The sequence below is a fragment of the Ochotona curzoniae genome, unplaced genomic scaffold (assembly GCF_017591425.1).
Source record: "Ochotona curzoniae isolate NIBS_2020 unplaced genomic scaffold, NIBS_Ocur_1.0 contig_3819, whole genome shotgun sequence".
Lineage (NCBI taxonomy): Eukaryota > Metazoa > Chordata > Mammalia > Lagomorpha > Ochotonidae > Ochotona > Ochotona curzoniae.
Genome location: NW_024466004.1, coordinates 373,001 through 501,670, shown reverse-complemented (window position 1 = coordinate 501,670; position 128,670 = coordinate 373,001). Strand labels below are relative to the sequence as shown.

General features: G+C 57.0%; 3 protein-coding genes across 5 annotated transcripts; 2 read left to right on the top strand and 1 right to left on the bottom strand.

Moving 5' to 3' along the window:
* Window positions 1-19,804: 19,804 nt before the first annotated feature.
* IP6K3 (inositol hexakisphosphate kinase 3) lies at window positions 19,805-27,376 on the top strand. The gene is made up of 5 exons (XM_040983021.1): window positions 19,805-20,006; window positions 22,705-22,894; window positions 23,733-23,890; window positions 24,876-25,051; window positions 26,909-27,376. Exons 1-5 carry the CDS (start codon window positions 19,805-19,807, stop codon window positions 27,374-27,376), a joined length of 1,194 nt encoding a protein of 397 aa, XP_040838955.1.
* A 9,609-nt stretch (window positions 27,377-36,985) lies between these two features.
* On the top strand, window positions 36,986-50,219 carry LOC121158495 (ubiquinol-cytochrome-c reductase complex assembly factor 2). Of its 2 annotated transcripts, none has more exons than XM_040983205.1 (4): window positions 36,986-37,148; window positions 46,259-46,333; window positions 47,195-47,264; window positions 50,044-50,219. In XM_040983205.1, exons 1-4 carry the CDS (start codon window positions 37,011-37,013, stop codon window positions 50,169-50,171), a joined length of 411 nt encoding a protein of 136 aa, XP_040839139.1. In that variant the 5' UTR covers window positions 36,986-37,010; the 3' UTR covers window positions 50,172-50,219. The 2 variants fall into 2 exon arrangements, with proteins under 2 accessions (XP_040839139.1, XP_040839140.1); XM_040983206.1 differs by having other exon boundaries at window positions 36,987-37,148; window positions 46,286-46,333.
* Window positions 50,220-50,863: 644 nt separating this feature from the next.
* Window positions 50,864-109,319, bottom strand: ITPR3 (inositol 1,4,5-trisphosphate receptor type 3). Of its 2 annotated transcripts, none has more exons than XM_040983203.1 (58): window positions 109,008-109,319; window positions 95,674-95,744; window positions 84,276-84,397; window positions 82,271-82,357; window positions 81,524-81,682; window positions 81,251-81,349; window positions 80,972-81,055; window positions 79,140-79,286; window positions 78,880-78,975; window positions 78,363-78,413; window positions 78,023-78,165; window positions 77,027-77,126; window positions 76,779-76,939; window positions 76,058-76,199; window positions 73,846-74,007; window positions 73,216-73,388; window positions 72,656-72,775; window positions 72,182-72,364; window positions 70,715-70,966; window positions 70,481-70,625; window positions 70,139-70,280; window positions 69,422-69,621; window positions 68,672-68,801; window positions 68,446-68,503; window positions 67,942-68,107; window positions 67,003-67,167; window positions 66,849-66,923; window positions 66,408-66,533; window positions 65,714-65,836; window positions 65,436-65,636; window positions 64,479-64,730; window positions 64,070-64,195; window positions 63,821-63,946; window positions 62,258-62,378; window positions 61,572-61,762; window positions 61,050-61,198; window positions 60,849-60,957; window positions 60,664-60,754; window positions 60,374-60,543; window positions 59,681-59,858; window positions 59,405-59,589; window positions 59,111-59,311; window positions 58,895-59,005; window positions 58,459-58,554; window positions 58,255-58,356; window positions 58,071-58,157; window positions 57,555-57,665; window positions 57,275-57,467; window positions 56,987-57,112; window positions 56,603-56,775; window positions 55,820-55,984; window positions 55,058-55,250; window positions 54,579-54,689; window positions 54,377-54,501; window positions 53,666-53,831; window positions 53,029-53,189; window positions 51,952-52,113; window positions 50,864-51,484 (listed from the first exon to the last, which is right to left on the bottom strand). In XM_040983203.1, exons 1-58 carry the CDS (start codon window positions 109,094-109,096, stop codon window positions 51,416-51,418), a joined length of 8,022 nt encoding a protein of 2,673 aa, XP_040839137.1. In that variant the 5' UTR covers window positions 109,097-109,319; the 3' UTR covers window positions 50,864-51,415. The 2 variants fall into 2 exon arrangements, with proteins under 2 accessions (XP_040839137.1, XP_040839138.1); XM_040983204.1 differs by having other exon boundaries at window positions 54,585-54,689; window positions 109,008-109,318.
* Window positions 109,320-128,670: the final 19,351 nt, after the last annotated feature.

Here is a 128,670-nt window from a genome sequence, read left to right as displayed (position 1 = left end):
CAGGAGAAAGCGTGTCAGCTGCATTTCCTAGGGACACCTAACAGTGTATGGGGGCCTGCCTGGCCACATGACCGTTGTCCAAGGAGGCGTGGGAGCTACTCCCTCTGCCAGGCACCAAAGCAAACTGCCAGGACCTGAGCTCACTGCAGTGTGATCGCTGGCCAGCCCTGGTGAGAACATGGAGCAAGTTGAAGTAGGTTTCTACGGACAGTGACAGGAGGCCTCTTCCATACAAGAGCCAAGGTCCCTGCATGAAGTTAAGGGCAGCAGACTCCACCTGCAGGATGCCCAGAGACTGCCAAGGTGGGCAGTTGCTCTACCCACCCAGGGGCCAGCACAGAGACAGCTGGGCTGAGCACAGGAGTGTGAGGAACCCCGAGCAGATCCTTGGAAAGATGCTGGAGTGGAGGAACTAGCCCCGAGCACAAGGGCAGAACAGGTAAGGCTGTGATTGCAGCCCAAATCTGAAGCTGCTTCTGTTGAGTAAGGAGACGGGGAAAGTACAGTCATTTCCTTCCATGAAAACAAGCAACAGAATTCCCTTTGCCTCATTCCCCTTGCAATTAAGCCCTTCTCTACAAATGAAATGATTTGGCTTTCACAGGGACTAATTTAAGCACACAAGAAGGGCCGCTGAACCTTCTGATTGCAAACACCAGTATGCAGGAGAGAGAAGCCAGGGTGATGCCAGGATGGGAAGGCTCCGGCAGGGGGAAGGCGGTGAGCCCCGCCTGGGAGTTCAGCTCAACTCACACACCCAGAACTCCGCCACCGCTCCATCTTCCAGGCTGGGCTGGGGTGGAATGGTCAAAGCCTCCAGCACTTTGGCCATGCTGCGGGTTGAAGAGGCTGCAGGTATGTGGCCACTCCATTCACCAGGCGGAACAACCTGCTCCTGCTGCCTTGAACCTGGGCCAGTCCCATGAACACTTGGGTCAATGGAGCATGGCAAGAACGGCACTGGCCACTTCTAGTCTGCCTCAGGGAGCTTGTGGTGGCTTCTGCTTTTGCCCTTTTGGGGCCGTAGCTCACTGCAGAAAGAGGCCCTGCTGGCTGGCATTCACACTCCTAAGTGGTGCCGCCTCGCAGTTGCCTTGTTCTGTGTGAACACACAAGCCTCACCCCAAGGGTGGTGTCGGGAGAGCGCCCCCCAGCAGCTGTCGGAGACCATTGCGCCCACAGCATGATTATATTGTTTCCCTCGGAAGTTGCTGAGGCTCATCAGCAGGTGACCAAACAGCACAGAGCGCTCTCAGGGACCCTGACCACTCTTCCAATGGGAGGGTCCCTGAAAGCCTAGCGTGACTCAGGGTATTGACCTTGATACAATAGCCCTGATTCAGGTACAGGTTCTGTCTGGGTTCAATTTTATATGCATTGTGCATATGCATGCACACCCAAGTAACTGTGAAATTCTATCCCATGAAAACACTTGTTTCGGGGCTGGTATGTCCCTCCTTGAGAGATCAGTGATGCAGGACTGGAGAAGGCCTCCCAGGAGTGTGTCATTCACCAGCCTTCTGCTGGATGTGTACAGCTCAAACCCAGGCAGGAGGCACATGCGCCTCTGGTGGCACCAGCATAGACTAATCCACAACAGGTAGGGTCCAAGTGTCAAGTTGCTCCATCCAGGGACCGCAAGGCCTTGGAGCCTGGGAGAAGACACATCTTCTAGAATGTCCCTCCACGCAGCGGCCACAGCCCTGAGGCCACAGCCAGGAAGGAGAGCAGGCAAGGGCTCTGTCTACAGAGGGGAGTCTAGGGCCTGACCAACCCCTGGGGACACTTGTGATCAGGGCACAGGGCACACAGGCCTGGTGGCCACGAGGATGGCAAGGATGCAGGGGAGGGGGACATGGGCCAGGAGAAGGGAGGAGAGATGGGTACTGTGGTGTCAAAGGGGCCCTCAGGCAGGAGTGAGGATATTCCCCTTGGAGAGGACAAGGGTGTATCAGGGGACCCTGCAATTCCGCATGGGAGGCCTGCTGGGCTGTGGGCCAGCACTGGAGCCTTCTCATAATTCCAAGCATAATGTGAACTGGTCCCATTCCCCTTGAAATGAGGTTGTCACATGAAATGGGAGTGCAGTTGACAGAGAGAGGAACGAGAAGGGCTCGTCCACAGACTGCTTCTCATGCCAGCCAGCTGCAGCTGGGACTGCTCACAGCAGGAACCCAGGACGTCACTGACCTAGAGCAGTATCCACGTGACTGTGACACAGCCACATGAGCAAGAAACCAACATCTGTGGATGCCGCTGCCAAAACCTAGGGCTACTCGTCATTGCAGCTCCCACCAGCCCCACAGCCTCTGCCATGGGCACTGACCTCCCCTCCCTGGACACACAGAGCAGTGTAGGAGACCCCACCTGAGCTCTCCATGCTCCAACACCCAAAGCCTCAGCGTACAGTGCCAGCAGCAGGCATCTAGCTGGCTGCTTCCCAGCTGTGTGGGCAGCCCCAGGAGGTCTGCGGGCCCCAGGAGAGAAAGATCAGAGAAGCGGCACAGCAGACACCTGGGCAAAGGGGAGTCAAGCACCCTGGCATCGCTGGCTCCATGGCCTACCCATGGGAGGACCGGGCACTCAGGGGTTGCGTCTCTGGGGTGGGGGAGAGTTGAGGCCTTGCTCACGGTGGTGGGTAGAGGTTGCCAGCAGGGCACAGCAGTGTCAGGCTGCCTTTGAGACAGTCAGAGGCAGTTGAGATGGCGCGGATGCCCCCAGAGTGTTCCGTGCCCCGAGGGTGCTGGGTGTCAGCCCTTTGTGGGCTGCGGGCGCCCAGGAGCCCTGCCAGGGGAAAGGGCACTGGGCCAGAAGTGGAGTGTGTACACACACATGCGCAGGAGTGCACATGGGGGAGGGGTTTCCTCCGAGACAAGCACGCTCCTGTGCTTTATCAAATTTGCAGATGCCACACAGCTGGGGGGTGATGGCAACCGTGTCAGATGACAGAGCTGAGATCTAAAGAGGAGCTGACAGGCTGGAGCACTGGGGTGGATCTAACAAAATGAAACTTAATAGGGACAAACGTGCTGATTTCATAATATGTGTTTATTGTGCCCTGCCTCCATGTGTGGGGGATTGGGGAAGAACAATGCAGGTGCCAGGGAGAAGGAACTGAGACGCCCGCTCACGGGTCAACACACCTGCCCTCAAGGGCCACAGCTGACCCCGGCATGGGCTTGAAGTTTGACAAAGATCCCTTCTGGGGGGAGTGGGGTCAGGCTACATAGCACATAGAGAGAGGTGCAGGGGGACTCACAGTTGGAGCACTTAGCTTAGCAGCCAGGACCCCAGGCCATCCCATTGGACAGGCAAGTGTTTGATAGCTCCGTCTCAGCCTCCTCCATGCTGTCCTCCTGGGAATCAGACCCCATATAGCCAGGCACCCTTGGCCAGAGATTCTCCAAACTGCAGGGACCCACGTTGGCTCCACAAGGTCTCCCCTCCCTACTCCAAGGATGGAACAGTGGGCTTTGAGCTGTGAAAGCTCTGGTTCTCAGGGGGCGGAGTGTCTCCTCTCCCTGACAAGTCTGATCCCACAAGCTCTCACTGGGCAGACCAGCAGGCAGGTAGGCACTGGCTCCAAGCCTCGTGGCAGGGTGGGCAGGGCTGGGCGAGCGGAAGCCTCTGAGACAAGCTGCAGGAGGAGGGCCTCGAGAATAGTGAGGCATCCGTCACCAGAAGCATGTAAGCAGAGACTGCGTGGCCACTCTTCATGGCTGCCAGCACTACAGGGTCAGAGCCTCATGTTTCCCATCTGTGTGGTGAAGGAAGACTCGGGCACTAAGCTCGCAGGCGTCGGAGACTTTGGCCAGCCCTATACGCCAAGCCAGTGTCCGCCCATAATCCAGGCCACCACGTTTGTTTCTGTTCGGAGTATACAGGGTGAGCAGGAGTGAACCCCGGGAAGAAAATCAGGACTCTGATCCCCAACCAACCAGTCAGGCTTCTTCCAAAACAAGAAAACAAAACCAAAGGTCTATATTCGTCTTCACTTATTTGAAAGGCTGAGAGAGAGAAATGGGCAGAGCAAAAGACTTTCTTTTGGTTTCACCCCAATTGCTCAAAAGAGTCAGAGCTGAACTGATCCGAAGCCAGGAGCCAGGAGCTTCTTTTGGATCTCCCACACAGGTGCAGGAGCCCAAGGACTTGAGCTATCCTCTGCTGCTTTTCCGGACCACAGGTATGGAGCTGGATGGGAAGTAGAGAAGGTGGGACTTAAGAGTTGCTGAGATAAGGGATTTAGACACATTGAGGCACAACACCTACCCCTACAAGGACGATTTCTGAGAGGTAGAAGCACCCTGGCCTGGAGCAAGCAGGGTGTGAGGCATGGCATGAGACCCGTGCAGGCGGGCATGTGAGGGCCCAGCAACATGGCCTGGAAAGGTTGGGCTGTTGGCAGGGTCCAGCTGGGAGAGGCCAACGAGTCCTGTGCTGGGTCAGGCTGGAGTGCTGACAGTGGCGGCAGGCTGGGCAGGTGATGAGGAGGGTGGATCCCAGGCCTGAGGGGGAGCCCAGGCAGGGGTGCCTGCCTCAAACCAGGGGAAGAAGATCCAAAGGCTTTGGACCATCCTCAACTGCTTTCCCAGGCCATAAGCACGCAGCTGGATGGGAAGTGGAGCACCCAGGACACAAAATCAACATCTTGGGATCCTGGCTTGTTATGTAAGATGAGGATTTAGCTATTGGGTCTTTGCACCAGGCCCTGATTCATTTATTTATTTATTTGAAAGGCAGAGTAACAGAGAGAGTGGGACAGAGAAACACCTTCCATCCACTGGTCTGGGAAGGCCAGAGCCAGGAACTTCCGAGTCTCCCACATAGGCATAGGGCCCAGGGGTCCAGGCACTTGTGCCAACTTCCGTTGCTTTCCCAGACCATTAGCAGGGAGCTAAATCGGAGCTAAGTCGTCAGCATGGTGTGTCACTCATGCTGGTGTCACAGGAAATGGCTTAACCCACTGTGCCACATCACCAGTGAGGTTGCCCTCTGAGAGAAGCAGCTTCATCCCCCATCCCCTGTCCCGCCCTGGGAGCCCAGTGGGACAGGAGTGGGGGGCATTGAGACAGGTGAGCCAGCTGTCACAGACCCACGTGTAGCTGTGGTGTTGCTGGGGCCTGGAGCGACCCTGGGCCCTGGGAGAGTTGGACCCCATGTCTCCATGGGAAAGTGTTGCCAGGATCAGACAGGGCAGGCTATGGGCAGGGGCAGAGGATCGGGGAGGCCAGCATCCCTGGCAGATGGCACACTTTGCCAGCTCCATCTGACTCTGGGGAGGTGTTCCAGCCAACGGGGGTCAGAGGGGGCTCCTGGGGCACAGCAAAGGTGCCATACCAATGTTAAACAAAGCTGAAACAAACAACAACCTCTCCTGAGATTTCACCATGAGTGACTCATTCCTTTAGCTGTAAACATTTTGTCCTTTAAAAAAATGCAAACCACCAGAGTCCCACTTATAGGTGGCCTTAATAAACGAGAGAAGAGAAAAAAAAAAAGACAAACAAAACAAACAAACAAAAAACCAAAGAGGCCCTGGAATGGAACACACACAGTTCCCAGGTTTGCCACTCTGCCAGCTGCACAGCTTTGGCCAAGGAGGAAGTGGAGTGTCCTGGGGCTGTCCCTGTGCACAGGATCGGGCACTGGACAGGACAGACAAGCCCCACGCCCACTAAGACGCCGTTCATGTATGTGTGTGTCCCACACATGGGTGAACGTGAACACACCCTATGCAAGCACACACATATCCAGGGGCCGTGGGAAGTGGATTGAATAGATACGTGTATTTTAGTACACACAAAAAGTTTGAAATCCAGGCAAGTTTCCATAATATACATTTTCCATCAACTTATTGAAAACCCCTTGTATATATGGAGTTTGAAATTTTTCAACCAAAATAAATTTTTCATTGCATTTTCTATGAACCTTTTTTACTCCCCTGTGTCTGAGAAACTGTGTCAAAATTGTTCTCTCCCTTCCCCCTCCTGGTGTGGGAACCAGGCCAGGGAGACCCTGGTCTCTGGGGAAGGAAGGGGGGAAGGGGCCCCCATCCACGTCCTCTCCACTCCCGCCTACCCGCACCCCATCCCCACCCCCGAATTGCAGTCTGAGCTTCCAGTCAGTAAATATTTGCGGAGTGTGTTGGAAGCCGCCAACAGCCTCGTGATGGCTGAGAGATGGAACAATTTGTCCATCGGCAGGGGATTAGCTTTCCGCTCCGCCCTCTCCAGCCCTCCACGTCGGGTCCACCTGCGCAGATGCGCCCACCGTTCTGGGCCAGCTTTAGGGGCAAGTAGCGCCTCTGGCTTCTCGAGGCCCATGTACCGGGGCTCTCTTGTTCTCCTTGCTCCTCTCCCCTACCTTGTGAAGGAAATTTAACTTTTATTATAAAAGTAGCACAGGGAGGAGCCGCCCTTCCACCCCAGACACTTCAGCACGACCTCACACGCTGAGCATCCGGGACTCTTTCCTGGGGTTTTACCCACTGACTTCAGATTACAGGATATTGCAGTCCGCCCTCCTTGTCTCTCCCACCCTGTGTCCCACATCCCCGACAGAATCCTTTGTTCACAGACCCTGCGGTGAGTAAATGCTGCTTCTAGTTGAACCCTGTGGTTTGTCGGGATTACTTTTTGCTTCCTAAAGTTAATTAATTTGCCTTCTGGGCACCTTTGTTGCCCTCAGAGATTGCAAGCACCTGTTGCCCTCGTGTCACACTCTTGGGGTGGGGAATGTCTCCTCTTGGGGTGGCCACAGCCTCTGGTAATTGGACCAGGCATTGTGAGCTAGGGGACACCCTGGTGGCTTGAGGCCACCTCTACCATCCTCCTTTCTCTGTCCTCAACATGGGGGAGGTTGTGAGAATGAAACATTCGGTTCATTTTTCAAGATGCTTAGTTGTAAGTACATTACTAGCACAACAGCTACATCATATACACCAGAAAATTCTTAGGTAAACAGGAAGTTAGCAGCCAACCAGCTGAAGACAAGGCTGGAAGATTGTAGGCCTGTAGCACTCAGCCAGGGTGGAACTGGCAGAGTGGGGAGGAGACTGCAGGCTAGGAAATCAAGGGCTTCCTGAAGAATATCCTCACTGTGCTGGGTTCCAGGACCTGATCTTACAAGAGCAATTTTAAAAGTCCCATTTTTGACCTGCTGTTATGGCTCAGTTTGCTAATCTTCCCCCTTCAAGTGCTGGGGTCCTATATGGGTGCTGGTTGGGTTCATATCTCAGCTGCTTTGCTTCCCAGCCAGCTCCTCCCTGCTTGTGGCCTGGGAAAGCAGTCGAGGATGGCCCAACGCCCTGAGACCCTGCGCCTGCACCTGGGAGACCAGAAAACGGCTCCTGGCTTTCCAGTAAAAATAAAAATACCACCCCCCTTCTTTTTCTTCTTTTTTTTAAAGCTGCACTTTTGCTGCCCATCCTCTGGGTGCCCAGGTGAATCTGTTCCTCACAAGGTCACCCCTCTAAGCCTCCCATGACCAAGAACCAAGGAGTTAGATATACCCATGCTGGCCACAAAAACCCAGCCCTCCCCTTCCCTGGCTGCAGAACACCGGTCTCCACCCCAGCCCTGGGCTAGGATGCTCACTTTCTCAGCAGTGAAGAGTGACCAGCTGTGCAGGTGGTCAGTGAGCAGCCTGTGAAAGTGACAGCCCACATTTCCACCCTTGGCCTTAACCCATCAGCCAGCATTCTGCGCTCCGTCTTCCTCTTCCAATTATGGGAGCTGTCCGTGGCCATTTAGGCAGTGTCCTGCCCAGTACCCATCTAGAAACCAGATGCACCAGCCCAGCCCTGGGCAGGTGGAAGGCATTGGGCTCAGCTTTCAGTGGACCACCTGTTTCAAGACTTCTTGCCTGAGCAGAGAAAGCTGGAGGTTGGTGGCTGTTCAGCCATCCACTGCCCTCCATGGCTGACCCTCCCTGTCCTTGGTGGGGTGGAGGGGCTACCATTACACCCTGTGTTGGCGCTTGGTAGAGTTCTCCAACCCAGTGTCCAGTCCTCCATGTGACTCCATCTTGAGTTCTTTCTGTAAATTCTCAAGACCTGCAGAGTGTTTGGGACCTAGCAGGTGCCAATGGATGGATGGCTGGCTGGCTGGCTGGCTGGATGGCTGGCTGGCTGGCTGGCTGGCTGGCTGGCTGGATGGATGGATGGATGAAGTGATTGACAGAGTAACGGGAACCAGGCTCTCAAAGAGCTCACAACCCCACTGGGTAGAGGATGTGGGTATGATGGGAAGGGAAATGTACAAAAAGCTGCATCAGAACTCCATGTGGACACTCGCTCAGGAGGCCTGTACTGTCAGCACACCATGGAAGTCAGAGAGGGTGAGTCCACCAGCTGGGCAAGCAAAGAGGGCTCCCTGGATGAGGCAGCCTGCTGATCAGGGTAAGTTTTGGGAAGGAGGCAGAGGTGAATGGAGGCAGTGGCTAGACAGGGATATTTGGCCAGCTGAGCTCAATAAGTTGGCAGGGTGGTGCAGGTGGAGGGACCAGCCTGTGGGAGCTTTGAATACCCACCCACCCTGCCCCATGGCTGGGCATGGTAGGGAGGGAGAGTAGGCCGCCCCAGGTTGTGTCAGGGCACAAGGAAGCTGTGCCTTAAGGCTGGGCAGAGATGGTAAAGAAGCGGGGGATTAGATTCCATTTGGAGATTCCCCAAATGGCCACAATGACTAGGCTGGGCCAGGCTGAATGAAGCCAAGAACTTTGAATTCTATCCAAGTATCCCACGTGGGTTCAGAGACCCAGGCACTTGGGTTCAGGGACCTGGGCCATTCTCTACTGCCTTCGCAGGCAGAAGAGCAGGAGCTGGACTGGAAGCAGAGCAGCCGGAATTTGAACTGGGGCTCTGATATGGGATGATGACATCGCAGGTGGTGATTTAACCCAATGAACTACAATGCTGGCCTCGAGTCTTTTTGAGCTCTGCAAATTGTGTAGCTTGGAATTGGCTCCCATCTACTCAAAGGAGAAGCCAAGTACTTGCTTGCACTTGCTCTCTCTCTCACTCACACACACACACACATCTTTTGCCTACCACTCTCTCCTGACCCTCTCCTCTCCAGCCACCTTGGCCATGCCACCTCTGGCCTCTGGTGTCTTCACAAGGCAATGCCACCTTCTAGGTATCTGTCAAAAGCATGGTTTGGTGGGGCCTCCCTGGTGCCTTCTGGGGAACAGAAGACCCCTCCTCCCTGCCATTCTCCCACTGCCAGCCATCCACCTGCTCTCTCCTTGCTTTGTTAACTGTCTCTTAGCTCCCACCAGCATTTGCACTGCCATGTTTGTTCCACGCTTAGCACTCTTCCCCCAACACATGTGCCTGGTAGAGGTGGTTTAGGGATTCAGCCTCGGATGAGCCATTGAGCCAGAGCCCCAGACGGGGGTTCTTGGTGAGCTTCATGGAAGATGACAGAGGCCCAGCCCATAGCAGGTGCTCAGCACGGAGGAGACCCACCCCCAGAAAGTTTGGCTGGGAGGAGCATGGTAGGCTGTCACAAGCCCCCCAGGACCCCACGGAAACCTGAGTCCCATGGGCCACGGGTCCCCAAAGCTGGCAGTCTGTCTCGAGCCTTACTGGCTGCCTTATACTTGCATTTGCTATCTAGTCACCTCAGGGACTGGCCTGCGGTCATCCACAGTGTGAGTTAAGACCCAGCCCCTCCCTGCCAGCTCTGGGCTGCCTTTCCCAGCAGTGCTCTGAGGCCCTTGTGGCTGGCCCTGTCTGGGATTGAGCTAGCTTCTCACATTCCAGGCCTAATTTTATCCCCTTCCTCCCCAGAGCTAGAAATAGTGCCAGCAGAGCCTCTGGCCTTCGGGCCTCAGCTCTGCCACCTCAGCTGGCCCAGGCTTGCCCACGTCAAACCCCACCCCCGACACCCGGAAGCAGGGTAGGCAGCCAGGCTAGGGTTAGACAGGAAGTAAGAGAATCTGCAGGGCTCCACGGGCTCAGGAGGAGCTAAGGGACCCTCATGGCCAGGTGTGTCTCAGCCAGGAGGCCGCTGCAGCCCTCTGGGGGACTCTCAGAACCTTCCAGGCCAGTGTAAGAAGTCCTGGGCCTCAGTTTCCACCCCTGCACCACCACCCCTCGTAAAAGCTAAAGCTACAATATGACATCCCCCACGCACTTCCCAGAAGGCTCTATGAGTGACGTGTACCAGTGATCAGCACGCATGAGGGCTGCTGCTGACGCTGAGTTAACAAACATCACAGCTTGAACTTGCTGCCAGGCCCCAAGTAACCCCCTACCCTCCTGGGCACTTCTAGCCCACTTCCCTGTCCAGAGCAGCCACTGGGGCTTCCTGGGGGGCAGAAACCAGGTATGAGAGTAGGCTGTCTCCCACCCCCAACCTGTCTGATCATGGGACAGGGTTGTGAAGGCTAAGGATGGATAGCCTCTACAGCCCCCGGTGCCCAGCTCAGCAGAAACCGGGGCTGGCAGTAATGGGCTGGCGGCCCCCGGCTACAACCAGTTTCATTTTCTTCCACAACTAAATGATCGCCCACGTTTGCTCATGCTCACTAATTCCATCACCTTAGTGTAGCTGCTCCTGCAGTGCCCGCCCACCACCCTCACAGCCTGGCTCCCGGCTGCCTAGGCAGGGGCCCGGCGGCGGGCAACTGAACCCCCAGGAAACCCTTCCCTGCTCCCACCCTCCACATCTGAAAGCCCTGGCCCAGCCCCAGGGTAAGTAGAACTGGCTGTGCTCCTGCCCTGCTGGAGGCGGGCTGGTGATGTTCTCTGAGGGTCATCCCATTTGTGAAATGAAAAATTTTGCATGAGCTAGAAAGTGTCATCCCAACAAGTGGCCAAAATCCTCACAATTCACCCTTACTCTAACAGCATCTCGCCACCAGGCAGCTTTGCAGCTGGCCGCACACAGGGACAGAGGCCTCCCCGCTCAGAAGGGAGGTCACCCACCTCTCCATGTCCCATGCACATAGGTCAAGTGCAACCACCTGCCTGTTCCCAGGGCAGGTGACACCACCCCTGCAACTTCCTATTTGGTAAACTCTATAAAAAGTGCCCATCTGGGTGTGGGGGGCCCTGCATCCTATACCTAGCACTTGACTCACACCCTGTTATAGAAATAGCACAGCACCCCAGAAAGCTGTCCTGAGTCAGCTCTCTCTCTCTCTCTCTCTCTCTCTCTCTCTCTCTCACACACACACACACACACACACACACACACACACACACACACCTTTTCCCTACCACTCTTTCCTGACCCTCTCCCTGCCCAGCCACCTTGACCTTGCCAACTCTGGTCCCTAATGTCTTCACAAGTCAATGTCAGGGAGTCTGGCAGTCAGAGACTGGTCCACAGTTCACAGGGTGAAAAGGGCTGATTCCTCCAGAAGTGGCTGAATCAGACTTGTCCAAATCCACAGGTGAGTCCGAATCCACAGCCATGCTCGTGGTCAGCCCTCAGCTGCATGCCCTAGAAGTCAGTCATCTGGGGACTTGGGCCACCTGTGACTCAAGGCTACGTGGTCAGTTGTGTGCAGGCTCACGGAATCTCCCCTCTGCTGTGAGACGGCAGCATCATGACAGGTGGCAGCTATGGGAAGGTTCCTGCATCCCGGCCCCATCCCACTGCATCCTCCCCTCGATTCCACCTCATCTCCTCCCTCCATGCTCAAATCTGATAGCTACATACTTGCTGTAGAGATGAGGAAGGCTTTTGGGTTCAGGGAAGGGCCGTGGGCAGGCGGCCGGCCCTGCCTGCTGCAGCCTCCATGTCGCCCTGCCCCTTTGCTGTGGACACCTGCTCAGCTGGGACCTAAGTGGCTGTGGTGGGCACTGAGCGCTCAGGGCTGGCCGTGAGGCTTGGGAGTCCCTGAGCCCAATGTTGCCTTCATTCCTGGCTCCTGAGAGGGCAGTGGGTGGAGGAGAGGCTGCGTGTGTGGAATTCCTTCTTCTTACAGGCAGGGAGGATGCCATGAGACAGCCAACCCCAACCTTACCCACTTCCTCCTGAACGGGACTCAGAAAACAAACTGGGCTCCTGGTGCTGGGCTTGCTGCTCATCTAGGCGGCTGCTGACTCTTCCTTGCCGCAGGCCACTCTTTTTTTTTTCCACCTGTCCCCTTTTCTTTCCTCCTTTCCATGCCCCTCCCTGCCAGCTGAGGGCCGGATGTCCCAGTCCCTGACAGCCCTGCCCTACACAGGGTCAGCTGACCCTGTCTGCCCAGGCTGCAGGCAGTCTGGCCCTTCTGGGCAGAGTCACCCAGCCAAGCCCAGTGGACAGTGAGATCCCCGAGGCCTGAAGACAGTGGGTGCCAAGGGACAGGAGGCCTCTCCGTTGGACCCTCCTCTGCCACACTCCAACCCACCTTGGAAGGACACTGTGGTGAGTGTGCCTGGGCCAGCAGGGATGGGCAGGGATGGCCTTGCTGAGCCCTCCACGGTGCCTGAGTCGGGAAGACGGGGTGTGCCACCCTTGAGCCTGTTCACGCCTGGCAGGTGTTGTGTGGAGCGGGGCAGGCACCTCTGAGGGCATGCACACTGTGCCTGTGTGTGAGATGGGGTCCGGCAGGTCAGTAGCATGGGGATCCTGGCATTCGCTCCTTTTGTGTCTTGCTGCCCCCACCCTGAGGCAGGTATCCAGGACAAACAGCGGTGCTGCCCCAGAATGGCATGTCCTGTCCCAGAGCCCATGGGGACAGTGACGTAAGTGTGTGGGCAGTGGCCCAGGGCCCAGCTGCAAGGTGGTAGAGGCTGTAACAGAGCCTTGGGAGCCCCACCTGCTCTTCAAACCACCCTGCTGCAAGAACCTGAGATTTACTTATTTATGTGAAAGGCAGAGTTACAAGAGAGAAGAACAGACACACTTTTCCATCTGCTGGTTCACTCCTCAACTGGCCACGATGGCTGGAACTGGACCAGTCTAATGCTGGGACCCAGGAGCATCTTCCAGATCTCCCCCCATGTGTGCATGGGGGCCAAAGCACTTGGGCCATCCTCTGCTGCTTTCCCAGGCCATTAGCGGGGAGATGACCGGAAGTGAAGCAGCCAGGACAGGAACCACTCTGAGATGGAATGCTGGTTTCACAGGTGGTAGCTTTATTTGCTATGCTACGGTGCCAGCCCCTTAATCTTTTTATCATGAAAACATGAGAAACTTCCCAGCAAGGCAAAAATCTGCATATGACATCACATATGCTCACATATCCTGCACCTGGGGTTGGAGCCACAGCTCAGCCTCACTGGTGTCACACAAACTGCAAGAGCTGAGAGCTTTAAGGTAACTGGCAGACCCCACAGCACCCCCCCACACACACACACACAGTGGGTGCTTACATAACCCATACCACCATCCTACTCACACAGTTACACGCAGCGTGGCTCTCTATGTCCCTGTCTTTTTAAAGCTTTGCTAGAGCAGGGTCTGGTCACGGTACACCTGGTCTACCCCCGTATTCGATCATGTCTGATCCAGCCAGCCCTGCTCACCGATCAGCTGGGTTGAAGGCCAAGTGTCCTGTACGAGAGGCAAAAGCCAGTTGTGTCAGTTTACCCAGGGCAACCAAGGCCTGAAGAGCAAGGGAGAAGGGCCCTTAACAACTCCCCCTGGTGAGGTCCTGTGCCCCCTGGGGCCTTCTGTGACCAGAGGCCAGGCTGAGCGTATGTGGGGCTGCCAACTCACTGTGCCGACAGCCAAGAAGATTCCCTGGCTGGAGTCCGTGTGGCTGAGTCTTGTTCTCTAGCCTGCAGGGAACAGACATAAAGTTTACGAACATCGGTGTTGTTCCGTGAAGGAAACCGGTGCTGGCTGGGGGTGGCAGTGGGGGAAGGGGCTCTTCCCATGCTGTCCATGGTTTACGCAGGGGGACTGTGGGGACAGCAGAGGAGGTGGGAGCTCTTCTGGGCGAGTCCACCTTGCATTTCGGGCCTCTGCATGTCCGCTGCTGCCCTCTGCTGGAGAAAGGCCTCGCTCGCGCACTCTGCGGCGAGGTTGGTTCTGTGGAGTTGTCCGAGGCAGCTCCGCGGGGGGGGGGGGGTTGTCCCTGCACACTCACCTTCGCACCCTAATGCTCCTCCACAGCACCGTGCTTGGCCTTCCTGTCATCACAACATGGCCTGGAAAAGCCATGCACCGCTAGCTGCACCCTGCAGCACAAGGCAGGTGGCCGCCGTCAATCCTGCTCCTTAGAGAAGGGCAGGCAGGAGGGGTCTGAGGGTTGTGATTGAGTGTGTGGGTGTGGGAACTCAGTCCAAGGTCCTAGGTGCTCCTGAAGGTGGTCTGAGACTCCAGGGACTACTGGGGCAGTTACCAGGCGTATACGGGGCCCGGGGGTGCAGCTGCCCCATGGTGCCTGGCTTGGCCATTCCACACTCCTTGCTTCTCCTGCCTTGACAGCAGGATGAGACTGGTGCTGGCGCCGGTAAGTACATTTGTCAGGGCTGAAGGTTTCTAAATAAGTTGCCGCTGTATTAAAATCCTGTCTGGTCCCCGAGCTGCAGGAACATTGGGAGATTTTAAATGTTAAGAGGAAGGAGGGGGAGGGGTAATCCCCTCTCAAAGGATAAAATCGGCCCCAAAATAGGTTTCAAAGGCAGAGGATTGAAGTGTTGCTCTGTGCCCCGACTCAGGCTTTCAGGAAGGTGGGGCTGGCGAGGGGGTGCTCTATGAAGCCGCCTAGCTCACTCGGACTGGCAGGGTGCTGCACACAGTCCCCACCCCCACTCCCTCCCCGCCACGTTCTGGATTGATCTCACCGTGCCAGGGAGCCGTCCCGTGGCCCTCGAGTCATTTTTAGAATGGATTCTAAAGCTCCATTTTTGTGCCCTCTCAGCCTGGTTGGCCCCAGGTGCCTCTTGAGCCCCGGGCCACAGGAGGGACGCCAACGGCCTCAACCCATTACCACGTAAGCGGTTCTGAGTGGTTTTTTGGGTCCTCACATCTCTAATAGATTGAAAAGCGTCACAAGGACATGGAGTGGCTCTTGTGGCAAGCCCCTGGTTCTGGGAGGCCTGAGCCGGCCCAGCCGCCACCTCTGGGCTTGCTGGCTGCCCTTGCTCCCTCGCTGCCGGCTGTCTCCTGATCATCTCATCTCCCCAGTATGCTCTCCCCGGTGACTCCTGGGTGTAGTCCTCCCCCAGGCTTCAGCAACCCCCTACCCTGGGCTCAGCTGGGGCCCAGGCAAGCCATGTCCTCTGGCTGGCGGGGCCGCAGCGCCATGCAGCAGGTGCAACCCTGGGCAAAGATCGGGAGCCACAGCATCTCCGTCCCTCCTTCACCAAGTCCTCCAGTCACCCACCCCAGCCCTGTCCTGGCCCTGCCGGCCACTGCCTGCGTGAGTTATAAATACAACAACCATGTACACCAGGGGTCTTCCACATACTCCTAGGAAACATGTGCTATGAAAATACCACACATGGACCTCAAAAATGCTTGGCACTAAAAACTGTTTCTCTTTTAATCCCAGTTCCCCCCACAAACCTCCTGTAGCCCCGTTGGACACACACGCCCAGCAGCCAGCCCTCCCCACTGAGGCTGAGCCAACTCACAGACCCCTTGAGTAACCTTTTCACCAAGGCGCATTTCTCAGTGTGTCTGTTCCCCACCAGCCCCCATGCAATAACTCATTATACATCTAGTGTCTGTTGATTGAGAAAACGGATGATGGCAACAACTACCAAGAATTCGATAACGCCTTTAAATGAATCTGTGTTTTGGTAATCACCAAGTGTTGACGTACACTTGAGAAATTGCCATGCTCCCTGGCGATTGCTGTTCTGTGCTACAGAGGATGCTCTGCTGGGGGGAGCCTCCTTCCCTCTGCCACCATTGCCACGTGCTGGCCCTGTTTGGGGACCTGCACAAGGTACCCTGGGGCTGGGGCTTGCAGAGTGAGGCTCCTGCTGCTTAGCTGGGCCCCAGCTCCTGGATGGTTCCTGATGCTGATCTAGGCACTGGGCCTGGAGCAGGTTGAAACAAGCCGCTCCACCCCTCAGGGCAGGAGGTTGCTGTCTGCATGCTGTGGCCTGTGTGCTGTTTGCTCAGGGACTCAGGCCAATAGGGCCCCTGTCCATCATGAGCTTCTTAGATCACCAGGGCCCCTGATGCTCCCACCCACGTTAGGCTGGCCCTCCCTGGGCTTCCAGTGGTAGGCCGGGAGAGCTGGAATCCCTGCACACAACCCTCACTGTGACCATAGTCAGCCATTCTGTGCCAGCCGGAAGCTGCCGACAGCCTTTGACAAGATATCGTCTGCAGTTAATGGGTTCCCAGCTTCACCCCTTGTGGGTTTGATTGGTGGGCCCTTCTGCCATCTTCCCTAGAAGAAGACAGCTCTGAGAAGGGCGTCTGTGTCATTGCTAATGAGCTGGGCTTTAGCGGGCGAGCAGAGGTTTCCTTTCCAAGGGCACTCTGCATGTGCGATAAGCCGGCATGAATGACAGGTCCTGATGCCCTCGTCCATTCCGGCTTGATGGGTGGCATCTGTCACTGTGTCCTGCACCAGTGAGGTCTTAGGGTCTCCACATCACCGCGACTGTCACCTGTCCCCACTCTGGAAGCTGAACACAGCCGCGGCCCTGGCATCTGTGACCCTCCTCGCAACCCTGGCCAGGCTGGCTGCTACCCCGGCCCCACACTGCCACTGCCAGCCCAGGCCCTCATTTCACAATGGCTCCACAGCTCTACGCCTGTCAACAGAAATCAGTTCTCGAGTGTACTGGAGTGGGGCCCGGAGTTACTTAATTCAGGATGTGACCCCAGGATGGGGCAGCAAGACACAGGGACCCAGGGCCATCTGTGCACTCCCTGGATGGGGTGGGGAGCAGCCATGCAGCTGAACACCCTGCTGCCTTTCCTTCACCCCCACGCTCTTTCCTAGCTGCACCCCCTCTCATGCCTGCCCCAGGAGCTCCCAGGAACACTGTGGGGCAGGGCCCTGGACTAGTGGGTGGTAGGAAGAGGTATGTGCTGGAGGAAGGATCAGCCTGTTCCCTTTACAGCATCGGAGTTAGCAGGTGTGGGAAAGGAGCGGAGCCTGCCTCCCCACTCACGCCCCACCTGCCTTCCCTGTACCCAGGCCATCCAGAGAACGACCCACAGTGGGGAACCTGAGCGGGAGGCCCCAGAAGTGGTGCTCTCCAGAGCAGTCCTGCACGCTGGTCATCCTAGCAGCACGACAGGGCTGTGACCCACCTCATCCTGGGCTCCATAGCAAGCTGGCAGGGTGCCTGGCGTAGACCCTGGGTTCCTGACCCTGCCCCATGATCCTAGGAGACAGAGTGGGGTAGAGGTGGGGGACCCAGGGGCATCCACCCAGGGCCTTGGTCCTTCCAGAGACAGAACGTGCAGGTGACTAGGGCAGTCCCGCTTCCTCAATGGGGCCTGATGCCGGGGGTTTTAAACTAGGTGAGTGACCCACCCCCCGCAGCTGCCTCCTTGGGACTCTTTGGGGTTGGGGCGGGGGAAGGAGGAAGCCCATGCCAGGGCTGGCACCCTTGCTCCCCCTCTGCTGTCTTCTTGCACCCAGGGAAGCCACTCAGGCACTTTGTCTCAATTCCCACATCTGTGAAGCAGGACCAATGATACACAGGTCAAAATGTGCTGGCCACATGAAGCTCGGGGGCCCAGATGTGTCACTGCCCACTGCTGTCCCTTCCCGATGCCCTTTGGGGGACCTATAAGGGTGAAGGAAGAGGAGTGAGAAAGCCTAGGGGGGCCCAGCTAGATGCATCAGCCGTTACTGGATCCAGTGTGGTCAAGCCTGGTTAACACTGGGCCAGCCCCCAGGGAGGCAGGAGTGGTGGGGGCGGGGATGGGTATAAATGTGTATCACAGATCATTTGTCTGCAGCCACAGCAGGGCCACTGTGGGGACAGGTCAGCTGTCAAAGGCCAATGTCCCAGAAGATGAGAGAGAGAGAGATGAAATATTAACCTGTCCCTGGCTTCTTTCTTTCTTCCTTTCTTTCTTTCTTTTCTTTCTTTCTTTCTTTCTTTCTTCCTTTCTTTCTTTCTTTCTTTCTTTCTTTCTTTCTTTCTTTCTTTCTTTCTTTTTCTTTCTTCCTTCCTTCCTTCCTTCCTTCCTTCCTTCCTTTCCTTCCTTCCTCTCTCTCTCTTTCTTTATTTTTACTGAAAAGGCAGATCAGATACAGAGATACGGAGAGACAGAAAGATCTGTCCACTGGTTCACTCCCCAAGTGGCCACAATGGCTGGAGCTGAGCCCCTCTGAAGCCAGGAGCCAGGAGTTTCTTCCAGTCTTCCACATAGGTGCAGTATCCCAAGGCCTTGGACCATCCCCTCCCTCCTGCTTTCCCAGGTCCAAGCAGAGGGAGCTGGATAAGAAATGGGGCATCCAGGACACGAACCAGAGTCCATATGGGATCCCAGCTGTGTAAGGCAAACCACTGAGCCGTCGCGCCAGGCCTGTCCCTGCCCATTTCCCTCCACCTCTAGATGTGTCCCCCACTCTCCCAGGCCTTCCTTGCTCAGTCCTTGGAGCAGGTGCCCCAGTAGGGGCGGTCTCTGTGTTGCCACTGGAAGAACTGAGGACAGGTTGTACCCCACTTTCTCCAGAGCAGACCCTCACCTGTCTGCCTTCCCCAAGGGTCTCTGTATGGCTTGTGGAATAGAAGCCAAAGCCAGGCGGGGGTTTCCATGCCGCGGTGTCCTGAGGCCTAGCAGCTGGCAGGAGCCTCACAGAGCAGAAGCCTGAACAAATGGACAGGTACTACTATGTGCACAGCCAGTGAGCCATGCCTGTGGCCCAAAGGTCAGGCAGAGGGTTCATCATGCCCAGAGCTGCTTGGCCCGGTGACATCCACGGCCAGGAGTCCAGTGGAGAGAGAGTATTAATAACTCGTGGTGAAGGGTCCCTCTGCAGGGATGTCCTCTCATCCAGAGCGGGCGGGCCACGGGCGCCTCCCCTAGCAGAATCTCCTTGGTATTCTCCTGTGACAAAGTCATAACATCTTTGGGCTTACCCCAAGGCCTTGAGCCAGCCTGCTTTCCCAGGTCATAATCAGGGAGCTGGATGGGAAGTGGATCAGCCAGGACACAAACCAGAGCCCATATAGGATGCCAACTCTACAGGTGAAGGTTTAGCTTGCATGCCACAGTGCCAGTCCCTGGTCTCACTTTTTCTTTGCAAAGTGTCTGTGAGCAAGCCTGCCTTCCCCAGAGCTCAGGCCTGCGGGGATGTGAGCACCACGGCCGTGCTGCCTGAAGTAGTGCCCGCCAACTCTCCCAAGGTCTGCACTCTGCGCCCTGGACCAGTCTTTCCAGCAGCGTTAGTGTCGCTATGGTCTGTCTACAGATGTGGGAACTGAGGCCCAGGGGCTTTGCATATGTCCACAGAGTGGCTGAGCCGTGAGGAAGGTCAGCACTACAGGGATCCTGGCCAGGACAGGAGCTCTGCTTGCTTCCTGTGGATCTGGGGCCCCGGTCTGCAAAGGGAGAAAGACGGCAGGATGTGGGAGCTGAGATGGCATTGGCACTCACACAGTAGTAGGGCCTTCTTTCTTAGTGTTTTTACATTGAAACCTGAAAAGTACAGTGTGAAAGTCAGCTGTTCATTGGACCCTGCTCCACCAGGCGACCCCATTGCCAGGTCCTTGGAACCAGTGATTTGGGAAGTGATCTTCATCATCCCAGAAGCTCCCAATGAGGAGTCCCTGCCGGTCCGCACTGGGGACCACGTGGACTCTTCCCCCATTAAACTCCTCCTCCCTCTGCTTTCTAGAGGCCACCACCAAGGCAAGAAGGAGTGAGCTGAGGATTGTGCCTTCCACCTGCCGCCTTCCCACCACCCTGCCTCCCTGTGTAGCAACATGGTGGTGCAGGACAGCTTGGATGCCACATCGGACAGCCAGATGGGCGTGCCCCTGGAACCCTTCCTGCACCAGGTCGGGGGCCACCTGAGCATCATGACCTACGACGAGCATACCGTGTGCAAGCCCCTCATCTCCCGCGAGCACAGGTTCTACGAGTCCCTGCCCACAGCCATGAAGCACTTCACCCCACAGTATAAAGGTGAGAGGTTGGACCCTGGTGGAGAGGGTTGCCATGGTGACCAACCCCTCTTCTCCGGTAGGCAGGGCAGCTGGCACTGTCCTAGTTTTCTCTGAACTCCCAGCCTCTAGGTCTGGCTTCCCTGTCAATTAACTCAAGTCACCAGACCTGGAGGACTTCAGAATGGAATAAGTGGGCAGCCAGATGCCACCGGCTCATAGTGAGGGCTCTCTAGGCTGTGCCTGTAGTGTGTGACTGGCTTCCAGGACAGGGGGAGCCTGCAAGTAGGGGGTGGGAGCCTTTCTCTCAGGCCAAGGAGGAAAGGCTGGGGGACAAAGCTTGTCAACAAACCAGAGTTCTCACTTGCATGCAGGAAAGGGGCAAGCCGGGGGACCACACAGTGCCCAGGGGAGCTTGGGAGATTGCACGAGGCGGCCCGTGCCTCAGATCTGAGTACAGGGCAGGTTCTGGCAAGGGTATGTGTGCTGCCCCTGTTGCGATCCCCAAGGCCAATCACCTCGTCCACCCCACAAACCCCAGCAGGAGGAGTACAGGGGCAGATGCTCAGAGAACAGGCCTCTGCCCAGCACTTGCAGCGCCCGGCTGCAGGTCGCCAGCCACCCTGGCCATCACTGAAAGTGCTCAAGGAGATGCCCTCCAAATGAGTCCTTGCAATTGCACCATGCAGGTGACTCTGGGAAAAAGTGGCAAGCAGTGTTTACGGTGTAGACGTATGGCAGACACTCAGGCCCCAGTGCAGACCTGTGCCTGGGCTACTTACAGCATGGTCCAGGATGAGGCCCCCTAGAAGAGACCCCCTGAACTCCTGTGGCCTAGCCACTGAGTCCACACACTGTCCACACATGTCAATATTTCCATTTACCCCTCCGGGACCTCCTGAGGAGCTGCGGCCTGGAGGAGCAGGGAGGGTGAGCATTGCAGGTGTCCCCTCACCCATAGGGCCTGGTCTTCCCCTGGGGCTTCCCAAGGCTGCATGTTGGAGCTGCCTGGTAGCTGTGGGTCACTGCCCATCTCACCAGGAATTAATGTTTGTTCTTTCACAACTGAACCCAGCATAGAGGTGGCAGGCCCTGGCCAGGGCAGCCTCTGCCAGTGGCGTTTCACACTGGTTCCATGCAGCTCTGCCCCAGGCAAGGGGGGCAGGGTGGTGAGAGAGGCGTCCTGTACCCTGTCTGTACCTGGCCATGCTACCTCCTTGCCTCCAGGCTGGGAACAGCCTGTCCTAAGAGAGGGGCCATTCTAGCATCTCTGCAGGACAGAACACCAACAGGAGCAGCACTCCCCTGGAGGGTCCCCCAGTACCGTAGCATTGTGTGGCTGTACCCCGCTCCTTCGCAGGCTGCCTGTCAGCCTCGGGCGGTGAGGACGTGCTCTTTGGGCCCTGCTGCCTAACAGTAGAGCCAGATTCGTATTACAGACGGCAGCAGCTGAATGTTCTCTCATGAGATTAAAAATAAGCCCACAGGAGGATATTCGCCGAGGTTCTGGAAGCTGCTCTGCCAAAGCCCAAGTGAGGAAATGCCCTGGGCATGCCGATCTGGCAGTAAGCTGCCCGCCCAGCTGGCCAGGGTGCAAAGGGAGGGCCGGGAAGCAGGCAGATGGGTCCCTGGAGAAGGTGGCCAAGTGGCCGGGGGCGGGGTAGCAATAGATGCCTTGGAGGGAGTCTGTTTTTGCAGCCCACCTTCTCTGAACTTCAGGGTCACTGTGGAAAGCAGATGAAACATTCAAAGGTGGGGGAGGTGGGGTGTCACTTAAAGGGGCTGTTTCTAGCAGTGGTTGCAGGCTTCTAAGAATAATCTCTGATGGGGTAGCCCCGGGCCTGAGGGACCACAATCCTAGTGCGGTTGCTGACCAGCCCTCTGTTATGGAGGAGGGAGTTGAGCAATCAATGTCGCTTCCTTTTTCCTCCTACCCTTCCTTCACCTGCCAGTGCCTGCACAATGCAGAACTGTGCAGAACTGAACCCTGCTGTCAGTCTGAAGTGCTGGGCCCAGCTTGGGAGTCACTGGGGAGTGAAGGACAAGGACCTCACAGGCGCCCTGCATAGGGTCACCCTCCCCCACCCCCGCCGTGACACCAGGCTTGGCCCAGAGGACTAGTGGGAGGTCAGAGGGGTGGGGTGCAGACAGGAGACTCCCCCAATAGCAGGTGCTCTTGGCAAAACCGCCTGAGGGGGTGTCTTTCATGCCATCCCAGTACTGGCAAGACCGGGCTCCCTCTGGCTGCCAAGCTCCAGGAAGGAAGGGCAGGTGCCTGAGCTGTGAGTATGGCTACCTCTTGGAGATGCCCGGGCAGCGTGTTGGTGCAGCAGGTTCCCAAGGGCTGCTGGAAAATCTTCCTGGAAAATGCTGCCCAGATAGACACACACAGAGCAGAGGGGAGTGGAGGGGAGGGCCCCAGCACCCCTCGGCCATCCCAGGCTGGCCACATTGAGCTTGCGATGGCCGGTGGTGAGATGTGGAGGGAGCCAGAAAAGAAGCCCCAAAGGGCACGGAGGGGATATAGAAAGCAGGAACGAGGTGAGGATGGGCCTGGGTGAGCCCAGGGTAGGTGAGGGGGAAGGGGAACCAGTCTAGGCCAGTCCCCATTGCCCTCCTAGGACCAGGAGTTGGGGAAGGAAGGAGGGAGTTGACTGAGTCAAAGGCAGTGACCATGGCCCAGCGTCCCTCTGAGAGACGTCCCTCTCCTTGTTCCACAGGGACCATGTCTGTGCACCTCCGCAGAGACAGCAGGGGCCATCTCAGCCTGGTTGCCCACCCACTGCAGGAGAGCCAGCAGCCCTTCCAGGCACCCCCAGAGTCAGCGGCCACAGCAGCGCGGCGTGGGTACCAGAAGACCGGTGGCAGTGCCTGGCCCCTGGCCCAGCAGCCATACTCGCCCGCCAAGAGGTGAGGGTTGCCATGCAGACACGGATGGACGGACATGGGGATGGCTGCTCCCGCCTGAGCCCACCCAGGCAGGGCCGGGAAGGGAGGCATTCTCACACAGGCTCTGTCCGGAACCCCTAATGCCACCGAGGAAAGGAACAGTCTTCAGTTCTGCCACTCCTCGCTCCTGGCAGGCAGGTGGCCAGGGTTGCAGCTGAGGCAGGGGGCAGCGCCGAGGACAGAGGAGGGGTCAGGGCAGGTTCGCCTCCTCAGACACCTGTCCTGTTGAAAGCAGGAAGTGTCAGGAGGTGGGATGACAGCACAGACACCCCAGATAGCTGGTAGAGAGGAGAAGCATGACCAGCCTGTTTGGGACAAGGATGGGGGGCGGTAGGGTGTCAGGGCTTAGGCCCCTGAGATGCAGAAGACTGAAGCCTGAGCCTCCCCTCCCCCCTCTCAGAGGTCAGGGAACCCTCCCACTGAGGGAGCTGACTTCCGACAGAACCCCCAGGGCTAAGAGATGGGGAGCACTTCCTCCCCACAAGGTACATGGCTGGTGCTGCACCTGACAAGGAGGTCAAGGCTCCCATGGGGTGGGAGATGCCCCCAGCAATCCAAGGACCCAAGCCCTGGGTGTGCGATTCTAGGTGAGGCCACTGCCCCATAGCAAGCCATCCATAAACCCCATCACAGATAAGTGAGTGTGAATGGCCCCGACTCTGATGAGTGGGTCTGGAGGAACCACTTCCTCTTTACCACGAGAGGCTGTGTTGAATAATCTGCTGCCGGGCAGCAGCCAGGGTCAGCCCTTTTTAGAGCCCACCCTGGCCCTCAGCTGCCCTTGCTTCCCTCACCACAGCCTGGCCAGGTTCCACCGGCATACCCAGACGTCCTTGCTGGCAGAAGATGCGAATAGGAACCATGTGGAGAGGAGGAGCTGTAACCCATGGGGCCTGCACTGCCACCAGGCCTACCTGACCCGCCTGTGCTCCGAGTACCCCGAGAAAAAATGGCACCGTATCCTTACCCCACTGGCCAACAGCAGGTTGGACCCCATCAGGGGCCAGGGATACAGGGGAGCGGGGTGGGGTGGGGACAAGTGTGAGGATGGCAGGGTGGAACGAGGCCTCAAACCTAGGACCCAGAAAAATGGGTTCCCTCCCAGTGACAGCGCCATGGAGAGAGAAGTCTCACTGGGAACACACAAAGCTGGATCCAAGGTTGTTTACAGGGCCCCTGGCTGGGTCTCTGCCACCTGGGCATTCAGAGCAACACAGGCAAGAGTCATCTCTGTGAACACACAGCAGTGATTAATGCCACACTGTGTGGGGAGGCAGCAGGCAGCAGGGGCACACACACCCCTGCCTCTGCCCTGGGGCCCAGAGATCGGAGCCTGGGCAAGGCCTGCGGGGTAAAGGCTAGGATAAGTGAGGACCCCACCATGCCCTCCCCGGGGCTGCCTTGAACCCACTGAACAGAGTCAAGTTGGAAGCGGGGAGTCAAGTTGGTCAGCTGGGCTCGCTCCTCTGGCAGGCAGCCGGCTTCACGTTATATACGGAATCACACCCACGGCCTTGAACCCCATGAAGATCTTGCAGGATAATTACTCCACCGAAATTAACATTCCTGCAACTCCTCTCCGGAGCTCACATCCGTGGCCCGCTTCTCCCAAAAGGTACTGGCCCATTCAGCGACTGAAGGTTTCTGCCTGGTGATTTTCTGCTGTAAAATCTAAATTGGGCATGACCCACCAGGGATTTCATGCCCGCATCGAAGTCTCAACCCCAGAGCAAAAATGCAAAAGAGAAAAAACATTTGTTAAAAGTTCACATATTCATAAACTCCCTCTAAATAAATGGACTGCTTATAGGAGCCTGCAAAGCGAATATCTTGCATTCTTAATGACAAGAAGGGGGAGGGAAGGGAGGAGGGCAGGCACTCTGCTCTCCGGGTAGGTTGCTCTGTACCGCCCCCCGGTGGCCGCCTTAACTCATCTGAGCAGGGTTCCTGCTGCTGGAGAACCTGGTGTCCCGGCACACGCACCCTTGCATCTTGGACCTTAAGATGGGCACGCGGCAGCATGGGGACGACGCCTCCGAGGAGAAGAAGGCCCGGCACACCGAGAAGTGTGCGCAGAGCACCTCGGCACGCCTGGGTGTGCGTGTCTGCGGCATGCAGGTTGGTGGCTTGTCTGCCTCAAGCTGGGGATGCGTCTTGGCCCAACCACATACCACTGACCCCTCGCACAGGGCTTGGGAGCCACTCTTGCAGAGAGGAGGCACACACCTGGTCTGTGACACCTAGGGGTGTTTTTTCACGAGCATTTTTAATGCAGTAGGGGGGGCAATGCTCTATCATTTCTCTACTAGATCCCATGGTTCTTGGCAACTGAAACATGGCACTGGAGCTGCATGGTCCTGCCCATGTAGACATCGGTGTATGGTCAGGGGCTGGGGAAGGAGCAGAGGGGAAGCCCCTCAGCAGCTCCCCCCACCCCACACACACACACTACCACCACTACCACCATGGTGGCCCCTGGTTCTGCAGGTGCTGTGAGCCATCGGCCCCTTGTCTGCTTATCCTTACTAGCCAGCCCCTCTCTCCCCAGCCACTCTCTTCTGCTTCCGGCTGCCTGCCTCGGCTATCAGAGTGGGAAGGCCACACCCTGCTCACCCCAGGCAAGGGACTGGTTAATTTTCCTGAGGCGCAGACTCCATGCCTCCTTACTGCAGCAGCTCTGATGTGGTTCACGGCAGGGCTGCAGAGGAGCAAGAGGCCGTGAACGCCCTGGCCACACTCACTCGCACAGTCTGCTTGCTCCAAGCAGAAGCAGACACTGGCTGGATGGTAAACGTTATAGCTTCCCTTAATGGAAACTGCCACCCCTTGCAGCTGCAAGTGGAGTCTATAAATTTGTGGCACAGATGTCCCTTGGAAGGCTTGGGATGTGATCCTCCAGAGAATGAAGTGTGATGATTTGCCGTGTCAATGGAATCTCTCTCTCTGGACCACAAACCTCCTGAAATTGATGCGATTGATTTGGAAGGTGACGCCTGTCGTGTATTTACGACAGCTAATTTAACAGCCGGTCTCTAACCCTCCAAAGACGAGACACAGCCTATCATACCTTTCTGATTTTTTTTTTTTCCAACCTCGGTTTTCTGTAAACATATCAGGTCATCTGAAGGCAGGAAAGAAACCATCTTGGCCATGTCTGGGCAGACCTGCCCAGGTGTGCCAAGTCCCCCTCTGGCCACGCTAACCACAGACCACGGTTCAGCCTCACGGCTTCCTGTACCATCTGAGTGACATGGGGGCGGTAGCCACAGCCCCTCCATCAGCGTCTCTCTTCCATCTGCTCCCTTCTGGTGCCAAGACATAAGAGGGAAAGGAGAGGAGAGAAGGCATCAGCCCCCCAGAGAGGCAGTGAACATCCCCCACACGTGCCGGGGGCACATGGGCTGCCAGCAGACCCCTGACACAACCGAGCTAGCCCAAATTTTCACGCTGCAACAACTCACCCCCTTCCCCCCTGAAGAACCACTACTGCTCCCTTGGAACCGGCTGAGAAATGATTTCATAAACTTTGTTGGGGAAAAAATTAATCTGGTTGGCTTTCCAAGGCCATTGGCCGTGATTGCAGATTTTGGCTAAAGCTCACAAGCTTGGGTTTGCTAATATTTGAATTGAAGAGGGCCGGGAGCCAAAACTTACATTTTGAGTTGGAGGTGATGCTGGAAATTCACAAGAAAGGAGATCCACATCTTTCCCAAGTGGGTGGAGTGTCACCTCTGTTGGATGATGGATTTGTAGACCTTGGATTACCTTTAGAAACACACCATAGGCGTGTTAAATGCAACCGCCAGGCTGGTGCTTGAGGGAAGATCATCTTCCGCTTGTGGCGGCCCCTCTCGGCGCCCTGCATGCCCTGGAAACCTATTCGTAGATTATCGTAGCTGGTAATGCTGCAAAGGTAACAGATGTGATTTTGTTTGAAGTCTGCCCTTCCTCACATGCTCTTCTTTTCTGTGTAAGGTATACCAGACTGCTGGCAAGTACTATCTCTGCAAAGACAAGTATGACGGCCGGAAGCTCTCGGTGGAGGGGTTCAGACAGACCCTCCACCAGTTCCTGCACGACGGAACCCGCCTGCGCACAGAGCTCCTGGGGCCCATGCTGAGCCAGCTCCAGGCCCTCCTGGCCGTCATCAGGAGCCAGACTTCATACCGCTTCTACTCCAGCTCTCTTCTCCTCATCTACGATGGGCAGCAGTTGCCAGAGAGGACCTCAGGTGGCTGGCCTGCTCTGGAAGCTTCTCAAGAAACCCAGGCCAGCTGTCCTGGAGGGTTCCCCAAGGTGGACATCCGGATGATCGACTTTGCTCACACAACATATGAAGGCTCCCGGGACGGGCATACCACTTACGACGGACCAGATCCTGGCTATATTTTTGGCCTGGAAAATCTCATTGGGATGCTACAGGACATCCGAGAGGGAGTCTGACCCTTCTGGGCCCCACCTGGGCTTCTCTGGACATCACAGCTCCAATAAGGCCCCTGTTGGGAGCCAGGGCTGTCTCGATGACGCTTAAGACTCACAGCTACCGTTGAAAGCCTCTCTCTCCACAGCAGACTGTGAGCTGTGAGACAACTCCTCCAGGTTTCTGGAGGTAACTCCACACACGCCAGCATCTCACTCCAATGCTAGTCACTGCAGAATCAACAGTCGGGGTCAAGCAGCCCCGCTTTGAGCCCCCTGGTGAGCGGCCATGGGAGCTGGACGTGCAGTGTTCCAGGGAAAACCCACAGCACCTGCATCAAACAATGCTTTCCTGCGGCCATGCCACAGTCCTCACATGCCGTGAGCAAGAATCTGACTTGAAGTGTAAGTTTTCCACTTCATGGTTTTTCTCTTCATATGGGCTGCCTGCTGCAAGGGCAGACCGAGCTAACAGATGCCTCTCCACTTCCTAAGCGTAGGAGCAGTGGGGCAGGATAAAGTGAGGCACATCGGTCCATCTCACCTGCTCTGTCCCCAGGCTCTGAAGGGACAAGGACAAGCCCAGGCACAAGTGCAGGTGAGCTGGGGCCTGCAGCTCTCTCTCCATGAAGACTGCAGGCACGAAGAAGGTCTCTCTACAGCCTCCTGAGCGCTTCTGGGAAATGAGGATTCTGCCACGTTCTGACCACCTAACGCCTTTTAGCGGAACCTGCAGCTTCTCGGGGGAGGGGGAGCAAGGGAGGAGCCAACCACACCAACCTCTCTTCTCCACTTTCTATTTATTTATTTACTTATTTTTTTGGTGGGGGAGTGTTGGGAGAGGCAGAAGAAAAGAATCTGAAGGCGTGCAGGAACCAGGGGCAGTGTTGACAAGGCTGGCTGAGAAGTGTAAATATGGAGCCAGAATGCACGAGCCTAATTAATTCCTTCTGCCGCAGCGTGGAGACCCATTACAATGCCCTGGAGTCGAGCGCCGGGATGCGTTACCCAATTAGGGAAATAAATTTGTTAATAAAATTGCTGAGGTCACCAGTGATTATCAGCGTGCCTTATTACCCTTTCTGTTTATTTATTCCGATCATCACGCCGCACGGCCCTTCTGATTTACGGGTGACTTGAGAGAACAGCAAGAATGACACACGGACGTTCTGCCATCCTTCAGGGCCTGGGGGGAAATGGTGGCTAAGAAAGCATTCACGTGGATGTGCCAGGCCAGCGCCAGCCCCAAGGGCCAAGTGGTCCTTTTACTTGCACCTTAGACAATCCAACGTTCAAGGTTTGGGGGTTGGGAGGTTCTTGTGGATAATGACCACCAAAGTCCCCAAATCCACATCACCGGAAGGAAAGTGGGAATTGCAGAATACCAGCTCTTATTTGATTTCCGAACGGCCTGCATGGATTCCAAAGCAGGTGAAGGTCCCCAGTGATGTTTGGCCAGGCAATGCTGTAACTGGTTCCCCCACTCAGTGCTTGCAGTTGGGGCGGAGGGTCAGAGCACATGGAGCAACCAAGGGGAGTCGGCCTCCAGCCAAGCCCTCAGCACTGCTTCCGCCAGGCCTGAGAACCTGGCACCACTGCCACTGGGCCTAGAGCTCCAGACCTCAGCTTTTCTCTGAGCCCGAGAGGAAAAGATTGTGAGATTCGCCTGAGAATGGGACAGAGGGGCCGCAGGGATACAAGGCCCACGGCTGGTGCCATCTGTCCCCCCACTGCCCTCTGTGCCCTCACTGCTGTCATGGGGTGCTCCCTTCACCACACCAGGACCCTTCCCCATGAGGCTTTCTTCCTCCTCCCCACATGAAGCAAGGCCCAGCCCGAGTCCCCATCGACTCAGAACCTCTCTCCTGAGGTCCCTGGCAACAGCGCTGCCATTTGTGCTAAGAAGGGGACAGAGTTTGCCATGGGTATAGAAGCATCTTTCTATATTCCTGGGCTCTGAGCACTTGATGCAGTCTGGAACCCTAGAAATGACTCTGCAGATTCAAAACTCCATGAGGTCGTGCGGGCTGGGGAGAGAGGCAGGTATGGTGGCTCAACTGGCTAATCCCCAACCCTGTCACCCCCAAAATCCCATATGGGCGCTGGTTTATATCCTGGCTGCTCCACTTCCCATCCAGCTCCCTCTTACAGCTTGGGAAAGCAGTGGAGGATGGTTTAAGTCCTTGTGACCCTGCACCCACCTGGGAGACCTGGAAGAAGCTCCTGGTTCCTGGCTTGGTATCAGTTCATTTCTAGCTGTTGTGGCCATTAGGGAAGTGAATCAGTGGAAGATTTTCTCTCTCTGTAAAAGCTGCTTTTCAAACAAAAACAAATAAATCTTAAAACAAACAAACAAACAAACAAACAAACAAATAAAAAAAACCCCTCCATGGATGAGCCTACCTGACTGGTCTAAATTTGGGAGGAGATAGGAAAGGCAGAAAGAGAGAGAGGAGATGGCTGTAGTGTGTGTGTGTGTGTGTGTGTGTGTGTGTTCCGCAAGCTGAACTAGCTGGAAGGAAGGAAGCCGGACTCATCCATAATTGGCAGGTGTATCCAGGCAGCCACTCAGGCTGGGCTCCTTGCTCACGCTGAAGGACTTGACAAGAACCTTCCCCAGAACGTGCCGAGGCTGGAGAGATGCAGGGCGAGCACCCGCTAATCTGAGCCTGAAGAGGTTCGCTGATAGCACAGCCCTGGAGGAAGTGGAGCTGTGTGGGCTGTGCTGGGTGAATGGAGTGGAGAAGGGGCGAGGTGCCCATGTTTGGGAGGGAAAGGACAGCCCTACGGTGGGCTAGGCCACTCCAGCGTGGGGACTTTGTGACAAGGAGCGGCAGAAATGGGCAGAAGAGCAAGGCAAGGAGCCCAGATGGTGGAGACACTGGGAAATCTGGCCAAGAAGTTCCTTCACCATGATGTTATGTATCCTCCCAGCCTGCCTGACTTCAGTCCTTTCACCAAATATTTACCAAGTTCCCGGTACACACGGCACAGGGCTAGGCCCGTATGGGAAACCAGGACGGGTAAGGATCGTGATGTTCTTGTTAGGAACCTTGGGATTTTGCAAGAGCCGGATTGACAATACCTCCAGAGCCACAGCAGGAGCGGCGGGCCGCCCGCACACACAGGCGCAGTGCTCAGCCATGGTGGTTTTGGGGATGCCAGATGTGGCAGAGGGCTCGTGGAGCATGCCTGTGTGGGCTCAGGTCTTCCAACTGAGCCTGAAAAGAGTGTCTGGCTGGAAGAGCAGTGCAGAAGGGCCTGCGCTCCAGAAAGTGGGTCCACACGCACAGGAGGGATCTGGGGTTTCTGTTCAGGATTGGCAAATGGTCTGGGCTGGGCTGGCCCTGGGGCCCAAGAGAGCCAGACAGAAGCGCAGGGCGCTCTGATGGGGACCAGCATCTGTGCCTTCCACCTGCACTGATTCCTCCTGGGCTCCCTGTCCCGCTGGGCCTTGCTCTTCTTTCCTGGGGTTACAGTCACACGGGTTGAGTGAAGCCCTGTGATACATAATCCGCCGCCATCAGGGGCACGGCAGTCCAGCCCAGTGTGGCCAGCAAGGAACCCCTCTGTCTCCAAGCCCCTGGCACCTGGTGCTGCTCCCTGCTGACCGGTGAAAGCCAGGGGATGCAGGGGATGGGGTGGGAGGGGGGTGCCTGACATGGGGCTCAGCCTTGTGGTGGCAAACAGGAAGCAAGTCTGATGTTATCCCCAGGCCATCTCCTCCACCACCTCATTTTCTACCTGATTCAAAGAGAGAGAAGGAGGGGAATAAAAAGCAAATGGGGGTTGTGGGGGACAGCAGGGACCTTGTGGTAGGGGCCCCAAGACGGGGGAGGTGGCAGAAGCATGAACACGGCCTCCCAAGCATGGGTGGAGAACCTGCTCCCAACCTGCTCCCAACCTAACCTCCAGCAGCAGCGGGCAGCAGAGGGGGATGTCCTCCCCTCGCCCTCATCCCCACCCAGCCCCAGCCTCCCCGGTGTGATTGAGGAGGAGGCTACGGAGTGGAATGTTATTACAGCTTTTCCATAATGCAGTGTCATCGGGACGCGCGGGGCCTCTGGGCAGCGCCCTGGCAGCCCCATCACTCTTGGCAGCTGCACGGAGCTCCTAGACCACGCGGGAAAGGGCAGGCAGCAGGGTAATAAAACAAATGGCAAGGCAAGACCACTCATCAGCAGCTCTCCAGAATGATCTAAACTTTGGACTTTTGATTTAAATCTGCAGCCTCTGTGGCCAGAAACATAAAGCAGAAGACGAAGGAACAAACTAAAACGAGGGTGCCGAGAGCCAGAGGGAGGGGGGCCGCAGCCTGGAGCCAAGGCATACGCGAGTGAGCCAGGCAGTCTAACAGGAAGCCGGGCTTGGGCCCGTTTTAATTTGGTGTCAGAAACTCCTGAGACAGGACGAAAGAATCAAAAACAAACCGCAGCACAAAATCCTGCCATCCTGGTGCTCTGGCTCTGCCCGGGCACTTTCTCCCCAAGTCCTAGCAGGTGGAGGTGAGGCAGGTGGGCCGGGAGGCCCAGGTTGTACTCTAAAGACTCAGTATTCACAGACAGGCAGTTGTACAACAGGCATTCCTGCCCAAGAGTGACCTTGAAGTGAAAGGGGACCATTGGGCCAGAAGAGGGATGGCCGTTGTAGAGGGGTCTCAGGAAGGCCTCTCTGGGGTGGGGTGGGGGAGTGCATTAACTACCAGGCAGTTTGGGGTAGGGGGACAGAGCGCTGGGTGCTGAGGCTGCACTGGAGGGGTCCAGGGAGACCCGCTCAAGCTCCTGTCTGACTTGGAAGGAGCTCAGCGCCGCCCCAGGCAGTGGGGTAGCCATGGCCAGCAGGACCCTTCCAGCTACTTCTACAAAAGGGGCACTGAATGACTGGATTCAAGTCCAGGTCCATGTTTTTCTGGCAACACTGAGGTCCTGTATGCCAACTGTTTCCTCAGTTGAATGAGTCGGAAGAAGAAAACCCAGGCAATGGCCCCACGATGAAGCTAAGGGTTTAATTCCTTTTTAATGTTTACATGATTAACACCAGCATTCCAGAATGGTATTTTTACTTTCAAGCCATTGAAATGGGCAATTTGGGGTCTTGATTACTGGGATCATTGTGGCTTGAAATGCTGAAGCAGCGTGCCCCCTCCCTGCTGCCTTCTTTCCAGAAAGGCCAAGTACTGGCTCCCCAGGGCTGGAGGTGGGACCCGGTGGGAGGCTGCTCTCAGCCAGCAATGAGTGACAGCAGCAGGTGGGTGTTCAAGTGGTCATCAACTCCCTGAGGGGCTGGCACTGTGTTCCAGGCAGCGGCCTCTTCATGCTCCTGGAAGGCGCTGGGTAGATTGACTAGCCAGGAGCCTCTGGTGGAAGCCACCCACAGGCACAAGGAAAGGAAACAGGCCCTAGGGAAAACCAGGCCAGAAAAGCCCCCAGGGCTGAAACCAGGAGGCAGCAAGAGCGTCTGAGCCAGGAGAGCTAGGAGTTGGGCTCTGGAGTGCTCATCCTGGCTTCAAGTGCTGGCTCCACCACCTCCCAGCGGATGACGATGGCCAGAGCCCAGCCTGTCTGTGCCTCAGTGTCCCTCTCTGCACAGGGGGATGCTGGTGGGACTGACCTCCGAGCGCCACTGCGAGGACTGAATGAGTCGGCTCCCATCAGGCACTCAGAACAATAAACACTCCCTGTTCCCTGGCTCACCTCAAGCCCCATTTTAAGGTAAAGACATCGAAGCTTGGAGCAATGAAACAGCCCAAGGCCGGCTGTTGCAAGGGCCTTCTCTTTCCTACCCCTCTGCCTGTAAGCTTCCCCTGTGCCCCTGGAGGGACTCACGTGTCTATTAAATCCAAACTCCATCTGGCTACCCCGACCCTGACGGCTGTGCGCCCCGTACCCCATCTCCTTCCCTCCCTGGCAAAAAACATGGTGGAAATCACCTTGTTCGTCAGCCAAGAAATTGAGACATAAACTCCCAGGACACTGTCACTCTGTGTGCTGGACTATTGCCTCTCGTGCTTGACCTTGGAAGCGACAGGTGCAGGGTCCTCGCCTGTTTGGCCCCCACGTGACAATGTGACCTTCTGGCAGCTGCCCAAGGCCCAGGACCAAGAAGGGCCTTGGCTGGAAATCCTCAATAGCTTTTCACCAGGGTCCTTGTGTTTGTACTTTACGCCAGGCTCTGACAAAATCACACAGCGGATGCATAAAGGAGCCCACGTTACAAGCCAGGAATGCCCCACTCTCAAAGCATGGCGACTAAAGCAGCTGCCAAACACATTGCCAGGTGGAGGAGGACAGGTGGGCAGAGTGGACGTGTCAGGGACCAGGCACAGACGTGCAGGAAGAGGGACCATTGGAAGGGTACACTGGGGCAGCTCGGCCTGGCAGCCAGCCACTCTCTGGTTTTTCTTGCTGCCACCCAGAGTTGCTCTTCCTGTTGCCTGTGACAGATGGACCTTGGTCCCCAGCTCCCCAGGCAGCTGTCAGCCAGCCCTGTGCTCTTCAAATTACATGGTCTTGGGGTGCCCCTGGGTGCCTGGCACTCCATGAGAAACACACAGAATCCTTGCGCTCTGGGCTTCTGGACAGCCACGGAAACTCGGTGGCTACACAATAGCTGAGGGAGGATGGGGGAGGATGGAGCAGGAAGTATCTGTGGGCTCGGAACGTGGTGTGCATGGGGAGCCATTAGGCAGGCTTCCTGGAGGCAGTGCCCTTGACACCTCACTTCTCACACACCCTGAGTGCACACCCTGGATCCTCAGAGATTCCTAACACCTTCAAAGCAGCCCAAGCTGTTTAAGCTGCTACAGCTTAAAAACACCCATTCATCTTTCCTCCAATTAAACTCCCCCCTCCCTCTGGCTCCTTGCCTGCCCCAGAACTGCCGCTTGCTACTCTTAGAAGCCACCTGAATCTTTCTTCCCTTACTCCCCTGAGCTGCTTCATCTCACGGCTTCATCTCCCACTTCAGTCAAAGCCTCCGTCGCTGCTGTGTGTTCTGGTTACATAAATACCCCCAGACTCCACGCTCTGCTCCACCGAGGCGTGAATCGCCCAGTTTCCCCTGGACAATGTGAGCAGGGGGAGGCACAACGGGGCGAGGGGTGGGGGGACACTGCCTGGGGAGATGATCTTTTCAAGAGAAAAGCCTTCCCCTACGGTGGCACAGTGAGAGATGTCTAAGAGAAGGCTTGGTGTAGCAAGCAGATTTTTTTTTTTAAAGAGAATATTTATTTATTTATTTTTATTTGAAACTCAGATTTACAGAGAGAAAGATGGAGAGACAGAGAAAGATCTTCACCTGCTGGTTCACTCCCCCAAGTGGCTGTAATGTCCAGGGCGAAACCAGGCCAAATCCAGGAGCTTCATCTAGCTTCCTTCACCGGTGGCAGAGGACAAAGCCCCCACCGTCCACTGCTTTTACCAAGCCATTAGCAGGGATCTGGACTGGAAGCGGAGCAGCCAAGACTCAAACTGGTATCCATATGAGGTGCTGGCACTGTAGGGTGCAGTTTTACCCATGAAGCCACTAAGCCGGCCCCAAAACAAATGTTAGTGGGGAAAAAAGATCTGCAAATGATAAATATGATTAATACCCAGGAATATACATTAATATACAAAGAACCTGTGAAAGCAGCAACAAACAGCAATCCAGTTCAGAAACGAGGTAAGCATCCTGCCCAGTGGATACAATTTCTCTCCTCTGCCTCTCAAATTAATTAAAAAGAAAAAAAATTGGACAAAGGGCTTGAGTGGGTATTTCTCCAAAGATATATGACAGGACAGTAAGCGGCTCAACATCACCAATTATGAGAGAAATACAAATCAAAGTTCCCATGGGATACTGTTTTACACTCCCTGGGGAGGGCACAGGCCACTCAGAACCGGCGGACAGCATGGAAAATGGCAGGGCAGTTCCTCAGAAAGTTAAAAATGGAATTACTGTAGGAAGCCACAGCTTCACTTCTGGGTACAGATCCAGGAAAGCGGGGACTCGGGGAGATATTTATATCCCCAGGTCACAGCAGCATGAAGGTCAAGCAAAGTGTCTGTGCTTCCGATGGAATGTAATTCAGCCTTAAAAAGGAAGGAGGGGCTGCAGAGGTGTGGCAGCTTGGGCCTCTTGCCAGTGGGGCTGGCATTCCAGATGGCTGCCGGTTTGTGTCCCAGCTGCTCCACTTCCCATCCAGCTCCGGCCTGGGAAAGCAGCAGAGAGAGGATGGCCCAAGTCCCTGGGACCCTGCACCCATGTGTGAGACCCAGAAGAAACTCCAGGCTTGGGATTGCCCCAGCCATTTGGGGAGTGAACCAGCACCAGCAGATGGAAAATCTTTCTCTCTGTCTCTCCCTCTCTGTGGAGCTACTTTCCAATTAATTAATTAATTAAAAAGTGGTTAAGGGCTGGTGTTGTGGCACAATGGAATAAGCCACTAACTGTAATACTGACATCCCACATGAAATGAACACTGATTTGAGTTCCGGCTGTTTGGGTTCCAATTCAATTCCCTGCTAACATTTCCAGGGAGGCAGTGAAAGATGAACACAGGGTTGGGAGGGGGTGGCAGAGAGAGGGCAATGGAGTTCCTACTGGGTTCAGGGTTTGGGTTGCACAAGACAGGAAGAGCTAGGAGGAGGGATGTACAGCATTCATAGTGCATTTGGTACCACCCAGCAGCCGGCCCTATGTTAACATGGTAAAGCATTGGGGGCCTGGTGCGATGATTCAATGGCTAAATCCCCACCTTGCAAGCTCCAGCATCCCATACGGGCATTGGTTCGTATCCCAGCTGCTCCATTTCCCATTCAGCTCCCTGATTATGACCTGGGAAAGCAAGAGAAGACAGCCCAGACCCTTGGGATCCTGTACTCATGTGGGAGACCCAGAAGCTCCTGGCTCCTGGCTTCAGATCAGCTCAGCTCTGGCTGCTGTGGCCATTTACAGAGTAAACCAGAGGATGGAAGATATTTCTCTCTCTGATCTATGAATAAATAAATAAATAAATAAGGAAATCTTATATATATTTCACCATTAGTTTTGTTCGTTTGTTTCCCAGGCTGAATCAGCTCAGCTGATATTGCTCAGGCTAGGAAACCAGCACCTTGCAGTAAAAGGGGCCCGGCTTGGGAGAGAGAGGGAGAGACGGAGAGACGGGAGAGACGGGCAGGCAGACAGACACGGCTGAGGACCCCGGGAGGTACAGTAGGCAGCGAGAAAGCCAGTGCAAAGTGTGAAGAGCGGGCAGGCACTGCGGTGAAGTTCAAATACATCTTCTACCCAAAGACAAGCTATATCTACATGCAAATGTATTCGTTTATGCAAAAACAGCAGCGGCCTCCGAGGAGAGTTCCGAAGTCTCGAGCTCGTGTAGTCACTGTAAAGAGAAGCTGTCCCTCGGGTACCGCACGCCGGCCTGTCCCTGGGAGCGGCCGCTGCCTGCAGGCGGAGGAAGAGCGGGCTGCGGCGGAAGCCAGCTCCGGGCCAGAGCCGGGCGAGCAGCGCCCCCTGGCGACCGGCGAGGCGAAGGGCGGGGCGCATGCCCACTCGCGCGCCGCGCGCCGCGCGCCCCGCCCCTCGGGAAGGCGGAGAGCCGTGGTGCGCAAGCGCCCTCCGCCTTCGCCGACTCCGCCCCCCCCGGGGGGGGCGGGGACACGCGGGGCCCAAGATGGCCGCCAGCCGCTACCGGCGATTTCTTAAGCTGTGTGAGGAATGGCCGGTGGACGAGACCAAACGGGGCCGGGACTTGGGTGCTTACCTGCGGCAGCGGGTAGCACAGGCCTTTCGGGAGGGAGAAAATACGCAGGTGACCGGCGTGGGGGACGGCTGGGCGAGGCGGGGTGGCGGGGAAGGACAGGCAGGGCGGCGGGGCCTGCGCGGCCTTCCCTCCAGGCGCGGGGACCCCGTCGGTTCACGGAGGGCTGTGGAGGGCGACGGTCGCTCCTGCAACGCCAAGTCCCCCGGGCCGGGGCCTGCGCCTCCGTGGTTTAGAAAGTTCTACAGGCGATGGAATACGCTAGGAGGGGTGCGGCTCACAGCTTGACCTGTTGCAGAGGAGAAGGCCTCAAGCTTGTGGCCCCGGGCACGGCCCGACAGTATCACCTCCCCGTGTTAGGTTGTGACCCTCGCCCAGCGTTCTTCCTGGGCTCCTGGACCCCGTACCCCAGGTTGGGATCAGACACTCGGGCTGCTGTGTGTAACAGGACTGCGGGCTTGCTGTCACCTGGGATGCAGTGACCAGTCCAGCACGTGCTTACTGAGCCCCCTGTGGCTCGCCAGGGCCTCGGCTCGGTGCCCAGGCGGCACTGGGTGGGACCCATGAGGTCCTGCCACAGAATGTGACGCCATTCAGGACACACCGTCAGCAAGGAGGTGCACCTGTGACAGTTCACATCAGTACCATAACACGTTCAAGTAAGAGGCTAGTGGAGTAGAGGAAGTGGCCTGCGGAGACTGAAGGGGAGCGGGTGACACAGTGTGCGCTTGCCCACGGGCAGTGTTGCAGCTGCTGCCCAGGTCCTGAGGCCAGGAGCCAGTTAGCATGGTATAGACGATTGGTGAGTTAGGTTGAAATCAGAGAAGGGCCAGAGTTAGGCATGGCAGGCCAGTCCTACAAGGGGGTGGGACATGATTTTTTTTTTTTTAAGATTTAGTAATTTTTATTGGAAAGGCAAATGTATATAGAGAAGGAGAGACAGATCCTCCATCCACTGGTTCACTTAGCAAATAGCTGTAGCAGCCAGAGCTGAGCTGATCCAAAGCTGGGAGCCTCCCATGTGGGTTTAGGAGTCCAAGGACTTGGGCTGTTCTCTACTGCTTTCCAGGCCACAAAAAGCTGAATGGGAAGTGGAGCAGTTGGGACACAAACCAGTGCTCATGTGGGGTGCCAGTGCTTGCTGGAAAAACCTATTGAGCTACCGCACTGACCCCAGGAGATGAATTTTTTTTTTTTTTAAGATTTTTTCTTATTGGGAAGGCAGATATACAGAGAGAGACAAAAAGATCTCCCATCCAGCTGGTGCATAACCCAAGTGACCACAATGACCGGAACCAGTCTCATTCCCTGCTTGTGACCTGGGAAAGCAGTCAAGGACTGCCCAAGGCCTTGGGACCCTGTACCTGCATGGGAGACCCGGAAAAAGCTCCTGGTTTTGGATTGGTTCGGCTCTGGCTGTTGCGACCGTTTGAGGAATGAACCAGCAGATGGAGGGTCTGAATCTCTTTTCTCTGTGTATCTGCCTTTCCAATCAGAATAAATAAGTCTTCAAAAAAAAAAAGATGCCTCTTGTCATTTGTGGTCAGTAAGTTACAGAGGACAAGAGCAGAAGCTGGAGGCTGGAGAGAAGCAGCAGTGAGCTCTGGGCTAGAGGTGCTGAAGGCTGGATGAGGCTGGCAGCAGAGGGTAGAGTGGGCAGGCTGAGCCCGCAGGACTTGCTGATACACTGTGGATGGGAGAGATGGAGCAGGCCCCAGAGTAGCACCAACGTGAGGCTTTCCCCTGAGCAGCTCCCTGTAAAATGGCTCTGTTCTAGCTGCTGAAAGGGACTGCCATTGTGTAGGATGAACTACGTGAGTTTAATGTGAGAAAACGTAGACTCGGCACTCACGTGGAAATGTCACGCAGGGACTGGGCTCTTTGAGTCTAGGCTCGGGCAAGGGGTCAGCCTGGAGACGGGGCCTTTGGGAAACCTGATCTGGACCTGTCAAAGCAGGAACAGGCACTTATGGTGGCTTGGTCCAGCAGGGAGTCTGGCTGGCGCCCCCAGTGGAGCAAGAGTGCTGATCTGACTGCTGGCAGTGCAGGTGGAGCGTCTGGCCTGGGATTCCTAGGACGAGGCAGATCCTGCACTCCGCTCAGGTTCCCCACTCTGTTGCTGGGGGCCTCCACTGATATAACATGTGACGATCTGGAGGGACCCTTGGAGTCCTGTCCTCAAGTCCCATAGGCCTGGAAGGCTAACACTTACTGTTTCACATAGGCTTCCGGAGATTAGAGATGATGCCATTTTTATATTTCTCCTCACCTCCCTCCCTCACTCTCCCCCTAGCTCTTGCACATAGAAGATGCTCGGTAGACGTCTGAATGAAGAGCTAAGTAGTTGGTTGGTTATGGCTCATGAGTCAGAAGTTGTTTGGACAGAGTTGCAGATGTAGCAGAACTCAGTAGAGAGAAGTAGTGGAGAGTGAGGAGGGGCTGTTTCTGTACCCCGGAGCGTGAGATAGGGCTTGAGAGCTTCCTGAGTTGGGAGGCTGTGGTATCTAGAGGAGGACCACGAGGCCCGTCACCTAGCAGCTCACAGGAAGCCTGGAACTGGATGCTTGGGCAGATGGGAGGGGGTGACAGTGCCCCTCACTCGGTGGTTAGGGCCAGAGCAGCCAGCAGAGGAGGGCAGCAGGAGGGGAGATAACTCCTGACAGTCAGAGCCACTCCCGTGGTCTGAGTAGCAACTGCAGGTGCATGCAGGTTTCGTCTGGGGGGACGTCTTCAGGCTGACCCCATCCCTCTCCCTATGTGTGTCCCAGCAGGGACCAGAGGACCGCCTCTACAGGGTGGGCTCGGGTTGGTCCACGTGTGTCCACTCAGGTCTGGGCTGGTGCACAGCTGAGCCTGAGCTGAAACACCAGGGAGAGAAGTGTCTGCACTGGCCAGGGACACACTTCCCTGCTTGCCACTGCTGCTCTGACAACGCCCTGTGACCACTCCGCAGGCGGCCCATGCTGATGGCTGCGTCGCTGCATCACGATGCCAGCAGGCGCATCCCTCAAGACCACCGCCGTCAAGGTCCCACATCCTTCCAGCACCTGAGAATGCGCCTGGGCTTAGTCAATCTCTGCGGTAGGTCTAGGGAGCAGCACCTTGAGTCACTCCCTCCAACATGATAGACTTTGAGAACAAAAGGTGGTTCCGCTGGCAACAGGGGCGGGGCTGAGACCTGTCCTGCCAACTGGCGTGGCTCTTCCCCTTGGTGACGCAGCTAGCTGCCAGAAAGAAGGCTGGGGGTGGGGCTGGGGACGGTTTGTTCTTGCAGCCCTCTTGTTCCCACAGAGGAGACGGACCAGCAGTGGGCTTGCTGGCTTCCTGCATCCCACTGTTACCCTGGAAGGTGCGTAGTGAGTGGTGTGTTGAAGATCTGCAGCTAAGTCGAGGGGTTATTCCCAGGCCCATTCTACAGATGGGGAGCAAGCGCATGAAATGGCTCGCTTGGGGTCCCTGGCCATGAGAGACTGTCCTGGCTCTTGTCTGGCCTCACCCCCCAGTACACTGTCACTGCTCTCTGCTGTTCCTCTGGAGTAGGTTATGGCCTCTGTCTGCACCTCAGGCCTGTCTCTTGTGTCCTGCACAGTCCTTTAGGACTGGGTAGTTAGGTCAGGGCATTAGGCATCTCCCAGTGTTAACACACCCGCTTTTCTGAGCCCATCCACCACCTCCCTCAGGGTGGGAAGGGACAGGGTCCTCTCAGTGGGACGCAAAAGCCGTTAATAATTCATACTCCAAGCCTGAGGACAAAGCCACTGCCTGTGTTTACTCCACCTGCCAGGGAGTCTTGGGGCTCCCCACCCTACTAGGGAGGGCCTGGTGGGAAGCTGGAACACGGGGACCACCCCTTGCACCCCATGCCTGGTGTGTGCTTTCTTAAGATCCTGTTGATGGTTTTGAATGCCATTTTGTTAAGAGAACGTGTGTTCCCTGCAGTGCTGGGGGCTTCACAAAAGTCACAGTGTGGGGGAACGTGGCAAACAGCTAGAATTGTTGATTAACTACAGGGATGGAAGCAAGTTCTGACTTCATTAGGCACCTAAGTGGTTTCCAGAAGATCCTGCCTGTGCACAGCACCTGTTCACCCAGTGCAAGGGCTGCCGCTGCTGGCCCACAGACTGCCGTACTGTGTCGTGTCCAGGCTTAATGCAGGCCCAGAATGAAGGTCTTGGGTTTCTCCTGGCAGGGGTTTTAGGTAGCCACATGGTTGGAGCTGGCCTCTGGCTTTCTTGTAGAGCAGAGAGCCAGTTGCCACCACCATACCTGATGGGTGCCATCCTGGTGTAGCTATTGCAACATTGCTCAGTGTTCCCTACCCCCGTCCTCCAGTACGTGAGCCCCCTGCAGTCAGATTTGTGAGGAGTGGCCTAAGAAGAGATGATGTGTTTTTAGGTGTAATCTCAAACCCACTGCAAAACAGGTGTTGGGAGGAAAGTCGGCTCTCTTAAGAACAAGTTCAAACACCTCCATCTTTTTTTCTCTTCCAATTCTGGTTGGGATGATATTTGGACAGGGCGCTGTGTTGATCTCAGTAGGTTTAAAAGAATCAAGTGCTGCTGACAGGATCCATTGCAGGCTACTTTCCATGGGGGCATCCCTATATTCCAAGGGCTTTAGGGCCTGGACAGCTGGCAGGCCATTATAGGGGACCATCCTGGGCTCACCACCCCAGGAGCAGACCTGACCTCAGCAGGGTGTGTGGCTTGCTAGCCATGAGTGGTTGTTAGGAGAATCCGGAGCTCCGTACCACTGCATCCAGGACCCTCCTCGTGGGTGGAGTTCACCCTGGCCCTTGAAGCCCTCCCTGGGTTTTGCTTGAGGATCCTGCCTGCCCGGAGCACCTTTGTCCCTGTGGCTTTTGTGTGTTGTCCTCACACTCCTCTGGTCCAAGTCCAGCCCTGAAGTTAAGGACTGCAGCTCTGTGTGGGCCCTACCCGGTAACTGGCTCTTACCCTGCACCCGTACCTGCAGGGGCCTGGTGTTGCGGGTCTCGGTCTGCTCTGTGCTGCCCCAGACATGGCTGGGGGAGTCCATCTCCTCGGCCTGATAGTCAGCTCCTCCTGCGCTGTAGCAGGGTCTTTCTCATGTACCCCCATAGCTCCCAGCAGAGCACTGTCCGCATAGGTGCTTGGGAAATACCTGCTCAATTGAATTGAGTGGGAGTAGGCACCCATAACAGAGTGAACTCATTTCCGAAGTTCATTACCAAGTCATGAAAACCTCCTTTCCTAGATCCTTCTGGACCAGATCCAGCTCTCCCTTAATTAGCAGAGCAATTTGCGACACCCTTTCCCAGAAGTGCTTATGCGTCCCTTTGTATGACGAGAACAGAGGCCGCTGAGCCGATTGCTGTCGCCACCCAAAATTCAATTTTGAAAATCGAAATCAGTGCCTGTGGCACTGCTGTAGATTTGCGTGTATAAAAGTTTAATATGGTAAAGAGAAATTTACTGACGACTGAGCAGGGGAAATGCAAAAGGAGCAAGAATAGAGCCATAAAGGACATTTTGTCATTCACACATCTATTTTACTCACATTTAGGGAACGGTACTGAATTTTTCATAGTGTCCCCACTGCTGCTTTCTCAGAGGCAGCAGTGCTATTAGTCCTCAAATGTCCGTAATCTCATTAGGTGTGGGTGCAAAATCGGGTACTTTAAAGCTTATGCATAAGAAATTTTCTAAAAAATGCATAGTGTATTTCACCAGGAAAAGTGTATATTTCACATCTCAGGAATGTTTGTGCTGGAGTCCATGAGGGAAGTGTGAGATGGAGGTGTTTGGTCCGGGCTTCTGGAATTAGCAGTGTCCATGGATGGCCGTCTGCGTGGTAAACAAGCTCCGTGTTCATTGCTGAGCCGGGGTGAGGTGTGCCTGGGGGCCTAGCCCTGGTTGTTTGTCTTCCTCTCCCTCTCTTTGCACTGTGAGAACCTAGCTGGGAATTGACTTATCTTAACCCCTCTCTCACCTCTGAGCTGCAGCCCCAGAGGCCCTTCTGACCGCAGGGGGCAGGTAGCTGGCTTGTCCATGCTTGTGGCTTTCAGGTGTCACATTGGCCCCCGGAAGGCTGACGGTGAGGAGTGTGGTAGAGGTAGAGGAGGACCCACAGCAAACAGCAGGCTCTCCAAGATTGGGGAAGAGCCCTCCTTGTCCCAGGGCTATGATGAGAGGGCTGTTGGCAGCCTGCTGGGGCCTCCTCACATCGGGGGATTTGGAGAGGCAGGACGGGCACCTGGGTTTGCAGGGCAGACTTACTGAGGACACAGAGGTGAGGAGTTGGGACTTGAACTCATTTCCTGAGAACCCGATTGGGAAGGTGGCTTGATGGAGAGCAGGACAGGAGGAAGACAGAGCCAGATGGAGGCCAGCCTGGTGCAGCATGTGTCTGTACCCTAGTGACCTGACCCTTGACAGTGTGGTGGCCACGAGCCGGCAGGTCCCCAGGGAAGCCCTGTCCACAGGGGCCATCCTCCATGCCTCTGCTTGCCATGTGCCTGTGCTGCCTGCGCCACCAGCTGCAGCCTCCTGGTTTCTGTAGCTGTTTGCCAGCAGTTCTCCCAGCATCACAGCAGAGTCAGCCTCCCTCCACCCACACCATCTCGTTCCACACCATCCTCCTCACCTCTGCCTCTCTTAGGTCTTTTTTTTTTTTTTTTAAGATGTATTTATTTTTATTTGAAAGGCAGATTGACAGATCTTCCAGTGTGTTCACTTCCCAAATGGCTGCAACAGCCACAGTCAGGCCGGTCCTAAGCCAGGAGTCTGGAACTTCTTTTGAGTCTCGCACGTGAATGTAGGGGCCCAAGCACTTTGGCCATCTTTTACTGCTTTCCCAGGCTCATTAGCTTTCCCAGGAAGCTGGATCAGAAGTAGAGCAGCTGGAACTCAAACCAGCACCCACTCTACCTGGCACTTCAGGTAGAGGTTTAAAATCCTAGGCCATGCCACCAGCCTCCCACACCACCTTTTTCAAAATGATTTTTAAATTTGAAAGAGTTACAGAGATAGAGACCTTCCATCCACTGATTCTCTTGCCAGTGCTGGGCCAGGCTGAAGCCAAGAACCTGAAGCTTTTTCCAAGTCTCCCACATAGGTGTTAGGGGCCCAGGAACTTGTTCCATCACCCAGTGCTTTCCAAGGCAATTAGCAGGGAGCTAGGTCAGAAGTAGATCAGCTGGGACACAAACTAGTGCCCATGTGGGATGCTGACATCACAGAAGATGGCTTTACCCCCGGCCACAAGGCTGGCTGTGTCTCTTAGTTTCAGAAGTGGAGACCTGCATTTAATACAGCTGCGGCTGATAACTTGTACACAGTGCTCCCGCATATTTGTCGGTGCTCCAGGTCTGGGATCACGGTCATCCAGGCCTCCCCTTGGTTAACCTCTTACCACCCTCCCAAGTAGGGGTTTTTTAAAGCAAGGGTAAATTATTCCATAGGCTTCAGAAGTGTCCATTCATGAAAGACAAAGGCCACAGAGTGTCCCCAGTTAAAGGACACCAGAGGTCTATGCCTTAGGTGTGGTACCTGGTCCTTTTCCTCTGTGCTGACAGTGGAATCAGGATGAGGACTTCGGGTTAGAAATGGAGTCAAGCCCGTGCTGGGTGTCCTAAATGCGAACTGTGGTCATCCTTCGGAAATGGTCCGAGATACCGCGGGATGAAGGGAACTGGGTGGGCAAATACAGGGAGGAGGAAGCAGGTGCTTCTCCGGTGGGTGTCAGGGAGATGAGCCGATTTGCCTGACATCCACAGTAAACACAGCTGTCCGAACACACGACAGAGGCGGCATGGTTACCTTGCATGATGGAGACACTCCTTCCTCAGCCTGATCACCTTGGGGGATGGAGACACCCCTCCCTCGGCCTTTCCTGGTGATGTTCCCGCTCTGCTCTGTGCCAGCTCTGTTATACTGGCCTGCTAGAGATGCAGTGCTTCAGGTATGGTCCTCCAGAGTGTGCCCTGAGGAGCTGGCCACCTGTTCTGTCCACTCAGTGCCCCTGGTAGCTCGCAGCTACCTCCTCGCCACCCGGGCATTCCCTCGAGGAGCAGGGGCCAGCTCAGGAACGGGGCATCTCTTCTGCCTGCAGTCACACGGGGACCTTGTCTTACACGCACATGGAGGCAAAAGCAGAGCCGCCTTATTAGAGCACTTAACTGCTGATTTATTTATGCTCTGCCTTCTCGGAGAGACAATTTCAGTTAGAAAAGAAATCTGTCTTTGGAATTCTGGGAGAGAACATGAAAGAAAAAGTTTTCTTCTGCAGAACTTTCAGAATTGTTGGTAGAAAAATCTAAGGAGTCTGGACAAGGAAAAGCAAGGGCAGAGGGGCCAAGGGGCCAAGGGAGGGGAACAGGGGAACATCCAGGCAAGGGAAAGTTCACTTCCCATCTGGCTTTGTGATTCCTTGTAGGGGCGCCCAGAGGCATATTTGTTTCCCCTTCTGTTGGCAGGGTTTCATTTGCCACCCTGGGCTCAAGGTCAAGGTTCTCATCCCGTTTACCTTGCTCACCTTAAACATTGCCTTCCTATTCCCTTTCTTCCCCAATTTCAGCAGCTTCCCAATTACACAGGTAGACGTTCACTTGGTTATTTTTTTCTTTTCATAAAAAGAATATTTAGTATTATTCATCTTGAAGGTGTACCTCCAATATCAGGGTTTTTCTCCCTGTACCTGCAGCAGGCCCTCGGGCAGACTGTCCAAGCTGTAATGTACCCTGGCCTTGGTCAGCCTCACTCAGGCTGCCCTGTCCCTTGGGAAGGCCATCTGTGCTCCCTGACTCCTGTGCATCCGTCAGGAACCAGCTGAGTCTTACTGGTGCCGTGACAGCTCACATCCCTGGGGATGGAGCCCATCAGCCACCTCCCAACACTGGGCCTGACCTGGCCCTGGTTAGGGACGCCTTTCCCACACTGTGTCTCTGTGTCTGCTCCCTACCCTCACCCCCGTGGAGCTCAGCAGGTGCTGATGAGGTGAAGCCACTCCTCAGCAAAGGTGATTTCCCACCACAGAGGGCTGTAGGTCAGCTCTACCCCCTTGAGGCCAAGTGGCTTGTGCCTGTGGCAGGCCCGCTTCGAGAGTGGTCCTTCCTGGAGTACAGGCTCAGTGTGGGCGGTAGGACTCCATGGCTCACTCCTTTGGGGTTCCTTGTTTTCCAGATTGCAGAGCCCGAGGCCTGCGATGAGATGTACGAGAGCTTAGCACGGCTCCATTCAAATTACTACAAACACAAGGTGAGTGGGCCTGCTGATGGGGACAGCCGGGAAAAATGAGTGAAACCTGATTATGCCGCATTACCTAAAGAGTTGTGCCTTCCCTGCTTTGCTGTGTAACCAGCAATTTCAACCAGGCCAACAAAGGTGCCTGTGGAGGCTTTGAGGCCAGCTAGACAAAGGCTGTGAAGGCGCTGCATAAGAGTCAAGTGCTTTTGTGCTGGTGTGTACCCCTAGGTCTGTGACAGGTGCTGGGGCTCTCGCATTCCCTTCTGTGCAGGGGCACAGGACAGGCTAGGGACATCCCTGTGGCCAGACCCAGGCTTCTCCCCTGCCCTGAGCTGATCACTGTCCGATGCCTTGTCATGTGACTTTCTCCAGGCTCGAAAAGCAAGTTCCTTAACTCCACACCTACACAGCCAGCCCTTCTCAGCCAAAGATTCTATATCCGCAGAATCATGTCCCCACAGATAAAAACTATTCAGGGGAAACTTTTCAGATTTTTTGGTCATTGTTTCCTAAATAAGTATAACAACTATTGAATGGCAGGAGTATCAGGTGTTACAATTCAAATGAAGGTGAGGGCATGCAGAAGTGATACGCAAATGCTATGTGCTAGTTTTATAAGGGATGTGAACAGTCATGCATTTGATGTCCATAGGGTTCTAAGGGCTCACCATGTGGGTGTCTCTGAGACCCAGAGAGTAGAGCTGTCTACTCTGGGCCCAGCTGGTTCTTGTGAGGCCAAGTCTGACCTCATGGTGGGGCTGCTCCTCTCCTTGCCGGACTTGGCAGGCTTCTGGGTGCCCAGGGCCCATGTGAATTGCTTGTGTGCTGCAGAGCTGACCTTGCCTCCCTTCCCTCTCTCCCTTTCTGCCCCAGTACCCGCGCCCCAGAGAGACCAGCTTCAGCGGCCTATCCCTGGAAGAGTACAAGCTGATCCTGTCCACAGGTACCGAGAGCACAGCTGCCCTCCCTGTCGCTTTGCAAATGAGTTTTGAGTGGCCAGGGGAGTTGTCTAATGAGACAGTGCTGCTCGATGCGGTGGCTCATGGAATTGCCCAAAGGAAATGCTGAAGCTGCAGGGCCCGTGCTGCCAGGCCATGGAATATGGAGAAGGTCAGAGGCCTCATTTGAAACAGAAAATCCATCTTTAGTGCTTTGAAATTCAAGGCTGGGCAGCAGGGCACAAGGGAATATGTATTTGCCAAATGGAAGTAGTTGAAATCAGGATGGAAGGAAAATAATTTTATTTTTATAGCCCTAAGGGGGCTCTATAAACAATGAGGGTTTTAATTAAAACAAAAACCCATTCAATAAAGCATGTATAGGGATATCCGGCTGAGACTTATCTGACCCCAGGGACGCGGTCTGTGGATTCTCTAGGTCTGCATGGGAGCCCCGATAGACCCCACCCTGCTAGGCCTGGCCCCTTCTCACTTCCTGGGTTCCATTGTCACCAGAGGGGCTGGGGCGGAGGAGCCAGGCGGGAGAGCGGGCAGGTACTGGAAAATGATTCTTTCCATTGCCAAGGATATTGTATACCAAAATAGACCGGCCTTTCCTGTGAGGGCACAGCCCAGAGCACCTGCCTTCTGGCACTCTGCAAGGCTCTCTTTCCTCTCCTAGCAGCCACTGGCAGCTAGGTTCAGGAACTTGACCTTCCAGAAAACTGTGCAGATTAAAAACCTGATGTTGTCACCTGCTGTTCTTGTCGACTCTGACCCTATTTTTATGACAGTGCTCTCTGGAAAGCTGGGATGAAGATATTTTGGGCAGGCAGAATGGCATTTGTCTGGGTCTGTGTAGCTGTCATTTTGATGATCAGGGTCATCATGAGGGCCCAGAGGGTCTAAACAAAGTGTGGACTTGAGAGTGGAATGGACCTGATTCTGGGGACCTGCCTCTGCCCCTTTTGGGACCCCTTGGGGAAGCCCGAGTCTGTGGGGGACGAGTGGCCAGGGAGGCGGGGAGGTATGGAGCTGCCTGCATCGGCCATGCTGCAGCTTGTTCCAGCCTTGGGAAATTGGCTGGTAATTTGTGTTGCCAGTAAGCCTCATGTTTTGGTGGCAGGTGCTGGGGATAATCTCCCCACGTGTCCCGTGATAGGGCAAGAAAGGACCTGCAGCCCCTGGTAGCACAAGCCTGGGAGACCATGAACCTAAAGGGGCTGTGGTCTGACCCCGAGTGTCCCCTGCACGTGGGGTCAGGGGCAGCACTCATGCAGGCGTTGTGACTTGCAGGGCTCTCCCAGGGCGGCTGCTGGTCTCGGTGGCTAAAGGACAGCACCTGTGCTAATTTAGCCAAGCGCCACTGACAGTGGATGTCGTTAATAAATTATGTCAGTTACCTTTTGCTGGTCAGAAGGGCTATTTTTGTTCTCTCGTGGACATTCATCCCATGAAGGCTAAGCAAATGGCCTGAGAATATCCATGTGTTAAATATAGCTAGAAAGCCAGCTGCGGTGGCCCCCAAGCCTAAGGGGGCACTGGAGCCCACTGGTCTTCTGCCAGGGACCCTGGGGCAATATCCAGACATTTTCCTGGTTGTCACAGCAGGTAGCAAGCAGGTGCTTCTGGCCTCAGATGGGTAGAGGTTAAGGGAAGCCTGGGTTGCCTCCTGGGTTGGGTAAGCAGGTGTGCTCACATTATGGATGCATGCTCTGCTCAGCCCCTTGGGCCCACAGATTAGCAAAGAAATCTTTTCAGCAGGGGGAAGGGCAAGCAAGCCACCCTCTTCATTTCCTTTAACCCTTACAACATTTTTTCCCTGGAGATTTATTTATTTGAAAGGCACAGTTACAGATAGAGGGAGAGACCAAGAAAGAGCTTCCATCCATTAGTTCACTCCAGAAGGCTGCGAGAGCCAGGACTGGGCCAGGCCAAAGCCAGGAGCCAAGATCCTCTGTACCTCCTGCTTGGGTGCAAGGAGCCCGAGCTCTTGGGCCATCCTCCACTGCTTTCCCAGGCCATAACAGGGAGCTGGATCAGAAATGGATGAGCTGGGAATGGCACACATATGGGATGCTGGCATTGCAGCATCAGCCCCAACCCTCACAAATGTGAAAGTTTTTTGTTTGATTTTTATCATTTTACAGATAAGCCCGGGGCTCAAATGGTTAAGTTGACCTTGGTCTACCTCAGCTCTATAGCATGTAGGGAGCTTGCACTGTCAGGTAGGTACAGCTCCCAGAGGTTGAGCTGCTGCTTCAGTATTCCATCCTGAACCAGAATACTGGGCCAGCTCCCTGCTAACACACATAGAAGGTCACAGATGGTGGCTCAAGGACTTGGGCCCCTGCCATCCAATATGGAAGACGAAGGGGGAGCCCAGGGCCCTGGCTTCAGCCTGGTCTAGCACTGGCTGTGGCAGGCATTTGGGGAGTGAACCAGGGGATGGGGGAGTACTTCTCTCACCTCCATTGCTCTGCCTTTCAAGTAGGTGAAAATAAATGTTTTGAAAAAGAAAATAACTTCCCAGTTGTACCTCTCCCTAGCTGTGCCAGCTGAACGAGTAACAAACCCTCCTCCTGCCAGTTCCACATCCAGAAAACAGGCAGTGAGCCGCGTGTGGAGTGAGGCAGGCGGGCTGTGGGTGGCATGCTCAGCACCACTGCACACTTTCTTCATACTCTGGTGCAAAGGCACCGAGAGGTGCACCCCGCTACTAGCTGCCCATGTATGTGCAGTCCAGGCCCAGACTCCAGCCCACCTCCATGTTGTCTTTTGCAGATACCTTGGAAGAGTTTAAGGAAATGAACAAAGGCATGTGGAAGAAACTGCAGGAGAAGTTTGCCTCCCAGAGTCCTGAGGAGAAGCATAAGGCCTGGGTGCGGGCCTTATCCCGCCCACCAACCTAATGTGCAGTCCCTTCAGTTGCCCTTGTCAATAAAGCCATTAACCTCCCAGCCTGGGAGCTACCTCTGGCCTTGGCGGAACAGAAGTCCATGCTCTACAAAGTTTCCACCCAGGAGAAGTGGCGAGTGAGCTGTCAGCTGCGACTGTGGCAGGGGAGGGAGGTCTTCAGGGAAGGGCCATGGGGCCATGGGAAGGTTACAGGGCCTCGTGCCAAGACACTTCCTGCATAGCCTGGGGTGTGGGGGCTCCTCGTTGTTGTGGGAGGCCCTGGGAGGAAGTTGAAGCAGCAGGGACGCCAAGCGATGCCAAAGGTCTGCTTGGCAGTGCACCCATAGATGGAGGAAGACAGGCTTCAGCCTCTGGCCTCACAAGAACCCAGCCCATCTGGGTGGAGGGACTGCACTAGACAGGCTGCAGACTGGACAGGTTTTATAGGCATGTCCCCCGAGCATCGAGAATCAGGAATGCTGGCAAGAGGAGTGGCAGCAGACGGTCACTCCTGTGCATTGTGGAATGAATGGAACAGTGGGAGCCGGGGACAGTGAACTAGAACATCCCAGAATGGCTGTGAGCACCTCCCATGGGCAGCAGCTAGGCCCTCAGGGAGGGGTGCTGTGGACCTCACAGACCCTAGAGGAGTATAGGAAATGCACCCTTTATAATTAACTAGATTTCATTAATTTATTTAGGCAATTAACATTAATTCTCAAGACAAAAAGACTCGTAAGACATTAACACCACAAAGAGAAAACCCAGGCAGGCAGCCATCCTGCTGACCTTTCCAGCCCATGTCCTGGGCCAGACTGGCCCTGGAAGACATGGGTCCTGGGAAAAGGCTGTCCAACCTTGAGTCATCAGGGAACAAGGTCTGTACACCGTCCCCAGCAGGGCCTGAGGTGTAGGGACAGACTGGGCAGAGCATCTTTGAATAAGTTAACTCCTAATGTCACTTAAGAGACTGGCTCGCCACCTCCTGCCCATGGAGGCGCAACTACCTGTAGTGCTTGGAGAGAAGAGGGGAGTCCACTGCTGGGTGCCCACAAGGGGGCGTGCACCACAGGACAAAGAAAACCGAGCCCCGGGGAATTCTTCAGGGCCCCAGGCAGGACTGTCAGTTCTGAGGCTCCCCCTCCGTGCTAGCCACAGCCCGAGATTAGCAGGAAGAGGCTCCTGCAGGGAAAGGGCTGTTTTCCCAGGCACAGCCTCCCATGTCGTGTGTCCCTGTGGGAGCTTTCTGGGAGCATCCTCAGCGGCTCATGCAATTCTGCACATCCACGAAGCCCATGCGCTGCCTGCGTTTCCGCTGCTCCGTCATCTAGGGAGGGACAGGTGGAGGCACAATCAAGCCACACACACACACACCCTGTCCCCTCCCACCCTCCACAGGCCCCTTGGGAAATGCAGCTTGTCAGCTCCAGCCCCTCCTCCATGTCACAAACTCCTGATTCAGTGCAGCTGTGACACCAAACCCAAGAAGGGGGGCAGCTCCTCCCCGCAGCCACTGCCAGATGCCTGGAATGGAGTGCTGGGCAGCAGTGGACCTTGGGGAGAGGCAGGCAGCTCTGAAATTGTTGGCCCAACGAGTCCCCCAGGAGGAAGAGCTGAAGAGGGACTCCCACACACCTAGGCTGAACTTCCCCTTGGCCTTGTCCTCCAGGGCCTCAGAGTGGGACCTTTTTAGTGTAGGGAAGTGTTCAACTGTCTTCACAACCTGATGCAGGCCAGTAGGGAGGATGCCCACTGGAGATGCCAAGAGTGGGCCAGGATGGGGTGGAGGGCTACCTGCTCCTTGAGCTCGTTGAGCTGGGCTGTGAGGTGGGACACCAGCTTCATGGTGGAGTTGAGCTTGTCCTGCAGGATCCGGATCTCGTTCTGCTCACCTTCGCCCTCGTTGCTCACAAGGGACATGGCCCGCATTCGGGGGAACCAGTCCAGGTTCTTGTTCTGAAACGGATCACCCCAGTGAGGGGCATGGGCCTGGGCAGGGGCTGGCCATTCTGAAGACCTCATTCAAAACAGTGACTGAAGGGAGCACTCCTGCCACACCCTTTGACTCTCTGGAAATGCCACAGAAAGATCTGAAACAACCAGCGGCCACAGAGAACTGGCAGGGCCCAAGTCAGGACTGCCCACGGACAGCCAACCTTGTCAGCCAGGATCGGTCCCTCACTGCTATCGGCGCCATCAGTTAACTCTTCTGACATTGGAAAGATGCCAGGACCCTGAGCCCCCTCCTCTCCTTCCTTCCTCTGGCCCTCTCCATCATGCAGGCCCCCAGAAGACGCAAGTCAGACAGACGGTAAATGGAGGGGGTGGGCGCTGAGGGCTACCCTCTGACGTGTGTGGGCAGCAGCGGCTTATCCATCCGTGGGGGGTGGGGGCACTGAGTGAGCACTGTGGTCCTGTCATCAGCACAGCTGTCCTGGGACTCCAGACAAGTAAGACCGCCCACTCTCCCACCCCGGGTGTCAGTCACTGCCCTCCCTTTCCCTCTGTCCCTGGCTCTAGAAAGCGGAGATGCCAGTAGATTCCACCATATCAGATACCTTTACCTTTTTCTAGGCTCCCTCCCTGCCTGGGACCACCCAGACTGAGAAACTGCCCCACAGTTGGTCACTTCCCCAGCATCACCACACTACGGGCAGGGACATCATACTCCACCACAAGCTTTGGAGGCTCCTGCATGGCTGTAGGCTGCTGGCAGGGCCGGGGGCAGTGGAAGACCAGCCCCAGCTGTCGGAGCACTCCGTGGGTTCTGGAACCCTCCCCCCCGGACTCCCAGAGTGGCCACTGCAGGAAAAGTCCTGAAGGCCTCCGCTGTGCAGCCACTCTGGCCCCAGGACGCCCAGCCTGCCGTACCTTGATCATCTGGGCTACGTAGCTCTCCGGGCCGGTGTAGTCGGTCTTGTTCTTCACACGGACCAGCACAATGAAATACAGGTAGTTCCACATGTTGTGCTCCAGCTTGATGTGCTCCTCAAAGGACACTGTCTTGTTATCAAACTTGTCCCTCTCCAGGCCTGCAGGGGGTGGGTGGTGGGCGAGAAGATGGCTATTGGCCTCCAGCAGCCTACCGGGGCTGGGGGAACATGCCTGACAGCCCGTGCTGGGTTGCTCTGCACACTTCTGTTTAAGGCACCAGCCATTTAACCAGCCAGAGCCTGCTCTGCCTAACTGTAGCTCCTGCCCTGCACCCTAGGGAGGTAGCAGGAGCTGGTCACAGTATTGTCCCACTGCTGAGGGAACTGGCCACTGCATTCTGGAGCTTGAAACTGGAAAAATGAGGCCCTTTCCCACTGTCTGCAGTCCAGGCAGGGTCCCGCTGTGCCCCATCCCAGGACAAGCAAGTAGCCACTGGTGGGCTCCCCAGCAGGGCAGCTGCAGCCACAGCAGGCCCTGGGCCCTGGCAGCGCCTTGGCAGGGTGGCTGCAGGAAGGCCCTGGGCCCTGGGGCCCCTAGCAGGGCAGCTGCAGCCACAGCAGGCCCCAGGCCTCACCACAGATGAAGCACGTGGTCTTGAGAATCTCCTCCTTCTTCTGCTTCTCACTGCGCAGGTCAGCAAAGGTGTCAATAATCACACCGAAGATGAGGTTCAGCACAATGATGATGACAATGAAGAAGAACAAGAGGTCGTAGACCACTCGGGCCGGGAAGAGGGACTCCTGTGAAAGCAAGGCAGGCGGGCTGGTCCAGTGTCCGCGTGGCTCTCCAAGGCGGGGCCTGGGGCCTCGGGGCCTCTGGCTCCCAGGCCATGAGGAGGGCAAGTGGCCCCGGGCTGGTTCCATGGAACAGAGAACAGTTGGGGAGGAGCAGACAGCACAGGCTGGTGCAGCCCATGGGAAGAGTCTGGGCTTGTCCCTTCCCCTCACTCTTGGGTAGCTGGGGCAGAAGCCAGCTCCCAAATCCTCTGCCACACCCTCTGGGTGCCTGACCTCACATTTTAGAAACCCTGTCTGGCCGGGGAGGCAGCTTCTCACTCCCAGGGACCCGGGGGATGGACAGACGTTCAGGACAGGCTGGCTCCCAAGGGAGATCACGAGGCCGCCCTGCAGCGCTGACTCAGCCTCCACACCCTGGCCTCCCTGCTACAGGCCCTGGACACACACCCTCCCCTCTGCTTACAGCAGCAGCAGGGAGCTGCGGGGCCAGGCGGGGAAGGTGGGGGTGGGGCAGCTCCTGGGACCAAGGGCAGGGGCATGGTACTTACATCTTTGGAGGGCTTGCGGAGGATGTCACCCACGCCGCCACCATTGCGCAACCCGTGGTTCATAACAGTGACAATGCACATCAGGAGAGTGTCACAGGCCCGCTCTGTGCTGTCTGGCTCCTCCTCTACAAATGGACAGCGCACTCAGACCCAGGCCAGTGGCCTCTGTGCCCGCCTCCCCCGATGCCCACTCATACCCCACCCTCACCTTCCAGGACCTCAGGCACCGACACTTCAGAGACACAGTCCACATTGTCCCCGCTGCAGGTACCCACAAATGTGGCAGCTCCGTGTGGCATCCCCAGGGGGCTGGCTGGAAGACAGTAACAAGATTCTATGACCCCAGGTCTTCCCCCCCACTGACCTGACACCATTCCAGGCGACCTTCCTGGTGCTGCCTGCCCCCACTCCAGCCACAGCCAGCAGGTTTCATGCCTTGGCCCCTACTGTGAGTAGGGAGGGGTTTCTGTACCCCCAGGCCTGGTACCTGGGCAGCCCCTGAAACAATTTAAACGTGAGTGACAACAGCTCCCAGGGGCTCCAGTCCTCAAGGCCAGGGTCAGAACCCCAAGATTCTGTCAGATGTCATGACTTCCCCAGAGTCTCATGGGAGAAACTGAGGCAGGAAGCCTGGGATAAGCACTACAGTGTCCCCCATCCCGCCCTTATCTTACTCCAGACCTCTTGAGTGGTTGCTGGGCAACCGGTCGACCTCCAGGATGAAGTCATCCTTGAGGAAGAGGAAGCCGACGATGGAGAAGAGGTAGACCAGGATGAGGGCCAGCAGGGCAGTGAGCAGGATGGAGCGGCCATTGCGGGTCACACTCTTGATGACGTTGAACAGAGTCTCTTCCCGGTAGATGAGGTCAAACAGCTGCAGGGCAGGGACAGGCCCTGAGCAGCTGGATGGCTGACCTTCAGGTCACTCTGGCTGTACCAGCGCTCTGTGCTTGCACAGGGGTAGCAGCAAGCAGGGGTGGGTGGGGCTGCGAGGGAGACTTACCGGGGGAACCTGGAGTGCTGCAGGCAAGGTACTACATGACAGGGGGGTAGGGGAGTGGTGATGCTCCCAGCCATGTGCTAAATGCCAGGACACACTCAGTGTGCCATAGGCTTATTCTAAAATGCACCAGACACTGTCGCTGTGAAACTGAGCAACGAGGCAGTTAAATTTGCCCAAAGGCACCCAGCTAGGAGTGGCCAGGCTGGGATGTACACCCATTGCCTGGTCCCAGCGTCCAAGCTTGAACTCCACTGCACCAGATGGAGTGGCCGTCACAGCTTGAGGGCCAGGCTGGAGTCCAGTGAGAGAGGACCCTGAACATCCCTCCAGCTAACACAGCCAGCAGAGACTGGCCCCTGGGAGCCCCTGGTATCTCAAGAGAAGCCCCACACTGACCACACAGCCCCATCCAGCCGCCCCTGCCTGACCCCAGGCCTCACCAGGATGCTGTAGAACAGCTCATGTGCAAAGAGGCCCAGGACACTGGTCAGGATGTATCCCACGTGGTAGAGGAACTCCACGTCCATGACCATGGCCTTATAGCCACGGATGAAGGTGCCGCGGTTGCCCACAAAGCTCACCACAAACACAATCTTGTTGGTCAGCTGAGAGGAAGGGAAAGGGCAGGGCATAGGGGTCAGTGTCCTGCCCAAGTCCTCACCCTGTCCCCATGCCTGCTAATGCTCCACTTGGAGGCCTAGCACTAACAGAAGCTGTTCCCAGAAAGGCTGGAGGCTCCTGGCACTCAGACCAGAAGAGGATCCCTTGGGTCTTCCAGTTCAGGTGTAGGCACGGAGCAGGTGGAGGAAGGGAACAGAGGGGACCATCCCGCACCTGTGCAGTGACCAAGAAGGAACAGAGAAGACCATTCTGGGCCTGCATGATGACTGGAAGGGGACAGAGGACTGTCCCGGGCCTGCATGATGACTGGGAGGGGGCAGAGGGGACTGTCCCAGGCCTTCATGATGACCAGGCAAGGAGGGATCTGTTCTGCTTGGAGCACTTTAGAGCCATCATCATACAATATCTCTGAAACCCGCTATGTGAACATGACCCTGGGCAGAGCACATGGTGTGCACGGCAGCCCTGACACCAGCACACCAGTGAACTCTGGCAGGTGGCTGAGGCATGTTCCATGACTGCTGGCCCATGGCAAGCCTGGGATCCCTGACCCACAGGCAGGCAGGCAGGGTAGCTCCAGATCCCTGGGGATGGGCACTCACGTTGAGGGCGCCCAGGATATTGAGTGTGGGTCCGATGCCCAGGTAGTAGATGGAGCGCAGGATAAGTGCCACAATGAGGGGGCGGACACTGTAGCGCTTGGTGAACAGGGCTGCGACGGAGAAGCAGATGAGGATCCAGAAGAGCAGCGACATGAGCGGGGAGCCCAGCACGCCTGGGAATGGAGCAGCAGAGGACAGGGCTCATCAGCCGCCTCTCCCTAGGAGCCCCCCAGTGCCTGATCTTAGCTTCCTTTACTTCACCTGCATCTCCAGGCCCCGGGGGATGCTCTGGCCAGCTGCTGTCCTCTCTGGCCTCTGGCTGTTCCCTTGGACCACGTCTGGGTCTCCTCACCCCCGCATACCTGGGTTGACAGCTGCGCATACCTGTAGAAGCACCCTCCACGTAAGGGTAGAAGAAGGCGATGATGATGTTGATGAACACTGCCAAGTTGAAGGAGATGCTGCCCCACAGGGTCATGCGGCGTGAGAACCAATAGATGAGGGGCATGCCTGGGGAAGGGGTGGGGCAGTGAGCAGAGTCCCCACTAACATTCCTGCCACCCCCCAACCATGTCCTGCTCAGCAGGAATGGGTAAATGACACCGGGCCAGGGTTGGGGAGGAGGATGTGGCAGCAAGAGGGAGACATGACTCAGGGGCACTGGGTCCTCACTGCGGAGCTTGCGCTGCCACTCCATCTCGTTGTGCAGGAAGGAGGACTGGTCGAAGAAGTCGCTCACTTTGCTGCCCTGCTCGTCCTGCTCGGTGGTGGTGAACAGCCGGTGCTTGGTCTCCTCCGTCAGGAACTGGCAGATGCCGGGCACGGGGAACACGATCTGCTCCATGCTGCGATCCTGCCGCACGATCTGGGGGCAGAGGGGGCACAAACAAGGTCAGGGGACACGAGGCCAGGGACACTAGCCTTGCCCTCACATACCGCCCCACCGGCCCACCTCAATCTGTGAAGTGTGGTTCTCATAGTAGGCCAGGGGGTCCTCTTCCTCCTCCTGCGCAGGCGCTGAGGACTTGAGCATCTGGGACAGCTGCTTGTTGTTGAGGCTGAGCTGGGGGTGGGGCAGAGTGCCAGGGTCAGCCCTCCATAGGCAGGCCAGAGTACAGCTCCAAGTCACAGCCCAAGGAGCATCCTCTACGGCTCCCAAGCCAGCCTTAAGGATCTTGTGCAGGAGGGAGAAGCGGCAGCCAGGGACTCCTCCAGGGCAGCCCAGGTCCTGCTCTGGGTCCCCAGACCTGCTCCCGTTAGATATGACCCTATTTTCCCTGGCTCCCAGGCCCCTTTTGTGGCTTAGACTCCACCCCCACATTCTAGTCCAGCTCCCAGCTCCTCACTCTGCCCCAGGTCATGCCCCCAGTTTCTGGTCCCACCCCCATGCTACAGCCCCCAAGCTCGGTTTCCAGCCCATCCCATCCACTGCCTGGCCACACCCCTCGCTCCCAGCCCTGCCACCCACCATGGAGGAGATGCCCTCGGCTTCCTCCTCTTGGATGCGCCTCACTGGCTTCAGCAGGTGCTGCAGCTGTTTGTTGTGCCTGGAAAGCTGATGGGTAGGGTGGGCAGTCATGTGGCATAGCTGGCCACCAGGAACATGGTCAGGAGTGAGAGGTGGGTGCAGGGAGGTTGGGGAGTGCTGGTACCTGCAGGGCCAGGATGTAGATGTTGTGGCCCACTTCCCGTGGGCTCACCTCCGAATTTTCACGCTCCTCTTCCTGTAGGTAGGCCTTCTTGATGACGTCCACCTAGTGGGGCAGCACCCACTTGAATGCCCTCTTCCTGGGGTTGGAGGGTTGGTTGTACCCCTAATGCCCTCTAGGACACACCCATGCACCCGCCCAGCTCACCAGCTCCTGGGGCCGGAGGCTGATGAGGATACGCTCGGCATTCTCGCTGTCATGCCGGCTCTCCATCAGTGCCAGGAGCAGTTTGGAGGCATTGTCCTGGATGCAGGGGCCAGGGCAGGACATGGTGTGAGGCCCTTCACCAGAGCCCCCAACCTCCCCACCCAAGATGCCAGGCCCTTCCCAACCTCTGGCCCCAACCACTTCACCCTGACCCCCAGCACAGCCAGCCAGGCCACGCACGGGCCTGTTGTCAACTCTACCAGTGCAGTGGCAAACAGCCACCCAGGCAGCAGAGTTAAGTGCACCCTGTGAAGCTGGCTCACACACCCTTGTGTGCACACCTCATACACACACACATATCCTGCGTGTACCACCATATGCTCAACAGTAACATCGCACATGCCACATGTACACCCACAGGCCTGCTGGGAGTCACCTTGAGTTGCAGCACCAGGTCCATGCGGTACTTGCACAAAGGGCTGATGTCATTGAGAATCAGGGCAGTGATGATGTCTATGCCATTGGACTCGTGTGTCACAATGCACGTCTGGCAGGAAGTGGGTGGGGAGGCGGAGACTTAGAACTGCGGCAGCCGCAGGGACCAGCCCCCTGCCCCAGGACCTCTGTGGCTTGTACCACCTCACCAGCTCACCTGGTTTTCATGGCAGGGGCCCTGGCAGTACTCAGTGAGGGTCTCCAAGGTCTGGATGACCAGGCCCACGTTGTCCTCGTTGATGTAGAGCCCCAGCAGCCCCAGGCCCCCTGTGGTGCTGCCGCACATGATGTCCAGGAACTGCAGCGTCTCGCACACCAGGTTGTAGTTGGTCTTATTGTTCTGGCAGCGCAGGAAGTTCTGCAGAGCACAGGAGCGGTGGGTGCCTGCCTGGGTTGATGGGAGCACCCCCATGCTCAGGTGCAGGTCCTCACCCTCAAGCCATGCACACACCTGCAGGTCCCGGTTGTGATTCTCACACAGCAGCTGCAGGAAGCGCAGGATGGGCTGCATGATGAGCACGGAGGTGCCCATCTCGTTGCTCTGCACACGCTCGCCCACCTCGTGCCCCCGGTGCAGGCCAGGGCCCAGCATGGTATGGGAGGGGGAGCTGGGCAGGGAAAAGGAAGCCACACGGCCTGCAGGGTGGGGTGGAGGTGAGACGTGACGGCCAGGCACACAAGCACTGCCACCACCTCCTGCTGCCCCAGCCCTGGTCCCTTTCCAGACCTTTAGCGATAGCAGGGTCAGGGGGTTCCCGGTCCCCCCGTGGCTGGCTGCCCAGGTCACTCATGTTGACAGCCACCGTGGACTTGGTCTCCTGCTGTGCCCGCTTCATGCGGTCATGGAGAACCTTGAAGAAGCGCTCCGATTTCTTGTCGCTAGTCATCAGGTTGTAGAAGGATTTCTGGGGGGTGGACAGGGGAGTGGGAAGGACCTCAGCACTAAGCCTGGCTCTCTTAATGGCCATCCCCAAGGTCTCCTGGGGCCGCAGGGGCAGCAATGAAGGGGAAAAGGTTCCCGAGACATGCCCAGGCCCACCTGAAGTGGTGGAGACAGACAGCCTGGGACCCTGTAGCTGAGGCTCAGGGAGGGCAGCAGGACCGTGAGACCAGGCCCAACCACCTCGCACCACCTGTTTACCCAGCAGTAGAGGGGTGGAGTCCTGGAAGTCACACTGCCCCTTGCTAAACCCTGCAACAGGTGCAGGTCCCAGAGGAAGTCACATGATGAATGGGCAGTGCAGACAGGACAGTGGAGGGCAGGCTCAGGCCCACCTGGGACGTGAGTCGGTAAAGAGGCCACCCAATACAGGGGCCGAGAGGGAGGAGTAGGAGCCACTCCTGAGGGACACCAGCACCCAGGCCTCTGCCACTAGGTAGCCTTGACCTATTTCTTGAGTAGGTAGGGCCCCCTGCACACCTGGATCTCAGTGTTGCCTCCATCCAGCAGGCGGATGGCCAGGCCAATGCTCTCCTGGAAGATCTTCTCGTTCTTGGTGCTGGTGATGAGGTCACACACCAGCTTGGTGGCCCCCTCCTTGTCCAGCCGGCTCTGGGTGGCTGCGATTGCAGACCAGTCTTGGTCCAAGCCTAAGAGGAGCAGGGCTTTGCTTTAGGGGGTGGGGCTTACTCAAGGGGGCAGAGCTCACTCAAGTGAGTAAAGCAGGTGGAATGAGATGGAATGAGTCTAGTGGGAAAGGTGGTACTAACCCGTGCCCACGGGATCCGACAGGTCACCCCGTGAACTGGACTTGCGGTTCTGTAGGTAGTTCTGGAGTAGCATCTTGCGCAGCTGGTTGCCCTGGTGGGTGGATGCAGGACAGGAAAGGGGTTCCCAGTGGGCACAGGGCCCAAGCCCAGGGTCCCCAGGTCCCAGTCCCCTGCGGGACACTCACCCGGTCCCCGTACTTGGCCTTCTTGAGCAGCATCTGCTGCAGGGTACGCAAAACCTTGATGCACAGCTTCTCCTCAGACTCCATGAGGTCCTTGGTGTGCTGGATCAGCCTATGCAGGCCGAGAGAGCTCAGGCTGGCCCCGTGCCACCACTGCCTACCCCGGTCCCTTGACCCTGCCAGCCCCCCAGGTTTCCCACTCACTTGGACAGGAAGCCGCCACTCTCACAGCGCAGGTAGGCTTCACTGCCCTCCAGGAAGAGCAGCTCAGGCCAGTGCAGGACATCTACCAACACCGACAGCTCAGCCTGCACCAGCGGCCTTAGCCGCTCCTCCAGGGCTGTGATGATGTCCTGGGGACAGGGCAGGCCAGGGTCACCATCCTACCCCCCACACTGCCCTGCACCCATCCAGGGGACCCCAAGAGACTTCTGAAGGAAAAGCCCATGAGCCCCAAGCTCCTGGTGGGACCCAAAGGCCCAGCGTGTCCCCAGCTGCATGACTTCGGGAAACCTCAGTCTGCTCCCCACAGGATAGAATAACCCACCCACCCCCTCCATGGCCAATGAGACAGTGGAGAGGAATGTGCTGCATACAGGAGGGGGGTGGTCCCACCTCCTCCATGAGCCCCAAGGCCCTCAAGTCCCCAGAGGAGGGAAGGAGTACAGTTGAAGGGATGGGCAGTAGAGGGGAGGGGTAGAGAAGGACCAGGCCACACACATGTACCTGCAGCTTTTCAATGATGTTCTTGTAGTCCCACTGGTTGGCGGTAGGCGTGACACGGGTAAAGGTCCGTGTGGCTGTTTTGTAGTTGGCGGCGTTCCGCTGGGCAGCGGCCGTGCTGCTGGCCCCGCTGCTGAGTAGTGAGCTGATGTGGGCATCCAGGTCCATGGGCAGCAGAATGGCCCGGCCCTTGGCTAGGAGAGGAGAGGCAGGTGCTGAAGGCTGGATGTGAGGTGGGGTGGAGGCAGCTTGGGGCTGCTGTGCTGGAGGACAGTGAAACCCAAACCAAGAGCCTTGGGCGGGTGGGAGACAGGGCTCCCATCCCAGTCCCCACTGGACAGACTCAAGTCCACTCTTCCCCTCCCAGTTCACCCCGGCCCCATCCCGCCTCCGCCATCTACCCTTGGCCCTGATCCTCTGTAGCCCTGGCTCCTGCCCAAGGTCATTTGCAAACACAAAACATAAGCGCAGACCCCAGCTGGGGAACATCACCCGGCCTGCTCTGCTGGGAAACTGACTCAGAGGACAACACAGCTGCTCGCTATGGCCAAGGTGCTGAGCCCACATCAAAGATGCCCAGCGAGCCACCTGGGAACAGGTGTCGGGCACGCTCAGGGTCAGGTGCTCCTGGGAGGGTGGAGTCAGGGGAGGGCTTGGAGGTGGCTGGCCGGCAGCAGAGGCACACTCACCCACCAGGGCCAAGGTCCGGATGCAGGCCTCCACGGAGCCCTTGTGCTGTTGCTGCAGCCACGGACACTCAAGCAGCCGCATGGTGGACTGCAGAAGCTGGACCACAATGGTCTGATGTGTCTGTAAGAGGCCACACGACCCAATGCAATGGCCCGGCCCATCCCAACTGGGATCCCAAGTGGGCACCGCAAAGAACAGGGATGACAGCAAGAGTGGGAAAAAGGCACCCTCACTTTGTCGAGCCCTGGCATGGCCAGGCACCTGACCCTTTCCTCCCCTGAAAGCAGAATTCAGGGGTAGACTCTCGGCAAAACAGGTAACCCACTGCTCAGGACAGAGCCCAGGCTCAGGTTTCGATCTCTGTCCCTGATCTCAACTTCCTGCTCATATACACACTGGGAGGTGGCAGCTGATGCTGGTTCAAGTTCTCGGGCCAGCCCCAACGTTTGTGGGCATTCGAGGAGTAAGCGACCCAGCACAGGTGACACTGGCTCAAGTCATCAGGCCAGCACCAGCTGTTGTGGGCATTCGAGGAGTGAGTGACCCAGACAGGAGAGTTTGCGCCACTTCCCTCTCTATATGGTAACCCACCACATGCATGCTGCCTGCCCTGTATCCCTCCACCCCACCCGTACCCTGGGGTTGACAGGGCAAGGTTGGCATAATATAACCACATCCTGAGGAAGCCAGGCCCAATCACAGAGCCTTGGGCTCACGGGTGGGACCCACTATTTCCTTCATCATTGGCAGGTGCCCCTTTAACTGGCTCCTGCTGTTCCTTTCAGGTGTGTCTGACCTGTGCAGTGGGGCATGGCCCTTCCTCCAAGAACCCTGGCTTTGCCCACCTCAAGGGGCTATGGTCAGGCCTTGGGCTCCCCTGCTCATGCAGACCCAAGATGGCTAGCCCACTTCAACCCTAGGGACACCACAACCCCCATGACCAGTAGGTCTGACCTACACAAGTCAGGCTTCCCTGATTACTGATGCAATGATAACACCCAACCCACCCACCTGGCTGGCATGCTGGGGTCTGCCAGGCCCACTGAACTTGGGGGTCTCTGAGCCCTGGAAACTAGCTCCTAAACGTTGCTGTTTAGAGTGCTGAACCAGGAACTACTTTATCCAACAGCATAGCTCATGACTGCACAGGGGTGACAGCCTGCTACTCCTCTTGGTGGTACAAGCAAACACAAACACATTCCCACAAAAAACGTGGAGGGAGCGCACTGGTTCCAGGACCCTGAAGTTAGTCGGTCGCACAGAGGCTTGAGCCCCTTAAGGACCATGTGTTGGCATTTCTGTACCACCTCCTCTCACACAATGTCCCATCACCTCTACGTGAGTCCCAACCCCGACACTCTGAGGCTTAGCACCACGGAGAGCCCACAGGCAGCAGGCACACCTGTGGGTCTCTCAGCACAGGGTGGGGAATTTCATTCCATAGGAGGCTGCAACTGAAGATGCAGAACCTGGGGATGTGGGGGCGGGGCTGATGGGCACCCCCACATGTCTCCCCACCCATCCCCTCTGTCCCCCAGAGCTGCTGCCGCAGGGAGGTGCACCTGCAGGGAAGTACTGTTCTCCGAGAAGGGCGAGCTGAAGAAGGCATTCACGGTGTCCAGCACCACGGTCAGTACATACTTCTCCAGGGTGGGGTCAGCCAGCCGCTTCTCCCGCTTATTGCACACCTGGAAGAGCATGGGCAGATGCTGGGGGCGGCCCAGATGTGGGGCAGGAGGGTACCCCATCACTGCCCTCCTTAGCAGGCTGCTCCCACACTTCTCCTCTCCCTCCTCCTTGCCAAGACCGACCCGAGCCATGTCCAGGGTGAAGTTCTCAAAGAGCGTCCATATGTGGTTGCTGGTGTAGATCTCCTTCATCTCTACCTCCGTGTCCACGTAGCAGTGGTTCACAAAGTTCACATAGGCCATTTTCACCTGGATGGGGATGTAGACAGACACAGGAAGTGCACAGGGACCCCTTCCACCAAGGCTCTCCCTCTCGGCTCTGCCATCGCCCTGTCCAGGCTCTCCCTGTCCCGTGGGCCGGCTCTGCCATCGCCCTGTCCCATGGGCTGGCTCTGCCGTCTACCCGTCCAGGCTCTCCCTGTCCCGTGGGCCGGCTCTGCCATCGCCCTGTCCCATGGGCTGGCTCTGCCATCTCCACGTCCAGCCTCTCCCTTCCTGTGCTATGGCCCGACTCTGCCATCTCTAGCCGCACCTCAGTGATACAGTCCTCATGTGTCACCACCGACACCACATCCTCCAGTGGCAGCAGGGACGTGCACTTGATCTCCGTGTAGACATTCTTGCCCTCAGCACAAGCAGCCAGCAGATCCACCAGGGAGATGTGGTACATGAGGGGACTTTGGTCCTCCACGCCGTCCCGGGCAGCCTTCATCATGTCCAGTAGGTGAGCCAGCGAGGCCTTGTCGTTGTAGAACACGACCACGTCATCACCTGCGTTGGTCAGCTGTGGAGAGATCAGGGGAGGCGCGCTTTAGAACCCCTCAGTAAACACATACCAGCCCCGTTTCTGCCTAGCCTTGTCCTGCACTGCCAGGGAAAGGCTGAGACTGTGGGTCCAGCTTAACCACCATGCCCACCTGCCCGGCACTCAGGGTCCCTGGCTGAGAGTCTCAGGCCTCCCGGACTCAGAGTCCGCTTCTTCCAGGATGCCTTCTCTGATCTCTCCCTCCCCTCTGTCCCCTGGATTGTCTGGAGGAGCCCACAGTGTCCTCTGGCCTCAGCCACTGTATTCGCACCTAACAACAACAACAAACAGGCACAGACCAAGTCTGAGCCACAGCCCCCATGCCTCCTGCCAGCAGGTGTCTGTGGAGTCCCTGCTGTATGCCACGTGCTGGCGTGCCAGCAACCAGCATAAAGGACAAGGCACTAACCCCAGTCCCACCACCGCCTTCCTCATCTCAAGTGCACAGAATGCTGGGCACAAGGCAGCACTTCCAGACTTGTAAGGAGCTGAAGGAAGCAGGAAGACGGGCCTGACATCGCTCAGGCCTCCTGTCCGAGTTCCTCCCAGGCACCACTCCCCAGGGGCCCCGCTCCCATCCAGGGTCTCCCGCCACCTCCCCGCCACTGGGCAGCACCTGAAGCTGTCTCCACTGCCCACCACAGCCCACCCAGGCTTCCAAGCGCAGCCCTGCCCTGCCCTCACCTCGGTCATGATCATGTCCTGGCACTTCTTGACGTACTTGCCCTCGGCCTTGATGACAGTGTGCAGGAAGTCCAGGTACTGCACGTGGCGGCCGTGTGTGGCCAGCAGGTGCACGAAGTGCTGCAGCACAGGCTCACTGATTTCGGAGCACAGTTGGTAGTTGTTGAGAAAGATGTGCTGCATGGTCTCAGCCTCCAGGAGCTGCGGGGGGATGGGAGGGAGCGGTCAACGGGGTGGGGCCAGCACCACCCACCCACCGCCAGGCCCCACAGCCTCACCCCAGGTGTGAGGAACAGGTGCAGGTGCTTGTGCAGCAAGGCCTGGTTGCCAGGGTTCCCAGCACAGAACTTCTGCAGGAACTGGTGCGTGTAACGCAGGATCTCCATCATCTTGGCATCGCTCTGGGCACGGAAACGAGGTGGAAAGGGGGGTAGTTGGTCAAGATGAGGGCTTACAGGGAGGCAGAGTTGGCTGGGACAGGTGCGGACTGCATCAGAGCTTGGCATGGGGACAACGAAGAGGCCAAGTCAGAGGGAAGGCTGCTGCAGCAAGGGGCCAGGGCAGGTGGCAGTCAGTGGCCCTGGGATCGAGCTACGGGGTGAGGCTTGGCACCAGTCAGCATCAGTGAGCAGGAGGAGACAGGGCCAAAGGCTGGGAAGGGCAGGCCTAGGGACACACCAGGGGGATGAGCCTAAGGTGGGGTTCAGGACAAGGCCAGTGCTGTGGCTATGTGTCTAGGCCAAGGAGAGGCTGGGGTCAGGTGAGGTCCACATGGGTTAAGGTGAGATGAAACAGATTCTCAGGGAAGAAGTTGGAATCAGGATTAAGATTCGGGTAAGGCTAGGGTCAAATCAAGGTCAAGCTGAAAAGCTTAAGGTCAAAATTCGGCTGGATCAGGTTGGTGCTAGGGACTAATAGGCAGTTCCGATGCGGTCAGGGTGAAGTAGTCTGGGGGTCAGAGGTCAGGGTCACCTTGTCGTAGGGGATCTGCAGCAGATCCAGCATGACCTTGTGGGCGTCCATGTTCTTGAGTAGCCGTTGCTGCTTTTTCCTCATCTGCTCCCCGACCCCACACATCTTGTTCAGCCGCTCCAGGATCTGCAGGAGGCAAGGGGTGAGACCGAAGGCCCTCAACCTCACCCCTACCCTGCTGCCCTGGGTTCCCCACAGCCAGGTCCCAGCTAACACCTCGGATGGGAAGGGGAACAGTGGTCATGGCCACTGCATCGGCCCCCAAGGCCACCTAGGAAAGCAGAGAACGTGACCACCAGACAGAATCCCACCAATACTTTTCAGCTTTGTGGTCACTGTAGCTGGACTCTGAGATGTCTGATGGGGCCAGCCGCTGGCAGAGGGGCCTCCGAGGGGGCATGCACACACCCCACCGTGCTGCCCCAGGGCCCCGGCACTCACGCCCTTGACGATTTGGTAGTTCTCACTGCTCTTCTCCCCGGGCGGGGGCAGGAAGGCCTCCTCATCCATGGGCCGCTGGGAGCAGAGAGGACCGGGGGTCAGCTGGGCCCAGCCCCATAGGGAGCCCCAGCCCAGCTCCGGCCCCCTGACTCACCTCCTTTTTGTCCTTGGCAGCCCCCGCCTCGGCCTCCTCGCCCTTGCCGCTGCCCTTCTTGTCCACCCACAGCTCCGACTTCTCCACCATGGTGCGCAGCCGGTCCAGCTCAGACTTAATCACCTTGTAGTTCTCCACATCCTGGGCCGAGATCAGCAGCTGCACCTGAGGGTGGGGGGGAGGGTGAGCGTGGCATGGCTGGTCACCCTGGGACTCCTGGGTACTTTGCCCAGGCCAGGACCTCCCACCCTGCCAAACACTACTCAGGGCTTACTGCCTTGTCGTCGGCCCACCACCTCCAGCAGGACTTCCCTGATAGCCACAGACCTCTCTGCCTTAAAAAGCCACACATCACCTGGCTTTAGTCACTGACTCGTGTCCTGTTACTCACCCACTGTTCTCACCCCCGACCGGCAGCCAAGAGAACTATGAACCAGGGCCTGGCCAGATCCCCACCTTCCTCACCCTGGGCCTGGGGGCGAGGCAAGAAGCTCCTTGGGCCTTAACTGCCCCTGGCAGGGATGAACAGTGACCACTGTTGGGGACCACTGTGACAAGGCCAGGAGACATGGCTAGCCCAAGGCACGGTTCCTGGCACGCAGTGGGCACTTGGGAAATGCCAGCCCACTCCAGTGAATACATGGGCCACAGAGATTGTGAGATACACATGTCACAACAGCAGGCAGTTCTGGCTGGCTGGCCAGAGTGCCAGGCCAGGAGGCAAAGCATTTGGCCCAGGTGTATATAGTAGGAGCCTGAGAGCTGCCAAGTGCTGCCCACGTGGCAAGACATGGCAGGTTGGGCAGCCAACAAAGATGGATGGGGGGGCCCAGGCTCCGTGTTGGCTCCCAAGGTGCTTTGTAAGACTGATATCTCAAACGTGCCCATCAACACGCCCTTCTTCCCCCTCCTCCCCCACCCAGCGAGCACGTCCGGCACCTGCTTGAAGGTGTGCATGGCCTCCTGGCGCTGGCTGAAGTGCTTGAAGAGGAGCTGCAGGGCCCCCGAGACCAGCGGGGCATAGTCGTGCATGGTCAGGTGGATGAGCACCCGCAGGAACATGCGGCCACCCTCATCGTCCACCTCCAGCATGCTGCTCGTCTTCCTGCGGGCACCGGGCAAGGCAGGTGCATGCTGCACTCAACCCCCTGCTGCTGCCACCACACACACCTCCCGCCCAGCATGGCAGCTGCCGCTGCTGGCTGCCTCACTGCCCCAAGACCCTGAGTGGCCCCTGTGTGCCCCAGGGTACCTAAGCACTCCTCAAAATCATGCACCTGAACAGGAACTCCCACTGTGGGATCCAGAGACCAGGACGAGGCCACAACAGCAATTCCCTCTTTCTTGTCACTCTCCTCCCCCGTTTCCAAGCCTTGGGAATCCCAACCACCTCAAAACAGGGCCCCAACCCTGCTCCCCCATCTGCCTCAACCCTGGTCTCACCCCACTCCGAACATGGCTTCTGCCTGCTCCCCAATGCGATCCAGGTTCATGTTGGCAGCTGTGGGGAGCAAGAGGCAGATAGAGGGAGAGGTTGGCATGTACCCAGTAAAGATGGGGGCACAGGTGTGAGGGGGCAGGGAGACACTCCTGGTTCTGGCCTAGGCCTGAACGCCAACTGGCTGAAACCGAGGGCCAGGCCTTGATCTGTGTGGGCAGGCGGACTCACTGGTAGAGTCGAAGGCGGGAGCTGTGCCGTCAGCACCACTGTCCTGCATGGGAAACACCTCCACGAACTCCTTCTTGAAGACGGACAGCAGGTAGGAGATGCGGTAGTCCAGGCGCACGTTAAGGATAAACTGGACAAGAGGAGCGGACGCAGGTGAGCACCAGCTGCGGCCAGCAGGCCCTTCTGGCTCCCGGAAGCAGATGGGGCAGGACCCAGAATGGTGCCAGCACTCGGGGTGAGGGATATAGGGGGAGGTTCTTAAGTGACATCACAGAACCAAGCCCCTGTGCCCTGGGAAGCCCAGTGTCCTCTTCCTAGTAGCTGCTATCTCCTCCCAGAAGCTGCAAGCCCTCGACCCATGCACACACACGGCAGGAATAGGCACACACACAGCGAGTCCCAGCTTGGAGCTGACAGGACCTGACCTGGAGGGCCCGGGTCCAAAGCCAGCACCCTGGGCACTCAGAGGAAGCAGAAGCCGAGGCCGTGAAGGTGCAGAAAGGTCCCTAGGGGACACCCTTGAGCGGCCCTCTTCCTGGAGCACACCCCAGGATGCAGACTTGAAGCTCCAGCCCTTCAGTGGCTCGGCAGCTCTGTGAGCCTCCTCCGACCAGGTCCCCCACAACATCACTGCTTGCCCACCCATCTGGGGACAGCCCCCTCCCCAGCAGTCAGCAGATGCAGAAGTGAGAAATCAACGTCTGCTCCCCCTCACCCCGTGCCCACACCTCCCGGCTCCAGCCCAACCACCTGCAGAATCTCCAGGATCTTTAACTTGGTCTCCATCACTACAATGTCTTCATTCTCTTCAAACTTGCTACGGTCCAGCGGCTCGGCCGCTCCAGCGCCAGCAGGCAGGCTGGGGCTGCCGAAGACAGACTGCTTGCGGCTCAGCACCATGGTGGACATCATGTGGCCCACGCCCTGGATGGAGCGCCGCACATTCTTGCCTGCCAATTGCAGGAGGAAGTTGAGAAGGGGTATTGGGGTGGGGAACCCACCTTTTGGGGGGTGGTCACTCACAGTTCAGGGACCCCAGGAGGCCATTCTGGAGACAGAGTGGCCAGAGTGAGGGAGTAAGTGAGTGCCCAGGTAGGAACCCAGGAGATCTGCTGCAGAGCCCAGCACTAGAAGGTGGCCATCAGCTTGCAGCACCTTCTGAGGAGGCCCTGATGGCCTGGGAACAGCTCTGCACCTGCCCCTCACACATGCAGGGCACACTCCCATCCACTCAGCCTGGCTTGGAAGATGGCAGGGCTGTGTCCCCTCTGGCCCCAGGCTCTTCTGTCACACCAAGTTACTCTGCCAAAGCTGGGGGTCACCGGAGAGCCCCAGTAGTTATCCCTGTGGCCCAGCTAAGGTTGGAAGGGCATGGGGAGGCCCACAGCGTCCCCTTGTGGCAGGGCAGACAGCCAGGTAGCACAGCAGGTGGATGAGCAAGCCTGGCCTGGTTGGGAGGCACCTCACCGCCTGGGTCCTCGTAGGGCTGCAGCATGGCAGGGGGGCCCTGCACGCAGTCAATGATGCCGAGCAGTGTGCGCGTGAGCCGCAGCAGCTCGCTGAAGCTGTAGAAGCCGAAGTAGATGAGATTGTGCGCCAGGCTGACTACCTGCAGGGAGGGGCAGGGCTGTGAGCAGGGGTGGGGCCAGGAAGGAGGGGCCCTGCAGGGACTGCGGCAGTCATCAGGACTGACACCTGCTACTTGGCTTCACGCGCTCTCCCGGCAATGGCGGGGGGAGGGGGGGACCAGGCTAGGGGGTACGCTGACTCGACAGACCAGCACCCCACAGCACACTGACCCCGGCCCACCTCGTAGGTCAGCTTGTTCTTCTCCTCGTTGGCGAAGGGCACGGCCTCGCTGACCACATTGTTGAGGTAGTCCTCCACGAACTCCATGGTGCTGGCAAACTTGTTCTTCTTGTCGTCTCGTGAGGCGTTGAGGTTGGAATCATAGCTGGGGGTCGGAGGCCAGGAAGCATGAGGTCCCCTGACACACGCCCCACGCACCCCCAGTGCTCCGCCCTCCATCCACCCCTTTCTCACTCCTTGATGGTGATGGCCGTGGGGATCTCAGTCCAGAGGCGGGCGAACTTGACAGGCGTTACCAGCTCCTGGGGGTCGCGGTCCACATGCACATGCAGCATCAGGTGGCAGAAGGAGGCGCGCAGATCGAAGGGCAGCATCTCATCAGCCATGCACAGGAAGATGAGCTCCACGCCCAGCTGCTGGGAGATCTCATCAATGGCCAGGTACTGCCGATCCAGGCACATGCGGGCAAAGAGCTTCAGCTGGTACCTGTGGGCGAGGACGGGCAGGCGGGCAGTGAGGATGCTGCAGACGCATGGAGGTCTGTGCATAGGGACATGGGTTAGACCATACCACGGTCACTATGACAGAAGGGGCCATAGTCCTGACCCAGGAAAGATGACCGGCAAACCCACCTGGAACTGTAAGCATCGTAGTCCCCCACCCCCTATCGGCTGACTCAGCCAGCACCAGCATTCTGGGTCAGAGCGGGGTGTCAGAGATGAGAGGCCACTGGCAGGAGGAGAAGAGGGGGCAGGAGAATCCTGCTGCGGGCGGGGAGAGGATGGGCAGGATGGCAAGGGAGGAAGGCAAGGCGAGCAGCTGGTAACAGACAGCTTTGGGGGCAGAGCCAGAAAAATGAGGATGTGCACAAAGTCCGGTGCCATGGCCTAGTGGTCGAAGTCCTCGCCTTGCATGTGCCTAGATCCCATACTGGCGCAGGTTCATGTCCCAGCTGTTCCACTTCCCATCCAGCTCCCTGCTTGTAGCCTGGGAAAGCAGTAGAGGACGGCCCAAAATGTTGGGACCCTGCACCCATGTGGAAAATCCGGAAAAAGCTCCTGATTTCAGACTGGCGCAGCCCTGGCCATTGCGACCACTTGGGAAGTGAACCAGTGGACAGAAAATCCTTCTTTCTGTATCTCCTTATCTCTGTATATCTCCCTCTCCAATAAAAATAAATAATTCTTAAAAAAAAAAAAAAGGCCTGGTGTGGTAGCCTAGGGCCTAAAGTCCTCGCCTTGCATGTGTCTGGGTACCACAGGGGCACTGGTTCATGTCCTGGCAGCCCCACTTTCCATCCAGCTCCCTGCTTGTGGCCTGGGAAAGCAGTCAAGTTCAGCCCAAAGTCTTGGGACCCTGCACCCAAGAGAGACTTGGAAAAAGCTCCAGGCTTTGGCTTCAGATTGGCTCAGCTCTGGCTGACTTTGTAATAAAAATAAATAAATCTTTTTAAAAAAAATCACTTGTTCAAATGTCCATTCTCCCTACTTCCCACAACTTTCTGAAGGCCCCTCGAATGTTCAGGGTTTCTGCCAAACTGGTTTTGGGGCTGACCCTGATCACAAGGCCGCACAGCACTCCCAGGCTGCCCAGCTGGCCCCTCACTCATCCCTCTGGGGATGATGGCTGTGTACGTGGAGGTGGGGCAGAAGGGGCAGGCAGGGAGCCCACGGGCGGGGCGGGGTGTGGCGGCGCGGGCACCTGTAGTAGCTGAGCACGTTCTCGTCGTGGGCGTTGCCGGCACGCGCCTCCTGCGCCAGCTGCCGCACACTCTTCTCATGATGTTCGTTGTTCTTGTCGGTCCACGTGAGCCACACTTCCTCCTCCGAGTACTCGATGCTCAGGTACTCATGGGACTGCGCCATCTCCTTCACGGGCCGGAGCCTGCAGGCCAAGGCCACCTCCTTGTGAGTGAGCCGGCCTCACAGAGCCACGCAGTGCAGCCCTCTGTGCAGTGTGCAGCTCCAAGTCGGCAGGGAGGTGGGCAAACAGCCCAGGGCAGGCAGGGCTGTGGTCCCTTCCCTGCCCCCCCGCCCCGTGATACCAGGCAGAGAACTGGGCACAGGGCAGGAGCTGGGTGCTTGTCTGCAGAGGGCAAAGATGCCAGTGCCTGCCTACATCTGCTCCCTCCCACTCCCCCATGCCCAGGCAGCCATGGCGAGGGACAGCACTCACTCAGTCTGGATGAGGATGTCGCTGTTCTTGGGGTCCAGCACGCACTTGCAGATAAGCTCCTGGGTGACAGGGATGGCGATGTGGTTGGACACACACAGGTCAGAGAGGTAGTCCAGGAACCTGTGGTGGTGACGTACAGGCAGGAAGGGGTTCAGACAGCGGGCCCTGCAGGGAGGAAACCCACCCCCTCACCCTCCCCCAGCAGGCTGCTGATCCATCCTCAAGCCTCGGATGGAGAGGACACAAGTTCCCAGGAAGGGACAGCTCACAGGGTATTGGCCCGGGACAGAGGACCGGCCCCAGCCAGAGTCAAGGGGTGGAGGAGGAGCTGCAAGGGCAGGGGGTGACAGTCCACATGTATAGTAACTAGAATCACACAGACACGGCCTCATCCCTTCGGCACCAGGTACAGATGACACAGCTCAGTCGTTGGGGGTAGGGGGAAGACAAGGGATCTTCACTGGGGCACGCGCAGCCAGGAGCCTGGCAGCCGAGGCTCCAGGTCTCCCCTTCCCCTGCATTTCAGAAGTGCCCGCAGCACAGCCCTGGCGCAGACGCACCTGGGCTCGCGGTTCTTGCGCACGAGGCTGACGAAGGTCTCCACCTCGGTCTTGGTGATGTGCTTCTCCAGCAGCTTGCGGTTGTTGTGCAGCAGGGCGGTGATGGTGTCCTCAGCCAGGATGTCGTAGCCGATCTGCGACTGCATCATCCCAAACTGCTTGGCAATGTGCTCCTGGTGAGGGGGAGGGGCAGACACATAGGCGGGCGTCACCAAGTGGGGTGGCAGCGGTGCTCTGGAATCCTGTACCGCCAGACCCCCAGCTCAGGGCCAACCGGAGGCCAGTGGTAAGAGGAGAGCATGCGTGTGCTATGGGGTGGCTTAGCTCACAGCCCATGCCCCGACAACTCTATGCCAATTGCAGAATGCTGCAGGGACATTGCAAAATGAAGGAGCAGAGGCTTGGCTCAGAATTTTTGAAATGTTAAGCTGGGAACAAAGCAAGGCCCCTGGGAGCACCAGGCCAGGCCGTGTACCTATGATGAGCTGGCCCTGCTCGCTGGCATTCCACCTTGCCCTGGCACCCGCAGCAGTGACTGGCATCAAAAGAACTGCCTATGATGAGGGTACACGGGAGCCAGGCAGCGAGCCGGCCCTGGGCAGAGGGCGCAGGAGCAGGCAGGCGACGCACCTGGTTCTTGCGGTAGTCTTCCTGTGAGTGGCGCAGCACGCGGTAGCAGAGGCGGAACATGTGCTGGTAGGGGGCATTCTTCTGATCTGACAGCTCCTCCAGCCGCACCAGGGGGCCCTCGCCCCCCTTATCACGGAACGGGGCCTTCAGGATGCCAAAGATCTGGGGGTGGGGGGCAGACAAACAGGTGCCACGGAAGGTGAGGAGGGAGCCCCCAGCCTCAGCCCATGGCTCTTGTTGGTACAGGTGCCCCTGCCCGGCACCCTGAGCTGATTCCAGACTGGACTACAACCCAGGCCGGACGCCGTGAGTCCCAACACCGGCTCTAACTCCGCGCTCCTGGCCAGCCTCCGACACTGACCTCAGCCTGCCCCTCCCTTCTGGGAAGCCTGCCTCAGCATCTGGAGGGAGAGCAGAAGGTCCCAGCATCTCGGGCACTGAGGATGAGAGCAGCAGCCGGCCAGACTGCTTTGTCCCAAGCTTAGGGAAACAAGACACAGGCTGGCCTCACCAGTAAAATAAAATAGCACAATCGTAAAAGTGAGAAAAAAAATCCAGCGCTGGGTGGGTGGGATAAAAAAAACCTTTCCAGCACAGAAATAAAAATGAGCAACAGGGGTCAACGCTCAGGCATAGTGGCCTAGGCCTCTGTCTACAGCGCCAGAATCCCACAGGAGTGCCAGTTTGAGTCACCTCCATTCCAACTCCTTGCTAATGCACTAGAATAAAGCAGTGGAAGACGGCCTAGCTATGTGGGCCCCTGCCACCCACATGGGAGAGCCAGATGAAGCTCCTGGCTTCAGCCTGGCTCAGTCATTGTGGCCATTTGGGGGCTGAACCAGCAGATGGAAGGTTTCTCTCTGTAACTCTTGGAAATAAGTAAATCTTGAACTAAAAAAAAAAAAAAAAGAACACTAGAGTGAAAAGACCTAATAGGATTCTGATTAAACAGACCAACGGCAACAAGCTTTAAAAAGAAACATACTTGGGTAGTCAGAGCAACAGATGGGACTGGGGATCACAGGTGCACGGACGGTGCTTGGCAATTGGGATAATGTGCCGGTTCCCAGGGGACACACACTGAAGCCCAAGGTGAGCTGTGGCCTCTGGAAATGCGCACAGCCAGGACGGCCGTGAGAGCCGGGCTGCCCAGGCCGGCTGACCCCATTCAGGTACCACAGGTACCAAGAGTCCAGGTACTCACTGGACTCTTGCTTCACTGCCCTCTCCGCACTACAAAGTTCTCATATTAAAACACTGAGAAAAAAAATTATTCCTAAAGCACAAGTCAGGGAGCAAGCTAAGACATTCATGTTTGCATCAGGGTGCCTGACTCCAATTCCCAACCCTGGCTCCTGCCAATGCACACCCCGGAAGGCAGCAAAGGATGGCTCAAGTCCTAGGACCCCTGCCACCTGTGTGAGAGACCTGAAGGAGGATCCTGGCTCCTGGCTTCAGACCGGCCCAGCTCCAACCATTTGGGGAATGAACCAGCATATAGAAAATCTCTCACTAACTCTGCCCTCCAAATCAAAATAAATAAATTTAAGGGGGGAAAAAGAAAAAGCAGAAGTCCTGACTCGATATCCTGAGTTGAAATCTGGCTCTAGTGCTGGCGAGCTGTGTGCTCTGGGCCATTACGGTGCCCTAGGACGCAGCAGCATCCGTTCTTGCACTACGCTCACCACTCCTCCCCTGAGGGTGGCGCAAACAATTCAGCAAGCGAAGGGCACTCAGGGAGTGCCTGCACATGCTCAATGAGCACACCTTTTCGAAATTTTTTAAAGACATGTTCACTTATTTGCAAGACAAAGTGACACAGAGAGAAGAAATGAGCAACAGGGAGAAAGAACTCTCCCACCTGCTGGCTCACTCCCCCAGCAACTACAACAGCTGTGGAAGCCAGGAGGCGTTCCATCCGGGTCTCCCACGTGGGTGGGAGGGGCCCAAGCACCTGAGCCATCTTCCACCACCTTCCCAAGCACATTAGCAGGGAGCTGGATGGAGAGCAGGGTAGCTAGGACTCAGCCTGGACACTCTGATACAGGATGCTGGCAGACCAGCAGCAGAGGCTTAACTTGCTGCACCACAACGCCTCTAGCCTGTTCAGAAGAGGACAAACAGCAAGTGCTGGGAGTCAGCAGCTCCCACTGAGCGAGCGGGAACAGGCAAACGGGAGAGTGAGGCACCGGGCCACCCCTCCCACAAGCACCTGCTTAAGGATGTTTTGCTCCCTCATCAGCTTCTGCCGCTCCCGGTTGGGCTTGGTGACCATGATGTCCAGGACATTCTGCCCATTATTGGGGACGTCGCTGACGAAGAACACCAGGTCCTCCAGCAGCTGAATGACAAACCTGGACAAGGGGACAATTGGGAGAGCGGAGTGTGAAGCGTTGCGCCCAGGACATGCCTCCAGGGCCATGCGGCTCATGCCTGGGAGCACGTCGGTGACGTCACTCATACGCTCTGGACCAAGCACGTTTATCGCTGGCCTGCTGCCTCGTACCCAAGCTGCCTCCTGAACAGCTCCCAAAACACCCCAGGCCCATCCTCCCTGGATCCCGAAGTGCCCCCAAGACTAAGACTCTGGGGCTGCCCCCATCTGGATGGGAACCACAGGGTTCAAGGCAGGGGCTTGACGTGCAGGGATCCCAGCTTGTGCCCTGACACTCCCCCTTCCTCGCTGTGTGACCTGAGCAAACGTCTCAGCCTCTCTGAGCCTCAGCACCTTCCTGAGTAAACAGGAGTCCTCAAGGTCAGTTCTGGGGAGACTGGGGCAGTGTGGCAGGCCCCCAGCTTCAGGAGTCCAGGGGGAGCCAGGGACCAAGGGCCAAGCCTGTCTGCCCACCGTCCTGACTTCTTTGCTCATGAAATGCACACCCCGGGGGGATAATGTCACACGGTCCATCCAGACACCCTGCCCAGCTGCCCACCTGCGGTCATTCTGGCTGATGAAGCCCTCATTGAGCTTCTCCACGGCGCTGGCCAGCATGGAGCTGGCATCGTTGGCAAAGTCCAGGTCGCGGATCTCAGACACTGGCACCGACACGATGGCAAAGGCCTCCTTGTCCTCCTTGGTGGGGCAGGTGCCCAGCTGCAGGGACAGCGGTCAGAGCAGGGCCCCTGGGAACCAGCTCTGGACCCCAGTCCCGACCCCACCCCTGTCCCAGGCGGCCCCTACCATGAGGCGGATGGGCCGTTCCTCCTCGATGTCAATGGGCACATTGGAGCTCTGGATCCACGTGTTGGTGCACAGGTGCCGCAGCCGCACGTAGGAGTTCCTGTAGGTAGGGCGGAGCACAGCGTGCGCCGTGAGCACAGCCAACACCTGCCCGGGCTGCCTCCCCAGTCCGGCCCTTCGTCTACCTGACTGCACCCCCACAGCCACAGAGCATGGGTCACTGGTGCCCCTCCAGGGAAGCCTGGCACCGGGCCCCAGCCCCTCTATGGCTCTTCCACAGACCAGCAACTTCTCACTGGCAAAACCAATGCTGGTTTTACACCTGGGACCAAGACACATTTGGACAAACACGGCTACTGGGATGATTTATTCCACTAAAGGTCTAGATGTGTGTGTATGTCACGTCTTTGATTATGAAATGGATGGTTACCCTTCTGAAATGACAAAGTCAGAACCCCGAAGAGCATAGGGCCCCCAGGGTTCTGGGTAAGGTGGTACTCCATTCTCCCACCAGCCCTGTAAATAGATATACACTTGATAGTCCCACTGCACAGATGGGAAGACTGAGGTAGAGTGACTCAGTTGCCTGAGGTCATTCATCTAGTAAATGCTAACGCCTAGATGACCAGTTGGAAGTTTCCTAAACTCTCGGCGCTGGCGGGACCTCAGTGGTCGGAGAGCCTGGTCTGCCTGCTAGTGTTGGGGTTCCCCATGCACAAACTGGACATGGCACCAGCCTGACTGGGTCAGGTGACTGATTAAAATCCCTAGAGCAATATCGTGATTCAGCAGCAAACACAGGGCAGCCCCGGTGTGTGCAGCACTGGGGCTGGGCAGGTGGTGGCCAACTCCCTGGCACCTCAGAGCTGCCCCACCAGAGGGGTGGGACCTGCAGGAACCCCAGAGGCCAAAGGCCCTGCAGAGGAGGGAGGTGCCGGATCCCAGAGTCCCAGCAACAGGATGGCCTGTGGAGGGGGGTCCCCAGCGCACACCCACCGGGGCACAAAGGAGTCGGTCTTCTGCAGCGTGGTGGGATCCAGCTCGAAGAGGGAGGCGATGTCATTGCCATGTGGAACAGCCACCAGGCGGTATTTAATCTTCTCCCCAGCGTTCCTGCGGCCTGTGCGGCCCTGGGCACCCTGCAGGAAGGATCCCCCATCAGGCAGAAGCCTCTCCATCCCCTCCAGCCCCCTAGGACCCCTGGAATCCCGCCTAAGGGGCCATCGAAAGCCAGCCCTCCTCCTGCAATTTCACAGCCTCCCCTGTCCCCACCGAGCCCCTGGGGAAGGCCACGGCCACTTTTGCCCAGGCTCATGAGCCCTGCTGTGGTCCTCACCACTCCTGCCGCTTTGGAATCCGAGACATCACCTTTGTAGCTGGGGTTCTCCTAACAGGGATACAGGATTGGGGGGTAGAGGGGAAAAGGATTCCTGGACATACCAAACCAGATACCCCTGAGCCCATCCCACAACACGGCCACCCACAAAGGGTCTGTGCAGCCAGCCTCCACCCTCCCACAGTGCCCAGGCCAGCTCAAGATCCACATTACACCCATAGAACCACCCCTGGGAGCCCCTCAGGGCACTTCTTCACCCCACCCCACTACACACAGGCATGTGTGCTCTGGACAGAGCAGCAACTGCTCACAGCTGCATGCGCAGTGCCTAGACCAGCGCCTGACACATAGCAGGTGCACAGAACTGCACTGCAGCCACCAGCACTTGATAAATCAACGCATGGCTACACATCAGCCGGGGGTCTGCGGGCACCTGCACCTGTCTGCAGCCACGGGCTCCCACGCACAGGTGCACACTCAGCCTGAGCTCTCAGAATGCCCCCTGCCTCCCCCTCACCTCAGCAGCCAGGTAGTTGCCCGTGGCCAGGTGCTTGAAGCGGTACAGGCCGTTCCAGTGGCCAGCTCCTCCCCGGCAGGGGTCATGATGGACCACCTGGAGAGTGCGCAGGGGTGAGGCCAGAGGAGAGGCTAGCCCAGGGCAGGGATGAGGGGATAGGGAAGAGGATGCCAGGAGAGAGGTGAGGTTGCGCCCCACCCTCTGGGGAGGTGGGGAAGAGGCAAGGTGGAGCCCTGGGCAGGCGGGTTGGGGACTCTGACCTCCACCTCCCAGAGGGCGTTGGAGCTGGTGGCCGAGGTGGCAGACTGGCGCAGCGTGGTGCGCAGGAACACCTGCAGCCTGCCCCTGTACTCATCGCATGTCAGGAACTTCTCCTGCTCCGCGTGGAACAGCCGCACCACATCTCCCTACGGGCAGGCAGAGGATGTGGCTCTGAGACCCTTGAGAGCAGCCAGCCAGGTCTCCTTGCTGAGTCCATCAGAGGCAAACCACAGCAACAATCTGGACCCCAGATCCCGACCTGCAGGTCTCCTGGGTCTGCTCCTGTTCAGACCCACCTTAGCCTTTCTCCTTCCCCATCTATAACCAGATGAGGGCAGGAGGGACTGCATCTGCTCAGCCCCCCAGGCCCTCTCTGTCTGCCTACTGGTGACCACATCCATTGCTTTTGCTGCTCTGGGAGATCAGAGCAGCTGGAGAGCAGGGGCCATGGCCAAGGCTGAGATCCAATGTGGACCCTGGCTCTGCTCTTATAAACTGTGATCTCAGGTGAGCTGCTTAACATCTCTGAGCCCCTGGTGTGTCCTCTATAAACTGAGAATACTCTGGCCTCCTTGCAGAAGTTACAAGGCTCATGACACGTCCAATGCAATAACGCAGCCACCATGCGAGCATCTGACAAGGACTCTCCCCAACCCTCACACCTCCCTCTAGGCAGGTGACCTGGTAGGGCTCACCCAGGCACCAGGAAGAGAGTGTTCTAGAAAGGGTCAGGTAGCCAGTGGCACAAACCCAGGCCCAAGATCCCTGCCACCTCCCACCCCTGGGTGTGTGTCCCTGGGGGTGGGGAGCCGCTGCCCCTGGTATCGCCTGCCCCTGCCCGGAGCACTCAGCGAACACACACACGTACACAGGATGTGCCAAGAGTGTGCACATACCAGGAGCATCACTGTGGCAGAACCAGCCATGTCCACACCCAGGTGGTACAGGGAGAGCACAAGGGAAAGAACTGCAGGGGGCTTTGCAGTCAGCCCGGGCTGTGGTGCATTTACAAGCCATCCCTCTGGGTGACGCCTGCAGGAGGTTCCATCCCCAAAGCGCCCCATGGACAGAGGCTGGTGTGTGCCCCCAGTGGACGGCAGCACCCAGCCTGGGCTCTAACTCTGAGTGGACGATGCACGGACTTGCATGGGCTTCAGGGTGTGGAGAGCATGCACAGTATGCATGGGGGAGTTGGGGTAGAGCACAGGAAGCCCATGGTGGAAAGGATGAGGGGCCAGGAAATAACGGAACAGCCCAGCTGGGAAGTGGAGCACAGTGCTTTAGGGCAGCGCAAGGAGCAGCGCCTTTGGGGTGACCCCTATAGTGGCTGCTCCAGAGTCTGTCACATGTCCCCAGACAACCCCCCTAGTGTCCCTCCTGGAGTCTTTCCTGCAGATTTCCTAGGCACCCTGTCCCCCACAGGCCCTCCCCATCTCTGGCCTGCCAGTCCTCCCTCCCATCCTGGTGCCCACGCAGGCTGGGTAATAACCCCTGACTCAGCAATGGCATCTTTGCCAAAGAGGGCAATAAGCAGAGCCACAGAGGGCCTGGTGGGTCCTGGAGGCAGGCACAGGCCTGGGTCCTCCCAAGACCTGAGCCCTGCCCAGCTGCCAGCCCTTAACAATAAAAGACAATGAGAGAAAGACAGGGAGAACTGAGGGCAGCCAGGACTCGGAGGGGATGAGGAGTGCTGTGGACGCATGGATATGCCCAGTACAACGGTGGAGATGGGTGGGCAGGGTGCAGCGCTGAAGGAAGACTGTATGGATGTGGGGGTCCAGTTGGGGCACAAGGGGCTGGGCAGCAGCAGCCTGGGGGCTCCCGTGCTTACCCCCTTCAACACCTCCTCCAGGTGGTCCCGGAACTGCATGAACAAGTTAATCTTCCAGCTGGTGTTGCAGTTCACAGAGTTGACCTACAGAAGGGTGGACAGACTCCTGATGCCCAGGCAGTCCACCTTGGCCAAGGAACAGGGCAGCACTGGGAGACCAGGAGGTACCAAAGGGAGGACCCAGCCCGGGTACACTCGGGAGTGAGAGTCTTCTCCCAACCACACTTGTGGGCAGCCAGGAGGGGAGTCGCCCCAGAACGTTGCTGCCCACCCACTCACCTCCTTACAGCCGGCATTGTCACTGAGCTCGTAATTGCTGGCATGCAGTGGCTGCCCAGCATTGACAGGATTCAGGATCACCTTGTCTCCCACGACCACCTAGAAGGGGCAGAGCAGCAGGGCACGGTGAAAGTGGAAAGGGCAGGGACACCCCCACTATGCTATCCGGGTTTCAGTCTGCCCTACCAGGAAATGGGACAACCCTCATCTAAGATCCTGGAAGTGCCCCCTGAACCTGCCAGTAGGTCAGTCCAGCCCCAACCCCGTCCTCACATTGTCCCCGTTGCTCCGCAGCTTCCAGAAGGGCTGGATGAAGAGCCAAGAGCCCTCATTGCCCGTGGCGTCCAGTGTCACCCGCATGGCGTTCTTCTCCAGCAGGGCTGGCAGCCGCTTGTTCACAGTAAGGTACTTGTTGCTCTTCATGTGCAGGAGCTGGGGTGGGAGTGGGGGAGTGGTCACAGGGCTGCAAGAGGCCAGCAGGGAGTGGGACCCTGGGGGGCACCTGCTGGATTCCTGGTCACAGCCTTGGCACACATGCAGTGACAGACACACTGCACAAACACAGACTGAGATGGACGACCACACAGGCTCATCACTCACACACACACAGGCCACACAGGACCCCACACACATACATACACACTACATGCACACACCCCATGCATGTGCATCACATGCCTGCCTACCCTGTCGGGCACCCGAGGGGTCACAAAAGGACTGTCCCACATCCTCACACAGACTTGTTCCCATAATCCTGCAGTGACGCTCGGGCTGGACCCACGGCAGGAAGTGTCACGACTCGCCCACGGGCGTGCCAGCAAGGAGTGGCAGAGGCAGGAGGGAGCTAGACATGGTGGCTCCAGACTACGCATCGTGACCACTGTGCCACAACATGCCTGGGCACAGCCCCCAGAGCACACCGCCAAGATCACCCACAGCCAGACATACAGGCGTGTATCTGAGCAGTACCCACGGCTGCCCACTGAGGTCACCTGCTGAGGCAGAGGCCGCCACGCTCACCTGGATCACACTGCCGTACTTCACAACATCGCCATGCACCTTCTTGTTCTCCGTGTCATTCTGCTTCTGCTCCATCTGGGCCGCATGCTGGGCAGACACAGGCAGCGGGGCTCAGCAGCGGCTCCCAACAGGAGACGAGCCTCCCATGACACCTGCTAGCCCACACACACACTCCCACCCAGGCCTCTGGGACATCCTGGCCTCACAGGCACTCCTGGGCCCTGGCCGTGCCGAGGCGGGCTTGAGGCTCCACATCCTCCAGGGTGCGCACCAGGAGTCAAAGCTGCCCCACACTCCCACCAACCCACGGCTGTGCCCCAACGCCGACTCCACCTCCCCAGACTCCCAAGGGCCCTGCACAGGTGTGCTGAGTACAATTCCCGACTCGCTTCTCCACTCCCTTGTGAGCCCTCTGGAAACGGCTTAGGGAGCTCACAGCCTCCGGAGAAGGAGTCATTGCATCCCTGCTCGGCTTTGTGCGCATCCCGTACATGGTGAACACCCACCCAGGACTGACCTCCCTGTGTTGGCAGCGGGGGGATGGTCTTTGCCCCGCCCCCACAGGAAGTCAGGCAGGGTTATGAAGGCAAAACCCTCCAGCCCCTTCTTTCCAGCCCTGGTCACAGCTAGGGACAGTTCAGATCCCCCTCTCCAGGGCAGGGCCAAGCAAGGTCTGCGTGGGCAAGGCAGGGGGAACACCAAGGCCAAGTGAGGGTCCAGAAGCAGACTGCAGAGTGGCTGGCCCAGGCAAGGCCTCCCACTCCCTGGGCCATGGGCATCAGGCTTGGGGTCCTGAGTTTTATCCAGGGGAGACTGCTCAAGATGACCACAGTAGACCATGGGCAACCAGAAGCCTCAGCACTGTGACACTGTCCACCTGTCTAAAGAATGCAAGGTTCGGGCCAGGCAGTGTGGCCTAGTGGCTAAAGCCCTCACCTTGAACGTGCCGAGATCCCATATGGACGCCAGTTCTAATCCCGGCAGCTCCACTTCCCATTCAGCTCCCTGCTTGTGGCCTGGGAAAGCAGTGGAGGATGGCCCAAAGCCTTGGGACCCTGCACCCGTGTGGGAGACCTGGAGGAAGCTCCTGGTTCCTGGCTTCAGATTGGTGCAGAACCGGCCATTGTGCTCACTTGGGGAATGAATCATCGGACGGAAGATCTTCCCCTCTGACTCTCCTCCTCTCTGTATATCTGACTTTGTAATAAAATATATATATTTTTTAAAGATTTATTTTTTTATTTTTATTGGAAAGGCAGATATACAGAGAGAGGCGAGACAGAGGGGAAGATCTTCCGTCCGATGATTCACTCCCCAAGTGAGCGCAACAGCCGATGCTATGCCGATCCAAAGCCAGGAGTCTCTTCAGGGTCTCCCACGCGGGCGCAGGGCCCCAAAACTTTGGGCTGTCCTTGACTGCTTTCCCGGGCCACAGGCAGGGAGCTGGATGGGAAGCGGGGCTGCCGGGATTAGAACCGGCGCCCGTATGGGATTCTGGGCGTGCAAGGTGAGGACCTTAACCACTTGTGCCATTGCGCTGGGCCCAAAAAAATAAACCTTAAAAAAAAAAAAAAAGAATGCAAGGTTCACTGGAGACCAGAGGCCATCAAGAATGCTTGCGAACTCACAGGACAACTCTGGACAGACCAGTCCCATCCAAGGGTTTGGCTTTGAAACAAGGAGGTTAAGACTGGGGTTCTCACATGGGGTTCCCTGGAGCCACTAGTACTTGTACGGACAGCTGGATACAATGGTGTCCATTCAATTCACAGATCCAGTGCCCCTGACACAAGACTGTGCCAGCCTAGGGAAAGGGGCACCCTCTTCTATCTGGTACAGAGGAGTTAGATTAGAGGGTTACCAGGAGGGCACCATACTCACCCCAGCCTCCCATTCACTGGCACTCACACGGGGTGGGTTAAAAGCCAGCAGGCTCAGCCACAGGGTCCCATTAGCTCTAAGAAGCACCCCCACATGTGCACCCCAGTTCCCAGGGCTCCTGTACCTGCAGCTTTTGCAGCAGCACCACGTCAGCGATTTTCTCCTTGTCCTGTTTGGTCTGCTTGGCCTTCCAGTACTGCTTCTGGGCCGAGTAGCGGTTCATGGGGCACACCTTGAAGAGGCAGTCTGTGCGAGGGTGGCAGGGGGAGGAGGCGCCATTCACCCAGGGACCCAGGCCCTGCTGGCACCATCCCAAGCTGCAGCTCCACCCTCCAGGGCCCGCCCCACCAGCTAGGGAATCTGAGCAGCCTGCTAGGGCTCTCCCCAGGGAGTCGCTCCCTGCGGGGAGTTACTTGAAGCTTCCTGGGGCCTCATCCCTGTGCCCAGCTTTGCTGGATTCTGGTGGCTGATGACGCACACCTGTCTTCTGGCCAAGCGCCTCAGCCCACGCAAGCTAGCTGGCACACAGATGTTTGGGAAGTTGTGTGGCCCCGCACCCTTGAGGGACGCCTAATGTAGATGCAGAATGGAAGTGCGGTACCCCTGTTGAGCTCTGTGCAGAAGCTACATCCAAATCCCCTTCCCAAGTAAGACATCCACCCCCGCTCTGCTTCTAGGGCCCTGGACCCCACACAAGGCAAACCCAAGTACACACGCTGCCCAGAGGCAGGCTGCAAGGAAACAGCACCCATCCACTTCCTAAATCTGAACTCCATCAAGAGCACCCCATTTTCTACTCATCGAGCCCCTTGGAAGATCCTACAGTGTGATGAAGAGCAAGAGGGAAGACACAGGTGCCTGTCTGTCACACCCTGGGCTTGTGCAGAGAGCAGCCAGCTCCTAGTACAGAAGTTGCACCCAGACAAGGAGCAAGCCTCAATCACCCCGAACTCCTGCACCTGCTTCAGGAGCATGAGTCCATGACCCATCACACTGGGCTCCGTGAGACGTGGGAGAGGACTAGAGGTGCCACCAGGGCCTCTGAGGGGGCAGCCCTTTCACACTCGTAAGGAGAAGGTGGGCTCCCTCCTCTGGTCACAGTTGGTCACCCGGCCCCTGGGAACCAAAGCAACACTGGATTTCCATACAGCCCAAGAGGTGGCAGAGGCCCGAGCACCATGGGGAAGAGAAGGCAGCTAAGCTAAGGACCAGAGAAGACAGTGCTTTCTGGAAGAGGGGAATGGCAATTCCACAGCAGGGGCAGCGGCCAGGACTGCCCACCCAGGCGCCCCAGCCGGAGTGAGCGGTGCTCCTGGAAACAAGCCCCCACCTGTCAGAGCGAGCAGGGCCAAGAGGGCCCGTGCAGCCCAACTAATGCAGCAGGGGCCTCCTGCTCCTCCAGGCAGGGCTGCCCTACCCTCAAAGCTTGGCCCACTGCCATGATGTATCCACTGCCTGGTTAGAGGCCCAGGGAGGGGCCAAACCAAAGAACCTTCTGGAAATCGGATCGAGGGAGGAGGTCTCTGTTGTCCTAATGCCAGTCACAGCTGACACGTGGGGGACAGACCAGGATGCTGGGCACCTGCCCCACCACGACTGCCCCATGGGACTGAAGACCCAAGCATCCTGCCCTCCCCTGGCACAGGTAGACACTCGGGGCACAGCTCTGGGCTACCATCCCCATGGGGCTGGGAAATGCCAGACTTCCCAGGAGGAGTGAGGGGGGTACTGTCTCGGGTGCTGTCCATGTATCACCCGCAGTTGGGGTTTCTTTGTTTTTCCTTTGGCCATTTCCAGAAGTCTGCCACTTGCTGCTGGGTGCACTCAGCGCTGCCACTGTGGTGACTCAGGGGAAGCTCTTTGTCACCTCTCTGGGTATGCCCTGGGTTTGCCCGGCCTAATGTTTTTACAACGGACTGGGTGTGACTTGACTATCAGCTGCTTCCTTTCTCTCTGGGGCACTCCATTGGCCCCACTTCCCTTCCCTGGCCGTGGACTGCCACCACTACACGGCATAGTCACAGGGACACTTCCCATGAGCTGGCTCGGCTGACCTCCTCACCACACACAAGGGAGGCAGCAGGGTCCTGGTGACTGTCACGGCAGCCCCTGCCTCTAGCCTGAAATCTGGCAAGTACCTGCCACATGCACACAGTAACCTAAACTGACTCCAAGTGTAAGGGGCGGGGCTGGAAGTTAGCCTTGAAGGGAGGAAGGGGGAGGAGCCCACTGCTGGCAGGGTCAGGGAGCCCTGGGAAAGGCGAGTCAGGTAGCTGGAGCCCAGAAGCTGGGTCTGGGTGGGACTGCGCAGGGCAACCAGCCTTTGACTCCACCTGCACCCTCATCAGAGAGCAGGGTGGAGGAGGTGCCCTGGCCTCCTCGGAGCTGTCCTGACCCAGGCCCAAGTAGGAAGCACATTTCAGTGCTTAAGTCATGGCTCCGTCATGCTAGGCGGGCTCTGGGAACAGCCTTGAGAACCCTTGTTATGATGCGTCAATCAACCCAACGGAATACAGCCACAGCAACTGGCTTTTCAAGGGCGCGCAGGCGTGCACAGGCCTCCGAGAGTGTCAGGAAAATGCACGTGACCTTGTAATGCCATGACCCCCCCACATATTGTCAAAGTCGCCTCATGTATTGCTGCAAGACTTTCTAGAGAACTGACAAAACAGTGAGGATTTAAGGGTAGAAGACAATAGACAAAGAGACATGCAAACACCTGAGCTCCTTGAGCAGGTCGGGGAAAGATTTGCTGATTCAGCAAACACAAGTTTGTATCTGGACAGATTCACCAAGAAGGGTCGGGGATCCAAGCCCAGGACCTCAGGGGCTGAGGGTGGAACGGAAGCTGGGATGCCCGCTTCCCCCTGCCAGCCCGCCCAGGGCAGCCCTGGGCACCAAGGATTCGACACCGTGCAGCCCGAGGGCCTGGCAGCAAGTGTGGCATCAACCCAGACGCCCTCCACGCAGACCCCGCTCCTCACGAGAAAGCCTGAAGATTCCTGCAGAGGGCAAGAATGGGCAGAACTGCTGGCTCGTGGTTTCAGTCTGGCCCAGACATAGTTGTACCAACCAGCTGGGGAGGAAATCAGTATATGGAAGATTTTCTCACTGTCTCACTCTCCTCTCTCTCCTTCTCTGTAACTTTACATTTCAAATAAATAAAATAAGTCTTTTTTAAAAAGAGAATGAGAAAGGGCCCAGTGCAATGGCTCAGTGATTAAATCTTCACTTTGTATGTGCCAGGATCCCATATGGACACAGGTTCTAATCCCAGCAGCTCCACTTCCCATCCAGCTCCCTGCCTGTGGCTGGGAAAGTAGCAAGGATGGCCCAACGCCTTGGGACCCTGTACCGCGTGGGAGACCCGGAAGAGGCTTCTGGCTCCTGGCTTCAGATCAGCTCAGCTTCAGCCACTGTGGCTACCTGGGGTAGTGAACCAGCAGATGGAAGATCTTTCTCTGTGTCTCTCCTCTCTGGGAATCTGCCTTTCCAATAAAAATAAATCTTTAAAGAGAGAGGAGAGGGAGAAAACTTCACAAAATCAGATTTAAAGCCTGAAAATTTTTTTAGAGATTTATTTTCTTTATTAAGGGCAGAGTTGCAGACACACAGACAAATAATTAGACAAATCTTCTACCTCCTGGTTGAAGACCCAAAGGGCTGAGTGACTGCGGATGAGGCCAGCCTGAAGACCAATGCCAAGAGCTTCCTCCTGTTCTCCCACATGGGTTCAGGGGCCCAAGCACTTGAGCCATCTTCTTCTGCTGGTTTCCCAGACTATTAGCAGGGAGCTGGATAGGAAGTGGAGCAACAGGGATCGAACCAGTACACTATGGGATGCCAGCATGGCATGTGGGAGTTTTACTCACTGTGCTACAATATGGGCCCCAAGGAAGCTTTAAATGACAAAAACTCCTAAACCTCCTGCAGATCTAGGCAGATTTGGGGCAAGGCCTGAGAATATGCACTTGAGGAGGAATATGCACCTTTTAAATGTGAGAGAGAGGGGGGAAAAGGAGCGCCCACCCACCTACCCAGTCATTTACCCTCTCTGCACTTCCACCCAAAGAAGAGCCTGCAACAGCCAAGGCTGGGCTAGGGCTGAAGCCAGGAGCCAGGAACTCAACCCACGTCTCCACAGCAGCACCAGGACCCCAAGCTTTGTTTGTATGTTTGTTTGTTTGTTTATTCTGGCCCCAAGCTCTTCAAAGCCAGCACCTGCTGCATCCCAGGGTCTGCATTAGAAGAAAGGTGGAATCAAGAGCCAGAGCAATTCAGATTCTCTGATATGGGGTGAGAACGTCTTAACCAGACACAAATGCCCACCCCCAAACAAGCATTTTTTTTTTAAAGACTTATTTTATTTTTATTGCAAAGTCAGATATATACAGAAAGGAGGAGAGACAGAGAGGAAGATCTTCTGTCTGATGGTTCACTCCCCAAGTGACCACAACAGCTGGTGCTGTGCCGATCTGAAGCCAGGAGCCCCAGAGCTCTCTCTTCCGGGTCTCCTACGTGGGTGCAGGGTCCCAAGGCTTTGGACCACCCTCAACTGCTTTCCCAGGTCACAGGCAGGGAGCTGGATGGGAAGTGGGGCTGCCGGGATTAGAACCAGCGCCTATATGGGATCCCAGGGCGTTCAAGGTGAGGACTTTAGCCATTAAGCCATGACACCAGGCCCCCAAACAGGCATTTTAAAGACATACAAGCACACTCCATTTTCCATCATAGATAGCTGGCTACCAACAAAGGTTGAAAAGTGTCACTGTTGGGGACAGAGCCCAGAGCAAGCTACATAGCCACAAAAATGTGCACAGCAACTCCTCCAATTGTCTCCAATGTACAGACACCACCTGTCAGGCACACACTGGGGTATCTGTGCAGCTACAGAGGAGAACGTGGAGGTGATGCGGTCCTGATGCTGGAAAAATGCACCTACCATGGCTGGGGAGAGACGGGGTATGGAGCACAGGAGGAGGGCGGTGGTACCTCGGATTTGGGTCCACCAAAGGAACGATGGACCCCTACGGAGGACTGATGAAACAAATCACACCCAGCCATGAAGCAGAATCCACATACTCCTAAGATCGACAGACTCTAGGGCAGGCTCGGCAGCGCAGCAGCTTCAGCTGCTCATGAGTGGCTGAGTGTGAGTTCAAGTCCCGCTGCTCCACTTCCCATCCAGCTCCCTGCTAACGTGCCTGGGATGCAGCAGAGGACGGCTCAAGTGCGTAGGCCCCTGCACCCACAAGGGAGACCCAGAAGCAGGTCCAGGCTCCCAGATTCAGCCTTGTCCAGTCCTGGCTGCTGCAGACATTGGGGAGTGAAGTAGCAGATGGAAGAGTCACTCCTTCTCATTCTCTCTCCTCCTCTTCCCTCTCTATCTCTCTTGCTTTGCTTTTCAAATAGATGAAAATCAATTACTATGCATATTCTTTCTTTTTTTTTAAGATTTCTATTTCTTTTTATTTTTACTGGAAAGTCAGATATACAGAGAGGAGGAGAAACAGAGAGGAAGATCTTTTGTCTGCTGATTCACTCCCCAAGCGGCCAGAGCTGAGCCGATCCAAAGCCAGGGCCCGGAGCCTCTCCCGGGTCTCCCACACAGGTGCAGGGTCCCAAGACTTTGGGCCGTCCTCAACTGCTTTTCCAGGCTACAAGCAGGGAGCTGGATGGGAAGCAGGACCGCTGGAACACAAACCAGTGCCCATATGTGATTCTGACACATGCAAGGCAAGGACTTCAGCTGCTAGGCTACTGTGCTGGGCCTCACATCTTCTTCCTTTTTAAGATTCTTTTTATTGTTGTTGTTGGAAAGGCAGATATAAAGAGAGAGAGAAAAAGATCTTAGTCCACTGGTTTACTACACAAGTGGCCCTGATGGCTAGCGCTGAGCGAATCTAAAGTCAGGAGTGAAGAGCTTCCTCTGCATCTCCCACATGGGCACAGGGTCCCAAGGCTTTGGATCATCCTCTACTGTTTTCCAGGCCACAACCAGGGAGCTGGATGGGAAGTGGAGCAAGCAGGACACAAACTGGTACCCATATGCAATTCTAGCGGATGCAAGGGGAGGGCTTCAGCCACTAGGCTATCGTGCCGAGATATATACCTCTTCTTGAAAAGAGAAATTCCAGGCCAGATGCAGTACCCCAGTGGCTAAAGGCCTCACCTTGCGTGCATCAGGCTCCCATATGGGCGTTGATTCTAGTCCCAGCGATTCCACTTTCCATTCGGCTCCCTGCTTGTGACCTGGGAAGGCAGTTGACGATGGCCCAGGACCTCTGGGACCCTGCACCCACCTGGGAAATCTGGAGGAAGCTCCTGTCTCCTGGTTCCTAGCTTTGGATCAGCTCAGCTCCAGCCATTACAACCACTTGGGGAGCGAATTAGCAGACAGAAGATCTTCTTTGTCTCTCCTCCTCTCTGCATATCTGACTTTGCAATAAAAATAAATAAATCTTTAAAAAGAGAGAGAGAGAGAAATTCTGACCAGTGATATAGGCTGGAAGAACTTGGAGGACATTATACTAAGAGAAAGAAGCCAGTAACAAAAGGACAAAGGCAGCTCAACACCGGCTTGGGAGGCCTGCGTCCCGGGAGGGCCTGTGTCGGAGCACCTGCTCTGCTTCTAGCCCAGCCTCCCACGCACATACATCCTGGAGGACAGCAAGCGAGGGCTCAAGTTCTTGAATCCCTGCCATCCACGTGGGAGAGCCAGCCAGCTCTGACTCCTGGCTTCAGCCTGGCCCAGTCCTAGCTCTGTGAGAACGGGGAGCAAAGCAGCAAAGGGAAGATTCTCTCTCTCTCTCCCCCTTTATACAGTTTTAAAAAGACAAATGCAGCATGAGTCTGTTTCTCGGAGGCATCTAGAGCGAATTCATAGAAACATAAAGAACAGCAGTTTCCAGTGGCCAGGAAGAGGGAGAGGGGGAGCTGCTGTTTCGTGAATTTGCAGGTCAGTTCTCCAAGTGGAGAACGACAAGCGACCGGCACACTGAATGCCACTCAGCTGTGCATCTGAAGGCGGTTGCAGTGCTAAGCTTGATACGTGTGTATTTTACCCCAATAAAAAGTCACTTTTTTCAAATCTTAGAAGTGTGGACTTTGCAGTTACCCTGTCTTCACAGGGTTGTCTAGGAAACAGAAGCAGGAATGTTTTAGGGAAGCTGTAGGTTTGAGGTCCCTACAGTAACGGAAAGATGAGCACAGGACTCAGAGCACACAGAACGCCACCCCCGTGTGCCAAGTGGGGGGGTCTGAATGGCACCTGTATTTACATAAAGGAGCAAGGAGACATAAGGGCTGTGTGGAGAGGCAGGTGGATAGGTGGGCGCCAAGCTCCCCTCCAAAGAAATGGCCTGCCAAGTTCTCTAGTTTGGGTCCCTGGGGAGGGGGACCAGAGGTAAAGGAAGAGGAACAGGCTTTGATCTTCATCCCAGAGCCTGTGCGTAAATCACTTTCACGAAAGGAAGGGGTCAAAGTGTTAAGAACCACATCCTACGTGACCAATAAACATCTGAGAAGCGCCCAGCCTCGGGCGGATCTGAGAAGCACGAATGAAAACCACCATGATATGCCTAGTCACACCCTGCGGCTGCGCCCAAACCAAGATGGCAGGGACACGGCAGCCTGAGAGGATCTGCAGAGGACTGCGGGGTCCCAGGTCAAGAGTCGGGCAGGCGCATCCACCCCGCAGAGCAAGCTAGAGAGTCAAGCCTTGCACACAAGCCCCAGGGGACACACAGTGACACAGTGATGCACTGTCAGCAGGCAGGAGCCCGCACAGGTACAGGCACTACAGCTTGCTCACCCAGGAGACCGGCACAGAGCCATCCGCCACAGGTACCAGAGCACATCCAACAGAGGGAGGATCCCAAAAGCAGCATGCAAGGGCCACACGCAGACACTGTTGCAGAAGGCTGCCTCTAAGATGTGGGCTTTAGGAGCCAGTGCTGGGCCCGGCATGGTGGCCTAGCAGCTAAAGATCTCGCCTTGAACGCACCAGGATCCCGTTTGGGTGCCGATTCTAATCCTGGCAACTCCACTTTCCATTAAGCTCCCTGCTTGTGGCCTGAGAAAGCAGTCGAGGATGGCCCAAAGTCTAGGGACCTTGCACTCACATGGGAGACCTGGAAAAACCTCCTGATTCCTGGCTTCGGGTCAGCGCAGCACCAGCCGTTGCGGTCACATGGGGAGTGAATCATCAGATGGAAGATCTTCCTCTCTGTCTCTCCTCCTCTCTGTATATCTGACTTTCCAATAAAAATAAAATAAATCTTAAAAAGAAAAAGAAGAAGCCAGTGCTGTGGCATAGCAGTCACTGGCTGGCATCCTATATGACCGCTGGTTCAAATCCTAGCTGCTCCAATTCCAATTTACCAAGCCATGTACCCATGTAGGGGACACAGATGAAGCTCCTGGCTCCTAGTTTCAACCATTTGGGGAGTAAACCAGCAGATGGAAGATCTCTGTCTCTCCCTCTCTCTTTTAACTCTGCCTTTCAAATAAAATAAGTCCTCTTAAAAAAAAAAGGCATGAAGGAGGCCCCTCTGTCTGGCTTGCCATTTAGCTTCCTGCTAACACACGCCAGCCTACGTGTTTTGACATCGGGTTGTCTCTGGCCCCAGTGGAAAGGGCAATGGAGGGAGGGGATTAGAGAGGGCCCCTGCCGCAGCCAGCACGCAGGACCCACAGCAGTCACAGCAATGTGGGCTCGGACTGCTGCACACAGAGAGCCGCCAGGAGCCAGGCCCTCCCCAGGACAGACTCCCTAAAGCCTAGACAGAATTCCCCCAGCATGGCGGGGCTTGGGAAGCCTGGGAAGGCGGCTGAAACCACAGGGAGGGGCCCAGCAGGGGTGGGCGGAAGCTTTGCCAGACTGGCCCAGCCCTACCAGGGCACCTCCAGAGGCAGCAGGTGAAGGTGAAGGCGGCAGGGCAGTGTGGCAGAGAAAGTGCGTCCAGGAGAGCGTCCCTGAGGGACTCAGCACAAAGTCACCTCCAGTCCACTCTCCTGCTCCTCCCAGCCAACCTGCAAAGCACCTTCAGAGCTCCACAACCGCCCTGGCCACGCCCTCCAGGGCCAGGGTTGTCTGCAGGGATGTCTGCACCGCGAAGGCGCACTGCCCAGCCAAGATCCTCCTCCCACGTCAGTGTCAAAACTGACAAGGCTGCCGTTCGTCTCCCTGGCCCAAGCACCAATGCTCCAACTCGCACCCAGACAGCAGACGCTACAGGTTCTTACCGGGCTGGGTGGGGCCCCAGGGAGTGTGCTAGGGCTCTGCCAGCCTCCTGAGGGCCAGAACCCGGGGGGGAGGGGTGTTAAAGGGGGGTGGCGGCTGGCGTCTGAATGCCTCAGCTCTATTTCATTCAGCCGGCTGGGCCCAGCCGAGGTCGTGGGGGCAGGGGCATCATGGGAGGCCCAGGGATCATGGACAGGGAGCCTCAGAGCCGAGGGGGCGTGGGGAGGAGCACCAGGGAGGAAGGGCGTGAAGTCAAAAGATGCTTTGTTCTGCTGAGTGGCTTTTTTGTTGTCCAAATTGGCCCCAAACTCTGACTACCAGAAGCCTGGGACAGATCTTGCCTTGCCACACCCACCTCCTGTCACCAGCCTGTCACCCCACAGCACTGACTGCACACCTCCACACAAAACCTTCTCCTGCCCTGTGCCAACGCCCTCCGTGTCCAGGCAGGCCCACCCTGGGGACCCTCACCCGTCTCTTTTACATTTGTTTTAAATTTATTTATTCTTATTTTAAAAGCAGATTTAGGGCCCGGCGCCATGGCCTAGCAGCTAAAGACCTTGCCTTGAACGTGCCAGGATCCCATATGGGCTCCAGTTCTAAACCCGGCAGCTCTACTTCCCATCCAGCTCCCTGATTGTGGCCTGGGAGAACAGTCGAGTATGGACCAAGGCCTTGGGACCCTGCACCCACGTGGGAGACCTGGAGGAAGTTCCTGGCTCCTGGCTTCGGATTGGCTGTTGCAGTCACTTGGGGAGTGAATCATTGGACAGAAGCTCTTCCTCTCTGTATATCTGGATTTGTGATAAAAATAAATAAATCTTTAAAAAAAATAAAAAGCAGATTTATTTTATTTTATTTTAAGATTTATTTATTTTTATTGGGAAGGCATATGTATACAGAGAGGAGGAGAGATAGAGAGGAAGAGCTTCTGTTTTATGGTTCACTCCCCAAGCAGCCGCAATGGCTGGAGCTGAGCCAATCCGAAGCCAGGAGCCAGGAGCTTCTTCCGGTGCAGGGTCCCAAAGCTTTGGGCTGTCCTCGACTGCTTTTCCAGGCCACAGGCAGGGAGCTGGATGGGAAGTGGGGCTGCCAGGATTAGAACCAATGCCCATATGGGATCCCAGCACTTCAAGGTGAGGACTTCAACCACTACTCTATTGCGCCGGGCCCTTAAAAAGCAGATTTTATAGAGAAGAGAAATAAAGATCTTTCATCTGTCGGTTCACTCCCCAAACAGCCAATATGGCCAGAGCTGGGCCAGTCCAAAGCCAGTCCAAAGCTCCATCTCCCACATGGGTGCCAAGGACAGGGGCCATCCTCCCCTGATTTCCCAGTCCACAAGCAGGGAGCTGGATCAGAAGTGTAACAGGTAGTACAGGTAGCCAGTGCCCCTATGGAACACCAGTGCCACAAGGCAGAGGATTAGCCTGCCGTGCCACATGCTGGTCCTACCCGTTCTCGCCTCATAACTCCTCAGTCAGAGCAGCAGCCTGCCCTCCGTGAATAGCTTCTGGCTCTGGAAGACATCCAGGCCCCCAGCCCCCAGCCACCACCCACCTTCAGGGAGCTCAGGGAGCCAGGGGCAAGCATGGCCAGAGCTATGCGCCCAAGCAAGGAACCCCTGGAACCACAAGGCTAAAACCCAACTCAGTGTAGGGGGGCCATGTGCAGGCGAGAGGAACCCTTACTCCCACACCCTGCCCGACAGCAAGGACCCTGGCAGCCACCAAGGGCGCTATAAGGCTGTCATTAAGTGCCACCGACCTGACAAAACAATCTCAGCCAGCCTGATGGCATGTTCCCTGCCCACTTCCTGTCCAGCTGTCTGTCCTGCCACTCACCGGTGACCACAACAGTAACACTTTAACCAGGCACAGCCCCAGGACTGCCAGGGACTGTCCAGCCTACAGGCAGGGCCAAGGGGCCCACCGGCCCTGGAGAGCGCTGGCCCAGCCACACAGCGGGCAAGCACCAGGGCCAAGCCTCTTAGGGATGGGAACACTGAGGCACAGAGTTCTCCCCAAGCCCCCGAGGCCTGCAGAAATTCTGCTTCCCTCCAACAGGGAAAGCCCCGGCTGGAGCAGCCAGCAGTGGGGCATGCCCTGAGAAGGATGGGTACATCATGCAGGCTGAGGGGGTCCAGACAGCAGAGTGAGGAGCTACAGGAAAGCTCCGGCCAGGCCACCAGGTCTGAACGAGGTCAAATAAATGCTGGCCCAGACCCAGCAGTCACCAGAGAGCTGGGAAGGGCTTGGGCTGCAGGCCCAGGTCTCACCTCGAAACTTCTTCGGGGGATTGTCCAGGTCCCCGGCAGCAGGCTCCACCACACAGCGGTCATCCACCAGCCTAGGGGACAAAGCTCTCAGTCAGCACAGAATAAAGGCCCACAGCCCCTTGGCATCCCTCCCTCAGCAGGAGGTCCAAAGCACAGGGAAGGCCCCTGGAAATGTCCTCCATCACAGGCAAGGCCCTCAGCCACCAAGATTCCGCCCCGGCCCCAGGCATGTTCACGGCCAAGTCTCTCGAGGCAGGGGTGGAAAAAAGACCCCAACCCAAAGATGCACTGTGCGGTAGGGCCATGCACGCCGCAGATGCTGCCCTCAATGAAAGAGGGCAGGAAACATAGCAGGGGCTGAACAGAGTGGGCCACTTAGAGCAAGGGAGGGCACAGTGAGAAAGAGGAAAACGCTGAGAAGCACAAGGTGCGCGACAAGACACAAGTAAGACACACTTAACACACACTTCGGAGTGTGAGTCTCCGAGTGTCATGGGACAGGACCAGGGCTGCCCAGTCTGGCAGGCCCTGTGCCACACTCTGCCCTCTGGCTGCCCTAGGGTCTGAAATTCCCCACGCTCCATGCAGCCAGGGTTGCAGCTGATCCCGCATCTTGGGAAGTCATTCACTCAGTCCCCACTGTTCACCTTCCCATCTGCACATCCATCCATCCACCCACATTCCTCTCCCTCCCCCCAGCCTTGCCCCTCTCCACCCCATTCCTGTGTTTAAAAGTCTCCCATGCCACAAGCCCCTGCGGTGAAACGCTGGCCATCACCTGCCATTTCAAGGGTCATTTCATTTGCCACCTGCTGCTTCTGGTACATTCTCACCCACTTCTGAGCAGAGCACTACCCCCAGTGCTGCTTCACACAGCACGGAGCGGGGAGGGGAGGGACTGAACCACGGGCCTGAAGGATGCAGCGTTGACGCCGGAAGCCCAGGCTCCCCTTGCACCTCCCCTCCACGGGCTGGCTCTGGTCTCTCCCTACCTTGTCATTGGCCTTCCAGTTTCCTGGCTGATCCTGAGAGACCCTGGCAACCCCCCTACTGCCTTGATCTCTGCTCCCTTCTTTGGCCCCTGGGGTACCCCAGGCTGGTAGACAGCCTCCTTCCGCACACCGGCCTCCAAAGTCTTCCTCAAGGCAGTAAGCCACAGCTTGGGACAGCTTCTCGCCAGATTGCAGAGCCTGTTCAAGTCCTACCTGCTCCACTTCCAACCCAACTTCCTGCCTGGAGAGCTAGCAACGGGTGCCCCCTGCCATCCACATAGCAGACCCAGATGGAGTCCCCGGCTCCTGAACTCAGCGTGGCTCAGCCCTGGCTACTCGGGAGTAAACTAGTGAATGGAAGCTGTCTTTCTCTGTGTGCGACTGCTTTTAAATAAATAAATAAGCCCTGTAAAAATAAATAAAGGAAGCCTTCCAGAGCCAGTGTGGTCTCTTCACAGGGATGCATCCTGCATGCTTCCCCAGGGGCCCTGGTCCTGGCCGCCCCAGCATCTGCTCTCTGCCTGCTAGGCCTGCACAGGTCAGGACCCCGGCCCCTGCAATGGGAATCCACTGGCGCTGAGCACCCATGCAGCCCCGTGACACAGCAACAAACAGGTCCTTGGTCTTCATCCCAGCTCCTCCCATACTGGTGTCTGCTGAGGGCTGACAGCAACAAGAGCGTCTTCTGCTACAAAATGTGGATGTTTGTCCACATAGCTCCAGAACAGTAAAGGTGATGCAGGATGAATTGCAAGGTCCTCTCAAACACACCTGAATTTTTTTTTTTTTTGAGGTTTATTTGTTGTTATTGGAAAGGTAGATTTACGGAGAGGGAGAGAAAAATCTTTCATCCACTGATTCACTCCACAATGACAGCAATGGATGGAGCTGCGCTGATCCGAAGCCAGGAGCCAAGAGCTCTTCCGGATCTCCCACGTGGGTGCAGGGTCCCAAGGCTTTGGGCCATCCTTGACTGCTTTCCCAGACCACAAGCAGGGAGTTGGATGGGAAGTGGAGCAGCCAGGACACGAACTAATGTCCATATAGGATCCAGACGCATGCAAGGTGAGGACTTTAGCCACTAGGTTACCGTGCCAGACCCCACTCCTGAATTTATGTTCATGAACTCCTATTGATCAGGTGACTTTCGGAAGCCCTTTAAGATGAGTGGGGTTGCCAGAGGAACTGACCACGGGCTCAGAGGTGAGACTTCTAGCCCCACTGGAACTTCCTCTGGGACAGAGGAGGGGACTGCAGGCTGACCTGAGGGATGAGTCTAACCACATCCGCCGGTACTTCCATGCAAAACCTCAAAGGACAAGATGGCTTGGTGACCACACAGAGCTCAGCTCCCTGTCCCCTTACCAGGCCCCCAACCTGCAGGATTGGACCTTGCTCCACACACAGACAGTGTCAGACCCCAATGACAGACGGGCGTGGCCAGAGCAGGGGGAGCAGCCTGATGTTTCTGCAGATTGCTATTCACGATCTCAGTCTGCTTGTTACTGTTGCCATTTGACAGGCAGAGAAAGCAGAGCAGGCAGAGGCGGAACAATCTGCCCAGCTGGGCTGTGGAGCCAGGCAGCCATAGAGCAGGAGCCTGGAGCACTTTGCAATGCCAGGCCCTCACCTTGCCCCCGCCCCCCCCACACACACACACACTCCCCCAGCCTGCTGCAGGAGTTCATCCTTGACCTTCTTCCCTTCTCCATCTGCACTCACGTCCTTGGGCTACTTGGCCACACGTGGGGCTCTTCAGAAGCACAAGGAATCCATCCTGGATAACTCTTGTTCCGCACCCAGGCTCGCTTGCCCTGAGGCCCCAGACTTGGAGATCTGACTGCCTACTCTGCTAGGAAACCCACAAGCATCTCAAAACCACGTGGTGCAGTGCTAGGACCCCACGTGGGATACACACATTCCACACTGAGAGCCTGGGTTTGAGTCCTGGCTCTGCATTCCACTCTGGCTTTTTGAGGAGGCACATCCTGAAGGGCAGCAGGTGACAATTCAAGTATTTGGGTCCTCCGCTGCAAATCCCAGGTGAGTTCCAGGATCTGCCTGACTTCAGCATGGCCCTGCCCTGGCCATTATGGGCATTTGGGAAATAAACCAACCTAGGGGAGAGCTCTGCCTCTGTCTCTCTGTCTGCTTTTCAAATAAATAAAACTTATTCTTTAAATCTAAGCATTTTTAAAGAATTTGCCTTTAAAAAAAACCAACAACACAAAACCTTAGCATGCACAGTTACAGAGAGAAAGATCTTCCATCCACTGGTTCATTGCCTGAATGGCTGCAATGGCCAAGGCTGAACCAGGTCAAAGTCAGGAGCCAGGAGCTCCACTCCGGTCTCCCACGTGGGTAGCAGGGGCCCTGGCAGTTGCACCATCTTCTGCTACTGTCCCAGGTGCACTAGCAGAGAGCTGAATTGGAAGTGGAGCAGCCAGGACTTGAACCAACATTTACATAGGATGCCCACTGCAGGTGGTAGTTTACCGTGTCATGCCACAGTGCTGGACCCTTTGCTCCTGTCAAAGTCTCCCCATCTGAGCAGACAGCAGCTCCATCTTTCCTGTAGCTTGAGCCAAAGACCTGGGGTCAACCCCTAATTTCTTCCTTCACTCATACCACATTTGTCGGAGTCCCAGGAGAGCTGCTTCCAGATGCAGGCGCATTCTAACTCTGCGGGACCCTTTGCCTCCAGCTGCTCTGGGCCCCACCTACTTCACCTTCACCTTCTACCTCCACAAACTGCCTCCTCCACAGTCCCCACACAGTGGAGTCCTTCAGTCAAATCAGAACCCTCCAAATGCCCCACGTCAGAGCAAAGCCAAGGAACGCACAGCAGCCTGGGACTCTACCTCCCCTCTCTCCACCCTCACCTCCTCCTGCCTCCCCTGACCTGCTCCGCCCCAACTGCACAGACCCCCTCCCGGCCCTCAAGTCTCCCAGGCCACTTCCCTCTGCTGGGAGCTCTGTGCTCGGGCCACCCTTGCCTCCTGCAGACCTCGGCTGCCGTGACCCGTTCTCCCTCCCATGCACAACACCTGCTGGCTGCATGTCTTGTTTACCTGGTTCACTGGGACCCTCACCCCCACCCATGAGGACACCCATGTGTATGTTTTTTGCTCCCCACCGTACCATTGCCCGGTGTGGAGCCAGCACATGCACAACACACCCTGAGTGCCTGAATTAACTTGTGCCACTGGCTGCAGGAGGAAGCACAGAGAAGCAAAAGATAAGGTCCCCACCGGAAGGAGTGGAAGAACCGCCTCGGAAGGTCAGTCACGGCCTCAGCAGTCGGCCAGGGTGCTGCTGTGTGTTTTGTCTGAACTGAAAGAAGAGGGAAGTCAGGGTTTGGCCAATCAGAGAGGTATAAAAGGAAGCAGCAGCCGTTCAGAGTCTTGAATAATTCATCGACCCTCCTGTAAGACATCAGTGAGCGAGATCAGACAGTTGTCTCTGAGCAAAGCCCTGAGAGGAGGGGATGCAGCAAAGAAATTCTTTTAAAATATATGTTTGATTTGTGTATTTGAAAAGCAGAGGAAAAAAAAAAAGCAGAGAAGCTAATGCCTTGGCATAGTAGGCTAAGCCTCTGCCTGCAGTGCTGGCATCCTGTATGGATGCTGGTTCAAGTCCCGGCTGCACCACTTCTAATCCAGTACCTCGCTAAAGGGCTGGGAAAGCTATGGAGGAAGGCTCGAGTCCTTGGGCCCCTGTACCCACATGGGAGACATGGAAGAAGCTATGGGCTCCTGGTTTCAGATCAATTCATCTTTGGCTATTATAGCCATTTGGGGAGTGATGGAAGATCTTTCTTTCTGTCTCTCCTTCTCTCTACAACTCTCCCCTTCAAATAAAAATAAATATTTTAAATAAAATCTTCAATGTAAAAAGTCACAAATACTTTTTTTAAAAGAAGGAAAGCAAAGCAGAGAGATAAATATACAGGCTGCTGATTTACTTCCTAAATGGCTAACAAAGCCCAGGGTTGAACCAAGCTGGGGAGCAAGGCCCCACCCCCACTACATCCTGGGGTTTCCATGAGCAGGAAGCCAGAATCAGAACTGGACAGGCACTCCGATGTGCAACGCAGGTGTCCCAGACAGCATCTTAACCACAGCACCAAATGAATATTGGTGGTGGGCAAACTGTCATGGAGGAGGGGAACAGGCATGGGCCAGTACCTGCCAGAGGTGCTGGGGCCACAGGACAGCTGAGGCTGAGGTAGGGCCCTCAGTCCCTGTCCTGATCAGCACACCAGGATTTGGGGTGGGGGGAGGCACAAACAGGTGGCCTCAAAGACCCCAATCCAAGGACTCGAACCCCCCCCCCCCCGCCCCGTCTGGGTACCCGGGCAGGAAGGAGTCCTGCTAATGTGACATCCTATTTCACAGCACAGCTGTGGATCCCAGTTACACAGCGTCTGGAGGAACTCCCCGTGCCCCCTGCCCTCCATCCCAGGTGGGAGAGCAAAGGAAACCACTCAAGGTCAGGAGGACTACCCTGGAGGGGAGCTTGCTCCAGAAGCAAGCTTGGAAGCAGCCTGGGCTGTAGCCGAGAATCCAGAAGCCAGATACAGATTAGCAGGTGCTGGGGGCGTTGGGGATGAAGGCAGCGGGGGCCGGCCTCCTGGAGAGCCAGGCAGTGAAAACCAGGGGCAAGAGAGCTTCCCCTGGGTGTGGGACCCGGCTTGTGCCCAGGACCCTAAGGTGAGACACCATGCTGCTCCCTCCTTCTGCCTCCCCGTGACTGACAACACGCGTAGCCACGTGGCCCTGGGACAGTCTGACTACAGGCCTGCGTAGCCTCCTACCCCATTCCTTCAAAGGAATTGGGGAATTCGGTCAGGACGGGAACTCCCTACGATTTAGCAGTCTGGGGGGCGGGGCAGGGTGGAAAGCCCTTATCAGATGGGCTGGGAACCATCAGGAGCCCGGGGGAGGCCCCAGGGCCAGGGCGCCAGACAGGTGAGGAGCCTTGAAGGGTGAGGTCGGGACTGCCAAGCGTCTTGGGGCGCATGGAGCCGGGCGGGGGCTCCCGGTCCTGCTCCTGCTCCCCCCGCCCCGGCCCCACCCTGCCCGCCCCCGCCGCCCAGCGAAACTCGCCACCCCACGTGTGGCCGAGCGCGGGCGAGCTCGGCCTCGCCCGGCCTGTGCGACGCTGCGCCTCCGCCAGCGCGCCGGGACGGGCCAGGACGTGCGGTGCGGCCTGCGCTTCCCTCCCTTCCTGGGCTCCGCAGGCAGCCGCGAGAGGAGGAGGGGGTCGTGGAGAGGAGGGGTCCTGGAGAGCACCTGTGTTTATTAAACTAGGACCAACCACAGGTGTCACTCCAGGTGCACACCCCTGGCACGGTAACCGGAGCGGGGCTCTCTGAGGGACAAATGGTGCATGCTTCACCCCCTCTCTGGAGCTGTGTATCCCCGAGGTCCTTGGGCCCCTAGACCGGGGAGAGGTCTAATGACACCTCCAGGGGGCCACCGAGCTGTCTGCAGAGCCCCCAACCCTTCCTTTCCAGGGAGGTGGAATCCCTGCCACAGCCTCATGAGCACACCTGACCTTCCAGTGTGTCGGGGCTACATCCCTTTGGCATCAGCAGTCCGCTCCCTGCTGCAGAGCCTTTCCGCTCTGGGGCGCAGGTACACTGATGTGATCTTGGCAGCTGGTCAGGTCTCCCCCTCTGCAACAAAGCCTGACTTGGAGCCATCTGTCTGTGCTGGACCTGTGTCCCCTGCCCTAGCTGGGGGTCCTGCATGCACACATGAGCCCCAGCTGCTACTCTACTTTAGCTGTCACCCACCAGAGGCCAGCCCTTGCTGTGAGTCTTCCATCCTCTGGGTACTGCAAGACCAGCAGGCCTTGTAAGGCCCCAAGGGAGCATCATTAGAGAGGCGAGGGGGGTGGGGCAGGCCAGAGCCTGTGGGCAGGGACATGCTGGACTTTAGAGGAACTAGAAGAATGTGGAGGAGGGTGCTGCTCCTGAAAGATGCACAGGATCTGTGCCCAAGACCTCGGTGTTGAGGACAGCGGCATCCCAGCCTCTGGGTGGCCATCCCAGCCTCTGGGTGGCCATCCCCTCCCTGCCTGCCTGGAGTGGACTTTGAGACCCAGGTGGAAGCCCTGAGGAAAAGGCAAGTGGGCGAGTCAGTGCCGCCTGCAAAGATTAGATAAGGAGGAGGAAGAAGGGAACCTGAAAAAAAAAGTGGGGCAGGTGCCTACTAAAGGAGTCTGAATCCAAACTGGCACCTTCCAGCCTAACCACCATCGGGGCAGCCAGGGGAGAGGGTGCCACAGCCTGGAGAACCCTCCTGCCCCCCACCAAGGGACCCTGATGCAGCTGTGAAAGTCAACGGATGGCACAGCCCCTGCCTGCCAGCTCGGGTCACTGGCCACCACCCAAAGATCTAGGCCAGCTTCGGGGAAGGCCACTCCCAACGGCAGGCACTGTGAGAACACTGGGATGGACTGGCACATAGATGCCCAAGGTAAGGATGAGACAGAGTGTTGGGAGAGGAACCTGGATTAACTGGCTGAAGTCCCTTAGTTCATTAGACATTTGGCCGGCCAGCATGATGGCTCAACTGACTAACCCTCCCCATGCAAGTGCCAGGATCCCATATGGGCATTAGTTCATGTCCCAGCTGCTCCACTTCCCATCCTGTTCCCTGCTTATGGCCTGGAAAAGCAAGAAAACCCTTGGGACCCTGCACTCACATGGGACATCCAGAAGAGGCTCTTGGCTCCCCTCAAGGATCCACCTGTGCCACCCCAAAGGCCAGGCGGTGTACAGAACACATGGGGCTTGAACCCAAACACAGCCCATGACTTCAGAGGCCTGTGGGGCTAAGAAAGGACAGGGAGCTCCTGGCTCAGAGAACCTCAGGAAGAATGAAATCACACACACACACACACAAATTAACCTGACCCCAATAGACATGAAGGTTCTGGCAACCATGGCAGCCACGTCTGGGACACAGACCTCATTTTCCTCCTGCGGCTTGCAAGGACCCTGTCATTAACTCTGGGACTCTGACACAGGCTCTGCTGCAGTGCGCCGGGGGAGGGGCAGCAGCCACCAACCCTGTGATGAGGAGCGGATTTGCTAAGCAAATAGGCACAGGTGTCCGCCTCGGGCACCTGCAGCTGTCCCTGGGCTGAGATTTGTGTTTGCTGCCCCTTCTGCTACCGCCCACCTGTTGGTCAGGAGACACCCACAGTGTTCCCTCGCTCAAACCCATGGGGCAAGTCCCTCCCATCCGCCTCCCCAGGTGGAACCCCGTTCCCCAACACAGTCCCAGCAAGGCCCTCCCCAGCCCACCCCCTGGGCTCACTAGGTGGACTCCCCAGCCTCATCTCTTCTCTCAGATCCAAAAGGCCTTATGCCCTCCTCTCTTCAGACCTCTGTTACCTGATCCCAGCCCCTCCTGGCTGCAGAAGACTGTGACAGCAAGTACACACCAGCCTGCCACACTACAGGGGGGGCCTGGAGCACACGCAGGCCTCCATGAAGCTGTTGGAGAGCTGGGCTTTGCTCTCCTCCCCTCTTCCAGGACTCCTGGCTTCTTCTCTTACTCTGTGGGAGAGCTCCGCCCCTCGCCAACAAGAGGTGATGTCAGGACCCCAGGCACACATGGGGGGGCGGGAGACGGGAGACACCAAAACACAGAGACTCCCTCTAAACTGAGAGCAGAAAAGTTGGTTCCTTCCCACCCCCATCCTAAGCCAGCACCCCACACAGCCCAACTCAGGGAGGAGGCAGAGGTCAGGAATGCAGGCTGGGCAAAGTGTACACAGGTGACTTTGGCAGCAATCTGGGAGGCCCAAGAGCCCTATGCAACCTGAGACCCTGCAGTCCCAGGGTAGAAGCCCAAGGCTGGGTCTGTCCTCAGCCTGCCACCTGCCCATGTCACCCCATCCTTATCACATCCCCACACTGCTCAAAAGTGACCACAGGCCCAAGTTCCAGGGACGTGACACAAAGTGACCCCGTGTCGCCTGGGTTCTGTCACCACTCACTGCCCCAGGAGTGAGAGCGCCAGGACCCTTGCTTGGCTCAGCTGTCTCTTTCTGGAAGTTAATGCCGAAAGGATAATTGCCCAAGTGCTCAGGTGTGCACAGTCTGGAACCTGCAAAAGCTTAGGAACCGCCTGGCTGCTGCATAGCAGTAAGGAAGGCACAGCCAGTGGGCCTGGGGAACAAGAGACCGCTGTGCCCAGGGCCCCAAGCCGCAGGGAGGGCTCATGTCACGAGCAAGTGTCTACCTGTGCATGTGACAGACTGGCAAGCTTACACAGCATTAGCAGACGCCACAGAAGACTTCAAGCCAAGTTTTCTCCATGGAATATTTATCTTCTTTTTCTTAAACAGTGCTATATATTTTTTTAAGATTTAATTATTTTTATCGGAAAGGCAGAACTATAGAGAAAAGGAGAGACAGAGAGAAAGATCTTCTATCCGTTGGTTCACTTCCCAAGCAGCTCCAAATGTCCGGAGTTGAGCCTATCCAATGTCAGGAGCCAGGAGCTTCTTCCAGGTCTCCCATGTAGGTGCAGGATCCCAAGGCTTTGGGCCATCCTCTACTGCTTTCCCAGGCCACAAGCAGGGAGCTGGATCAGAAGTAGAGCAGCCAGGACACAAACCGGAGCCCATATGGCAAGGACTGACATTGAGCCAACAAGTGCCAGGCCAAACATTTATAATTTTAAATAATTAAAAAACATTTTAAAAAGTTGCATGGAGTGGGTGAACTGAGACCAAGCCCCTGCCTAGAGATGCAGAAGTGAACATCTCATGCCAGTGAAATCAAAAGGCAAGGAAGGCCCGGGCAAGCCTGCAGCACACCCGTACTGCGCTCCACAGGGAAGGGGCAGCCCCTCCTGCAGCCACAGGGGTCCTGGCACGTCCCCTAGACCAGCACACACCTCCAGGAACTCGGTCACCACTGCCCATGATTCTCCAGTGCCTACAGCAGCATCTGGCATACAGCAGGTACCCACAGTCAATGTTTGCTGAGTGACTTAACGAAGTCTAATGAGGGCAAAGAGATGAATTGTCAGTGTCCACCCCGCAGGCAGGTGTCCTCACTGCCTGGGAAGGCCTCAGAGCAGGAACTCTAGCACAGATGTGCAGTTAAGATCATCTGGGGTGAGACCAGTGCCATGGCATAATCTGCCATGCTTCCACCTGAGGCACCAGTATCCTAGTGAACGCTGGTTCAAGTACCAGCCACTCCACTTCCAAGACAGCTCTCTGCTTGAGGCCTGGGAAAGCAGAGGAAGATGGCCCAAGCACTTGGGCCTCCGCACCCACATGGGAGACTCAGAAAAGCTCCTAGCTCCTGGTTTCAGATAAGCCCAGCTCTGGCCAAGAATACACAGGCTGGCAGGAACATCCTGTGAGAAGGCAGAACCTAGTCCAAAATGCCCAGCTGCCAGGTGGAAGGAGCCATGAGACCCAGAACTGTGCCCCAGAGACCCCTGACCCAAGGGATGCTACACCATCAACCCTCCCCCACCACCAACCCTGCCCTGGGCTCATCACCATGGTAGAGCAGGTTGGGCTGGGAAGTGCACAGGAAGCTATGGGCGGGCGAGAGGTGGGGTCCCTTCTGACCCTCACATGACCCAGGTATTCAGGCCTCAGAAGAGATCTTCCAGGAAGCAGGCATGAGATACTGCCAGGGTCCACTCATCACCTGCAGCTGCTCCCCTCAGTTCCTGGACTGCAGCCAGCAGAAACCCTGTCCCTTCTGCTGGCCCCAGTCAGCAGCCAGAGCCCTGGCCTCTGCCGCCTCCACCCAGGATGCAGGGTAAGACAGGGCTGCTGGCCACACTCTGCTGCCAAGAACAGGCATGGGCCTGCTCTCCATTGCGGCCAGCAGTCTCCACCCACTGGGGATCCCTTCCCAGCCCCCACCCCTCCTCCCGAGCCAGAGTTAATGTACAATCTGCATGGGGAACGCTCACTACATGGGAGACTCCAAGGAACCCTCTACTTGGCCTTCAACAGCTCCAGCGAGGATCTGAAGGCCGTTCCAGGCCCCTCCCTTTCCATGTCCCCTCTATCCTTCTCCCCAGATGCCCCAGCCCCCTCTGCCCACCAAGGCTACCCCAGTCTGGCCTTCAATAAATTAATTTACTGGGCGCTGGACCAGCCCAGGGAATTCAACCAAATCGGCCAACTCCAGAACTCCAATCATCCAGGGAGAGAGAGACAGCAGGGACAAAGTGCAAATGGAGGCAAAAGATGCTGGGACGAGGTGGCGCAGAGAGAGCAACCTTCACACAGACCCCTGGGAACTCAGGAAAATGCACTGCAGATCCTGATGGAGCAGGCCTGGGCACCGCGCCAAAGCCGGCACCTTGGACAGACATGATCTGCAGCACTTGCACCTCCACCAAGCCCCAGGGGCCCAGGACCATACCAGGAAGGAGCCAAACGGGTGAACGGTGTGATTAATGAGTTAATCCTGGCATGGGGCCCACCTGGCATGCAATGAGCCTGCAGGGAAAGCCTCTGACACCGACACTGTGATTAACCCCGGAGAGCAGTTTGCACTGCAGAGGAAAGGGTTAATGCTGCCCTACGGGCTGGGAGAAGCTGGAGCTGGGCAGCAGGTCTTGAAGGGTAGGACACAAATCCCCAGGTGCAGGCTGGCAGGCGGGAAGGCAGGAGCAGCCAGGAGCAAAGGTAAAGGGCTGGGGAGTCCGGGACAGGCTGCAGCACCCAGGAGCTCTTTGCCACATCTGAGGCCGCAGACAGAGCAAACCCCAGAAGAGTAAGCTGGGGCCTGCACACACCAGCCGGCTCCAGAGGGCCAGGCTGGGAGAATGGGTGTCTCTGCTGGAGGCACCTGCAGAGGGAAAGGACACCTTGGTCCCCAGGACCAACATGGCATGGAGGAAGGGGCTGCAGGGCCACGCACAGAGACCAAGAGAGACCAAGAAGAGAGTCACTTCCCAGAAGCCTCCATCAGACACTAGGAGGGGGGCATCCCTATCGGCTCCCCAACCCGCTGCTTCCCCCTCAGCAGAATTCAGGTGCTCCCTACACTATGTGTACCTGCTGTGTGCAGGTCCTGGCCTCGTTGCTTGCTGAGGGAGACCTGCACAATGCTGACCCAGATGTGGCCCTATCCCCACCCTCAGAAAACCCTGTCCACTGAGGCCTGAGCAGAAGTCAAATCTACTGAGAGGAGGTGGGCCAGCGGGGCGTGGAGAGGGACCAGGAGAGGCCTGGAGTGAGAGATAAGGCAGCTGAGTGGACTGGGATTCCCAATCAGAACTCCCTGCTGGTAGAGCCAGGGGAACCTTCCCCTCCCACCCCTGCAGGAGGGCTGAGGGTGACAGGGCTCTCCTCCAAAGAGGAGGTGCCCAGGGCTGGCTAGCGTCCAGCCCAGCAGCGGGCAGAAGAGGGTGGGCTTGCCCGGAGGGGCAGCTGGGTGTGTCTTGGAGGAGGAGCTAGGGAAAGAATGGGCGCAGCAGGTCCTTCCCAGGCGCCTGCCTGGAGAGGTGGGGACACACTCTAGCCCCTCTTCCCAGTCCAATTCTTCCCAGCCCATTCTCTGCCAATTCCTCCCCTGCCCTAGCCTGGCACAGGACACGCCCTCTCTCAGGGACAGGAACTGAGTCCCTGTTTATCCAGCGCAGACCCTGGGGGGTGGCGGCCAGAATTAATTAATGTTTGTGAAGTGTTCCCGAGAGAGCCTGGGACCAGGGACCCAGGGGCGCCAGATGAGCCGCGCAGGAAATTGGCAGAGAGAGGCGGGGAGAAGGCAGGCCAGTGAGCCAGGGCCCCAGACGCGTGGAAGGGGTAGGTCGCTAAGACACTGATAACCCAAAGAGACTGAACGGGTTGGGGCAGGGCAGGATAAAAAGTGAGAACCTCGCATCTGTACCACAGGATCGCCAACCACTGGATTCTGGGCTGTGGGCCTAGCCTGCCCACCCACACCTCATAGCTCCGTCTCATCCCAGAACCGGGCATGTCCAGGCCCGGATGCCCTCCCAAGCCGGGGGCCCCAAGCCACCCACCTGCCACCCCCAGGACCACCTGCAGAGCAAGTCTCCCTCCGCCCTGCGAAGAAAGGCGTGCATGGCAGGGTGGAGGCTTGGTGGAGCCGGGCTCCTGTTGCCAACTCCGGCAGGGCGCCGACTCCTACCTGAACAAACATTTTACTTCCTTTCTCTAAAAGCTGACGGCAGCCAATGCCCCTCGCCTTGGGGGCTCGCGCCGTCGAGGTCCCAGCCCCTGGGCGGTGACCGTGAGAGGACACGCGCAGCTGGCACCACGGCCCATCGCTCCCGCTTCCTGCCCGCGCCCCCTCGAGCGCGACTCACTCACCCCAAAGTGCTGATGAAGCCATTGACTGAGCCTTCGGCGTACAGGGAGACGATGTCTCCGATGTGAAGAAAGCTGGACATTTCGCTCATGGCTGCGTGCCTCTAGAGCGAGGGGCGGCTGGGGCACCCAGGGGCGCGCGCCCAGGCTGGATGCGGAGCACCGAAGCGTCCAGGGGGCGGGAAGGGGCGCGCCCCCACCTCGGAGCCCGGCGCTCGGGACGGGCTGGCGGCCACGGGAGCGGGAGGCGGCGCGGTGCGGCCCGGGGTCCGGGTGAGGAGGTGCCCGCGTCTTGGCGCGCCCGCCGCCCGCCCGCCAGCCCGACCCGGCCCGGCCCGCGAGTACCTGCAGCGTAGTGGGAGCAGGAAGTCTGAAGCCGCCACACTCACATGCAAATCCCGCCCGGGAAGGCGGGGACGCCACACCCCGCCTCCGCCACCACCCCTTGCCTCGGCCCGCCCGCCCGCCGGCACCCACGTGCACCGGCGCGCCCCTTGCGCCGCCCGGCCCGGCCTCCCCGACGCCTAGAGCGCCGCCTGCCCTCTCGACCCCCAGAAAACGCTCTGCCAAACTCCGGAGAAGTGCCGGGCTCCGGCAGGCTCGCTGGGCTGCCTTTCCTTGGAGACCCCGCCGTCTCCGCCCTCGAAGTTCCCACTCACAGCCCTGGGGTGGTTGAGACCCAATGCCAAAGCCCGGGGAAGGGGCGAACCCCGGGCTCCCGCTGGCGCTACGGTGTACGGCGCACAGAGGCCGCGCCCCGGAGCGTCAAGCCCCGCGGCCGCCGCGCAGCCTCTGCGCCCAGCTGAAGCCGTCTGGCGCTTAGAGGCGCGCTCGTCCCTCTGAGGCCGAGCGGATCCGGATTCATTTTTCTCAACGCGAGAAGCCTTTTCATTGCACAACAGAAAGTGCATGGGTTTGGAGGGGAAATGAAGCAATGGGGTGGGTTTTGTTTTTTCTCTCCGCATTCCTGTGTACAATGAGATCCAACTTCCCAATCAGTTCGGCCTCTCCCTCTCCAGGAGTTGGCTTAAGGAACTCTCGGCTCCTTCTGTCTTTCCACAAAAAGAAAAAAAAAAGTGCGGAGTGGAGGGGAGCTACCTTGGCCAGTTACTAGCCGACCCACGCGAGGAGTGTATGATGGGGAGCAAGGCTGCCAGGCTACCGCTCTCCCAAGTCCTGCCCACGGATCCCCGTCCCCGGCTCGCCCACTTTTTGTTCCGTGCCACAGGCGTTTGGTGTTGCTTCCTCGTCCTTCTATTTGAACTGCCGGGCTGTGGTGCCCACTGGCACCCTACCCCCGTTTGATCTCTTGTTCCCTTCCGGATTCCCCTACATACCCCGCCCCACTTCCTGAGGGGTAGGGTAGGGGGCGTCCATCCCAGAAAGGAAGGGACTCTGATGCTGAAACAGGAAGAAGAAAGAGGGGAGGGGAGAGGAGAAGCCGGCTGAGGACCCGAGGAAGGAGAGGAGTCCAAGGGGTGTGGTCCCCTTGGAGCGCGGGAGGGGAGGATGTGTGTGGGGCCGCTGGGATCCGTGTTTGACCCTCTCACTGGGGGCGCAGTCAGGGTAAAGTTTCACAGCCTCTGACCAGTGGTGCACTCTTTGGTCTATATGCTACAGCAACAATACTTTTCTAAGACAATGCTTGCCTTCAGGACCTGGGAGGCGCTGGCTTATTCTCTATGCTCCTTCATGTGTTTGTTTTGTTCTTTGAAACAATGTTGGCTATCATTGCACAATGCATGGCTTTTTGAATGCACCTAGACGCATTACAAACAGCAGTGCGACAAATCTCATCCTAGCCACTCTGCCCCAAAGAGATGACCAGGGCCCGGAGATGAAGTGCCAGATCTCAAGGTCAGGCAGCAGGTTCTTGGCAGGAGCAGGAAGACGCGCCTTGACTCTGAGCCCGGTGCTCTGGGTCCTGACACTGAGCTGCAGCTGCTGCTGCCGCCTCCGCAGGAAGGGCCAGCCCCTTGCACAGTCTCCCTTGTTCCCGGGAAGTCAGGTCACCCCTGTCTCCCCAAAGTTTAGAAGAGGTAACGAACTGTTTAAGCCGGAGCCTTCCCTGAAAATCTCAGCTGGATGCCAGACCCCGGTGGAGTCCCCAGCCTGCATCCATCTGCCTGTCCCCTCTCCCCCACACAGTGATGGTGTAGAGGGAGGAGCTGGGAACTGCACCTGCAGGGGCCACGCACAGCATCTGCGTGCTCCTCACCCCAACCACGTCCGCACATCCAGGTGTGCACCCCTACGAACCTGGAGATGCCTCACTTTGGCTTTATCTGTCCCAAAGCACTTGCCCCTGGTCCTCCTCATCCTCCACACCCCCACCCCAGCCACACACACACACACACACCCCTGTGGATGCTCAGTACCTCTGGCTTCCACCACCCAGGGGCACCTAGCCAGGGGAACAGGCCTCCTTAGACACTTGGGAAGTGCTGGGAGACAGGCAGGCATTGCCACTTGCTGCCACACTCGGAGATTTTCTGGCCTATGCTGTGTTTCCACAGGTGCCAGGTCCCAGGCATCATGGCAGGCATTTGCTTAAAGAAGGGTTCAGCTGGCTAAAACACAAACAAAAATAGGCATTTGGTGCAGCAAATCAGACCATGCTCAGGGTGCCCCTGCCCCATATCCCTGTGTCTGGGTTTATGTCACTTTTCTCTTGCTAATTTGCACCATGGGAGGAAACAGCCAGTAACTCTCAAACTGGGGTCCCTACTGTGTAGACTGAGCTCCTGACTCCAACGAGGCCCAACCTGACTATTGCAGGTAGCAGAATACACTAGAGAAGTGGAAGATGCCTCACTATCTCTTTCCTTCATGCAAATAAAACATAGGAACATTTGTTTAAAAAAAAAAAAAAAGGACAGTGGCCAGAGCAATGGTTCAACTGGCTAATCCTTTGCTTGCAAGTGCTGCCATCTGCTATGGGCACTGGTTTGTGCCCCAGTTGCCCCACTTTCCACCCAGCTCCCTGCCTGTGGCCTGGGAAAGCAGTAGAAAATGACCCAAAGCCTTGGGGACCTGCACCCACGTGGGAGACCCGAAGGAAGCTCTTGGCTCCAGCTTCTGGACTGATCCAGCTCCAGCTATGGCAGTCATTTGCAGAGTGAACCAGCAGTTGGAGGATCTTTCTCTCTCTCCTTCTCTCTGTAAACCTGCCTTTCCAATAAAAATAAATAAATCTTAAAAAAAAAAAAAAAAAAGAAAAGAAAAGAGAAGAAAAACAGTGCCACCGAACCCCTGCCCGCTTTCCTGCTTGCTGCCCCATGGGCCTCCTCCTTGCCCAGGAGACAGAGGCCAGCTGGCTTGCAAAACCCTCCAGACCTTCATACCCTCACAGCCCACCTGTGTCACTTGCACCCCGGCACATGCCAAGACTGCTCCTCGAGTGGAAGCTGGCTGTGGCCTCTCCGAGGGAAGGTTCCAGCTCTCAGAGGCCTGGGTTGAGTCCCAGCACTGCCACATCCTCCAAGCCCCAGCTTCCTCATTGGTCAGCTGGGGAGAGTATTAATACATGGGAGGAAGGGCCCCGGGTGACCTAGTGCCATTCCTGGGGACCTCCTGCACTTGTGCCCACTGTGCACATATTGTTGCATCCCCTCTTTACTCTTTTTTCTGGTGTCCCTGGCCAGAACAGGGTCTCTGGCCCCATGCTGGAGTACCAGTCTCTCAGATATTATTATGAGGGGCTGCCTCCCTGGCACAGCAGATCAAGCCACCATCTGCATGCTGGCACCCCACAATGCAATGTGTGTTCAGGTCCTAGTTTCTCCACTTCCCATATAACCCACTGGAAATGCTCCTGGGAAACAGCAGGGGATGGCTGAGGGCTGGGCCCCTGAACCCAATGGGAGACCAAGTTGAAGCTGCAGAGTCCTGGCATGGGTCTCACTATTGCAGGTACTTGCAAAGTGAACCAGCAGATGGAAGATTTCTTTTCCTCTCTCTTTTTTTTCCTCTCTCTCTCTTTCTCTGTCACTCTGCATTCCAAACAAAATAAATCTTACAAGAGTATTCTTGTGAAATATTTAAGAAATAAGAGATTAAAATATAATGTCCTAGACTTTTCTTCTAACTTAGTCAAATCTTTAAATTTTTGCAAAATTTGGTTCCAACTTGCTTTGTTGTTTTTTTTTTTTTAATAAAGAACTAAACCTTAAAAATTCAGCTGAAGTTCCTTCAGGGACAGGCACCCCACTTTGGCGCACACACCGTGGCCTTCAGAAGCTAAGTCCGACAGCACTCTGCAAGCCTGCTGTTGGAGAGGCTGCTGTCCCTGTGCGTCTCCTTTGATACGTGGGGCTGCTGTGTGGTAGTGCACTTCCTGACCACATCACAATTTGTTTATTCATTTTATTGGTGACACAGCTTAGATAAAGACTTAGCTAAGCTCCTGCTCTTAAATGTTGCAGTACACATCCCTTAAAAACATAAGATTATTTATTTTAAAGGCAGAGCAACCAAGAGAGGGAGTGGGAGGAAACAGAGAGATCTTCCATCTGTTGGGTGACTCCCCAGATGACCGCAACAACACCCGGGGCTGGATCAGGCCACAGCCAGGAGCCAGGAACTTCGGCTGGGTCTCCCACGTGGGTGGCAGCCATTCAAGGACTTCATCGTCTGCCTCCCTGACGTCTTAGCAGGATAGCTGGATTGAAGCACGTGACTGGGGCGCCAGCACTATGACACGGGACACTCACAGCCCAGGCAGCAGCTTGCTACACCAATGCCTGCCTGCTCTCCCCTCCACCCTGCCCGGTTCTTTTTGAAAGAGATAGGAATCTGTCAACTCCTCAAATAACTACAACAGCTGGGCCTGGGCCAGGAGGAAGCTAGGAACTGGGGATTTAATCTGGGTCTCCCAACTAGAGTCATCACCAGCTGGTTCCCAGGGTCTCTGTTAGCAGGAAGCTGGGATCCGTGGAGACGGGATTCAGACCCAGACTCTGAATTATGGGATGTTGGTTTCCCGAGTGACAGCTTAACCTGCTGAGCCACCGTGACCATCACCATATAAGCAGCTTTAAAGCTCAGGTTTGGATCCAGTGTTGTGGTAGTGGGGGTTAAGATGTTACACAAAACGCCACAACTCATGTGGGTGCTGAATCGAGTCCCAGCTGTTCCACTTCTGATCCCACCCCCTGCTAATGTGCCCAAGTGTTTGAGCCCCAGAACCCACATGGGAGATACAGAAGAAGCTCCTGGCTCCAAGCTTCAGATCAGCTCGGCTCTGGCCATTGTGACCATTTGGGAACCAGTGAATGGAAGATTTCTCTCTCGCCTTCCTTTTCTCCCTTCCTTCCTTCCTCATTCCCTCCCTCTGTAAATCTGTCTTTCAAAAAAAAAAAAAGTCTTGTGAATTTTGAACACTGTAGGTGAACAGTCTATAACCAAAAATAAAAATATGTCGAGCCTTCCTTACCCATCAGCTCCAGCCTCTAGAACTCCCACCCAACCGGGGCCTGGAGCTTCTCTCCTAGCCTCAGAAAAGGGGGCCTGGGGTGGAGCGGCCAGCACGAACCCCAGACTTCTTCCAGCAGTGTCCCTCCCCCTCAACCATCTGCTGGAGACTTGTCCCACAAGGCACAGCCTCTCTGGGGTCTCGGGATCCTCTCTGAAACCCATAACAGACGTCCCCCCGGGCCCTGACAGCTCCTACTGTCATCCTTTGTGACCACGAGTGCGGGTGGGAGCCCCATGCACGCTCGGCGCTGTGCCCAGGCAGGGTCGTAGTCTGCGGCGGATGCCAGGGCATTCTCAGGGCTTCCTTTAGCTCGTGCTCGCCACACAGCAGAGCAGGGAGGTGGGTGGAGCCCGCCAGGAGGCTGACTCAGTGCAGCAGCCACCCTGCTGGGTCACCCGCTGTGGGTGGGGTGCCAGCCTGGCCCGCTGGGGCTCCCAGAGAATTCCTTCCCCATGCCATAAGCCGCCCTGGGCAGGCACTCCAACCACAGCCACCATTTAGCCTCAGCCAAGGAGAGTGCGTAGGGCTACCTACCCCAGGAGCCTTTGCGCACACACACAGTCACCACACACACACAGTCACCACACACACACACAGTCCCATAAACATACACACAAACACATACAGTCCCACACACACAGTCACCACACACACACAGTCACCACACACACACAGTCACCACACACACACAGTCACCACACACACACACACAGCCACCACACACACACACAGTCACCACACACACACACAGTCCCACAAACATACACACAAACACACACAGGCGCACACACAGAGTCACCACACACACACAGCCCACACACAGTGTCACCACACACACGCATATACACAGCCACCACACACACAGTCACCACACACACACTCCCACAAACATACACACAAACACACACAGTCCCCCTACACGGTCATGCCACTCACAGACATACGGTTCATTGTCCCCACCCCACCCTGTTGTCAGTGGTCAGTATCTGACCCTGGATTTCAGAGCCTTCCCCAGGCAGAGCCCTGTAGGGGAACCGGCTGCGATGCCACAGGGTCCTGGCATGGGGAGTACGGTGGGTGCTTCCCGCAGCCACACAGCTCTCCTGCCCCTTGCTGTTCTCCCCCCACCCAGAGTGCTCCAGGTTTCCCCAGGCTGAGGGGCGTCCCCAGAGCTGCTGGCTAGCGATCCCCGGAGCACCTTCACGGTCAGAGGAGCAGGCCCCTGAGTCTTGGTGGGGCACTTCAGACTGGATGGAAAAACCCCCAGCTCCCGGTGTGAGATCAGAATGTAGCACCGGAACAGGAGTTAGGCAATGCCGCCCCCAGCGGGTGAGTGGAGGCAGGTGAGGTGCGGGCAGGAAGCACCAGGGCCTGGCCCAGTGCCCTGAGCTGACAACAGCAGGGAGCCCCCCCACCCAAGAGAAGTCCAGCCCCGCCCCCCGCAGCCTGCTCTGGGAGGCTGAGGGCGCAAGATCTGCAGCCAGCCTCCTTCTCCCCCTGCCTCCAGCCCCTTACCAGGCCTCCTGTTGGTGAGCAGAATGCAGAGCAGCCAGATGCTTCAAGCTGGATGGGGCTTCGGAACTAGTGCCTCCAAGTCGGCTGTGGGAGTGGAGTGAGAATGAGATACCCAGCACAACTGAGTACTGCTGTTTTTTTTCTTTTTAAAGAAAGATTTGTTTATGTTATTAGAAATGCAGGGTTACAGAGAGAAAGAAAGAGAGAGACCGTGATCTGGCCAGGGCTGGTTCTAAGCACAGTCTAAGCACTTGGGCTATCTTCCGCTGCTTCTCAAAAGCAGAGCAGCCAGGACTCAAACCTGTATCTTTATAGGATTTCAGAGATGCAGGTAGAGGCTTACCCTGCTATGTTACAATACCAGCTCCCAGTAATGTCATTTAAAAAAAAAAAAGAATTTTTTTTTTTTTATTAGAAAGGCAGATATACAGAGAGAAGGAGATATAGAGAGAAAGCTCTTCCATCTGCTGATTCACTCCCCAAGTAGCTGCAACAGCTGGAGCTGAGCCAATCCAATACCAGAAGCCAGGGATTTCCTCCAGGTCTCCCATGCGGGTGTAGGGTCCTAGAGTTTTGGGCCATCCTCCACAGCTACCCCAGGCCACAAGCAGGGAGCTGGATGGGAAGTGGAGCAGCCGGAATATGAACCAGTGCCCATATGGGATCCTGACACATGCAAGGTGAGGATTTAGCCACTAGGCTATCACACCAAGCCCAATACTGTCATTTTATTTATTTACTTGCCTGAGGGCATGAGAAAGACAGCATTCCCATACCTTACGGTTCACTCGCCAAATGCATAAAACAGCTGAAGCCCAGAAACTTCATCTATGTCTCCCTTATCTTTCTTTCTTTCTTTTTTTTTTAATTTCTTTGAAAGTCAGCGTACACACACACGCACACACACACACACACACACAAGCTCTTGCATCTCTGGCTTACTTCAGTCCCCCATGTAGGTAGCAGGAACTGCAGCACTCGGGCCATCTCCCCCTTTTCCCAGGTCATCAGCAGGGAGCTGGATGGGAAGTCAAAAAGTTGGGACACCAGCTGGAGCCCAGAAGGGCTGCAGGCACTGCAGGTGGCGGCTTTGCCCACTATGCCAGAACGCTAGCCCCACAAGGCATCCTTTCATCCAGCCATCACCCACTGTTCCAAGGGGCCTGCAGCAGCAGGAAGCTGGGAGGAGAGCTGAGCTTTGAAGCCAGGGCCCCCAGCACGGGACATAAACATCTGAAGTACAAGGCTAAGCACTCTGTAAAGTGACACCTGTTTAAATGCACAGTGTGTGTGTGTGTGTGTGTGTGTGTGTGTGTGTAAAAGAGCCACTGACTCACTCTGCAAACGGCCATGCCAACTGGGCTGGGGACCGGAGCCAGTTCTCTGCCCTTAGGGTGCTCTGGCCATGCATGGTGTGGGGGAAATGATTCCTCAAGGCAGGACTCCGCACCCTCATGGTGGGCTGCGGGCGGCCAGGAATGGGGTCTCCTTCATGCTGCCACAGCTGTGATCAGAATGGGGTCTTCATGGGTTTGGACGAGTGGCTTCTTGTGTGGCTGAGCTTAGGAAATGGCAACAATCTGTGGCATTTCATGATTCTGAACTAGTTTGAGATATTCAGTTTTCTTAAGATTTATTGATTTGAAAAGTAGAATGACAGAGAGAGACAGAGATCTTCCACCTGCTGGTTCTCTCTCCAGATGCTGGCGGCAGCAGCCAGAGCTGGGCCCTGCTGAGGACAGGAGCCTGCAACACCGCCTGGGTGTCTTACGTGGGGGCAGCGGCTCCGGCACCTGAGCCATGAGCATTCGCCGCCTCCCAGGAAGCTGGCCTCGGCCACGGACTACATGGACACTCCACAGGGGAGTGGTTTACCGACAGCACCACAGATCCCACCTGCTGAGTGTCTAAGCTGAAAGCTCCTGACCAGCCAACATTCTCTAGCGTAGTCATTGCCTAAGGATTCTGAAAATAAGGAAGTGCTTAGAGATTCCAGGAAATGACAGTCTAAGAGTAGAAGTCTGTTTTGTGTGGATGACCAAGGGTGGCCTGCAAATGTTAGAACCCACAGGGGCAAGCATGAAGACTCAACTGACTAATCTTCCACCTGCAAGCACCAGCATCCCATAGAGGTACCGGTTCATGTCCCAGCTGCTCCATTTCCCATCCAGCTCCCTGCTTGTGGCCTGGGAAAGCAGTCGAGGATGGCCCAAAGCCTTGGGACCCTGCACCTGCATGAGAGACTCAGAAGAAGCTCCTGGCTTCTGTCTTCAGATCAGCTCAGCTCTGGCTATTGCAGCCATTTGGAAAGTGAACCAGCAGATGGAAGATCTTTCTCCCTGTTTCTTCATCTCTCTGTAAATCTGCCTTTCCAACATAAATAAATAAATCTGAAAGAAACAAACAATCAGCCCCACAAACCAGGCCTCCAGGCCCCCCACACCGAGTACTCAGCTGTTGAGTGTATGTTGCACCACCAGGAAGGAGAACGCTCAGGGGGTCGAGGTGTCTGAGCTGAGGGGAGCTCACCCCAGATGTGGTCTCCTGTCCAGATACCCCAGTCAGTGTCTTGGCAGGGGTCCCCCCAGGACAGGACAGGCTCCATAGGGGGAACCCACACCTCAGGGAGGGGGAGCACAGCAAAGCCCCCAGGGTCTGCCCAGATAGGGGCTTAGCCTCCGTTGTGGGATCCTGGAGCAAAGCTGGATGTCATGGAAAACCTGTCTGGGAGCAGGGCCGGGCAGGAGCGAGCACAGCCTGACAGGAGAGGAAAGCAGTGACGTCAGGTCCACCTGGGCAAGGCCCTGGCCTCCAGCAACGCCCCACACCCACCTGAGCAGGGCCGAGGCTCTTGAAGCCAGCGCTGGCCCTGGCTGCTGCTGCAACCGCAGCTGGCTCACCCCACCCCCACGCCCCGCCAAACTCGCTCCCACACTGGGCATCACTCAGCAGGGAGAGGGGCGGACGGGGGTCACGGCTGAGGCGCTCTGGAGTGGGGAGGAAGAGAAAGGGCTGCTGTGTGCCCTGGAGCTGAGCAGACACTGGAGCCCTTGTGCTGGACGTGGGGGAGGCTGCTGGCCAGATGGGGAGCAGCCTGCTGGCCTCCCTTCCTCCCCCTCCCCAAGCTCTCCAGCCTGAGGGCCACAGAGGAACAAAGGCAGCCTTGCTGGGGCCTGGGGAGCACCCAGCCCAACAGGTGCCCCAGCTCAGGTTTTCTCTGGGCCGCATTCAACAACAGGGCGAACACGGAATCTGCACCATGTGCCAGCCCCCACGCGAGGGACTGGGGTGCCACTGGGACCCCAAGTACACGGGTTCAGTGCAGATGTCAATCACCCACCTAGATGACACTGCAGCTTGGACCTGGGGTGTGGTCACACAGGGCTGGAGCTCCCCAAGGAGGCACAGGCAGGGCATGAGGGGGAGGGGAGGCAAGTGGGCTGCCCCTGGAGGGCCTCAGGCAGGGGACAAGGACTGTGCAAAGGCCCTGGGGCAGCAAGGAATACAGTGAGGGCTTCCACACCAACGCAGTAGAGCAAGAACAGCTGCCCAGGGCGAGAGGGGAGGACAAAGTGGATGTCCAGCCTCAGGCAGGGACTTGACCTGGATCTTCCACAACAAGAAATCAGGGCCTGGACAGCTGGACACAAGTGAGCGAGGCAGGAACAGAATGGCGGCAGCAAAACCCACCTGACAGCCAGCATAAGACTGGCTTTTCGACCTTCAGGTCTCACCGGTGGAGGGGCAGGGGACCTGTCTGGGTGTGAGAGTTCCAGTAAGAGAATGGGCAAGGCAGCCTCAGGCTTCTCCCACCCTCGTCCCCTCCCCAAGCAGATGCAGGGCTGCGGCTGGAACCTGGGGCCAGGAGGAAGTCCGTGGATTTAACTACCCTAGGCTGGCAGGCTGGCAGCCGCCCTCCTCCTCCTCCTTCCTTGGCTCTGACCCTCACACAAGGCGGGGCAGGACTCCTGGAGAGCAATTCCAAAGAAAACTCCAACTCACTCATTCCTGTTTTTCTTTCTAATCATAATCAACGTACCATTTCTTTTTTTCTTTTTTAGCAGCTTCTAGCAACCTCCCTTTCCTGGCTTCCCACATCATGTGCATGTCATATTTGTTAGAAATTAATGAACTGGTGGTCCGGTGTAGTAGTCTAGTGACCAAAGTCCTCACATATGGTCACCGGTTCTAATCCCAGCTGCTCCACTTCCCATCCAGCTCCCTGCCTGTGGCCTGGGAGAGCAGTGGAGGACGGCCCAAAGCCTTGGGACCCTGCACCCACATGGGAGACCCAGAGGAGGCTCCTGGTTCCTTGCTTTGGATTGGCTCAGCTCCAGATGTTGCAGTGTTTTGGAGCGTGAACCATCAGATGGAAGATCTTTCTCTGTGTCTCTCCTCCTCTATGTAAATCTGACTTTCCAACAAAAAATAAATCTTTTCAAAAATTAAAACTCAAAAAAAGAAATTAATGAACCAAAGGGCCAGCACTGCAGCATAGTTGGTAAAGCCAACTATGTGGTGCCAAAGTGTGGTGCTGGCATTCCATATGGACACCGTATGAGTCCTGGCTGCTCTACCTGCCCCTGTTAATGGCCTGGGAAGGCCGTAGAGGACGGCCCAAGTGCTTGGGTCCTTGTGTCCATGTGGGAGACCTGGAAGAAGCTTCAGACTCCTGGTCTCAACCATTCGGGGAGAGAACCAGCATAGCAAAGAGCTCTCTTTCCCTCTGTAACTCCCCCTTTTCAAAAAAATAAATATTTTTAAAAACTGCACACAAACTGTGCCAAGACTGGCACATTATCAACCACTATTAAGTAATTCTGTATTAACTAAAGCCCATGGTTGACATGGGCTTACTGCACGATGGCAGGCCTAAATGTTGCTGCTTCATTTTCTATTGATTAGACAGAGCTCCCATCCATTGAGCCACTCCCTGCAGGATTCCCAAATGAAGGCCAGAAACCCAGCACCTGAGCCATCACCTCCCAGGGTCTAGCCTGGCAGGAAGCCGGGGCCAAGAGCGGGTACCCAGGCTGCAACGTGGGGAGTACCATGCCTGGTGTCTGCCACTAAAACCGTCAGAGGAAGCGCTTTCCCACCCAGAGCGTGACTCCAAGGCAGGCTCCTGCCCCTTGCTCTGCAGCCAGCCCTGACACTGCTGTGCACCCTCTGCGGACAGGGGAACCATAGGGATGGCAGGGGTGAGGAATTCAGGACTCAGGGCAGCTAACCAGGGCAGCCACTCAAGCAGACCCTGAGGCCAGGAAGTGGGGTCGCAGCTTCTCTAGGAGACAATCACAGTGGTGCACACTGGAGAGCTCTGGGGAGTCATGTAAGACCTTCCCACTCCCTGGCTGAAGGTGCACCAGGCACCCGGCAGGCCCTAAGGCTGAGGGGGAGTCTAGTGGGGCTAGCAGAGGGACGCCAAGATGGACAAGGCACCAACCCAGGTCCTACTGTAGTTTCTAGGAATCTCAACCCACAACCCGGGGATGGGTACCTGCTGTGTGCCAGCCCCGTGCTGGCCCCTTTTCATGGCAGCATCAGGCAGTGGAAGAGTCTAGAATCTCAGGAGGGGAGCATCTGGCTTGGGAAGGCTCTTGAGGCTGTGTCCCCAAGGGACGCAGGTAAAGCCCTGCTGTGTCCTGCCCGCATTCAGAGCATTAACACGCACTGCCCACCCCTGAGTGGTCTGTGTCTGGGTCCCCATTTCACAGATAGGGAAATCTGAGGCTCACAGAGCTGATGACTAATGGACTGGGGATATCTCGGGCTGCTAAAGGTGGCACCGCTGGGGCGCCTGCAGGTTTTCATGCAGGGAAAGCTTGGGGAGGTGAAGGGATTGGCTGAGTACTGCTGGTCTTTGCTGACCCTAGAGCCTGCAGGCTGGGCTCCATACAGGCAGGGAACCTGGGAGGAGGAATGTTTGCACAAACAGAGAGAACAGCCCGACCAAGAGCAGTTCCTTTGCCCTCACTGAGACACTGGCTGGGAGGAACTGTCAGAACCCTTGCCTGCATCCATTGCCTGGAGCTTGCTCTGACCGCGCCCTTGCATGCTAAGTTGTGGGCATCTGCAGCTAGCCCAGGGGTCTCCGGACCCACAGGCCCAGGAACCATGTGTGGCTTCCACCAGGCCCACTGGCAAGCCCTTCCCCGAATCCCCACAGGCAGGAAGGCAAGAAGTGAGAGCAGGGTGTCCTCCCAGCTGCACGACCGGGTAACACAGTCGTCTGTTCTTTAGAACAGACACCTGCTGAGCTGCTTGGTGAAGCCCTGACTCCAGCATCAGCCCCCGCAATGCTCCATTCAGAGCCTCATGTGACAGTGCAAGCTGGAAGACCCCTGTGGACCACCTGAGGTCCTGCAGGGAATGCACTGATAGCTTGCATGGAGTCCACCCCTGCTGGTGATAACTGGTGCGCATTGAAAGCTCTCAACAGACTCAATCCCCACATCCCCACAAGGCCTGTGTCTACTTGATAGATGAGTAAACTGAGGCCCAAGAGCCTTCCCAGGTGCTGCTTGCACTCATCCTTCAAGGTTTGATTTCAACCCCCCTGCCCTTTCCAGGAGGTCTGCTAAGGACCCCTGGCTTCTCCAGGGCGTAGTCAGATACAGGGGGCACCACCAGGCCACCCTGGCACATCCTAGCCTTGAACAAGCGACTTCTCTAACCCTCAGCTTCTTTATGGACTGGATGAGGACTACAGTGAGCGCTCAGGTGGGGTGCTTCCTAGAGGTAGCTGCAATGGCTGGAGGCACTCCACAGCCCTGGCTGGCCGGGTACCCTTCACTCTGTTGTCCTGTCTAGGATGCAGGCCCTGGGAGGACCAGAGGCAGCACCCACAGGACAGGAAGCCTCTTAGCATCAGAGCCCAGTCCTCTCTGAGCTCTCTGGATGGGCATGGAAGGCAGTGCAGGGACCCTGGCCAGCTGAGAGGCCCCTGGGCTGCTCTTTCGCCAACTCCTGGCCAGCTGCAGTGCCTCCAACCTGCACAGTAGCTACACCAGCTTCGTTCCCACAGATGGTCTTCCTTGCGGCAGAGGCCTCAAGGATCCTGGAAGATTGGCTCAGTGATGGAGAGGATGTGAGCGGGGCACTCCGGAAGCAGCCTGCAGTCCCTCCCACTTCCCCAGGCTTCCCCGCCTGCAGCGCCCTGCCAGCACATGCCAGCTCTTCTCATTCACACGCCACTACTGTCTGTGTGTTAGCAGCAGGCCACGAGCATGTACGTACAGAACAGGTGTCAAAGCCACAGGTACAAAAGGAACCCTGGGAACATCTCCTTGCCCAGCCCCAGGCACTGGCCCCTGTGACCATGGCCAGCCTCTCCTGGCCCTGGTCACAGTCCCAGCCTGGAGTCCAGCCTAGCCACGCCCCAGGTCTCAGCTGCCCAGGGCTCCAAGCCCTCAGGACAGGCTTATCCTGTCCCCACACAGCTCCAGCCCTTTTCAGCCAACACACTGGGAGCAGGAAGCCAGGCTGCAGAGACACGAGGTGCCAGGGGCTGAGGGCAGGGCCTGGTCAAGGGCCAAGCATGGGCACACAGGTGGACACCAGGAACGCCCTGGTCCTGGCCAAACAGCAGGCCCTGGCACGGAGGTGTTGCCTGGCAGCTCAGGAAGGCAGTGCTCAGGCAGTCATTAGGTGTTGGGTGTCAGGTGCCACGGAGCACTTCCTGCTTCCCTGCTAGAGGCGTGGGTGTGATGGGCAGCCTGTTCACCCCAACCCACGCCTGCATTGTCTGAGCCCAAGAACCTGGCTTTGGCAGGTGAGGGAGAGCATAGCCTGGGGTTACATAGCAGGCAGGGAACCCAGAGAAAACTGGGAAGGCTTTTGAGAAATGATCCAGCTCCTACTGCAACCACACAGGAAGCTTTCTGATTTTGCTCAAAGCATTGTGGCCCAGGAATCCAGCCTGGGGCCTTGCTTGGGGAGGCTGGGGTGGGTAAGGGCTTTCCTGCACTCATGCAAAAGGCTTAGCTGGCTGGCTTTGTACCCTGCTGCCCTCCCCCTGGCTGCCAGGCAGTGCTAGCTGTGGGCAGCAGCCTGACCAGACCCCCAACACCCCTACTGCCACACTGGGTTTCCAACCTCAGGGTCCTGAGCCTTCTTATACGGAGGTTGGCTCTTGCCAGAGCCCTAGGAAGCAAGAGGAATTGGCATGGCCTTTCAGGGTTTAGCCTCCCTGATCCCACAGTACACCTTTAGCAAAAGGCTCTCGTCCTGCGTTAACTGGGCCCCCAGGGCCGAGCTCTGGAGGACAGTGAGGGACTTTAGGCCAGCAGCCATGGTGCACCCCAAGGCTGAAGACGCCAGAGCAGGAGCCCCACTCCTGCCCTGTTGGCCAGTGTGAAGGCTGCTGAAGGGTGTGGCTGACACCTGCGAGGAGGCTCTGCGCAGCTTGGCTGGGACCCTGAGACCGGCAAGCTGGAACAGCCATGATCCCCAGCCCTGGTTGAGCACCCAGCCCACAGCCAGCAGCCAGCAGCGAGCTGCACCTGACAGGGAGGAGGTGGTGCAAAAGCTGAGCCTCAGCCGATCAATAGCAGCATCGTGGCAGGAAGCTGCGGTGCACGGTCGGCTGCCTGGGAAACTCACTCAGAACCAGGGAGGCGGGGGAGGGAGGAGAGGGCAAGGGCCACTTTGTCCTCAGGCCCTTTCTGGAGTCAGGGGGGCATCTCACATTCCCACCGCCTCCCAAGCTGCCCTGAGCTAGCCCCACAGCAGCTCAGGGCGCAGTGGGTGTCAGGCAGCCACACACCACGCAGTCTCCCTGGCTCCTTCCTCCACCATCAGCCCCTCACCCCAGAGCAGCCAACTTCCCTACCCTCTCCCTGTCTAGGTCAGCTGAGTGTGGGAAGAGAGAGGGAAGAGGGAGACACCGGGAAGCCGGAAGTCAGAAGCAGAGTCAGAGAATCCGCCGTGGGCCTTGCTGCCCACCCAGCCTCAAGCTAGCAAAGGCCTGGCCCCATGCCCACTCAAGAGGCCCGCGCAGGCCCTCAGGCACATCCTGTGCCACAGGCCATGCCGTTGAGAAGAGGCAGCTTTCAAAGGGGCAGACACTCCATTCAGCCTGGCATGGTGCCCGGCTGCAGGTGTCCTGCTCAGGGCCGGCCAGCAGAGCCCAATGCTGCCCGCAGGGCGGCCCCGGAAGCAGCTCAGCTCTCCATGGAAGCTTCCGGTGAAGGCAGAGGAGCAAGGCTCGGCCCGCTAGGCCCTGCCAGGCACGACCCGATTCCTTCTTAAGGGTCCACTCGGGCCTTCCCCTTTCCTCACAGGGCCCTACCCTTTCCTTCCTTTCGTGGAGCTGACTGCCCTCATCCACGCATTTAAGCTCCCCGCTGGGGTGCAGGCACAGCGGCACTGTGGGCTAAGCCGCTATCGGGAAGCCTGTGTCCCCTTCTCACGGGAGCACCTGCTTCTCGGTCAGCAGACATGGCTGCCCATGTGGGAGACCTGGATGGAGTTCTGGACTCCAGGCTTCAGCCTGACCCAGCCCTGGCTGTTACAGGCCTTTTCAAATAAAGGAAAAAGAAAAAGGGGACATCATTGTGGTGCAGCATGTTAAGTGCTGCCTGCAACACCAGATCCCTCATAAGCACTGGTTCTATCCTGGCTACTCCACTTCCTAATGAGGAGCCTCAGGTGGCCATCAGGCCAGGGTGCACAGCCTGTGCCTGGGGTGCACAGGCCCTGGCCAGCCACCGCGGGCGTCCCCATGTGGTCCCTTCCGGACCCCGCGCCCCGGCCCTCCCAGCCTGCCCTCCCAGCCTGCCCTCCCTGGCCTACCTTTCCCCTGCTGGCCTCGACCCCTTTCTTACCTGCTCAGCAACAGAAGGAAGCTGTATGTGTATTTTTAAAATATTAACTTATTTTTGTATTGGAAACACAGATTTACAGAGAGAAAGGGAGGCAGAAAGATCTTCCACCTGCTGCTTCACTCTCCAAATGGCCGCAGTGGCAGGAGAGAGCTGAGCAGATCTGAAGGCAGGAGCTTCTTCCAGCTCTCCCTTGCAGGTGCAGGGTCCCAGGGCTTTGGGCCATCCCAAACCACACGCAGGAAGCTGGAAGGGAAGTGGAATGCCAGCCTCCTTCCTTCGTGGCCTCAGGTCTCGGCCTCACATCTCCTCACGCCCAGGAGACGTCCCAGGCCACTGTGAACTCCAGGACACAGGTCTCCCTCTGCCTCAGGCCATTTGCACAGTCTGTCCCCCCTCCCAGTACGTGCTGCCCTCAGTCCTTGCTTGCCTGTACCCAACCCCATCACTGCCTCAAGCAGCATAAACAGCATCTTCACGGTGCCTGCCTCACCAGCCTCTTCGATACTCACCCTGACTCCCCGTGTTGCCCGTGGACTGATTGTCTCGCTAGCAGTGCCCTCAGCTCCACAGCACTGCAGGCCTGCGTGTGTGCTGTTCACGGAGGTGCAGAGTTCTGCCCTGGATTCTTGCAGGACTTTCCTTCCTTCTTTCTCTTCTTTTTTTTTTTTTTTTTTAATATAATGATTTAATTGAAAGACAGTTAAAGAGAAAGTGAAAAAGATAATGAGAGAATATTCCATGTACCGGTTCTCTCTCCAAATGGCCGTATTGGCCAGGGCCAGACCAAACCAAAGCCAGGAGCTAGGAGGTTATTCTGAGTCTCCCTTGTGGGTGCGGGGCCCAAGCACTCAGGCCGTCTTCCACGGCTGCCCCTGGCACATTCCAGGGAGCTGGATCAGAACTGGAACAGCTGAAATTTGTTCCTGTGCTTCTGTGTTGCAGGCAGTGGCTGAGTCCACTACGCAACAATGTCGGATGCTCTTGGAAAACTTTCTGTGAGCAAAATAGCCTCTCGTTCAGCCCCATGGGAAAGCCATGAGTCACCCATTTCACAGATGTGGAAACCGGGACTCAGACAGGGTATGGCCCGGCCTGCAGTCATGTGAGCTTGCTCCCGCCTGGCAGGGTCTCCCCGCCTCTGCTGTCCCGCTCTCCGGCTCATTTCCTAGGTGACTGACCTGTGTGGCCATTGGTGTGACCTGGCCTTCAGTCATGTGAGCTTGTGCCCGCCCAGCGGAGCCTCCCCTCTGCTGAACCGGCTGCAGCTGGCTTTACTGCTTGCCCACAGCTCCTGGATACGCGAGGGTGGCCATCAGCGGGGACTCCAGACAGGACCCCTTGTCTGGACCCCTTGGCCAGGGGTTCCCAAGGAGAGGGGTCAGACTGCGCAGCACCTGAGGGGGCAGGCTGGCCTCTGACCCTGCCCTCCCACGTCTGCGGTGCTTCCCGGAGCCTTGGCGAGTGCCCAGGCTCATCCACGGGGTCCTCCTTACCAAGCCTTGGGCTAACTGGTCCTCCTTCTCTACTACCCTAGACTGTTGGGCCAGGACTACCTGGAAACGAGCCAGGACCCTGGGGCTGGGAAAGCACCCCCACCTGTACCCCAGAACACAGTTCTATGGGGGAGATGCTCTCTAAGCCCCGGCCCCTACCTACCAGGGCCACCCCTGGGGCGGAAATGGTTGCAGGGCAGTCAGAGCTCAGGTGAGTCACACAGTCACACGGCTGCCTCCTAGCTGACTCAGATGGGCCCTTCCGCCAGCTTCCAGACTCTGAGTCAAGGCCTCCATGGACCCCGGCCAGGAAGCCCAGGAGACAGTTCCAGTTCATGATAAACCCGGGGCTCTGCAGGCTCCCCTGCCCCCAGGCTGGGAAGGCAGGGCGGACTCCTACTCGGTCCCTGGCTGAGCTGGGCTGGACTGGGCTGAGCTGGCGTGGGGCCTCAGGGCCAGGCAGCCACTGACACTGTCTCAGCAGCAACCCATGGTAGTCTTGACCACCACATCCTGGCGTTGAACTGGAGCTCTGCACAGGTCTCAGGGCTCACACGGTGGGGACCAGACTGGCTTCTACAGCTGGCAGGCAGCAGGGCACAGTAGAGGCTGGGGCTTGCTCGCTCTCACAGGTAAACCTCAGGGCTCAGAGCCTGGCCCAGGCAGAAGGGAACCAAGCACGGTCCCTCACCATGCCCTGTCTGCAGGATCCCTGGTGAACAGCGCCTCCTGGTGGTCAAAGGGGGCCGGGCCTCCCGCCCTGCTGGTTCCCAGGCAGCGGCCGCACCGGCTAGCCAGCCTCTCATAGCCTGTAAGGGCCTCATCACGTGGCCCCTCCACTCCACCCTGACCTTGGCAATTAGGCAGTACTGGGTTCCCAGGTGTCCACACCTGTGCTGAAGCCACACAGCCTCCTTTATTTTAAAGAGATGATGTCCTCATTTGGAAGTTAAAAAGTTACAGAGGGAGAGACCTTCTATCCACTGGTTCACTTCCCAGGTAGCTGTAACTGCTGGAGCTGGGCCGGGCTGAAGCCAGGCACCAGAGGCTTTATCTGGGCTGTCTATGTGGGTAGCAGGGGCCCAAGTGCAGGTACTACCTTCTGCTGTTTTGCCCAGGGACATCAGCAGGGAACTGGGCAGGAAGTGGAGCAGCAGGGACTTGAACTGATGCCCATATGGCAGCTTTACCACTATGGCACAGCGCCGGCCCCCTTTTGACCTTCTTTGCCCCAGCATGGCTCAGAGAGGGCCCTGCCCCCACGCCGTGTAGCAGTGGACAGTGGACAAGCCTGGACAGCCTCCCCTCCTGTGGCAGCCCCGGGCTCCTCCCTTGCAGCCTCCTGAGGCGGTCTC

Bases quoted from the DNA above. Each gene is read 5' to 3' on its own strand.
- LOC121158495 (XM_040983205.1), top strand. From the start codon at position 37,011: ATGGCCGCCAGCCGCTACCGGCGATTTCTTAAGCTGTGTGAGGAATGG. The intron at 46,334-47,194 runs GTGAGTGGGCCT...TTTCTGCCCCAG, and splicing joins CAAATTACTACAAACACAAG to TACCCGCGCCCCAGAGAGAC. The intron at 47,265-50,043 runs GTACCGAGAGCA...TGTCTTTTGCAG, and splicing joins CAAGCTGATCCTGTCCACAG to ATACCTTGGAAGAGTTTAAG.
- ITPR3 (XM_040983203.1), bottom strand. From the start codon at position 109,096: ATGAGCGAAATGTCCAGCTTTCTTCACATCGGAGACATCGTCTCCCTG. The intron at 66,534-66,848 runs GTGAGTGCCGGG...TGCCTCCTGCAG, and splicing joins ACTACCAAATCGTCAAGGGC to ATCCTGGAGCGGCTGAACAA. The intron at 59,006-59,110 runs GTGAGCTGGTGA...ACTTCCTGCCAG, and splicing joins GCCCCTGCCATGAAAACCAG to ACGTGCATTGTGACACACGA.
- IP6K3 (XM_040983021.1), top strand. From the start codon at position 19,805: ATGGTGGTGCAGGACAGCTTGGATGCCACATCGGACAGCCAGATGGGC. The intron at 20,007-22,704 runs GTGAGAGGTTGG...CTTGTTCCACAG, and splicing joins CTTCACCCCACAGTATAAAG to GGACCATGTCTGTGCACCTC. The intron at 23,891-24,875 runs GTATCCTTACCC...TCATCTGAGCAG, and splicing joins CCCCGAGAAAAAATGGCACC to GGTTCCTGCTGCTGGAGAAC.